Below are 144179 nucleotides of genomic sequence, written 5' to 3'. Positions count from 1 at the left end.
GTAAACAATTCAAACTCAATTTCTATAGTAAGGAAAAGGCTCAATATACAGATTTTCAACACAAAACAATGGTATTTTATGTATATTTTCGAGTTTTGACCTAAATACTTTCCCAAAACCTTACATTTTGTCTTGTTTATATAATTATTTTCAGTAACAAACTCAAACATGTCTATTACAGTTTTAGTATCTGGCTATTCATTTCTTTGGACAACCCCTGACGGTTTTAGAGACTATTCATCCCCATTGCTCAACTGGGGCCATTATTTCTAATGAGCTTGTCTTTTGTCACCTTGAGTTCTGTTGAAAGCAACCTCTTTGATTTGTTAGTCTTACTATTTCATTTTGTCCTTTTCCCTGCAAAGGTCAACTGGGCTATACATTAGAACTATCCGATATAAAACACTGCAGAAGTTGGTGGTTGACCTATAAGATGCATTACTCTCGCTGGACTTAAATCGGCCATTAATGTGACAGTGAATCCAACAGGACTCTCTCTGGACTCACAAATCACTGCGTGGTGTTTTAATGTGTTCTTCCTATTCCTATACTTCCGCTTCATATTAGAGCTTTTTAATACATGCTTTTTACATCAGTGGATAGCAGCAGTTTACATGTTGCTAGTGAATCTGTAACAATTGAGGAATAAAAGGTCTGACTATAATGTGTCTGGAGAAGGTTTGATAGATGTAACTGATTGTTTGGGTTTAGAGATGAAGGAGGTACAGGAAATCCAGGTGTCTGCTCTTTGTGACTGATCCCTGTATTTTAGAAGACACTTTAGAGACAGCTCAGTCTGTGATAGAGATTCCCGCATGGACAGGTTTGTACTTCAACAGAATGGGGAGATTAAAATGCAATCCCCGGCAGTAGCTGGCGAGGTAACTTTAAAGGTCCTATATGACGCAAAATGGACTCATACGACCTTTTCTTTTTAATCATGTTTATTGTTTTCAAATCATTAAATACAATCAAAAACTAATAGAACAAGAACTAATAATACAAAAACAATACAAATATAAAGAAAAAGAACAAAATGTAAAGCAAAACCCACAAAAAATAAAAAACACAGGTCACCACAAATAGTAAAATATTTATACCAGGTGCTGTATTTATTCACATGTAAATACGCTGCAGCCGATTCTTTTTAAAGAGCTGGGTACAACTGTAGGAAATGTCCCCATGTCTTCTCTGATATTTTGATTGAGTGAAAATCAATTTTTTTCTAGCTTTAGACAGGAAAGGACATCCTGTAACCACTGTGAGCGTGAAGGAGAGGTAGCGTACTTCCACCTGAATAAAATAGATTGATGTGCCATAAGTAATGGAAAAGCCAAAGAATATTTTTTTTGGCACTAAAATGTACATGATCCTCCAAAACACAGACTCAAAAACATACATAGAGTTGTATTTTGTTTCATTTACACACTTGAGTAATCCTTTATTATTATTATTAGTCTGTTTACATCTCCAAAGCTCAAAATGCTCTGTTCCACCTTATGATGTCATGAAGTGATAGTTTTCACGTTAACAGCAAAATTTTACCTTTAGGTCAGAAGAGATTGGCATTTCCAGGGCTGAAATTATCCAATTGCTTCTAGTTAAGGTTTATAGAGTTTAAAAGCACAGTGAAGCACTTCCTGTATTACCAAATGACATCACAAGCTGGAACAGAGTGTTTTCTGTTTGAGAGAAAAACTTGGCCTAAATATGCAGGGTTTGTGCATTAAACATGTGTTAATGAAACAAAACACAACACTATAATTGTGATTAGGAAACAACATTATAACATATATCAGAAAATACTGTAATATGGGTGCTTCAACCTTAATAAAGTAGAAAGTTTGTGGTTGGTTTTTCAAATAATTTCTTGTGAGATGTGCAAGATTTTAACATTAACTTTCAAAAGAAGGATGAAGAAGAAATTAAGAAGTTGTTTATCTCTGCAAACACAAATAGAAATGCTTTGTGTCCACCAGAAACATATTAACCTTAACAACAGTACTGCCTTGTAACTCTTATCAAATTGTCGTTTGGTGGTTAAGCTGGTTCACTTCATATCACATAATTGGGCAAACGACCAGAGACCACTTCAGATTAATCATGTTTAAGATCCATTTTTAGAGGTGATATTCAGTTTGAGCCTGGTGGTTTTGTTTTGTCAGAAATGAAACTGTATCTATTTACGACTAGGGACCGATGTGACTAATTACACTGTAGGGTTCAAAAATGGGATGAACATGGCAGCTTTTTCGTGATTAATTAACTATGTCAGAGCATATGTGGAAGCGGTTTTAGATTTTTATGCAAATATCAAGCACACTTCACATTGTTAACCTTTAGAAGTCGGAACTTAAAACTGTCAACAAACATAGCTTATTCTGGCAGCAGCATATGGTCAAGGAAACATCACATTTATTCTGAATTGATGATTTCTTCATATTTTTCTTCACAGCCTTGAGCCATGTTGTCTTCTGTGTGATGTGTGGATGTGTGCAGCCCAGTGCAGCAGCCACACTCTTTAAACTGCACTGAATCTTGTATTGACCTTCTGTTAAACTGTTTGTTTCTGTAGCATCGCAGTGAGATGTATTTCCTTTATTAATCCATGCATTCAGCTCCAGGTCAAATGTGTTTTCATTATTGCCATTATAATAGCTTTTTGGAAACATCCCAGTCCCACGAATTGATAACTGCTTTAAGACATTTAGTTTTGAACATGTATGCATAATGTAAACATCTTTATGCTCGTGATTTATTTTCTATACTATCTTTTGGAGGGGGATTTGGGAATGTGACATATTTGCAAGAGATTAGGTTCAGTTGTGTTTTACTACTATCTTATGAAACAGGAGTAAGAAAGAGGGGATAGAGAGTGTATTTACATGAATGGCTTGTGCTGAGATCATAGACTGTACACTGTAAAACCCAACAACTTAGGACTACATAACACATTTTGAGCAGAAAAAAATGCAGTTTTTGAGTTAACAAACTACCTATCTTTAAGAAGTCCATACCATAAAGGTTTAAGTAGTTTGTAATTCATTTTTTTATCTTTTTCGACCAAAAAACATAGTACACAAAACTTTTCAGTGATATAAAATGTTTAACTGTTCAACAATACACTAAATGCGTTTTTATTTTTATGTATGCATATAAACAAACAAACTGAACCATTTGGCATATTTTTGAATGACATTTTTATTGACATACCCATCAGCCAAAGTAGAAATATTAATCAGCATGTTGCGCTCAAAGACCACTGCAACTCGAGACACAAAAAAAATTTGTCTCAATGGATGTGATCGCAAGAAGGCTCACAGTCAGCTCTTGACCATCAGCTTCAGCATCAGACCATCCTCGAACTTAAAAGGAAGCAGAACAAAACACAGTTATGACATTGCAAAAATGTTGAAATGTAAAATGCATTTACTCTTCTAGGACCTGAACTAAAAAAAATGATGTGCAGATGTGACATAGACATTCATTCTACATTTTAATCCTTTTTATAGAACACAAAAAAGTCACATTTGAATAATGATTTGCAAAAACTATTAAGTTCCTGAACACAGCAACATTTTTCCTGAGTATAAAAACAAAATGAGAAACAATTGTCCTTCTTGGAACAATGTTGCTCATTTGAAGTGCTGCTGACAGGTGCAGGATGACATATGCCTTTAACAAAGTAAAAAAAATATTCTGAACATTCTAAACTCTTAAAAATATTCTAAATTGAACATTTTTGTATTGTTGCTGTTCTAAACAGTCCACCTATGTGTGAAAGACTAAGTAACAGTTGCGATCTGTCTGTATGCAGAGGAACATCTTGCATGTAACACACTGCACTTGAGTTTTCCCTGCCCAGCCTTTTGCTTTGCAACGTGCTGTATTCTTCAAGACATGGGGCACTGCAATGACTGGATGCCTTTTCCCTTGGTCTAAAATCTCTGGATCATCTTCACACTCTGAAAAGTCAGAGTTCTCATTGTCATGCTGTGCCAAGAAGCTCATGGCCACTTCCATACAAAATTTAAGGAACTGCATGATGTTCTTTAGTATGCCACCTGCAGTGTGGTCTTTGCGGTACAGTAGCCAGCTGCTGGTTAAACCCAGATCCGTAAAGTACATTATCATCTGCAGTGTCCATTTCTTTGTACAGCCACTCATGCTATAGATGCTCATAATTCTATCAACAAGGTCAACTCCACCCATCTTGGAATTGTATTCACGGACAATACTTGGTCACGAGATGGTCACATGCCGTTTCACTTTTTTGTCCCATCTCTGGCAGGTGTCTTCTGGCTCTTAATCATGAACAGCAGATATCATCAGTACTGGTTTGTTGTTGTAACATTTTAAGACGCTAATCTTTCCATTCTCAGTGGAAACTTGTGCTGAGGTACCTCCTCCATCCTTTTTCTTTTTTTGTCGGTTGGCAGCTTCTCCACTTCTGCAGTGATCCTATCCTTCATAACTGTACCAGTTACATTAATCTGCTTCTTCATCATGTGGTCCATGCTTCAGATGGATGTGAAGAACCAATCACAGTAAACATGTGTATTAGGATGAAGAGTCTGAGACAGATGATCTAGTATCAAGCCTCCCCATGGGAGTGGGCACCTGCTAAACTCGCAGCCCCTCTCAGCTAAGCTTGGCCTAAACTAAGCTCCTTCTCTTCTTCCTCTTTTTGCTTTGGCACGTGTTAATCTTCATTTCAAATTTTTCTTGCCATCTCTCCAGCCTCTTCTAGAAGAAACTATCAGCAATAGAGGGCACCACTTCTGACAATATCGCTCCAGCCTTTACAGCCAATTTAAAATACCCTGTTATATCTACAGAATCCGACAGAGCTGGTATACGATTTTTGCCATCACCAACTTTATCTTTGTCTCGTTCTTTTTGCAGTTTGCTCTGTTTGTCTTTAAAAAGCTCCCTTGAGGTTTGCACTTGAAACTCCAGCTCGCCCACTTTAGCCTCCATTGGGTCCCAGTGCATTGTATTTCCATTTCCATTTCTGTTTGGATATAGCTAATCTGCTAGCTGCTGTTTTCCAAATAGGAAGTGAGCAAGGACGCACTTGTGGCTCCATTGACTCTGGCTCCAGTTCACTTTGTATTGAGAAACTGTAACTGCTGCTACCAAGCTCATGATTTTGGTCTTAAATTGTTCCTATTAACCTGGTCTACATGATCCTGGTATTTTTATTTCAGTATTGGGTCCATAAATCAAGATATGAACATTAATAATATGTGTCTCTCCTCTCTGAGGTCACTCTCGCTAGCATTAGCAACAGGTTTGATGTTGCTAACTAACTGCTCTCTGCTGAATTAGCTGTGTGGGTGGGAAGGGTTCAGATCGGCTCTTTGCTATGATACTCGTGGTTGGAATATGGAACTCAGCTCCAATTTCGTCCCTGTAACTGCTTGCCTGGTGCTATAGGTGACGTCACAGTGTGACGAAAAGAGCACGTCTGAATACTGAAAAATGCGATTAAATGTGTAAAGCAAAAAACAAAACTCAAAATCATCCAGACGTGCTTTAATCATCATACTCGTCATGCTGCTCCAGAATGTGATCAAACAGTTCCTTTAGAGCATCTCTCTTCTCAAAGACGGTATTGACCACTCTGGATGTGTACTGCCACCGTGTTGGCGTCACACGTAGGAGAAGCCGCTGGCAGATTTTGTCCAGCAGTTGCGTGCGCCGGGGCGATCTAGAAAAAAATGCAGCAAGGCCATTGAGGTGGCCGAAAAAGATCTTTAAGCTTTGAGGCCCCCTGGGTCAGTACTAAATTGAGCCGATGTGCACAGCAGTGTATGAATAAAGCCAAAGGTGCTCTCTCCTTAACTTTAGCCTGCACCCCATTCAATCCAGAAGACATGACCGCGGTGCCGTCAAAACACTGTGCCACAACTTTATCCAGACATTCATTTGCCACCAAAAAATGGATGATAAGACCTGCAATGTCATCAGCTCGCTTCCCACTGGTAACATCTACAAATTTGACAAACCGCTCCTTGACACCTGTGCCCGTTACTTAACACAGGACCAGTGCGAGCTGCGCTGCGTTACTCGCATCTGTCGTCTCATCCACCATAACAGAGACAAACGGTGCTTTTTTAACTTAGCTTCTTATCTTTTCTCCCATCACTTCAGCAACAGCAGCGATCAGATCATTTTGTATTTTGCCCGATGTCCCACTAAACACTTTATTAGTGGACAGGTGATAATGCAAATCCGTGTTGCTCTCAGCAATGAGAGAAAGAAGCTCCACATAGTTTCCTCTGTTATTAGAGCCAGCGCTTTCATCGTGTCCTCGAAATGAAAGTTCCTGCTTGCCCAAAAAAAAAAAACACAGTCTATCAATCTCTTTAAGATTTCCCTATTTTTCTTCACCTTTTCATTGTGGAACTCCGTTTCCCTGCGCACTCGCTCAGCTGTAGATCCACTCTGGGTTCCCCAAAAGTTTTGGAAAGCACTGTTGCTTGTAAGTGTCTGGCAGTGCTTTGGTGTCTCGTTGCTGCCTTAGTTAGGCAAGTCAAATTTACAAACCCAGTGTGGCTCCAAACACCATGTTGATCAGTGGCAAATAACAAGCACTCCCTGCAATACAATTTGCTGTGTTCCTCGGAGCCTGTGAGCCAGGGGTACTGCTCGTAGTTAGTGGACTGAAAGTCACGGACAAATCCTTTTCCCGGTTGTGACAGGCTTGCTAGCTTCAAAGTTGCCCGACCTTTCTTAACAATGTCCAGCTTTTCTTGAAAAGTCCGTCTTGAAAATGGCTTTGACAATAAATCTGCAACCAAATAAATTTCTTCTCCTCCTTCAGCCATTGTGGGTTAAAAAAAACAGCTATGAAATCAACACAACTATATTTCTGTTCGTGCAGCTCGCTACAGATGCAGTTTGCTAGCTCCGGTTAGTACGCTCTCTGACTAGCCGATCAAAGGTTGTGAATACGCTGACATTACCGTAAGCCTGATAGAGGGCCTTGATGTCGCCAACTCAAAATTTGATTGCTTGAAGCAATAGTTTCATTGACACTTATTTTTTACTAGAGGGCCCGCAGAACTGATTGTGAAGGCCTCCAGGCAGATTTCTTTGACGTTGACCCTGCCTGGCAACAAATGGTGGCTGAAATGTGATTGGTTAAACGCTTTAATATGAAAATACATGTCTGGAAGCAGCGCAACCAGGGTAAAAGCTATGAAGGGAAGGACATACCATTTGGAATTATTTAATAAGTATTCATGGACAAAATATAATTAACATCAGTGTGTGATTCAGATATATTTTTTTAGGCCAGCAGAGAAGGCCTTGCTGGCTCTGACGGCCCACCACTGCCTCACACTCACTTCTTTATACAGTCTATGGCTAATATAGATATATAGTAGTCATGGAGGTTGTGATTGGCTGCTACAACAGAGAGGGAATAAGAGGCAGGAGCATTGAAGCAAAGACAATATTTCTGTTTGTTCTTCAGATATATAGATATATGATGTAGATTTTTTTTTTTTCTTTTAATTGTTACTATAAATTGGAACATGCAGTAGGTGAAGAGCAACTGCAAACCCACATCTATAAATAGGACCCAACCTGATTTTCACAGTACATGAGTGGAGTCCAGAGCTGTACCTGCTTCATTTCAGTTCCTGACTTCCTCCCAGTGGATTTGTCCTATTAGTATTAACTGCATAGTAAAGCACAACCCTCTGAAGACGTGTCCTCTAGAGTTTGTATCTTGGATGTATTAACACACTTTGTCTATGCTACATTTTCTCTGGTGGTATCGTTCTTGTCAACAGCAGCGGACACACACACGTTGGGTTTTCATCCTTCTTGGGGACATTAACTTACCCCAAACCTTAACCACAGTCACTACTTGCAGTCACTAAATCCTAACCTATTTTACCCCGTATCTGATCATGTTGTTGATCTAATAATAAATGGTTTGCATCATGGGGACCTAATTTTTGCTCCCTAAGGTCCCCATAAATTAAGTTAAGCATGGATACAGATTTTACTCTCCACAGTGTGACAAATACCCGCCTACATACAGTCTGCCCCAGTGGAATCTTGTATTATACAGTTGAAACCAGAAGTTTACATAAACTTTATAAAAAAGACACGTATGCTTTTTTTCTCACTGTCTGACATGAAATTAGAGTAAACTTTTCCTGTTTTAGGTCAATTAAAATTACGAAAATGATTTCTATTTGCTAAATGCCAGAATAATGAGAGAAGAGATTTTTTTTGACAATTTTTAATTACTTTCTTCAAAGTCAGAAGTTTACATACATTTCATTAGTATTTGGTACCATTACCTTTAAACTGTATGACCTGGGTCAAATGGTTTGGATATCCTTCCACAAGCTTCCCACAATTGTCAGCAAGAATTTTGGCCCATTCCTCCTGGAATTGGTGTAACTGAGCCTAGTTTGTACGCCACCTTACTCACACATGCCTTTTCTGTAAATTTCCAATAGAAGTGAGATCAGGGCATTGTGATGGCCACTCCAACACACTGACTTTGTTATGTTTAAGCTATTTTGTAACCAGTTTGGTAATATGCTTTTGGTCATTGTCCATTTGGAAGACTCATTTGCACCTAAGCTTTAACTTCCTGGCTGATGTCTTGAGATGTTGCTTCTGTATTTCTACATCATGTTCTTTCCTCATGATGCCATCTATCTTGGAAAGTGCACCAGTCCCTCCTGTAACAAAACAACCCCACAACATAATTTAAAACATTTTGAAAAAGCATGTGTCTTTTTATAGTGTATGCAAACTTCTGGTTTTCAAGTGTACATTTTCCTCCCATGAGTTGAAGGGTCCACAATTCCTTGCACTACGTTAATGATTGTATGTATCTTACTGTATGTCTGTGTAAACGAGTAGCTCATTTCTTGGATTAGCCATGGGAGATACATGGATTTAAATGTGAAATACCCTCTTACTTCTTATCCCTTTCATAGTTACAGAATGTTTAGTGAGAATGATACTGGAGAGAAAAGAAGGAGTGGCGAGGTTTCTGCAGCAGAACTTGTCACAGTAGATGAGTCCACTCTCCCACATAAAAGGTCACCCACTCAAGAAATAGGCTCAAGTTTAACACTAGTTTGTTTTAAAGTACACTTTGGAGCTGCTTTTTTCTCCCTTCTATATAAGTCTGAAATATTTTGAGTGAAATATGATTTTAGTGTCAAAACAGCACTGTTAAATCCAATGTGAATCAAAATGAACTTGGTGGAATTAAGTTTATAGATAATTTTAAACTGTTGAAAGCAGTCTAAACCTATTTCCCACTCTCTTCTTGTCCTAGTTATTCATTGTGATGGGTTTGTTTCACAATTTTCAGAGGCCACTGTGGTGAGGTTGATTTTGCCATCATACCATTGCTTACAACAACTAGCATGCTAACAGGGTATACAGCCCCTTTAATAATGTTCCTTTGATTGATTTTCATGTTAAACATATGTTGAATCAAAATGAGCTGATTGCACTGTGGCTTCGTCCAGTACAATCCCTCTTCTTTCTGTGTTTCTTTAGTTTCATTGAGATTATAGTGAGAATGGAGAGAATCTGCTGCAGTCACAGTCTCCTCCATCTGCCCTTGAGTCTGCCAAAAGCCCTCAATCACCAGCTCATCTCATGGTCCCACACAAGTCACGGAGGTGTCAGCCATTTGTTTTAGTGAGGGCATACACTGCCAGTTTTACACTAGCCAAATAACAGCACCAAGGACAGAGCGTCCCTGATCGTGTTCACAAATGCTTTTGTTTCATCAGGAGGAAACCAAACCCTATCATCTAGTGCATAGGACAAACAAGAGAATAGAGTCCTGCTGATCCAGCCACAGAGTTGACCCGTCCATCTGCTAACATTAGCTCAGTGTGTGCCAGGAGAGGGCGCTCCACCAACTCACAGGGTCATCCAACAGAGGCGTCTGCACCGCCTGGATGTGTTTTAGTTACTGTTCAGCCAATGGGAAAATCATCACTTTAGCTGAAAATTGGTCCTGCCAAAACTCTGCCTACTTCATCATTCTCATCCAGTTTGTTATGAAAAGTCTGTAGTGATGATGCGGGTGTTTAGTATTCTGCCATGTGCTCCTGTCCAGATTCATGAACTCAGGTCAGTTCTTCCTGTAATGGTGTTTTCTAGGTGACCCCAAACGCCCTCTGACGGCAAAATAATTTCTCACAGCACTGCATCAATAAGCAGTGTTAAAAGTAAAGGTCCTGTTTGTACAATAGCAACAGTCAGACAGTTGTCATGTGGAATACCAGGCAGAGGCAGAAGTACACAATGTCCTTGAAGATCCATAAATACTTAATACAGTCCTCTCAACAGCCTCTATAGCAGCATGATTGTGCAACTATCCTTGGCACGCAACAGTTTTTACAAAGACGTAGAAGTCAAAAGCAAACAGATTTGAATAAAATTTAAATATTAAGTTACAATCTCGACTTTCTAGTTGACATAGAAAGTAAAGGTTTCATATTGTGACAGATTTCAAAGTGTACAAAAAGACGTGAGTGTATCAAGGGAATGTAATTGTGGAAGCTGATACGAAAAACAGGTGAGGCATCTTAAACGCGTGTTTATATAGAGTTTTGTCCTTCTGTAGTGAGAGATAAGCATTCAGTCCTCTGTCACTTCAATAGGAGCCGTACAGGAGCAGTATATGTAACCCAGTGTAATAGAAGTGTGAGAGGAGGGCCATTCACACTGAGAATAAGCCTGTCTGTGTGTGCCCTCAGGATGCACACAAGGAGAGCTGGCTCAAACTTTTCCAGGCCACAAAGTAAATGGAAATTCAAAGCTGTGGTATTACAATGAAAGTGTTGGCTTCAGTTCTGTCACAGAGTTTTAGATTAAAGAACTAAGTTTTGGATTCCTAAAAGTTCCAGTGTTTGATTTAGTTTCATTGAAAGTTTTGTTTGTGAACAATTCCTACTATGTTGCCAGAAAACACTGCAGAGATCCTATGTATAGAACAACAAAACTATTTAACTAAAATACATGCGTAACGTTGCATATGTCTTTGTTTGGGAAGAGATTAAGTGAATGAAATATGAATGAAATAGAATATGAAAAGCCCATATCATTTCTCTATAGTGGAACAGATAAGAAGGACATGCAAAGTCAGCCTTATGTGTCTGGTTTCCATGGATATTATCAATTCAGAATGTGCTGTGAACTGTCAGTGCAATCTGCTGACTCAAACTATTTTGGCTTTTTATTTTTTTCAAAATGGGTATTCACTCTAACTTGCACAACTGCATGACATGTCTTTTCTAGTAATTAATTTTTCATAATTATCAGGGATACATGCTTGGGGGAAATTAAGTTTTCTTATTCTGTTTACCAGGTTAAATTATTAATTTCAGCTGTCAATCCAAAAGCTCTACTCATTATCTAATATGGCCCACTAATTACACCCTGTACAGTTTGAGCCCTCTCCTAAACGAGCTTATATTAAGTGCTAATTGTCCAGGGACCAGTGGAAGATATACACCTCCCATTAGACCTGAAGTTGAATTCCTTTAGAGAGCCATCAGAGCCATCCAATTACAGCCATAATTTAGAGATTAGTGAAGCAGGTACCCAGGCCACGCCCATGAGAGGAGAAGACCCTCCTCACTCACTCTAACGAGACAGAAGAGGAGGACTTTGGAGAGTGGTTTATTCATTTAGGGTAATTTTGGTGTTTGTTAAAATAAGATAAGAGAACCTTTATTCATCCCATAAAGAGGACATTTCAGTGTAAAGGAAGCAGTAGAATAAAAAAATATGCTGTCAAAAATCTAGACGAGTAAGTACTTCAAAATATATATTACATAATGAAAGTTCTTACTAATATAAATATAAAGTTTATCTAAAAAGTGATTTCAAGTATGTTTTCTACGACATAACATTTACTCTTGTACAACATCCTAAACCCATCGTCTTTTACCCACGCCTCTTTTTTTATCCACAAACAGCATCAGAAATGGTTCACTACATTTATCCCAGCATCTTTTTCTATAGAGAGTGAGAGTGCCCTTCACCTCCAGATAGCAGAGCACTTATCAGCCACGCTACGGCCTGAGTCAGTGTGGTGTGACCAGCAGTGACGGACCAGAGAGCAGGCCCGGCGACCGCCTCCCCAGTGCATCAGCGAGAGAGTGGCCAACAGCAGAGCCATGCTATAGCCACAGGCGACAACGAAATATGTTATAGAGATGGGTAAACATATTTCAGTCTGGAGACACCACGGACACCCAACATTGTCCAGTTTCAACAACAATGACAATGGCAAATGATTTCATCCAGCTTTGAAGGATTTTGTAAGAACTTCTAACCGGTTGTGAAATAAAAAAAATACATGTACCAAGCGTGCCTGTGTGATTTTGCCTTCTCAGTGATAAATTAATGGTACAAACAGTTTTAATCCTGTGTTGTGTTTTGATCGATGAAAAATATTAATATATGGCATAATATTTGTATAATGTATATGTTGAATATTCCATGATCCAATCAGATATTCATTATTCTGTAACTAAATACATTTTAGTAATATTCTTCCCAAAACTGCTTATAAACCACTAAAATATATATCTAATTTCAATTGTATAATCACTATAACAACAGAGGACCATTGCCAGCTTGAAACGCATGCACAGAACTTTAAACCATAAAAGCAGAAATCACAAATACCCACAGTCAGGCCGTCCTCTCATTGCCTTGGCTCGTCTCACCATGACCACTTTGGATATTTCAGCATAAACATTTTTCAACAACAACAGTACTCTACCCAGTACCTCATCCCATTAGACTTATGTAGACTCCAGTGCTGAAATTGGCCATTTTCTGATATAATGGTGATATGGACATAAAGCCTTGATATTTCGCCTCTATCTTCTCAGTCGTATCTCACCTGTGGATAAGTGAATGGGTCATTAGCATATTGAAGAGCTAATCCCCCGGAGTGACTTACAGTAAGATAACGTCCCAGCATGCTAATGATGCAACCTACTATTTCTCTTGCATTTCAGTATAGTAGGTCTACAGATAAGACTTTGAATCAGCACTCAGGTTTAGGATTCACAGAGTTATGAGAGAGGTTGAGGCAGCAGCAGATTCTCTCTTTCTCTTGTAGTGATTGCACCGAACTAAAACAAAAGTTGCCTCCGAGACACAGGTGAAGTTTTGGGGAAATTTAAGTGCAAGATCGGGAGTTGAGGAGGTGTAGCAACTGCAAGTTTTATTTTGAATTTTAAGTTGTTCTTTAAAAGTAAGCATGCATTTGTTAAATTTAGACACAGTTAAACAGCCTTTTTATTTCTGGTTTAGACCTGAAAGTTCCGGATTTTTGGACCAAGCAGGACCTAACCAAATGTCCTGCGATGGACATGCGATTACTCTTTCTTCAACTTACAATATCTTCCAGATAACTCCTGCCAAAGATTCTAGAGAAGGATCTGTAATTCACTGATTTAAATGTTCTAATAATGAATGGGACACGTGAAAATGTCAGATTTAGCTGCATATACATAGCCCTTACTTACCACTTGTTTAGTCCTCATTCAGATAGGTGTAATCCAGTTTTTGTCTAGATCTTAGTCCTATTTAGTCATTGTTTTGTCTCTTATTTCTGAGCTGCTTCCTGATGTAAAAACATGTATTTGCTTCTAGGCAGGGATGTTGTCTTCTGCTCAAAACTGTGGTTCATGTGTCACATTGAATACTCAGCAGACAGCAAAGGGGTAAGTGTGACTCCAGGGACAGCACTGCGGATGGAGAGAGAAACAGGGGGACAGAGAGAAAAAGAGACAGAGAGGAAGAGAGTTAGAGAGAGAGGGGCGCTGTGTCTGGATGTTTGCGAATGCATGTCACACTCCTGAAAATCCCCAGGCACAGAGTTCAGTTCAGGTGGAGGGCCCCAGCTCTTCCTCAGACCATCAGAGAGAAGAGGCTAGCTGCTAAAGGATGCATAGCTAAGGGGCACAAACAAACCATGAATTTCTCCTTTTTAACAGATTTGCAAGACACAAACATTAACTAAATGCAGCTTAGGGAGCGCATCCACTGAAAAATGGTAAATCTGACTCAGAGAGGAGGTAGGCAGGATAGTGCAAATAAACAAGAACCACTGCTTTGCAAAAGTTTTAATTTATGTAAGATTTTCAGGCAAATATCTATAAACACACTTGGCCTTTGACCTCTCTTCCCCTTCAGGGCGTATTAATGAGTGGATCTAAATTTGGCTTTTGGAATAAACTTAAACCATCTGTTGTATACTTACACTTATGTGGCTGAGCAAACCTTTAATTAAATTGAAAGAAGAGTCGCTGCCAGTGCCATAGACCGGATAGACTGGATAAATCGAAATGTTTCAGCTACCATAAGAACCACTGGTAACCTGATTTAAGCATAACTGAAGCCTTTACTACCTTGCACCGAAAGAGGGATTACATTGGCCTTATACTTTGCAGGACATGTTCAATGCTATAGTAACATTTATGTGTGAATGAAATAGTTCATTTTCTAGTTGTGGCTTGTTTAACTACTGTCATATGTTGGTTGTAAGTAATTAAACTACACCAAATCCTCTGCTGCAAAAACCAACAAGTACAAAAACATGTTCACAGCGTTCCCTCGGAAAATGGTGAGAGTCTGGTGAAGCGTTCTGCCAGTTCTGTATCCATCATCGTGCCAGAGCCAAAAGAAGATAGACCCATTCTCCTCAACACACACTGAAAACGAGCTGTTCAATTCACATCGTCAAATGCCAAGATGTGATTATTTTTATTGCAAATGTCAGAGGGAAGAAGACTGCGGGTTCTTACAGTTTCAGGCGTTTGGATTTTGAAATACTTTCCCACCTGAACGCGATACATATTTTATAACTGTCTAAATGGGGTAGTCAGCAGTTATACCGAGTAGAGTGCGTTTACAGTAATCTTTCGAAATGACTGCTCAGTTTTGTTTTTTTATGTATACTTATGCCAGCAATTTACAAGTTTTGCCTCATTTTATCAAGTTTAGATGGCATAGGGGTTAGGTAGTCTTCCTGGGACTGAAAATTTCTCGAATGTCTCTCCCTGTTCTCTACCTCTTCACACACCTTACAGTCCAAGTAAGTCAAAATAATAATAACTTAACATTTTTCAATAACCTATTCCTTTAGAGGTCCCCTAGGCCTAGAAAATCCTTTGCAGTATAACTTTATTTTGCGGAAAGGCTTTTCCATGCCTCTAAATTTTATCCCTTAAATCATTTTTGGACTCCCACATCTCCCCTAAAATAATCTATTCAGCCAGTTTTTCTTCCACTCGGTTCAACATTTGTCTTCTACCCCTCTGTGAGCTGTTTATACTCCTCTCAGTGAAACTCAGTCAGTGGAGCAGGAGGAGGGACAGGACAGGACAGTGGGAGTGACTGATGATGTGTCTGGGGCCGTGCTGCGTCTCGTTGGGATAAAAATGACCCATGCTCCACATCTATTCAGCTCTAAACTGTAAAAACCAGAGCACCATCCAAGTATACACGGTTTTCTGCTCATATTTGGAAATGTACACTCTGCAGAACAGTATTTCCCCATGTCTTCAAGCTTGTAAATTATTGACTTTATCTTGGAGTTCAAATATCTACCAATCATGTTAGTATCTGGTTGTATTTTCTAGTTGTTTTATCTGGCAAACACTACAGGGGTCTGCTGTACGCACAAAGGACTGAAAGACATTTTTAGCTTTTAGCATCAGGCTGTCAGACTCCTTAACTCAAAGTACTTGCATGATGGACGACAATTTCAGTGTGTAATTAGCACTTACGCAATTCTCTAGTTGTGTGTGAAAGTACTTATGCAGGTGTGTATATATTAATGGATATAGCTGACCTGCTAGCGGACGTACTCTAAATGGGCACGTTTCCGGCTCCATCAACTTTTGGCTTGAATTCACTTTACATTGAAAAACTGTCACCTCTCTCTCTGTAACTGCTGCTGTCAGGCTCATCATTTTGGTCTAAAAATGTTCGTATTAACAAACTCTACATGATACTTGTGTTTTTATTTATACTGTATGATCATTAATAACAGACCAATCAGGCGCCTTCTTTCCCAAAGGCAACAAGTTTGATTGACAGCGTTGTCAAGCATCCACTCCCTGCTAAACCGAGCGGGAAAGGGCGTTACCTTAAACAATCTCTCTCCCGATTGGCTCTTTGGTTGCTATGATGTTGCTATGATATTCGTGGTCACTTGTTTATCCAGTCTATGCTATGTGTGTGTGTGTGTGTGTGTGGGCACTTTTTTATCCTAATATAATATTGTTTTTAAGTGCACTGGCAGGTTCTTATCCAAACATATTTAATTGCCGTGTTGACTGTCTGTTAACTTTTATATAACAAATAAATATAAACCTAAACCTTTATTAAATTACTCCAAGTAAATTGTGTAAGCCTGGGCAGGGTGTGTACCGAATAGTGACTATTTGTGTCTATATTAGCAAATAGTAACACATATATTGCATAAGAGTAATGGCAAAATGACTGCTGATTACTTACAATTGCATGCTCAGTGATTAGTGCTTGTCTCATTTGAAAAACCTCCCACTGCATTGACCCAGTCTTGTAAAAGGTTTAATCCTCTGGTGCAGACATCCCGCTAAAACGTGTTCTTTTACTGAACCTATTGAATTCTCAGAGATTTATGAACCCATGCTGTGTTTTTCATCCCCACCAAGAACTAATCATTTCTCCAACACCACACGACTGAATGATTTTTATTTAAATATAGCATTACATATAATTCAAATGTGGAAGTAAAACCTTTAACGCCTGTGCTTGGTGGGATACAGAATAATACAAGAGATTATTCAGTTTTATTTGAAATCGATGTGTTACTTTTGTAAAAAACTTTAAGAAAACTTTCTGTAAAGGGGAACTATGCAACATTTTCTGGAGAAGGGTCCATCACGGGTTTGTCTGTGAACTGAACATGTTGATGCTTTAAGTATGGCATTAAAACAGACCTATTCTTTTGAGTTTTTAACCGTGTTACCACCATTTACTCGCCTAAAGTTGGAGTGATTCATACATGTTTGCGCAATCTTTAATTACCGGTACTTATTTTCAGTACACCATATTGCCAATCATTTTTACCGTCACTGCCCGCTGTTCATTCTCCAATTAAATTTTTTTGTAATTGATGATATGCATAGAATTCGGCATCGTTCCGTAGTCATTTTGGTGCAATGAAAAAAATAGTAGCATGACGTGTAGCTATCCATCAGACGTGACCACAGCTATACAAGTCAGTGTTTCTTTAATGAAGTTGTTTGAGATGAATGTTGTGACTTAAAATGTGCAAATCATAGTAATCCATGGATGCCATAGATTACCAACTATATAACAGACACAGCAGACATAGCAGCACAATAGGTCTTCTTTAAACTATATCTCCTTGGAAACAAGCAAGTTAAAGGTCAGCTCTATGGAGAGGTAAGTTTTCTCACAGTAAAAATGGTTGTTTAAGCTATTTTACAGCACAGGTAATTGGACAAATGCAAGAGAACTTAAATGCCATGAACACTCAGACAAACAAACATCTCCATGGAAACGAGCAGCGGGCAGATTCTCCACAAGAAATGTTACATATGAACCTTTAACTTGATTTTTATCACTATATGAACTCTCAGACTGACCATTATTCAGCTGCTTTGATGTGTCAAGCTCTAACAGAGATACAGTGTCATTGGTGACCTTGGAGCTAAAATTCTCAATAAAAATGTCATATTTTTTGTGAAATACTATGGAAACTCTTTAAAGTCATGGTTACATACACCTGTGGTAACAATATTTCACTCCTTCAATCCCATTACTTGTTGTAGGGCTCCTCTGTTAGTCGTTGAGACACTTGAATGGCACTGGAGAGAACTGTTGAATTTTCTCTTCGGATAAAGTAAATCAAAACTCAGTTGCTTTGGTTTAGTTTTGATAAGGGAAAAATGTGCCATGCAAACAAAAAATAAAATATATAAGAAAAAATCTAAGAGTAAGATAACGAATGTATACAAAATTGGCGATTGCTTCTCAGGCTGTGAAAGAAAGAGTGATGCCGTCTGCAGTGTACTTCAAATTCATAACATTTACATAACCTGTGCTTGGGTGTTCCTCTGTGTTTCTGTATCTTCAGTGATCTTAACACTGCACGTTATCTAAACCTCTCGCCTGTTATTTCCCTTACGTTTTCAGTCAAAGAGTCAAATCAAGCCTAACTGCATACAGGACATCACCATGGTAACTATCCTTCTCCTCCACACCCCTCCCTCCATCTGTCTGTCTCTTTACAGCTACGCTCCTTATGTGCAGGAAATAAAGACGGCACAGATCAGTGTAACATTTAGTTTAATGTTCCTGCAGTCATTATTTATTATTATGAAAAAGTTATTGACTTTTTGGTTGTGATTTCAGTATTTTTGCTTTAACTTGTAATGTAATATTCACTTCTAATCACGGACACATGTGAACCACAAATTTAAAAAAAAATCATATTAGCAGGAGCTGTTTAATTAATATCGGGTTGACTCTTAATTCTTGTAATGGAATTCAAGTTCAAATAGCATTATATTTCTGTTCTTACTTTTCATGGCTTAACATCATGGCTCCATCCTGTGTGAGCTGCTCCTGTGAGCTTCCTGCAGACTTGAGTCTTTATGCTTAGGGCAGATAAAGCTCCTTTGTAGGATCTTTCGGGGCAGACTGAGTAATTATGTTGCCAAGCACCATTAACCCTCCTGACACAGCCCCCTCTCTCTGCTCCACCCCCGGCTACAGGCGTTAAAGTTAGCTCAAGTCTAAAAACACAAGATGATTATCTCTCTGACAGGTGAGTTCAACAAATGGACCCAGCATAAAATACCAAAATCTAAAAATCTACTCTCAATATAAAGTGAATTTCAACAGAATCTCTGTTATATAATGTTTCAGAGTACTGTGTTGAAAGAAAAATAAACTCAGACACCAACAAGTATGACTTTCCCTCCAAAACAAAGCAGAAGATCTCTAAATTAAGTGTAGTTCAATATTCTGAGGCCTCATGTATGTTTGAGTAAACCTGTATTCAGCTGCCTCTGAAGTTTGAATTGTCAGAAAATTATAGTTTTCATGTATCTCTTATTTCCACCCACTGCTTTGTACTCAGGCTACTTATGGTTATTAAAAAAAAATAAAACTGATAATTTTTCAACATTAAAAACATATAGATACAATTCTGCTACTTGCAAGTGAAAGGCCACCATGAAGAGGCAGGTCTTTCAGTTCTATAGTTTTGAACAGGAATTCAGTGGACCTGTTTCTATTTTTAAGATTTTTTTAAGGTGCTAAATACCCCAAAATACATAGTATGTATTTGTTAAAGGGCCATATTACATTATTTTCTGATCTATGTTATAATGTTGTTTCCTCTTCACAAAAACACACTGTTTTGTTTCATTCACACATGTTTAACACACAAACCCTGTATATTTAGGCTGTGTTCTTCTCTCAAACTGAAACCCCTCTGTTCTACCTTGTGATGTCACGTGATGATACAGGAAGTGCTGTGTTTTTAAACTCCATACACCTTCACTAGAATCATTTGAATGATTTCAGGACTGGAATTGCCAATCTCTACTAAACAGAAGGTAAATAGTAGCTGTGAAAATCGGTTATGACATCACAAGGTGGAACAGTGTATTTTGAGCTTTGGAGATGTAGACAGAATAATAACACTGGGTTACAAAAAAAACATTTTTGAAAGTTGTCTGTGTTTTTTCAACTGAAGGACCATTTTGCACCACTGAATCCAAAAATAATATCCATTTTTCTCAGTCAGGTCAGGTTTTTATGCTAATTTGATTTAGAAAAGTTCGATCTTCTGACTAAATTGATTACAATTTTGTGACATTATCAGTTGATTTTCTTTAATATTTCTCATCCAAAAATGTTTTAGGAGATAAAAATTAGTTTTCTAACAGAATGTATTAATTAAATGTTACGTTATGTTAATTGATAAAGGTAAGTACATGTAAATTGGAACGTTACGTTATCATTGTGCAAAATTCAGGACATGAACTTCTGTTTTTATGAACCCCTTGAATGCTCAGCAGCAAGGATGTCTCTCTTCAGAGTTCAACAGTAATCAGCCATCATGACTGCATCCCAGCGTGGCTGATACCTGGTCTCCATCTCTTTTATGTCCTGATGGAATCTCTCCACCTGCTCATCACTCAGTGATCCCAGATTCTCAGGAAACCTGAACATTTAGCTCCTTTTGGGAAAAAGGATGTGGAGCATCATCATTAAAACCACACTGGAGGAATCTTTGTCACTGATGTCAGGAACTTCTACAAAGACAGGTACTGGAATTTCATCACAATGAGCTACAGGACGACGTGCTGATTCACGGTCAGGATACTTGAGGCTGCTTCGGTTCTTTCTGTTGATCCCAGTCACATCAATAGCCCAGAAGTAGCTATTGATGTCGGCTTCCTCCAAACCATGGGAATTCCAAACTTCAGACAACTCTTCTTGCCTTTAGTCCACTGACGCAGATACTCGGTGCATGACTTGCATGCCATGTGTGGCGCCCAAGCTTCATCTTGGTCATCAAGTTTAATACCAAAATAAGCATGGTAAGCACGCTTTATGAAACTCGTGACTTGATTCCTGTTAGGAACATTGGTGTATTCACTGCAGATGTAGTAGAATATGTCAGGCTTATTTTTGCAAGATCTTCTAATCGAAGCCATTTCATTCACTTATAATATATTTTTTTTAAAAACAATTAGTCATAAGTTGGCACATGCAAAATATTCAGAATTTGTTTATAGCGAGAAATATAACAGAATTTTGCATCATATGACGTGAAAATACTCATACATGTAAACAAAATCATCCAAAAACAAATATGTAGCTTAGTTCAGAACGTTGACCTGACTGAGCAAAACCAATGTGATTTTTGGATTCAGCACATCAAAATTATCCTAAATCAGCTAAAAAATCTTAGACAATAAATTTAGTGTTGACCAGTGTAATAGAGGGTTAATCAGACATGTGTGAATGAAACAAAACACAACTCCAGGTCTGTTTTTGAGGAGGTAACAGCATTATAACATGGCTTAAAGCTCAATTAAAGCTTAACAAGTCAATTTTGTGTACCGTAATATAGGATCCCTATACTGTAATATAGTTAAAGTATAGGGGTAATTTACAACAAATGTGCATTCCTGGAGTTCTTGTTGTTTTATTCATGCTAAATAACTGAAATAACACTAAATACTAACACTTATGAAATGTGCATAGTCACAGATTATATTCAAGTGTTGGATATTACCATCCCACCATGTCATGTTGCCTACAGTCATAGGGTCATTCCTTCCAGCTGCAATTATCCTGTGATTGTGTGAGAAATGGCTGGGAATTATTAATGTATGCAAACCATTAAAATATATAAATGGATTCAGCTTAGTCATTAGTCATCTCATTTGTGTAATTCTGACACCTTGACCTTTACATGGGGTTAACAGCTCATTTTTGCATATGGGCAATAGCCACCGCACAGGCAATCCTCAGACTTAAATGTGACTTACGAGAGAAATCACATCATAAAATAAGGTCAAACCACAGGCATATATATGAAATTACATATATGTTGTTATGAGTTTGCACTGGAGAAATGGGGACAAGAAAATCCCATGTGACGTGCATGTTATTATAGCTCTGATGATTTATAAACCACAACTGTGCAATGAATTATTCTTCTTTTGTTTTACATTTGCAGGTATCAGAAACTGTCTAAGTGAGTGTGGGCCTTAGGTGGGGTGAAAGTAGTTCAGGTGGTAGAGTGTTTGTGCGCTGGTCTGAAGGTTGGCAGTTCAAATCCTGCTCTCAAAATAAAGCATCAAGACACTTAACCCAAGACAGTCAACCCACCTCGCCACCGTGTGTGCGTACACTGGAGCATGAGTGTGTGTGTGTGAGTAAGTGGTTCAAATTTGAGAAAGTTTATATAGAGAGCACTAACCCATGAACCTATGAGTCCAGTCCAGTGCCTTGGCAAGGGTCTGTAAGGGTTAACATACCTAGGACCTGCTATGTTAATATTGCTCCATATGGCATTGAAGATTGGGTCAAATGCAGAGGAGTATTTCCCTACAGCTACAATCAAGTGTACCTTAACATTTAACACTAAAAATGTTTACCCCAAAATTACAAATTACAGACTGACAGTGGTTTAGATATGAACCCCTGATGCTGTGACAGTGTTTACTGTTTTTTAAAGTGCCTTTCAATTTTAAGTAATTATGTCATGATTGCTTTAAAAACCTTGATTTTTTTTTATCCTCTAAATGTGTTACTAAATGCTTTTGGGTATTCAGCATCTTTGAGTTTACCTGGCACAAACAAAGATTAGTTGCGAGTGCCTGTTCTTTTTGGGCACTATGAACAGAATTAATTAAAGCTGCGATAGCATTTTAATAGAAAATCATAAAAGTATTGAGGCCATAGGAGTTAGCGGAGGTTAATTTCATTCTGCACTTTTGCTCTTGTCGCCCAAGCCTCTATCTGGGCTGGCACATTTAAAAGAGGAGTAATTGAATCATTTGTGTAGCCAAAGGAGCATACAGCATACGGCCACAACTTTGAAAAACTACATAAAGGGAGTGTCTCATGAAGTGCTGAAACACAGAGTCCCAAACAGCGCCATTAAACAGTGTGACAGGAGTTAATTGAGCTCAAGTAAACTATTGTTGGGACCTCACACGCTGCAGGCCAAAACATTTACAAAGAAAGTTTCACTGCCGTCACCGTGAATATTGAAGCCGTCACAACTCCACAGAATCTGTTCAAACGACACAAAGATCAGCACATCAAGTCATCAGCATCTGAGCTGAGAGGTCTCAAAGTGAACAGAGATAATAAATGTCACCCACCATATTGTTCTAACCTTCACTTTACAACTTATTTAAAAACAGTCCCAAGTCTTTCTCTCTCCAATCACTTTCTCACTGGGAGTTATGTGAAAGAATCAATAGTGTTCAGAGGTGGATTTGTAGACTTGATTTGGAAATAGATAGACAGTCTAATCACAATCCATACAAAAGCTATTAGTAATCTTGGTTCACAACAAGCTTTGGTTTAATGAGCCTTTTGCTGCCAGTGTGCACAACCTTCTGCTGTTGAATTTCTAGGTGTTGTTGATTTATACCAGATGTAAAGTCAATGCCGTCCATAGCTCTTATGTGATGTGTTTTAAAACTATAAATATATCTGTAAGCATTGGTAGGGTGCCCTTTTTCATAATAAATACGCAGATAAGTGTTTGTCCACTGATCCAAAAGCTGGCGGTTTGAATCCTGCTCTTGTCACAAACATCGTTGGCAGAGAGGTTAGATCCACTGACCCACAGGTTGGCGGTGTGATTCTAGCTTTCACAGATGAATGCTGTCTTTGTGTCCTTGGGCAAGACACTTAATCCACCTCAGCCCCAGTGTCTGCACACACTGGTGAATGTGTGTGTGAATGGGTGAGTGGTTCCTTGATGTAAAGTACTTTGTGTGTATGACCACTGACCATAAGTCTGGGGAAAAAAAGGACAAAGGCAATGTGGTACACATTTGTATGTTACTTTTTATGTTACTGACAAAAAGTCTTTTCCTTTTTCTTTTAGGCACCAACCAATTAACTTTACAAAACGTGGATGATGTGCTACAGTTGGTATTTAAAGTGCTTGTGCAAAAGTGATATGCTTGGGATATAAATAAACTGGGTGAAGTCCTATCAGTTTTAAAAGTGATTTGTGCTAAGGAGCCAGTCACCGACTGGCACCTTAGCACAAAGCACTTGTGCCAACCCTGAGACAAGTGACTTGTGCCAACCCTGAGACAAGTGACTTGTGCCAACCCTGAGACCAAACCTTGCACTGCACTAAAGACCTGATATTGCACTTAGCCAAATTTCAATAGTCAAAACTTCAGTTACTATAAAAAACGTGATCTATACTATGAGAACTAGCACTAACAACAGGATAGAAAAGAGAGCAAAATTACAAGTGGCAGTGGCAATTTAGCATTCAGAAGATTGTGCCTCCCATGGGGTTTAGGAGGCGATTAGAGGAGCCACCGTCTACACAGTCATCCCCATCACACGTGTGACATGCAGCTACCTGCAGTAAGCCCTCGACAACAACACTGTGGTGTGCACATCTTCTGTAAGTTTGTAATCAGTGATGCAGCTGGCTGCTCTGTGCACAGTGGTGCCTTGACTGATGCATAGCGGTGGGAATTTCAAACACTGAACTACAACCATGGTATGACGTGTAACCACCCGGTTACATGTCATACCGGCTTTCTGTCCCAATATCAGTACTGATACTTGTGTTTTGAATTACAGTTGATAGTAGACACTTTTATAGTACACTATAGGACAGTTGCCAGTAAATCTTTGAATGCTAAAGTAATTGACCTAACCTGATATATACGTCTGCAACCAGTGAACAATATTAAAATAAAATAAACAATATAAAAAAACAGAATGCACAGTCAAGTGAAGCAGCACAGCACCGGCGGCCAAAGAGATGGCTGGCATTTCCAGCTCCACATTACGAGGCAGTTGCATCTGCGATTAAGCCCTGGCACAAACCTCTGACTGTGACTGCCATGTCAGCAGCCTTGGATGCAAACTCAAGTGTCTGATTCTAAAGCCAAATGAATCCATAGACAGCCAATGAACTGGACAAGCCATATCAGATAAGCAGAATGGTATGGGAATAGTCATACTTGAAGGCACACTGGTCATTGAATGAGAGTCATTAGAATAGATTTTGACACTGAAAATTAAAACCTAATGACATGAAGTCAAGTCACCTGACTTTTTGAAGGACTTGGAAGTTCTACATCAAATCTAGTCATGTAGCTTCAGGGTCACTGGTCTTTCTGCCAAAAAGCACTGACCAGGAGGAAACTTATGAAAGACTTTGGCTTTGACTTGAGATGCATAAACTCAAAACAGACTTTACTGCAGTTTTCAAGTAATGCCTGAAATTGGTTTGTCTTGTTTGTTGGGTTTTTGGGTTACTTCATGGATTTTTGGGGTTACTTAATAAAATCATTAAGTAATTAATGACAATAATTTACCATCTCAACGAGCTTATCTCCATTACATAAATATTTAGAGAGATTCTGAGAAAGTTTCCGATTACTGCAGGTTGCTGATAGGGAAATTTCACGACAAGGACTAAGCCGGAGTTGTGTTGTCCATTCAACCCAATGCTTTTGTTGTAAGGAGAATTATAACCTCTGATGTAAGCCAGATAAACCGTACAAACCAGCCAACAAGGACTGAGCCAGAGGTGTCCTTGGTATAGTAGTGCAATCTCCCTATCAGTTACTGTTATTAAATCATGGCATTTCCGTAGCATTTCAACCACTATAGAAATCAATTAGAAATCTGTGTCGAGCGAAGTCAAAGAGATAGTTGTTTTGATCCTAAGTACAAAACCCTGACGAGGCCTCTGATGTTGGTATAACCTTGTCTCCTCTCACAAACACATCTCCTCTGTCTCTCAGCAGGACGTCTCTTCATCCAGGCTCTATTTGTACAATTTGCAGCACCACAAATGCGAGATCAGGAAAAAATACAAAACAACACATGTTCCAAGGATTCAGGGCTTGTTTTTATAAGTGCATTTTGATGACTAGGTTCTGAGTGGGAGATAGAATAAGTAGGCTGTTAAAGAGCTAAGTTATTTCACATATAAAGTTGGCGTTTGGAAATGGAAATTCAAGTTTGTCCCTCATTGATATTAAGCTCATTATGTAACGAAATGACCTTCATTCTCACACTTTTCACACAAATATTTCTCACTTTACTATTGCTATTATGATTTTCCCTTAAAACCAGGACAACCAGAGCAGATTTACTTTATTATTTTTGTACATCATGACTACACTGAACACACATTATCACAACAGGCCTTATGCTATAATCAAATGTTAAACAAATCAGGTGTAATCCCAATCAGTAATTCATAAAATGTAGTCCCAACTTCAGGCTAAATCTAAATGGTTGTTGAGGTCACAGCCTAAAAAAAAGAAAAACACCTGTTCCACCAATTTACAAAATCCTGAGCTGACATCATCTTATAGTGTTATAGTAATTTGTAACTGTAAAATACTCTTAGCCGAAAGGTCGTGTTGTAAATGTGTGATGTTGTGTGAGTGTGTATGGGTCAGAGAGTGGATATTCTGAATTGTTCATTGATTGGTGTAATTGCATTGTATAATCTGTTCCCAGTGGTGGAACGCAGTGAAGTATAAGTAGTAAAATACTGTACTTAAATTGATTTTTAAAAGATCTCTACTTTACTTAATTATTCTTACAGTGCATAATTTTTACTTTTACTTCACTACATTTGAGCGCAGGTGTCTGTACTTTCTACTCCACTACATGTTTGAACTGGACTGAAAAGTAAAAAGTACTTCTCATACGATTTGAGGGATTATTTTTATCATATTCACGGCAACATCCTGACTAAAGTTTTCAAATTGAAGATTCGGCTTTAAGCAAACAAAACTAAATACACAAAATTCATAAGAAAAATTAAGAATAATTTTGTATCAATTAAGTATCATTTTGAATCAATATCACTACATTTAACAACACCTCTGTGAAATACTATTACCTTTTACTCTTAAAGTACATTTTTAAACAGGTACTTAAATAGATTTTCATGTGATCTGATTTTTTATGTTTACGTTTTACCTCTGCATGTGTACTTTTACTCAAGCAACACAACAACAACACAAGCTACTTCAATCACGTGTGGAATATTTGTTTTTATGAGCATTGTCCCTTCATATAAAGATTAAACTAAGCTAAACACATATCATCCCTCTATAAACCACTTTAATTTTACAGAAAAGTTTGGTAACCACCATGAATGAATGCTGCTGACTCAAACAAAATGCTGTCCTCCTCTGTTGACAGTTGGCACGTTGGTTATACTCACAGTTTATTCCAGATTTAAAAGTGTTTTGACAGTTTCATGGAGAGTGCCGACAGATTCCAGACGGATGGAGTGGTGTCATCTCCACCATCACCAGACACCAGGAGAGATCACAATGCTGCTGCTACTGCACAAGTGTAACAAGTGCACTTCAGAGGAGGCTTTCACGGCTATGCACTGTAATGGGCTTTTCATTGTAGAATTTATAGTCAATACTAAACGCATGCTTTAGCAAAATATGAAACGCTTTGATTCAGTGATCATTTGCTCTAACTTGATGGCATTTTATTAGTGGCTCATTTTAAATACTCATTTTACAGAAGCATGTTTAGTGTAATAATGGGGCTAAGCTATCAGGATTCAAAGCAGGTGGCACAAAACTCACCTCTAATAGTGACAGTGAGGCTTAGATGAATGAAAGCCTGTTGTGTCTACAGGGCTCCCCCTGGCTGTTGATTATGATGCTGCAGGGCACAAAGGAGGGACTCTCTTTTGTCCTAAGGGCTGTTTCTCACCTCAAACCACTCTAATACAAGATTGTCTCTCAAGGATATGTTATATGGAGAGAGACAACTCTGGATATCTAACAACAAACTATTTTTGTATACAGGAGTTCACTCCTACAACTTTTGGTCCAGTTGATTTAACTTTGGCTTTTACTATGGATGAGACCTGGACGACTGAGGGATTACAGAGACATGTACTTGTATTGTCCATTCAAGTCTGACCATGCTCCCATTGTTCGGTGTATTATATAACCTGGGATGACGCAGGTCACCCCACCTATTCATGAAGAAATGTTATAAAGGCGAGAGATGGAGGTGTCCTTGGTTCAGCTGTGCAATGGAAAATTCTCCAACATGTCTTGTCTATTTGTGCCCCTGGGCAAAGCACTTATGTTGCTTTCTCCAGTCCAGTACATAGCTGTGATGGAAAGGGCATCTGACGTAAAAGTCTAACGAATCACATTGAGTTTGTTTTGCTGTGACAGCCCAAAGCAAGAAAGTAGCAGACAGATTTAAGATTTAAAGATTTAAGATAAATCTTTGTCCTACGAAATCAACATTCACTGTTTTGTGCTTAACTCTGAAGCTGATCACTGAGGTTGAAATTATTATTTGTACTTTTAATACAATTATAATGTACTGCTGCAATGCTTTGCGTAAACTACCATTTTTTAAAGAACAACCTCTAATACAAAAAGCACATTCAAATCAGATTCATTTTACTGAATAAGAACATCCACAGTACAGTATGAAATATATGGGGACTCTTTTACCAAATTAAAACCATCATCTAAAGTGCTCTGAAGGACTGATGTGAATGTACATTATCCAAGGCCGTATCAATTTTGGTGACTTGGAATGAGAAATGGTCATGCTATTTTTGTCTGCTGGCTCCTGGCTACATGCAGAATCCCTAATTGGTTATTCTATCCTCTCCACCGGCAACAAGACAGATGTGAGAAAACCACTTTCCTCAACAACCCACTGCTGCCACGACAAGCAATTAAGATATCAGGATAAAGTGATGTGTGGGAGCACCTTTCAGCAAAACAAATACACCTCAACTATGTGATGTGGGAATCTTGACTTATGCTTAACTCTTTCATTTAATTATTGGTTTGCGCATAGTCTTATGTCACTGGAAATGAAATCTCAGAAACTTAGCAGAAAATTACTATTATAATTAAGATTTGGAAAGGTACAGATTTGGTAGCATAGCCATTTTAATCCCTAAACTCTTGTCTGGCTCACAAGCCCAGGGAGTGCCTATGACTTTTTGGTAAACATAGAATACTTAATCTCCCATCTGAAAAGAATGGCATTGTTTATGAAACAGTGAAACACTGCCCTCCAGTGGAGACTTGAATACATGTTTAGAAAAAAAGTACAGTATCATACAGGTTGGATGTGACTAGTGGAGTGGTGGTAGGAATATTATATAAGACTTCTGTATTAATTCCATCTCTGGCTGACAAAGATTAGAGGCGGTATGGTTAAATTGGGTAGAGAAAAAAGAAGTGAAAAATAGATTTATGTTTTTACATGCAGTCCAACGTGCCCCCTGTCCAAGAGAATATTGGATGTAGTGTGGTCTCAATCCATTCTACATTATCCGTAGAACAGCCATAACTGAAAATGCCCATTGATTGATCCAGACAATCACACCCTCATCTCTGATGTGTAGTGAGACGTCCCTGTCCCCAACTGTAGCAGCAGACAAGCAGGCACATTGTGTTCAAAATAAATATCACGTGTGAATGAAGCCACATTTTTCTGCTCATATCTTGTTTTGTATTCATTACTTATTGAATTCTACTGACACTAGTTTGGAATTGCTTTTGTGTTTTGTAATTGTACAAATAGAAAATTGTATGACCCTGAAGCAGCTTCTATTGTGTAAAGATTAAACACATTTTTATTCTGCTCACAAACTCTCAACTAAGGCTGAAGAGATTAAACTCGGTGCTCAATGAACGGAGGGGCACATAGAGAGGTAATTAATCATTTGTTGGGTCCCATTATTCCAGTGCTCCCTCTGCTCTGGTTCATACTAGAGCCCGCTCAAAAACATCTTGACATTTTTGTAATTACACCTATTCTCCCCTGTGCATCAGCTCAGCAGCTGTTTACAAACTGATGAGGTCACATTGTCACAGGGCAAATATAATTGGATCATGCTTTCACTTATTGCATTCATTAAATTTGCACAGCAGATCAATATTTTTGATTGTTTTGGAGTTTACAGTTGCTTAATATAGGGACACCATCAATGTTAAAGCTGCACATTGACCGTGTACAAATAGGTCTAAGTCTTCCTCTCCTTTCAGCTGTTCTCTTAACAATTAAAGATACACTATGTCTCCATGTGCTAAGATGCATGTTTTCAAAGGTGTTTCCTTAGCAATATAAACATCTGTTATTGAATAAATGCAAGAAATACATTTAATTTCATACTGTGGGAGATTCCATGTAATGCAAAATATCTAGCAAGGGGCCAGAAAAGTTAGAGTATATCTTTAATCTTCTCTAGCTGTCAAACTTGTTAAAACTTATCCATTTCCTCTTCACTTATATCAAATAACCTGGTTCACAAATATCCTTTTCACTTTTCTTCTGTACTTGGCAACTCAAACCTTTCCTTACAAGGTTAGAGTTGCCATACATTCACTCAGGACACTCCACTCTTATTTACAGTCTTACTTGAAGTTTTTCAGAAACTTATCTACAACAGATATTGCTTGCTCAGTGCTCTTTGACATCAAATTTTGACAATTAAGTGATCAATTTTCTTCCATCTCTGATGAAGAAGGATGCAGGGGATGGAGCCAGGTGAGTGGCCGATGAGTTTTATGTCAAGGTTCCATTCGTCAGATACTTGTCAGTTTGGAGACCGGCTCTGCTGAGTTGAGACTGTGGTTGTTTTGGTGTGGGTTACAGTAGCAGTTACAATACAGTTATAATCACACTAGAAATGACACCAGAACGCTACAATAGCCATGCTGTTAATCTAGACACAACTAAACTGATAAAACATTTAATATTCATTTGACTCTGATGTGTGTGTTCAGTGCTGTCCACTCTACATCATTGCTGGTCTCACCATCTTGATCCCAGGGTATTTACAAAGTACACAAGCCAATGTGACCACACCACCTGCATCTCACCAATCAGTACTACTACCTTTGCTGAACCTCCTTAGGGCACAGTTTTGACAAGTTAACAAACTACCTTAAAACGGCCTGTATTCCCCTGAGCAGCTGCCTTGTGCAGGTAAAAATGAGCTCAAGGGGAAACCCCAAAGACTGCAAAGAAGTCATACAGTAGGGGAACAACATTAGAAAGATGATGTTTAGGGACAAAGAGTGGTTGTTTAGTAGCAGTTTAGTAGAAAACATTCTCAATATCATACACTGTTGACATGTTCTGCTCAAACCACAAACTCCAGCCCAGGACAACATATTTACCTGCGAAGCCACTGTTATCACCTTTCCGTGAAGCTTTCTGGAATATTCCACATTATGACATTACATCTACATTCTGGGAGACAACATGAGGCCAAGCTACTGGTAGATCTGTGGAGGTGAGAGCTCACTCTTACTAATAGAAGAATGCATGTTTTTCAAGGTATTTTTGAGCAAAAAAGAACACCTGTAACTGGAAGAAATGCAAGATGGACCAGTTTAATGCCATAATTTGCAACATTCCAGGCAAGCCATCTCGATAGGTACATGGTTAACCACTGAAGTACAGTACAGTACCTCTATTTACCTAAATATAAAATGGAGGTAGGCAGTAATACATTTTGCAAGTAAGAAACAAACATTATTCTATATGGGCAGTGCCTATAACACACAAATCAACCATAAATGCAGGTAAAAGACTATTCAGAAAACATGACCCCATTGGCACTTTGTTGTGTACGCAGCCAATTACCTGCCTAATTGTGAGAATGTGATAGTCATGCACAAAAAGAAATCACATGCATTCAAGAAAAGACCTGCTCCTCATTGTGTATGCAAAACTATGCATGCCGAGATTAATTTGCCATTAAGCCTGGATTGATGTTGCCTTGGTGAAGCAGACAACCAGCCTATAATTGCCTCTGGTGTTGCATTCATGGCTTTGTCTCATTACTGAAACAGATGCTATTTGGTGCGGCGGCTTCAGGTTGACAGGTGGTTGTGTTAGTAGTGTGTTTCATGTGAACTGCGCTTGGAAAAAACACAACACAAATATATCATCATAAGAACTGGGTTAGGGATTTCTATATGAATAAATTGCACTGGCGCTAATTGGTATTTGAAAAAACACAAAGTTAATAGCTGGAGAAAACAAGCCGTTTAGTGACTTATTAGCTTGCTCAACAAAACAATTTGAGCCTAAATCTTTTTATTTCCCCTGTTCTAAGATTCATTAAGCTAATTGAAAGAGCTTTTTACTTTCTACAAATAACTCAACAGCTGAAATCAAGCCGCAAGAAACATGAAAAGGGATTTTATTCTTCAGGCAATACAATGAATTAATACAAATTGCCACACTTAGTATTCATGGGAAATTTTGGGTTGATTAGAAATGAATGCGAAAATAGTACAAAAGACTTATCATTGTGCTTCATTGTTTGTCGTGCCAAATACTGTAGCTAAAATTATTAGCACACCTGTTATGTGGATCTGAAAACAGTCGCTAAATATTACAAGAATAGAATGGTAGTTCATAGGTGTTACATCTCTGTCTCTGTCCTGCAGTGTTTCCAACCCAAGACCGACAGTCACTCAGATTAGGCCTGTGACTAGAGCCTCTCAGGAAAGAGCAGTAAAACATGAATGAAAGATGAGTGATTAGAAACAGATGGTCACTCAGAGGCAGAGCAAATATTGGATGGAGTGATCGTTCTGTTTTTAGCCATGTTTGGCTTGAATATTTGGTGTCAAATCATAATACTTACAGCAACACATCATTGTTTCAGAAATAGTTTTGCACATTTCTGTAATTTTACTCTTACTTTTCTATCAATCTATGTTTTTGCTCCTATTGCTAACATGGGTAACATTAAGTGTGAATTTAATGTCTTACTTAGGACAAGTTTAGACAGCATATAATAACTGTAAGATCTTTTTTTACTTGGGCATTTCAGTAAAACAACTTTGACATCTTAAATATACTTCTAACACAACAAAAGTAACATTCTAAAGAAGTTGGCCACTACTTTAAGTCCAGCACTTCCTGGCTGTGCATCACTGATCTCTAGGTCCATGAAAATAATGTATTTTATAGAAAACATAGTATTACATCTTCCTGCGTTTCCTGGGCCTCTGGTTGAAGACAGGAGATGCTCCCATGAGAGAGTCTGGTGATTGTGATCCATAGCTCCCATCTGATGCAGCGCCTGCTGGAGATGGAGGCATGCCACCCCCAGATTCACTTATAGTGGACATGGGACCACCCTCTTCAAACACATCTCCTCCTAGGACACTATGGTGATGGTGATGACTTGAGCCTTGGCCGTCATCACCGTCATGAGGCTCTATTTTTACTTGGGGCCACAGCGGAGAGTTGTTGGCGCCTCCCCCACCTTGTTTGAAAGAAAGAAAAATAAATAAAATTCATTTTGTTCGATTAAACTTCAACAAAACACATTCAAAGGACAACTGAACTGAAAATGTTAAACATCGACAGAAAGTCAGGATGTTTGATTTTTCACATTGATTACCAAAGAATGAGATGATCATTTCTAAACGTATAATAATAAAGAAAAGTTCTTTTAAAAGACAAACTACTACTATTTTTCTCATAGTGCCTTAAAGTGAAAAAGATCTATAATAAATTAAATTTTACCTGAGGTGTGAGGAGACTGGTCACTGTCTAAGCCTGACGTGAGTCTCTCTCCATGTGGTCCCAGCACTCCCATGGGCAGAGCCTGGTCTCCAGACGCCAAGTCGGCCTCAGGCTCCTCGCTAACAGGGAACGAGATGTCACTCATAGGCTCCTCCTTGATCCTGGGAGGTTTGGAGTCCTCCTGAGCTTTCTCTGGGTTTACTAGACGCTCATACTCATCAGACAAATCTTTACTCAACTGAAGGGGAAAGTAGTGAAAGGTGAAAGAGATGCAATGTATCAGTACAAAGTAGATCTGAAGATAGGAAATAAACATAAAATAGGGAAAGCTCTGTACTGTGATGCTTGTGTCTTAACCATCATAAAATGGTTATATAAAGGAGTAAAGGCATTTAAGCTAATAACAGCCACTGTATGTCCAAACATAACAACCCAATATACATATTTGTCAGAGTAGAAAAATCTCACACCAGTTTCTCACCTGTAGCATGTAGCTGTGATAGTCCTTTATCCGCACTTGCCAGAAACGCTGCAGTGCGAGCACACTGCCAATTCCCACTTCATGAAAGACTTGCTCCATCACATCAGGGAAAGCAGTGGCGCCCAGTCGAGCCTCTCTGTCCACTGCTACTCGCAGCAGTTGAGTGAGCTTGAGGTAGTGTTCATGAACCAGGTCAGTGAGTGTCTCCAGCACACTCTCCTGTGCCGACTCAAAGCCTGCGTGGGCCAGGACTGTGGCCACGGACTGATACAGGAGCTGTCTGCAGGACGGCCAGCTCAGCTCTAAGACAGGCTCACCTTTGCCCCTGAAAAATTATTTATGGAGGGTGAAATATGTGTTAATTTAATTAAATCACATATGTTATGAGACTTCCAATACAGCAAATCATGTGTTTTATATTTGTTGCGGTGAACCTGGACATCAGTGCTCCGATTTACTCACTTGTAGAAGTCGCTTTCAGGGTCACTGTGCCGGAGGTTGAAGGGCTGTTGGGGAGCTTTACTGTCCACAGGCAGCAGGTCATCTGGCATAGCAGGAGGAGTGGGTGCTCGCAGAGGTAGGTTGGTGTCTGTCTCCTCTAACCTTCCTTCAGAGGAGGCAGAAGTTTGACCCTGAGCCTGAGTTTGAGCTAAAGCTAAAAGTCCCCGTAGGCGTCGCGTGTGTTGACAGAGCTGCACTGTGTGGATGGTGAGGCTGCAGGGCTCAGAGGGGATGTCTAGCATGGTGGTGGGACGCGGCCGCTGAGCGGACGGCTGGTGTAGAGGAGGGTCTTGCATCTCCACAGAGCGAAACTCGCGTTGGAGCAGGTCAAAGGAGCTGCGGCTCGGTGGAGCCCCCGCAGGACCCGGAATCTCACCCCAGTAACGCATCATGATGAACACAGGGACAACTGTAAGGTTTAAGAAAGGATGCGAGTAGTTAAGACGTTTGGTGCTGTACCAACCATCGCTGATCAACCATCAAAAGATTACGCAATCACACAATTATTTATATCCATAGCGTGCACCGTCATGTTACCTTTGCAGCTCTTATTCTCGATACTAAAGCATTTACACCACTAATTGGAAGTAAAAAATATCGATGTGCAAGGTTTTAAGTTAATAAGTAGCTTGCAGTTTGAGGAAGATGGCTATGTGTTGTAATATGATGTAAATATTTTTTTTGTTTTGGGAGATAAAAAGCAAGTTTGAGCGCATAAAAATTTCCTGTTCCTGCAATGCAGAGGTCCGGTAAGCACAAGCGGTATGTTGTGTTCCTACACAATGAAAATAATACTTATATACCTATCAATTTACATATTAACATTTGTGCGCGATTAAAGTAATTATGTAGTATTAAGTAACTTTATTTGCAGAGTTGTATAACTCAATATTCTATCTTGAAAACATTTAAATAATAGAACAACACGGTCCAATTTGACTGACGTACCAAATAAACATGGCCGCTTCCCCATCGTCTGAGCAGCGTGTGGAAAACACAAGTGAAGAAATAAACCCTAAAATGGACACATCTGAGCCCACGGATACAGAACAGGATGAAAAACCCGAAACCGAAAATGCGTCTAAAGTCGAGGTAGAGTCGGATGAACCATTTAAAAAGCCGGCTCTTTTTGCAGCACCTTCTCTGTCTACCAAGCGCGCTGCTGTCACTCCTCCAAACAAGACGCCAGCATCTGAGCCAGGCTTTGTCAAGGAGGGCAAAAAAGATGGAACTGCAGATGCTCAAACTATACCCAGTACGGAGACACAAAAAGAAAGGACAAAGGACACGAATGATCCAAATAAGACGGAATCTATCAAAACAAAACACGAAGTTAAATCTAAAGTGCTTCCTAAAGGTCCCCCACCTGGTAAATTCCCCCCTCTCCCTTACACAGAACCGAGTTGGGGTTGTAACGCTCCAGATATCCCATACTCTATAGAAATCCTTAAAAACGGTGCGATTTTAAACACGATACCGCTTAAAGACAAGAGTTTCTTCGTTGTCGGACGTTTACCAATATGTGATGTGTCTTTGGAGCATCCGTCCATTTCCCGATACCACGCCATCATCCAGTACCGAGGAGAGTCCGGTGAAACGGGCTCAGTGGGCGAGGAGAGGGGCTTCTACGTTCAAGACCTGGGCAGCACACACGGAACCGTTGTGAACAAGAACAAGATCCCACCAAAGACCTACATTAGGCTAAAAGTGGGACATGTGTTGAAGTTTGGTGGGAGTACAAGGCTTTTTATTTTACAGGTAAGATACAGAAGTAGTATTATATGTTATAATGTTCACTGGGATGCAAGGACTATATTTGTTTGATTTGTATTTTGTTTGTTTTTTTCTTACTTTAGGACCTCAGTGAAATGGAGATTATCTCCTAACTAAACGAACCTTTTTTTTCATTCTTTGGTGCCCCCAAGCACAAAACACACTGTTGATACTACTGAACCACTACTCTATAGTCTAGAGAGTACTAGCTATGGTCTATAGTTTACTTGGATCCTCTTAGAGTTTCTTACACATTTATAATGAGCTAAGCACATTAAATACTACTTTGGTTTACTGTACCGGCACCATATTGTTGGCCAACTGAATCAATGTATTCATTCAGTGTATTCATTGTCATCTCCCATCCTACTGATCTACACTATTTGCAGGGTCCAGAGTCTGATGAGGAGGAGGAGTCTGAATTTACTGTAACAGAGCTGAAGGAACGCGCCCGAAAGCAGAGAGAAGAACTGGAGAAAAGGATGATGGGTGCAGGTTCTGATGATGATGAGGAGGAGGAGAAAGAAGAGAATGGGGAAGACAAGAAGAACCAGAGCAAAAAGTCAAATGAGGATTCAGGCTGCTCATGGGGAATGGGTGAGTCGTAATGCCATTAAAATGTACTTCATCATGACTATTGAAATATTTATCTGTATTTTTTCTTCGGTATCTATGGATTTCTCTTTCAGCTGATGATGCAGTCGCTGAGGATGAAAACGAGGAGAACCCCTTCTCAACAGAATTTCAAGAAGACCAGGAAGCAGCCTATCTCAAAGATCCAAAGAAAACACTCCAGGGATTTTACGACAGAGAAGGTTTGACACTCATAACTGTATTATCTTTGTCTAATAATTACTTTTAATGTACTATCTAATTATTTCAATTTTGTCACAGGAGAGGAGCTAGAGTTTGAGTATGAAGAGAAAGGTTCAGGAACATGGCTTTGCAGAATCAAGTAAGATACAAGAACATTTAAAACCCATGTATTTGTTGAGCACAGTGTTAACATAACACTGTTAAGTGACACTAATATTTCTTTTTGTCAGATTACCGGTGGATGATGCCAAGGGAAGGCAGCTAGTGGCTGAGGTGACCAACACAGGGAAGAAGAAGGAGGTGACAGTTCAGTGTTGCCTGGAGGCATGTCGAATGCTGGAGGCGCGAGGCCTGCTGCGCCAGGAGGCAGGTGGGACATCAAGGCCAAGAAACATGGCTAAACTATTTCCTTAAGATCACAGGTTACAATGGGACCCCTTTTTGTCATGTCTAGTGTCTCGGAAGCGCAAGAAGAAGAATTGGGAGGATGAGGACTACTATGACAGTGATGATGATACTTTCCTTGACAGAACCGGCACAGTGGAACGAAAGAGACAGGAGAGGATGAAAAAAGCAGGGAAGATAGAAGACCGGGCCGAGACCTTTGAATCTCTGGTGGGTGAAACTTTAGTTGCGATGAACCTATGTTTGGATGCTTAATCATTTGTAATGACATGTAACGTAAAATGTAAGATGACACAGATTATAAGGAATTGAATTACATCAGCACAATATGTAATAGTATGTGTATATGTTTATGTCTTGGGCTCATGCAGGTGGCTAAACTAGCAGAGGTGGAAAAGGAGTTAGAAGTCACTCAGAAAAAGCTTGATTCTGGAAGGAAAGGTTAGTCTTCAACAGATTTTTTTTTGTTTACTGTATATTTCATCTATATCCAGTATCTTCTCTATCTAACTATTTATCTATCTAACCACAACTGTCAGACTCTTCTGGGTCTTCTACTGAGGATCCTCTGGATGCTTTCATGACGGCTGTACGGAGCGAGGCAGCAATGGATGGTGTTGAGCGCAGGAAACTCCATGTTCATGTTGCTGATCTGAGGAAAGAAGCTCAGAGACTTAAAAAACTGGTTGAACTTACACGTCCTGTACAGTTACCGTCACTCTTGCCAAGGTATACAAATTAAAATACAAATGTTTTTCCATTTTATTTTATTCAATAATGTTATGTTTTTGTTTATTTTACATGGCAGCAGTAGCTCCGAGCCAGAAAAGTCTAAAAAAACCCTTCCACTTTTTGGGGCGATGAAGGGTGGCAGTAAATTCAAGCTCAAGACTGGTACAATTGGGGTAAGAACAATTGTTCAAGCTAACATCTCAATACTGTTCTGTGTTTATTTACTCTGTTTGTTTTTGCATGTCTTCAGAAATTACCCCCAAAGCGTCCTAATCTACCCGCAGCGCTCTTCAATATGAAAGAGCTGCCTCCAGATGGAGAGGAAGAGGAGGAGGAGGAAGATGAGGAAAACAAGCACAAAATGGAGGACATTGATGACGATGTCTGTGTAAATATTGCTGAACCTAAAACAGAGGAGGAGACCAGAAGATCAGTGGCAGAGGAAATGGTGCAAGAAGAAAAAGAGGAAGGGAGACCAAAGACTAGACTAAAAGGTGACAGAAATGGAAGACAATAATACGGTGTAAAATGTATTCTCAATAGCTCCACTAGAGGGCGGCAGATGCGCACATCAACGTCTTTCTATGGCAGATACAAGAGACTCGTTCTTATCTAGAGCCTGTATTTATATTTCTTCAGAGAACAGTCCAAAAGCAAAGAAAGGAGCCGGTCTGACAGAAGCAGTGAAGAAGGTCAATAAAAGTCCCATCAACAAGGAAACATCCTCAGACCCAATATGCTCAGGTTTTTAAGCCTAGAATGTGTTACTAGAAAAATATAACCTGGACCATTATACACATTAATCTTTCTGTTAAATCACAATGCTGATCAGGTATGTCTTTCATAGGGTCCAAGCCTGATGACAGTAGTGAAACAGCAGCTGAGTCCATTCCCAAAAAGAAGAAGAAAGTCATTGGCCCAAGCAGGGTGAGAGCCTGCATGTTCAATCAGTATATACCATAAGTTATTTTATTGTATCTATTCATTTTTTCTGTTTACTTTTAGCCTCCTGTACCACTCACTGGGGGAAAATATCCAGATGATGACCCTGATTATTGTGTGTGGGTGCCTCCTGTAGGTAAGGCATATTTGGGAATTCTCATTATAGATCGAGACATTTGCTTTAATTAATGTGACGCAAACTATGTTTTCTGATTCATTTGTACAGCAGATAATAAAAACAAACAGCTAGAATGAAATGGTTGCTCTAATCATGAGATTGCATGGTTTCTTATGAGCTGAAAAAATTGAAATGCTCTCACAATTTGACCATATACTTGATCATACTACTATCACCTTTTTGTCCACTGGTCCTTTGTATAGATTTTGTCAATAAATTCTGTTCTTTTATTTCCTGTAGGTCAGACTGGAGATGGTCGCACACACCTAAATGACAAATATGGCTACTGAAGGACAATTCCTACTCAAGTTAGGAAACTTGTTTATACTGGTGAATACCAACAATACAAAGTGGTCTGCTTAGCTCTAGATAGCCTACTATTCTGAGAAATGGAGAGGCAGACCAATAAAACTGTCCCAGACCCACTTGTTGAGACAATAATGTACCCTTTTCAGCTTTTGAGACTATTTACAGAGTGATAAACAAAACCACACTATGTCTATTCACTTAAATTGAGAATGCTGGAGAAGTGCCCTCCATCTGAGCAGACACCGGGCAGTTGGCCTGCTGGCACTTTTGTACTCAGAGATGGGGTCACACTTAAAATTTTGTCATTTAATTTGAATGAGCTGCTTCAATATATCTACTGAGTGGAAAATGGTAAGGGACAGAACAGGGACGTTTAACTGATCTCAATTCAGCTTTCTCTTGCTGTTAAATTCACCCGACACCCAATCCGTCTACCCCACTCCTGTTTGGCACTAGTCAATTGCTGGCATAACCTTTTTTTTCCAAAAGAGAATGCGTAGCAGGGAGAGAGAAAGAGAGGAAGGCATTGAAGCAGCTTTTCTGACCATCTGGACACTTGGATGGCTAACTGGATGAAATGCAAGCTGATAATGACTCAAGCTAAGTGAAGTGTGTGTGTGTCTGTATATACACTGACACACATGCAAAGTTCTTATTTTAACAGGATTTCCCAATAAGCCCATCAGCACTTGAACTGTTTGCATAAAGTAAGATTCATTTATGTGTAATTCCTACTAATTGCTCTGGTATTCTTGCTTTGTGTTCTCTGTAATGTTTTCAGATGATTGTATTTTGTTATATAAAAATGTAATTAAACTCAATAATTATTACTGAACCCATTGTTCCAGTTTTGTGGACTTTCAAGCAGCTGGCTCTGACTAGGATGCCTTGTTCACACCCAAACCAGTTTTGACGTCAGAAGCGCTTTCTCTCTCTTCTCTCACACAAAGAGCTCTTCTCAGGGAATGGTCTGGTGTAAAGAGGCTTGTGGTCTTGGCTGTGGTGCTTTGCTCTGAACTTGTGTGTGTGACCTACTAATGAGGGGTAGAAGCACACATCTAACCATTTGTGGAGTATTAAATGATCCTTTTTAACTTTCTATTTTAAATCAAACTCAAACAACACGATGTGGTTAGCAATAAATATTTCGGTTTCAGAAGTGAAGGATACAAAAGAAATGTATCAGTGCTTCAGAGTAATTGTATTTGCATCTATGGCTTATATCAAAATTGCATTGAGACTGTTTAAAGTTCATATAACCTTTCTGGGAGAGGGTAAGATACTGGATTGGCTTTATGGATATGTTATTGCTTGGCCAGGAATATTTCACAGTATTTCACTTTTCTATCTCCATGCCACCAGGTAAAATAGCAGGTCAGATCAGGATTCACTCAAGCCTATTTACAGCCATAATCTATGTTTTATTAAGTATTTATAAAACTAAAATAGCACCTGTAATATAAGTTTATACTGTGGAATGTTTCAGGATTTTTCTTCAACTAACTGGTTAATAACACACAGCAAGTGGTTGCCCAAACAAGAGGCCACAGGGCGTTTATTGGTTCAATTTGTGCAACATGGACATCAGTCACTATGTTACCTTCTCTTCAGCAGTGTCCAGAGTGTTGTTTCATCCATCAAATCCATTACAATCTGTGCTGAACTGAGAACTAGCATTTCATACAACCGTAATATCACCCTGAGGCATTAAGGGACTTGTAAAGACACTAACATGTCTATACACATTTGATCCTCTTCTACCTCCAAGTAATGAATTACAGTAGTATTTAAAATCATGGCACACTATAAAGTAGGCTATGCAGAACACAGATTACACTTTGCCAAATGTGCAGTAACTACTGTCATCAGATATTGACACCTCTCCTTTCTGCAATCACTGGAATCCATGCAAGGAAAGAAGATACATGTACTCAACTTTGACTACAAGTGACAGTCATTAAAACACACAGTACATCATCAAAAATCGACTATTCAACTACAGTCATAACAGTTGGTTATATCTCATGACCTGTATATGCATAGCCAAAGAGTCAAAAACTGCCTTTTAGTTCAACAATAAGATGACTCACTGTGTCGATTACGTAGTATTACCAGGAATCTTATAATCCTAAGAATGACTCCTTGGTACCAATGATTGTCTTACATGCATTATTTAACTTGAAAATCATCATCCAAGTTTCTTTTGAATTATTCGCCCCATCCGTGAGGAGTCCAAAGTTGGTTTCATCACCAGAAAAACAGGAACATTTTAGGATTTTGAGACATGCAATACCTGAAATACCCTTGGACTTTAGTGTGTAGTTTAGCCTGTTTCAGCATTAGGAGCAGGATTACCTGAGTGTGCAAGAGTTAGACCAGCGGACATGTGTCTTAAGTGTGCTTCTAAAGCTGTCAGTCTTTAACAGTCACTTGTTGGTCTTGGCGGCAGAAGCCACATGAAAGCGGCTGTCTGTCTGGGAATGCAGAACAGGGCGCTGGGAGCTGGGTCACTGTGGAGGGCTGAGTGGATTTCCTTATGAGCAGGGAGGGTCCTCACTGGAGTTGAGGGGGCTGCAGGGGGGCACTGTGCTGAGGGATCGAAATGCAAAGATGGATGGGTCATAGGTATATCTGGGAGGTGGACGGCTGCTGCTGGTCAGGTTCTGAAGGAGAAAGAAAAGAGGGGATATTTTCATGTTAGTTGTACACAACAGGGATAAACTGTCTATTCATCAACTAAGATTAACTATTTACTTTATACAGTCATTAGTTCTGTAGATTATAATTGACTTTGTAGCACTCAGTCATAGTCAAAGGCTACTATAGCCAGGAACAACATGATTATACATTATAGGAGTGACCATTTTAATGTTTTCAGGGGGAGTTAATAGGAGTGTGAGTCATTTAATACAGATTTACTCAAAATAACTGATGGCTGCTAACCACAGTGACAGCATTTTACGTAGCCTAATAGAAAAGGAATTTACCACTGAACTTTGATTTTAAACTGTCATATCTCAATATCTTTATTATTGCAATATATGGTTTGGTTCCCTTTTTTATTTTGAGTATTTCTGCACCTTGACACAAACTTCCTCTAAAATCTGACTTTAAACTTGTTGAACCTTTTGCACAGTACCGCCACTGGACATGGATAAGCTGTGGCTCTAGGTCAACTACTTAGTCATGTTATTATTTGTCTCATATTATTTTAACCAACGCACGAGGAATGGAAGAAACGAGTGTGGGAAAATGCCTGGCCCTCATTAAAACAAGTCAAAACACTTCTAGTTTTTCATTCACGTTTACACTTCTCCCCACACAAGGTCGACCCCTGGTGAGCTGCAGCAGGCCTCTTACGGCTCTACAAGCTTCACATCTAAAATTAGCCCTGGTCATTTTCCTCCCGACAGGAAACTACAGGAAATTACTTTGTTGGATTTGGCAGTGAGGCAGCAGTTTCTCCAGCGCCTGTGGAGGGGGAGTGAAGTCTGCAGAGAGGGATAGATTGGGGCTTTGGTGCTCCAGTGTGTTCCCAATGTTTTTTAGATTGTAGCTGTGAATTTCCATTGCTCTATTCACATTCATGCAAGAATGCAAAACGTGAATGACTGGAAAAGAAAAAGGGGTTCACAGAATATCTATACATCAGTATTTGTTTCATTAACTTTTGCTGAAGCAACTCTGCATTCTTTGGTGCAGTGTTTCAGAGGCGTTGAAAACTTGCTAACCCATGCTTCCAGACAGGGTATGTAATGTATGATTCCATCTACTAGTCACATTCCTATTTTCTTTATGGCACCAATAAACTACTTAACGATGGGAAATTGTTACTTTATAGGTATGTTAGTATTTTTGGGTCATTACATATGCAGTTGTAGAAGAGTACAAGACTGATTTCAAACAAAAGCTCCTTTAATTGTTCCTATAAGCTTACAGGGAGTATACATGCATATAACCGTAACCGTGCATTGACATCATGACGTTTTATGAACGTGAGGTGTTGCTATGCTACATCTTTAGGGATCCAACTGTAACTGCTGAGGAGCAGTAACACAACAACAATTCCCACTACTACACAGACAGCCATTGATAACAAAAACAGACAAAAACCAATACATGGAAAATCCCATTATACCGGCCAGGAACATGTTACAGTAAGTGTGATTTATGTTGCTGTTAACTGTCCTCCACATGGGATATGGGGGTCGGGCAAACAGGGGGAGGGAAAAGACATAGATCAGGATGGTTTCAAGATCCCCACAGACCTGTCCTGTTGTCACATCTGCAGAGAACAGACATCCACTGCCCAAAAGGGTCAGACAAAGTACAGATCCCAAAAGAAGAAGTCCTATAAGACACTCTAAAGACAAGCCTGGGAGCAGATCTACAGCTGGGGCCCTTCTGCTTTGATGGGATTGAAAAGATTTAAAGAACAAATTGGAAGTACAGTTGAGGTTAATTCATGGGGTATTTTGGATGGTACCAATTTCAGAGATTTCAGAGCAGAAGTGATTTACTTAGAGTTAGAGTCTGGCCAAGAGTTTTATATTGACAGTGAACTTGATAGAAGCAGTGATAACTACTATACATGGGTTAATTATCCTGACAAAACATGCAATCAACCTTACAATTCACTTTTTTTTTTATTTAAGATGAATTTAGGTGACATTTTGTTATGGCAACTGTGCACATGACAGTAGTATATAACATTATTTTGCTTTATATTAGTGGTGGAAGTATATACACATTAGACAGAGGCCAGTCAGTCCCAAGCTTAAATATTACATACCATGCAAACCTAGGACTACTAGTAAAGCCACAAAATTACTATCCCATATTGCAGCGTGTAAAAGTCACACAATAAAACTTTCATATCCTTTTATTGTTTTCTACTTAGTCATCCTTTTATGAGTGGCTGATATGATAATTATATGGAGTACATCAAGAAAAGGGCAGGCTAGTTTCAAGGTAGATACACAAACAGACAGTCTCTCAAATATATACTCATTCTCTAGGTGCAGTTTGGATTCATGTATTCACCTTACACATGCATGTCTTTCTTTGGACAGCGGTTGGTGTACCCACAGAGAACCTACTATGAAGAAAGGAGGACATGGACATGCAGTCGCCACCCAAAGAGAAGTTACATATTACATTATTCCAGTAACAATCTAAGCAAACTGGGAAGTGATATCATAGCAAAGTTATGTTTTTGTATGTCTTCCCCTGTGACCTTAATCTCAAATCAAAATAAGGCATACACGCTATTCCTTCATTTGGTTTTCCTTCCACTCCCTTAAAATCTGCACGATTTCCCCCTGCTCAATCAATCTTTGCCCCGCTCTCCACCCATTGTGCACGGTGACTGAAACCAGACGCCATCACTCCTGCCCTGGGAAGCTCTCATCGGCCCATTCGCCTATTCACCCGCAGCCCCTGGAGGAGAAACCAGGGCTATGTTTTCCTACTGACCCCCTCCTTTAACTAAAGCCACCGACCTCCTTAACCCTGTAACAACTCCCATCTTTGAATGCTTGAATCCAGCCTCAAAGCAAAGACTACAGGGTCAGGATCCAGTGTCTCTTTTGGATACGAGCCAGGAAACTGAGGGTTGACAGATAAAGGGGGTAAAGGATGGGCCGTGTAGGGGGATAGAGAGCAGAGGCCCATGGTAAAGTTAGAGAGAACAGTAGTTGTAAGGCGGGGAGCATTAATACAAATTGTGTGTGTGAAGAAAATCAACAAACTGGAATGCACCCAAATCCCAAAGACGTCACTAGCGAGGACACTAGCAGCTACAACACCAGCGAGAACACGAGAATATGAGGCGATATCTCTATGTATCAGGCCAGCTCAACAGACAGCCGGCCGCTCTATTAATGGAAAATGACTTCATCCTTGGAAATACACCACAAGGGAAGCAACCGCACTCCTCCTCCTCTTCATCTCTCCATCATCACTAGTTCTGGCTTTAATGTTGTTCAGTGCACTCTGTTAAGGCTATGGATGAAGCAGCCTGGAGCATTACAGTCAGTGGATGTGTGTACATAAACAAGTGCATGATAAGGTTCCACTGACACTAGCCCACACAACGTGATAATAACGTCACTTTTCTCACCACACTGCGCGTCCGTCTGGAGTGCTCCGCTCTGTGCCAAAATGCCCGGGCTTGTTCCACCACTCTCTCCAATCCTCCCAAACCCCACTAACAAAACACAATCAAACTATACAATCTAATGAAAATATCCTTATTTACAGTGCAATTAAAGGTGCACTATGTACAGTTTGGATGAAGAATCCACCACCTGCTTGTCCCCATGGAAATGTTATTGCTTTTCTGTGAATGTTTCACAATATGGCATTAGACATTTGTATATTCATGGATATTACATTACTTTAGTTTAATGAAAATAAAGAAATACAATGGATCCAGTACCATACGCTTACTACTTGCTATCAATAAAACTATTTAGTCAATTTAAAAATTCAGTTTTGGATACAGTGGTTTCTACCAACTGTTCAAAACAAACAGATTTAAAACTGCTGACAGGGAGAGCTAGAGATAGGAGAGTGAATGATTGTAAGCCCCAGAACTAACTATAAAAAGCCATATCCCACTTGACCTAAGTCCCGTATCTTCTGGCAAGTCTCCAGGCTAACACAAAAAAGAAAAAGAAATGAATGACCATTGTAAATAAATGAATAAACAGATGTAGTTCTTCAGGTTAATCACTCAATATTGTTTATACTGTTCCTGTGCGGACTATTATCCGTTCACAAGCCAAGTTACAGGTTGTTGTTTTATACCTTTAAGACATATCTGAGGGTAGAAGAGCCAAATATCCACTTTGATCTTTTGTGAACAAGCTCCAATGCCACGTACTGTCCCTGCATGGGCTTGGATGGACATTAAAGAGCAGGTGAGAGGACAGGTTGAGCTGTGCATGGGGCTGAGCAACCTTGCAACCTTATCACTGCTGTCAATGGAAACCCTGGACCGCAGTGCCTATTATAGTTGTGCATAAAGGGAATGGCTGTGTGTGCATTAAATTAACACTGCTCAAATCAAAGGTATAGGCTTACCATCAGGACAGTCAGTGCATGTGGGGTTTCAATGAGATACTCACCCGAATCTTTATTGTCCGTGTTTTTCCTCCACAATTCTTCTTAAGGAGCATTTTCTGTGGGAAGCATAATAGAACAATATTATAATTAAGTAATGTGCATGTGTTCTGCACCTCCTACATAAAGGTGAATATTGACTCTACCTGAGGCTGTTATCTTAAACAGTCACTCTAACACTTTCGGCCCATTCACACCAATTTAGGATGCAGGAAGTGAGCCAAATCCAGCCTTCTTATGAACCTAAACGACCAGTCAATAAAAGTTATGCAATATCCTGTCTCCCACTCCCCACCATGTTGACGCAGTTCAACTATTCTCAAAAAGCAGTGGGGGTGGAGGGACCACACAATCATCGAATTGTCTTGGCTTGGGTGGCTGGCTTCTAAGGGGGAAGGGAGCACAGAAAAGAATGGAAACTCTACTCTCCCACTGTTATGATGTGGCAGTGAGCTGGTGTGCACTTGCTTTTTTGCCCACCTCCTGCCAAGGCCTATATCTGTTTTATCTTTACAATCCAGTGGGCTGAAGCCCAGCAGCCAGCAAACGAGAATGAAACCAACTTTAGAGTCATTATCATCTTTCTAAAGCCATTTTGGCATATTGATTTTTTTTTTCTTTGTTTCAATATAATTTTTACACTTCATTGAGCTCCATAAGTCTTGGCTGTAGCACAAATGCTGAGAACTTTTCTGGCCTCAACAATGTGAGACTGATGCACAGCTCAAAGTAGCTATTTGCTGAATGTCGCTCCCCTCTCCCCTTTCATGATTACATGATTATGATTACTGTTTCCTTACCATTGCTGGTGTTCTTGTTGGTATGTTTTTCTTTCTTTTGTAATTTAAATATGCCTAATGTTACTTATAGTAATACTGTAAATCTAAAAGTGTCAGTGACCTTTTGCTGCAGTTATTGTCATGAATTTAATGAATTTATATATTTAGTTTTTTTGTTCAACTGAAAAGGAAGCTCAAACAAAGCAATTATTTCATGTTCTAATGGAAGACGGGGTGAGATTTAATACATTTTCTTCTTCCCTCTCCTTTTTGAGCTTAAATAAGAAAAAAAAAAAGTGAAATATATATTGAGTGTATTGGATACATGTGTTCATTAATCTGGTTGAAATAAATAAACAACTAAATAAATGTAAAAAAAAAAAAAAAATGAAATTACATCTGTCCTGTCCAATAAAGGCTATGGGCAAAAAAAAAAAAGAAAAAGCTGTTTAGATTATATCAGTTCATATGATGGACGACTACTTGGCTGCTGATTCTAGATAGGCTGCTGAACACACAGCACAGATATGCTATCAGCCTCTGCGGGGTAACACACAGGCACAAGTGTCACATTTATGTGAAGCAAGGCAAGTTGTGACTTGTCTGCTTATGGACTGTTTTACAAGGGATTGGGCTCTTTATGTCCATATAATACAAGGAGAGTTGAAAATACAGGTTGAGGACAAAATAAATATTTTATTATTGCTTATAATAAGGCCAGTGGTTATACAATGAGATAAATAAAGTACACCCTTATGTAGGGATTTTACATATTTCCAAATGCTTGGCTGAGGCTAAGCAGACATCTGCCATACAAACTGTTACCCTTCAATTATTATCAGGTGGTTAGCAAACAATGACAATGTCACATCTGAGCGATTGGACATGGATTAGCATGCATGAGGGATTATCGAAGACTAAGAGAAAACAACCCACTGACCCTTTAACCCAGCCTTTAAGGAAATTATGAGATAAATAAACGTATGCCCCCGGCTGCAGCTCATGCTGAGCTCTGTGGAACGGATTTAAAAGGGAAGCTGGAAGTGCTCCGTTAAAGGGTTAATAGAAGACTGGGGCAGTCTGCTGCTACCTCTGTAGGCCCCCTATTGTATTCTGGTGCACCTCCCATTCCACTTGACTGAGTTCCTCGCAGACTGATACAGCAACAAATGAGCAGACACGAGGATGAGCCCACGCACACACACACAGGCCCCGGATGATAGACGCGGACCCGAGACCTCTGCAGCTCTTCCTCTTTTTTCACCCTCTCAATGCTGTCTCCTGTCATCTGCCATCTCCCTATAAAACCCTATGAACATATGGACCCCCAAACCCTCTGCACACAGCCTTGCCCAATACGCTCTGGGCCAATAATCTTTGGCTTAGATGATCAGTATTGGGGCTTGTTATGATTGGCTGTCATTTTGATTGTGTATTTAATCCTCTCCTTGAGCCTCCACCCCTCTTACGCTGTCCCACACTCACTGGTCTTTGTGAGAAAGCAGGGTGGACATCTGCCGTGCTCCTTCATCCCTGTCCAGCAGACCACCGTGCAGCCGAGCGGGCTGAGCAGAGGGATGACTTTGTTTGCCTGTGAGAGCGTGCACATTTGGGGAGCCATGTGCGTGTGCGGAGGCTAGTCGGGTAGACTGCTGGGACATCATTGTATTTTTGGAACAGATCCTCAGACCAACATAACTGTTTGCCTTGTTCAGCGGGCAGCATAAGGTTCATCTGCTGTTTGGTACTTTAATGTTTTCACTACAAACACTGGCAGAGTGTAATATATGAGCTAATAAATGTCCCTGGCCTGTAGAAATACCTACAGCAGATTATTGGTTTAGCAAAAGCACGCTCAAAAACTGCTCTGAATACTTGCACAAAAGTATGTGTAAAGTGGCTTCAAGATTTATGTACTATAACAACTAGTGACAGTGTTTTCAAACTTTGAGAATCCACAAATTACATTTGTGATTAATATTTCTTACATTTTTTCACAATTTATGTTACCTTTAAAACAGTGTGGTATAATATGTTTCTGGGTCAGATTATCTGGATATATCTTGACCAGTACTATTCCAGTTTTCTTCGTTAAGTGGGGCTTGTTTGCATTTGAGACTCACCTGTTGCATCTTCTCCAGGTCTAGACTGGGCCTCCCCAGCTCCCCTCCATAACTGTGTCGGTACTTCCTGTATGGTGCGGCCTGGTCGAAGTGTGTGAGGATGATGGGGCGTGTGACGGGCTGTACCACCTGCAGTTGGAACCTCATGGAGGGGGGTTTGAGAGTCCGCGGGGGGCTGGAGCTGAACAGAACGGGGCTGGGCGATGTGGCCAGGCAGGCACCGGGCTCCAGGGCTCTGTTACCAGCTGGAGACCCACATCCACACAGGTCCCGCACTTCCTCATCACTAGATGCGCTGCTATGGTGATCGCCATGACGTCCGTGAAAAGCCGACACCCACTTCCTGTTGTCGCCACAGCTGATCCTCTCCAGCTCTTCTTCTGAGGAATGCCGGTCCAGATTGGCATCTAGAAGGAGGCGAAGGCGCCGTAGCCGAGCTGGAGACAGAGGACCCTGGTTGTGCTGCTGACTGGTGGCCAATGGAGTGAGGGCGCAGTTTCTCCGCCTCTCTGGGAGTCATAGGAAAACATAAGCTGTTTTTGTTTTGTTTTTTTAATAGAAAAAGTTACAGTTACAAAAAGTAACTCCACATACGTACAAAAGATCTCTACATTTTGACATAAAATGTTATTGTTATTATGTTTTAAAACAGCAGAACACAAGATGTTGTCATTTGTACTTTAAAATTTGCTTTCATGTATTAAATGTCTCCAGTTGTCAGCTGTTTCCCCTTTCAGCTACATTTTTTGAGAATTGAAACCACAGCATTGGCACTAGTCATCATTACATTAGTTTCTCACAAATAGAAAACTTATGGACATCCTCCTGTAGTTCTAAAAAGTTAAGAAACCACAGAAAACAATCTTCTGCTGTTTATTTAGTTTACTCTTATGAATATCTATTATTTAGGTCTATTTATTTAGATTATTCTTAACCATGTACATATACACTGACTGATTAGTTCATCATACCTCTGTCAATTTGTGCAAGTTCCTGGTTCTCACCCTCAGAGTCGTCACTTTCTCCGCCCTCGCCACTGCCATGGTAAGAAATCTGTAGGAGACACATTATACTGGAGGTCAGATATGCCATATGGTCCACCAGCCGGGCAGCCCTTACAGTACAGGCAGTAAGGGAACACTGCACCTCCACAAACTACTGACAGAGTTCACAGATAGAAAATAAGACTCAGCTATTGAATAAATGTTTTTCATTAAAATCCTGGCTGAGGCTACACAACAATGAGAGGTTTTTTAATATGTCAGTTTATTTATCTGAACTCGAAAAAAGTGGAAGCTAGCAATTTGTTTAAGCCAGGCAACTGTTCACAGTAAACACGTTAATAAGAAAGTACAAGTATTTGACAGATCTATATTTCATTTGAAGTAAATTTGTTCAAAAGAACTTAGACAATATTTGCAAGTCACGGTAACAACTTCAGTAGTGTTCAAAGCAAGTTTTTCTTTTTCTATGAACAAAAAAGCAGATGTTGTTTTTTATTCTAATGTTCACCACTTGTGCACCAAACCAATGTGACAAAGTACTGACATACTCACATTCATTGTATTGACAACTTTCAGTTCCCACAATCTCGCCCCTCTCTCTCATTAAAATCAATTCCTCGTCTGCAGCCGGCGTAACAATGCAGATACCCTGCAGACTGCCACGCTAAGAGTTAAGTAATGCCCCTCGTGTGGGTAATTACCACTGTGAGGCCTCGCTGAGCAGCTGCCATCTGTGCATGTGCTGCTGTACGCTTCACACACTGTCCTCCCTCATATACACACAAGCGCACACACCTCCTTCCTTTTGGGGGGTGGGAGGGGGGTACTCATCCAAAAGACAAGAAAAAGCAAGAAGGGAGCCAGTGGCCTCTAAGCTCTCAGAGCTTTTCAATACATTTTAAGTATGAATGTTCTTAGGGGTATAGTGCAGATGCCTCTTTAAACATGTATGGTTACCTTATTTACAATAAGGTAAATGTTATTGAAAGAACATTAAATAAAGTGTTTCTAAACATTCAAACATCATACTTTTGTCTTACTGCACTCACAGGACAAACTAAAAGTTAAAACTTACATTTGTTAAAACATTTACATAACACGCAAAGCCCTTTATTATGTCAGTCTGTGCAATGTGTAATGTAAAAAACCCAATCAGACCCTCTAATCTAAGTGACCTAACTGCATAGTTTGCTGTCACTCACACAGCATCTGAAACATGTTTATGAGGCACAAACAAAAACATAAATTATAAAGCACTTCACTATGCATTTAGTGTTTTAGGATTATTATCATTGTCTTTGATTGATTGGAGCAACATAATGTACAGTATATAAATAGTGCAGCAAAGTTATTTTATTTGGCCTTATAATTTTGGATTTATTTGATTTTTTATTTGTTTTGTAGCACTATTTTTGAAGTAGAATTTCTCAAGAGATGTTACTCATCACTCACTTGTCTGAGCCAAATGTAAACACACTGGGAAAAAATCCTTCTACTCACGTCCGCACAATCTTGTGGTAATTTTATCTTGTGAGATCTTATGCCACGAGATCTTTCCTAGTCACACAGACTAGCAACCCAACCAGTGCAGGCAAACATAGAGATCGGTCTGTCTGCATAGACCCAAATATTGCCAAGTGTTCCTCCAATCACACAGGGTCTGACAGTAATGATTTCGCCTCTCCTTCCCCTCGGGCCGACTCAAAGGTCTGTGCTGATGAATTGGAGATCAAGACAAATGTAAAACATGTGTAGTTCTGCAGGAGGACACAGGCTGCTGAAGTCTTCAGTGAGTCTCAAACTACTAAGGGCATCCAGAGTCAGAACAAGACATGGTTTTATACTTTACCACAATGGCCAAATATTTTATACTTTTATGCAAGATTTATGTAAAAAAATAAAAATATGATAAAAAAATGTGATAAACCACTATATGCAAATGTTATGAAATACAAGCCACCCTGAAAATCCCCAGCTGACTTGATGGGAGTTTTACTACTTTGTATAAACGTTGCTATGGCTGTGACCTCATATCCTGTATCTTCTTTGGAATTGGATTGAGTGCAAACAGAGTACAATGATTTGCTAATAACCCCTAACCCTCAGTCGTATAAAAGTATATCATGTAATATAATGTAGAGTTACATAAATATCATTGATGTTTTAATGTAGGAGTCAGTAGTGCAGTTGAGATGGAGTAGATGTTTTCGAGGAAATGTAAACCTCAAGGAGAGACGATCCTCTGAGATGCCATTGTGATTTATGGCTCATACATTATATCAGAATGCAAGGAATCTCTCCTGCCAGTGGCATGTATACGCTGGTGCACTTGACACCACAGAACTTCGAGTGATACAGATAAGAACTTCACAACTGTGCTCCAGTATGTTACATTTGCAGCTTTCAGACTCCTACACAGAAGTGGGTAGAGTAGCCAAAAAATGTACTCAAATAAGAGTAATTTTACTTTAAAATAATACTACTCAAGGGAAAGTACAAAGAAGTCATCCACGAAATGACTTAAGTAAGAGTAATTTGGGGAAGCTGCTACTTCTAACAGTAACTGTCTGGCCACAACATCTGATTTATTTGGAAGGACAAAACCATAAACGATGTTATCTGGTATTTTCAAAGGATAGACCACAAACATAAGAAAAACTAAATCATGAAGAAGCGGTGCGAGAAACACAAAATGTTCAAATAATTTAATATGATCAATATAATAATAATTGTGACTATAGATAGCTCAACACACAGTGGGAAGAGTAACCAAAACCTTTACTCAAATAAGAGTAAAAGAGAGTAATTTAAACTAAACTTTAGTCAAGACGGAGTATAATGCAGTCTAAAAACTACTCAGAGAAGTACAATTTCTTACTAAAGTATTTACTACTAACTGAGTAGATGTAACTCTACTATTACTCAACTCTGCTCCAACAATACTCCAAATAATGGTTACAGTATGATTAGGTTAGGAAGGACAGAGAATGTTTTACATCTAAATATATGGTATTAGTTTAACCATGCTTCACTGAAGACAGTCTGAGGGGCCTTTACTTTGATGTCAGGAAGCATTAGAGGGCAGGAAAACATCTCCACTGTTTATGTCCTGGGTCTGTGCTTTAACTTTGAGCCAAGTTTTAATATTTAGTTGTATAACCAAACCTTTAGCTTGTTTAAAACCGATTAGACAACTGTAAAAACAAGTGGACTCAAAACAAAGAGTTTTGTCGAAACTAATGCCAACTAGAACGTCCAATCAGGATCAGCCACATTCACACCACTGACGTTATCATTCTTAAGAAAACACAGTCTACAGCAACAAGAACAAAATGATATTAATAACAGACTCCTTTTTGCAAAACAATTTGGATGTGAATAATTTTGCAATAAAAAAAGTTACAAAACAATCAACAATGATACAAATGTCCACTACGCGTCTTGTTATTCAGCCCACGGAGGAGGTTATAAAACACAAGCAGAAATTGTGTGATAAAGGTCACATGATGCGATGCCACATCATTAAAGTCGTAAAACTGTGTTGCAGCCTGACATGGACAAAGACCGGAGTGTTTGTGTGTCAAGATGAGCTGAATGAAATCCTTGTCAGTGCACTGTCTCTGAGCCGCTTGCTAAGCTGGATCAATGGCAATGTCACCGTGTACACTCTCCCACATTAGCCAGTTCAGCCACATAGGTATCTCCCTTCCACGCTGACATACAGACACAAAGTTGAACTAGATACTGCTTTTTCTGCAACTGTTAATATAATGATAATAATAATATAATTCTGAATAAACATCTCAGCTTTGGCTTGTTACCAAACTTGAGCAACACTGCTGGAAACCCCGTTGAGGTTTATTAATAGGCATAGTGGGAGCTGAGAATTGTAAATGATCAATAGATACATAAATGGTTCTGAAGTCTAAACTGTGAACAAAGTCAAAATCATATGCATGGCCACAATCCAACACAATTTTGGGCCTGTAAAATACTCGCAGAGAAATCCAGTATAGTATAGACCTGTCTCGATAACACATTTTGAAGCATGATATTTGCTACAGAAAATATTGCAATAAACAATAATACTGAAACTACTTTATGCCAGTAGTTAAGATTGAAATAATGTAAGATAAAACCAGTAAACCATTTTGAATACTGTTTCATTAAAAGACATGAGCTGCAACAAATAGCAGAATGTACACATAATTAGCTATAAAATGGCTAATTCACCTCTCCACAGCTCAAATCGTATCGTATTAGAATAAAAATACCCCAAATCTCCCCAGTTTTGCAAAGAAAAAGTACTCGCAGTAAATATTGACTCCAAAAGTATATTGTTCCAGCTTTCATATACTAAACGATATAGTAATTATCATGACAGGTCTGGTATAGAACAGTAACACTTGCACTTGACTTTGTGACAACGTTACATCAAAATGTGATTTAAGCAGTAATTTATACATTTCAGACTAGTAGTACCATGCTGTACCACATGCCGGGAATGAGGGAAAGTTACTCAGCTTGACATTTATAAGGTAAACAAAAGACTTTTAAGGACATCTACGTTTTGTGCTAAACAGAATTAAATCCGGAACAAGTTACTGTTTAATCTATTGAATTGATCAGATGGCTTATCATGGCCATCGATGCTCAGTTGACAAGCCTGTAACCCACCATTCCATCTGCCTCGGTGATAACATTCACAATCATATAATTTGTGTGGGAATCAGTTGCCTCAGTAATAGTGGGTGTAACTCCAGCAGATCTTGACCCGTAACCCAGAGAGATGCACTCACTTCACTGATCACCCTAACAAGATGGAACCCCGCCATTGACCACAGCACCAAATAAGAGCACTGCAGACAATAGGGATGGCACACTTTCCCCCTGTATCTTCAGCCAGGCCTTTGAAAGGGGGACCACTTTGGCACAAAATGGCTGCCATGCGACTATACAGTTGGTTGACGCACAATAGTTTTCTGGATGGAGCAAGTTAGTGACCCATGCCTGGATACAATTCACCCCTCTCCTCGGTGAAAAGGGGGTATTAAGCAGTAACAATTGAGGAGCACTTTTTTCATAGTGGATAATTTTGCAGGAGTTGTACATCCTTTAAGTAATGCAAAACTTTTATCTCAACAGTTTTCCAAAGCAAGAATTTGCTCTGTAGCTTTTGGCTTAAAAATAAAGGCACAAGTTTAGTTTACAGATCAATGAGTATGTGATATGTTACCACTGCCAAATGCTTGCTGGAGTTTTATGCAGCAATTTGCCTCTCCGGTTTCTTACAGTAAACATCTGGCAAAGTCCTATAACCAATGAAGACCTAAATTCCCCCTGTAACTCTGTAATGAATGGTTGGAAGTACTTGCAACCAGAAAATATCAACAAACAAGGCATACTTCCTGGATGTCAAAATGTAAGATAGTAGGATAAGCTTAAGCGCAATATCAACCAGTGCCATGGCGTGAAAGATAAAGTATATGAACTAATTTTAGGCCCACTTAAGCAACATCAGAGAGAACTGGCCTACAAATGCAGTTGAGTCACAAGACAAAAGTAAAGCCACACTTTTCACAAACAACCTCCTTGTCAACTCTGCCTTCTATGGTTAAGGACATCTTAGTTATACTATTATACTATTACTATGTCACTACTACTGTTGTTGTTGGAATAGTTTACTACTACTACTAGGCTGCTGCTACTACTACTACTACTACTACTACTACTACTAGGCCTATTACTACAACAAAAGGCTACTACAACACATCAGAAAAAGTGGTCCAAACTTACCTTTAGTTGAAAAGGGTGTATTTCATTGAGTGAGTGTCTTCTTAGCTTCTTGGTCAGAGTCTTTAACATTGTTTCAGTGTGTATGGCTGTTATTACGCGTTACTGCTGCTGTTACAAGCTGTAGTCTACAACACCACAGACATGAACGGCATTTAAAAGGCACTGGTAAACGCTGACAGCCTCCGAAGATGACCCCGTGAGCATCTATGAGCCTCGACACAATGTTATACTGTATCAGAATTCTGCGCACTTAAGACATAAACGTAGGGAACTTATTTTGGTAGCTGCGTAATTGAGGAAAAAAAAAAAGTCTTTCTCTTTCCGTTGCGCACTAACTCACCCCCGGCCCGGCTTGATTACACTACACAACAAATGAAATGTGTTTTAAAAGAATATAAAAATACATAATAATAAGTTGTTCGCATTCACACACGCACTCTCACACACATGCACACACGCAGATGCCTGGTAAACTGCACGAGCACGGACTGAGGCTCCGGTCTGCGCGAGCTCAGCGGAGATTGGCTGAAGTACGCGATGATGTCATGTGTTTTACTAAAAGAGGAGGGACTTAATTAAAGCCACATTGACTGTACTGTTTACTTGTAGTATTTTTATATTAAGCGGTCGAGCCTGTAATCTGCAGGCTGTACACTCTGCCATTGCCTCTTGTACTGTGTGGTAGAAGTAACCCACATGTCAGCAATGCACCATGGTAATAGTGAATGGGAACAGTTAATGAATAGTGAAAGTACCAAAAGTAGTAGTTAATAGTTAATTATAATGAGGAACACTGTGTAAATTCGGTTTTACAGAAGATAATGGTGTTGAAGGTCATGGATATCAATGGCAATAGTTACTTTCCATCACCCTGTCCAACCTATTGTAACTGAACTTTATGGAACTTCATTTATTGACCTTGGTTCAGTTTGATTTGTTGTTTTGTTGTGTTTTATTTAATAAGCGTAAAAGAAAACGTCCAGATGTAAGCCTATTAACAATTAACCGTCCAAGTATGATAAGAAAATGTCCTGATGGCAATAGGAAAACATTACAGAGTCTTGTGTGTGTGTGTTAGGCTATTTGAAATATTAGTGACCAATTGTGGATGCAGAGATGTAGACACAGGGAGGGAGAGAGAAAGCTGAGAGCAGAGAGAGCATGTCAGGTATAATTGGTGTAAGTGGGGCATCCAGTTTCAATGATGTCATGCTTTGGAACCACTGTCTGCAGTAACGCACCATAAATGCACTAATGCTACAGAACTATTCCCCGTGATGGCAGACACGAGACACACCTTAACCAGTGACATAACTCGTCTTCAGCATGCTGTTAAACTGATAGCCATCCAATTATGTCAGAGGCAATAAAAGCAATAGGTTGTCCTTTGTTTATTTTATGGAGTTTTATGGAGTAATCTAAGAAATCTGTTGTCTCTACGCACGCAATCTCACAACTATAGGCTTTAAAACTATTGTAGCTTAGTCATGTGTTGAGGCCTTCTCACATAACTCCTCCTCTGGTCACTGACCTGGTAACCCCTACAAGGAACCTGTGGCTTTGCTCCAGGTCAAACTCAAATCCAATTTAGGCGATCATACACTGAAATTAGCCCACAAGTGAAGTACCACTTATAGGCCTGCACATCTTATAGTTATTGCATGACTGAAAAGCAAGAAGGCAGAAAACAAATGCTAACAAGGTTTATAATCATTTTCAGAAGTACTTAAGTGCATGTAGTTGTAACATGTGCTGCATTGGTTTTAAAACTATAAACACAATCTAACACATAAACAACAATATTAACAACTCATTCACTGTTTATTTGGACATGCCATGCCTTATTTGAAAGTTCAATATACACACTTTATTGATGACAGATGCTGAGAGTCGTTTTAGGTTTTTTGCCAGCACGTTTGAACTGTATCTGGCAGTCCAAAGTGGGGACTCATCCAGCTTTTTTTGAGTAAATTCATGCATTCAGCTCCTATGATTATGTATTCAATTGCAGGTGTTTTAATTGCTCAAAAATACCTTGAAAAACATACATTCTTACAGTGAGTGGATCATCTCTCCACACCTCTGCCTGTAACATGGCCTGGTGTTTGGAGACAAGTAGGTGACATACTTTACTGACTCTTCATCAGAAAAGTTGCATAGTGCACTTTTAAATATAGACTGGAATTTCACGGTTTGGCCACACGAGGGCAGCACGTGTATTCCTCTAAGGGCAAGAAATAAATAATGTGCATAAGAGACGTTCAAGTGCATAACCACATCAGCATTTTTTGAACAACACAGACTGTAAAAAGGTGTGTAAAAGATAGACTGACCTGGTTTGTGTTCATTTTTTCTTATTTTATTCTTAATTTAAAATATGAATTACACATTTAACAGTAATATATTGTCTATAGACTACTTAACATAATAAAACTTCATTCATTATTTTTACTTTTAAAGATTAGTATTAGGTTAACAGAGTAAAATATAAAGTTGCTGTTGTTTAAGTAGGCCCATTGAGCGCCCTCTCCTGGCCACATGACCTCATTACATATGGATCTGTAGTTGGCCAGGTTCAGTATGTTGACATTTCATTGTAGTGAAGTCAAAGAAGTGTGTGAGCAGCAATGTACACAATTACAGGTCAATACATGTAGTCTAGGTCTATTGCTGAACATGGCAGGCCAAAAATGTCTTCTCTGTTGACCTCATTTAAAGAGCAAAGGTCTCACTCAGTAGAAGTTTGTGAAGTGTTTATTATTTGTTTCCGTAGGCTATTATGAATGTTGTGCTGTGGCCCTATTTGTCCTATAGCCTACAACAGTGTTTTGTTTTTTGTTTTGTTTTTTTGTCTTACTGAGTCTCCCTTGTCTCATACGCTCAGGGCAACTTAGTACCAATAGTAATGAATAGGTAATTTTCTTTTTTATATATATATTTGTGCTAGAATAATTCTGAAACATTGTTAAGAATGTGCAATGTGCTGCAAAGAACATTTTTATATTCAAATACCATTCAATGCTATCCAAGGCCTTTCCAAGTAGTCCCTGTCAAGTACGTATCTACCCTCAGGAGTCCCCATACTCTTAATTGAGAAACACTGGCCTACATGGTGCGGGTGCAGCATATTTTAACCATGTGCTTTATAAAAACATTGTCTCTTTTTGTTGATAAGTAAAATACCAAACAAATAAAATGTCTAATCTTTATTCTAGTATATCCTGTTCTAGTCCTGAGATTCCAAATAAGGTCTATGGTAAAACAGAGAAAACTTGTTCCTCCAGGTGGACATTACACAATGAACAGAATGTAGGGATACTGTTGTCATGATGTCAACATTTCCTCTTTGCTCCATCACTTGTTTAACATTTCTGAAATAGCTGATGACAAAGCAGCGGACTGACCTCTGTGCGTCATTAGCTGTTTTTAGCAGTGTGTACCAAACCTCAGCCCACTTGGCCTTGGAAGTGCTTGTGTTCCTCTTCCTCCGGCCTGCATCGCCCACTCTTTCTCTCCTGGATAACAGAATACAGCCGCTGCCTCCCACCCTCCTCTCTGTGCTCACCCAATGACCCAGTGGCGGGAAGCGGGGGCCCATCTGTGCTGCTGGAGAGGCTACTTTTATTCTCAGCGCCTATTTTCTAGTCACTGTTGTTTAAATAAAACCCACATGATCCAGGAATACTTCCACTATTTAGCCTCACAATGTGCGTCTTTCCTGATTACACAATAGTGCCTGAAAAAGCAATGTCTGGCCACTGATAGAAATTGAAAAACAGTGCAAGTTTGGGTTATTCTCAAAGAAAAGTGTTTAAATCAAAAGGCTTTACTAATATGCAATTAGGTCATTAAGTAAAGTTTGCTCTCATCTTAAGTTACAAACTTTTGGTAGCCAATAGGTTTACTTGCAATTTAGGCATATTTCTATTGTTTCATTGTGGCCTAACATTTTATATAATCATTGTTTAATTTGTTGATTTTTTTATACTCTTTTTTTACTTTAGTAATTAGACAAGGACCTATATGAGTATTTTGAATTATTATAAAATGTGTTTATACCATAGCAAATCTCTTTTGCTTAATTGTTCACTTTGAGTTTTCTTTAAATTGCATTTCTTCACAAGGCTCTCAGTCCAATAAAAACTGTGAAACCACCAAAGAACATGAGAATAATGTAATAGTAATTGAATAATTGACTCCCAATACAGAAACATGTGGATTATTGATATTGATCAGAAAAGCAGCTTGGAATTCAAACCAAATGTCCTTTCTGTAATGGGCAGACAGGTGGGCTGACTCTAAGACACAGAAAGGTCAATATTAATAGCCACATTTATCCAGTACATTTGCATATTTCATGCATGTTGATTGTGCCAATTTGCTTTCCTCCAAAAGAGAACGCTTTAAACAGCACTCTCAATCCCCTTGAGATAATTGCTGCTTTAACAGGGGCATAAAAGTGTGCTAAGGAGCTGGTTTATCCTAATGCTTCATATGTGAGTAATTATAGTCACTGCACTAAATCTCTCTATTATGTCTAAGATGCAATGTTTGCATGAGCTTAGAAATGTTATTGTGATTCACTCTAAATTTGTGAGAATCTTCAGCCTTATGTGTAATTTATAGTTTGGTGATGGGGGAAAGTCTGGAAAAAATGTACAATTCATGGCTTTCAGGATAAGGATTATTTCCAGATATGGCATGACAACTGCCCTCTGTTGTTACAGCAATAACACAATTCAAATAAAGTATTATAGCCCATCTTTTGATAGAAGAAAGGTCCTCACAAAATCCTTCAAATTGGGAAGGGATAATTTGTCTGAAACCCATGAATAGGCTCACACTTCCTTTTTTTTATTTCTAGCAATTAACAAAAAGGTCATTCTAAAAATAGCCCTTAAAAGGACTGGGCCTACTTAGACTACTTTTATTCTTTATGTAACCACTCTACTCCTTTTGATATCACTTTATGCTGTGTTCTGGGTGTGTTGGTGTAGATGACAGAGGCTTAGTCCAGGTCCAGACTGTTTACTGTTTAACAAATACAAATAGCACAAACTGCTCTGAGTATGAGGGGTCCAACATGTGTCCTCTGGCAAAGGATAATACACACAATACATGTAAATTAGTAACAAAGAAACAGTTACCGTACTCAAGACTTTGATAAATTAGCTAAACAGCTGACAAATCAAATAAGATATAACGAATACAAATTTGATTTTATTACCTCAAAACCAAAGTGGATACATGTATTTGTGGCCAAGTAAATAGATAAACTGATTAGCAATTTCTTACGAATCTAAATTTTTACCCAACAGAGGGCAGCAGAGTGTTTTAGAGCGCCCTTGTCCTCAAATCTCCAGTAGCTGTCTCCATAACACCAACACGAGGAGAGACATTTGATACGCAGCAGCGCGCACCGGCCTGACGCACAGGAGGACGGGTGAAGGATGGAACCGTGGCCGAACACAGGAGGGGGGGTTTCGGACACAGCCACTTCCTCTGCCCGCTCTCTCCTCTCATGCTCTCATCTGACTCTCTCCGGTGGTGCTGAGGTTGCTATAGCGACCGGAAGCATAGAAACAGGAGGTGTCACTTGTTACCTCAGAGCTGGATTTAGCCAAATTGTAAAATAGCCACTGATGGATAAGATGAGGGGGGTGGAGTTACTAAAGATAAACGACCTAAGGCAGGGGGACCAGGAAGTGGCAGAAAATAGGCTGCAGGTCTCATGGGGAGCACTTTAATCCGAAGGTTTATACTTTTTAATGGGAAAAGTCGTGCGTAAAAGAGACGTTACGCAATGGTCCATTTGAGTGAATATAGGCCTATATCTAAATTAAAATGATCAAAAACACCACATTGCTATACTGACTGTTTTAGACTGTCTAAAATTATAATAGCTAATGTGATATGAAGATGTAGGCTATTATATAGGATAAAAATGTGAACATAAAAGAGCTTTGGTTTGGCTGAGAGCAAATTTGACGTTGAATGTTGATGATTAGGCTAATGTAAAAATGTAGGCTATTTTACCCTTGCAAATTAGGGCATAAGAAACGAGCGCTTTAAGGTCAGCTAACACAGATAGTGAAAATGCAGGAGGAAATGCAAATGAGAATGCTAAAGAGACTCACTGGTGACCTTCACTTTCTTGGAATTCTTCGGCATCTGCCTTGTGTAAATAAGGTTTACAGCTAAGAAAACAACTGCTGGCTAAAATAATTTGTATTTATAAGTAAGATAATAATCAATTTAGAATTTTAATGTGATTTTTGTTATCGCCTTACTTCCTTGAAATGGTAAGCATTCAAGATGGTCACTGAGTTTATTCTGTCAGTGTAATTCAGTCTTAAAGAGGAGGTATTTTACTTCTATGGGGTATTAACTGCTAACACATAATATACTTAGATTACCATGTTACCTTTTACTGTTTTGAAAATGCTATATTTGCCAGAAACAACATATTAACATGTTTTATACATTTTTTCCTTTTGTTTTTGATGCTTTGAGTCTCCCCTTCCTTTGCTCCCAGAGTTAACACCCGCCCCCTGTCCCCTCCTTCAGAGTGACATCACAACACAACCCCGCGTGCATCCCGCTAATGAAACTACTGCACATCGCATTGGGCTTGTCAAGCTGCTGTCTACAGTTGTGTATCATGTTTTTGTATATTTATGGAGAATGTGGGAGCATGGGTGGAGGTTTTCCAGGAGAGGTCGCTGAAATACTCAAACATGGATTTTTGATGAGGGGAACAACATTTTAAGATGGTAGAAAGCTCAAAAATTGACTTAGCATAATACCTTCTCTTTAAAATTTCTGTAGGTCTATACACAAGACACCGAAACTGTGCAGCCATGTTATGTGAGGAGGAAATCTGGATGTTTCTTACCCACACACAACAACCGATTCTTTAAATTGCACTATGGCCTCACTGTTCCTCACAGGTTGCCCCATTTCACTGAATAATGGGTCAAAACAGAGGACAAATTAATCGTATGGCAAACGGAATGGGTTAAACATTTGCCACTTACTGTTTGAAGACACACTATGTAACTTTTCTAGTGAAGGGTCTGTCATCAGCTCCAAGGAGAGATTATGTTCCACAGTATGGCATTAATCTTTTCTTCATGAAAGCACCAGGAAACGATGCCCCCAGCCAAATTACAGGTCAAATCTCTGGAGAGACAAGGCCATTCACATTAAAAATGCATGTTATTCCAAGTAATTTTATAGCAATAGCAACACCAGTAATTGAATTAAAACAAAAATACATCAGTTTAATGCTTACTGTGAAACTTTTCTTGTAAAGTAATAATATCACCCTGACGATAAGCAGGTAACAGATTCACAACAAGATTTTTTTCTTTTTTTTTGTAACATGACTGTAGAATTTGCACATTAGTTTTGTACTAATGTCTTCTTTTTTTCTTTTAGATTTATTTCTGTGGACCATTCCCCTCCTCTCTCCTCTTCTTCCCTGTCCTGCTGCTTGGGTGTGTATTGTGAGTTCACAGCGGATGGCAATGGCCCACTCAGTCCTTTCGGAGAGCAGAAGGTTGGTCCACTCCCACTCAGCCTTTTACGTCATGGAACAGGCCAAAATGGAGACGCAGAGAACAGATGGGAGGAGGACACACTTACTGGCTGGCCGTTTTATAACATTACTCCTGACAACGCACCATGGTCATCAGGACAACTGTGTAGCACCCTGCTGTAGACTATAAATATCACATGGGCCCAATATAGAAGGAGGAAGTGACCATTTTAGAGTCAAAGGGAAATGAAAGTGATTCTTAGATAAAACACGAAATAAATAGAACACGCTTAATTTCTGATATGGAGTTTTATTTTTATGTTTAGGTTAAAAACTAAGTGGGGTCAATGGGATAACTGTGTGGTCTAAATAAATAGGCTACATGGACGGAATAGAACATTCTAAAGACTAATTTAACATTAATAGGGGGAAATTATAAATGTTTGTTTAAGTTTCTCTGATAACAGGTCAACATCACAGACCTGTTGCTGTTGGAAGAGACATGTGCTTCTCCGGCACCAGATTGGTGTAACCATGGAGATGTGATGCAGATCGGCAATGACATCATTACAGCCCGGATTGTTCCCGTTTACGCAAATGGAAAAGCAATTCAGGGCTTTTTTTCTCTCTCTCTTTTTTTTTTTTTTTTTTGGCTTGCACTACCAGCAGTATGTTTCACTGGTCATTTTATTTGCTAGGTTTGCATTTTGGCAGACTGCATGTTGGCACAGAATTATGTCAAATGTCAGATTCATTATAGCTTAAATATTGTTGTAAGTTGCAGATTTTATTTTGAGCTATATCTATCATTTTTAGATGATAGATATAGTGTTCATTTGAATTTGAATTTTTCAAACATTAAGAAGAAAAACAATAATATAAAATTGATATGAAGTCGCATGGAGTAATAAATAACAATTACTCTCAGTTAAAATAAATAACCTAAATTGGATTTAGAATATTAAGATGATGTTATTGTTAAACAAAAAAAAAAAATCTATATTGAGTTGTTTTTTTTGGTAGCTGGCATATTCTCAGTTCAGTCTTGTGAACTGACCTCTAGAAACATTCAAAATCACACACACACATCTCCCTGTTCAATGGAATATAAATTACTGATACCAGAAATATGTATTTTATAATATTTTATGAAAAATATCAATATGAACTGAGACCTGATTTACTTGACTCTCCTCTCTAATAGTTGATAAGAAGTGTGCTGACGCAGACTGGGGAGTTGAGATCCTCTTGTTTGTATTTATGTGAGTCATCCTGTCACCTCGTGCCATTGGGCTTGTCTGGACAAAGAAAAGCATGTGTAACTGTCAACATGTATCATCTGTAAAAATCTCTAATAAAAAGAGGCAATTAGATTTTTCTTAGGGCTAAATACACAATATCAAGCTAAACCTTGTAAAACACACACATATACAGAACAACAACAAAACCAGTGAAATAGATTGGGTTAGCTAAGTGCTGCATATTGTAACAGGACTATTGTGGATTTGTGCGATACGTAGCTTAAGCACTGTCCTGAGATATGTGATGTGTGCGGTGTGAAGCATTAAACAGCATATTTCAGCTTTAAACACTAAAGAGTTTGTGGATTAGCGAATAGTTATTAATAAATTTGGATTTTTGTTTTTTCCAAATGCAAAGTCACTTTACAACAGCATGTAGCCTATTCATTCATTCCCCAAAGTCATGCTAAGCTACTCCATAGCCACAACTGCCCTGTAGACTGATGTGAATCTGTGGTATTGGCCCCTCTGACCTCGCCAATCACACATTCTCACACCGCATTCAATGCGAGATGTGTCTTGCCCATGGACACAATGATAGTATGCATTAATCTGAGTTAGGAATTGCCCACCTTTTGGTCATGGGTTGGTGGGCAAATGGTCTAACCACTGAGCCACTGTTGCCCCAAAGACATTAGTTAAGGTTAAGGTACACTTTATTGTCCACATACTGAAATTTGTCCTCTGCATTTGACCCATCCTTCAATGCCGCTGGGGTAACCTGCCAGGAGCAGGGACCATTTCCATAATCTTTTTGCTAGGCTTGGTCAGGACTAACTAAAGAATTTTACCTATTGTGCATGTTTTGGTTTATTGGCCAAAGATTAAAACAAAACAAAAAATACTAAGAAATGATTATATTTTGTCATGGCCAACACAGTCAGCTCATCTTGCCCACAAATTGTAACCTTAACTTAAAAGTCCAAATGATTAGTGTTGAAGAAGGAAACCATGTTGAGTGAAAGCTTGGAGCTGTGTTTAAGTGAAGTGGGAGAAGGAGAAAGACCATAGGGGGTGGAGGGTTGGTCAAAATGATCATCTGTTAGGCAGGATGCTCCACACACACACATCCTGACAGCTGCTCCTGCCCTGCACTAAGATTGTGGTTGTAAGCTTGTAAGTTTTGCTTGTGTAATTATGTCACAATAATGTATTACATTAGACTTGATTTCAACCTTGTTTAACAGATTCTGAAGAATATAGCACAAGCAAGAATTACATTAGATTTAAAAATAGACTGCCAACTCCTCAGGTTATATTTAGCACATATAAAGTTACTTGAAATGATTCTCTATTGTGTCCAGTGAAACCACTACAGATTGATTCATCCAATCTTCACCAAAAACTAGTTATCTAATTACAGTTTTAGTGTGAGATGAGTTGGGGTATTTCCGTCACAACATTATTCATATCGTGTTCATTCAACAGTCTTGAGACTGTGGGGACATTCCACAGTGCCACAAATTCATCACTTGTTTTGCCTCAGGCCAGACTCACAATATAACAGTAATGCCACTTTCTCATACATGTTTTTTTAATGTATTATTTATTGTTAAAAGAGAACATGTCATGAACAGAAATCATGTCTGGATGAAAATGGGTATGGGACAAGATTTTCTAGGTACATTTCTAAAATTGGACAATCTCATTATGTTTGAGCTCTCAGCAGCTGCTCTTGCCCGGAAACATTGGCTAAAATGAGCAAAAACATGCTGAAGGAGACCTTGCCCATGTATTGAGAAGGATGAGAGGACTTTAGAATGGAGATGCTCAGATAATACGCTTCATCCTGCTTTCAGATTTTATAATTTTTTAGTCCCATTCAAAAGGCTTTTAGCTGCCCATTTTACCATTAAGAAAATTTTGTTTATCTTTAGTGCTCTGGGTTGAGAAAGACAGCTTTATTTGCAAAGTAGCCTATTTAAAATGGTTACAGTATCATCTATGGCAGGGGTGCTCAGACTTTTTCAGTATGTGAGCTACTTTTAAAATGATCGTGTCTGAAAGATCTACCACCTAATACAAAAATGGTAAACTTATATTTATTTGTAAATCTATTATGAATTCTTACATGTACAGTGCATTTTCATGTACCCTGCACAACGTCATGAGATAATACTGCACAACACAATTGAACTTCTTACATGTTCATAATTACTTGAATGATGATTACTGCTCTGACTTGCACTGAATGGAATCAGTGAGGGATGCATAGTTCAGGCAGTAGCTTCTGACAGCCAGGAGTAAAATTGCATTTTTCGTTTGAAACCGATAACAGAGCTAATCATGTTAAACGAAGTATCAGAATTTACTGCGTTTATTTTCCACACAACTACTTCTATTTTACACATCCATCCGTATTTTTTTCTTTTTCTTTTACGCATCGAATAAATGACTGGGAAAATCCCCGCAGCCCCGCGCTCTCATTCGTCACCTTCGAGGGACAACAGAGGCAGATTTCCGTAATGATGGTAAAATATTTAGATAGCCCCATGTCTCCGCTTTGAGACGCCGTTTGAATTTACAAGAGAGCACGACTGGGCGCGGAGTTACGCTGCTGGAAAGTCCGCAACCCGCTCTATCTGCGACGATAGGATCCGACGCTATAGGGTTAAACTAACTTGCGCTTGTTTATGCGTGTGCAGCGCCCATGATGTGACCTAAGGTCAGGTGTAATCTGACTGTTGTCCTGTATATTAGTCATGTGACTGGATGGATGACGGGACGTGATCTACCCAAAATGCCTTCGCGATCGACTGGTAGATCGGGATCGACGTAACACCCCTGATCTATGGGATGCATGGGATACCTAAAATAAGCCGCACAAATCTCAAATGGTCCATGGTTATGACAAAAGCAATTATCTCCCCATAGCAGGGGTCCATCTTTTTCCATAAAGAGCTGACTTGTCAGTTACTGTGAATTACTTATGAGCTTTATATGATATGATAGTGTTAAATCAGTCACCACTAAGAACTGCAGGGGGTTACTCACCAATGTCCAGGGAATTAATCCACTGTAAAATTTGCATTTTATTCAGAAATAAGACTAGTAGGATAGTTCTTGCTTAGTTGCAGTGGAACTGTAATGGCTTAGAATTAGGAATTTAAAGGTGCACTATTATGTAATTTTGTCATTTTAAAGGTTTTCAGCCACTTTTCAGTAATTTCTATAGGCCTCTAGTTTATATTTTTCCCTATTCACCTACACCTTAACTGAACAATTAATGTTCAAGGAAGACAATATCATTGGCAATGGTTTGTTGCGTCACCTACAGCTACTGTTACTGTCTCTTTAAGAGCACCCGGAAGTGTTTCTGATATCGGAAACGCTTGTTTTCAATGTGACTTTTTTACTACTGCTGAAGTGCTCTGTAACTTCTGCGTATTAATGCGTTGATAACGTGTCAAGATGTTTCTAACGACTGTTAATTGTAAGTATAACATTTACACATTACGACCTATGCAACAACTGTAGGCTATCCTTGTTTAAGTCACGCATCTTGCCTTTTGCCTCTTGCTTATCGATGCTAGTAGGCTACGAGCTTCTTTCCAAGCATCATTGCTGTTTAATGTTTTGAAAATGTCAACTATTCGGGTTATTATTTTAGGGAATGACATAGCTATAGATACAACCTTATTTTATAGCTGACTGGAGTCTACAAGCTTGTCTAAACTATATTCTCTGCTCTAATTTCCTTCAGTGGCCAAGGCAAAATCCAAGTAAGTGTGTTCTATTCAACAAACAATGCATGGTAAAAATGGTTATCATAACAAAACTGTTCAAATTACTGGTCAACAGAACAATCCTGGTGCAGATGGTGAGTGCTGCAGGAACAGGATACTTCTTCAATACCAAGAGAAACAGACTGAAAGATAAAATGGTCATCCGTAAACATGATCCAATTGGTGAGACAATTGTCCTACTAAAAGCTTTCATATTGGGTGATGAAATTGTTGTAGTCAATGCCCGATTTCTGTGTCTGCCGTTAAAAAAAACAACAACTTCATATATACATGTGTTTTTGTTTCAGTGAACAAGCATGTCTTATTCTTTGAGAAGAGGAAGATCCGGTCCATCTAATGCTACTCCCAAGAAAAGAAGGTTATGAATGGACAATATAAAAACATCCCAAAATGGATTGTACAGAGTTGCATCAGATTGGATCATATGTTTTTCCTTAAGTGTCTTGGGATACACACTTCATATTTATACAATGAACTTGCAATCTGTGCTCCTTGTATTATATTATATTTGTGGGGGAAAATTATGTAACTATTACTTGCCTATTTAGTTGGAGTAATGAATATACATGACATATATGCTGTAATGAGCTAGTTACCATCCGTTGTTCTGCATTCATTCTCACATACATGTTCTCATTCATACACAAGTGTTCGTGGACACTGGAGGCAAGGTGTGTAAAGTGTTTTGCCCAAGGACATTAATTGATGTTTTTGTTTTTTTTAAAACATTAAGATGCAGTAAAGCCACTGCTGCCCCACTTCAGCATCTGATATTCTCAGCCTTCTCCTGTCAAGTACTAATTGAGCCCAGCGCTTCTTAGCATCTGGCATCAGACAAGATCAGACTTTGACAAGTTGGTTATGGTGCTTTATTGTGAGAACATCTCAAATAATTCTTCCTCAAATATTTACATCTCAATATTCCATATTTTTGGTTAAAAATAAACTTTTATACACTTGAACTTAAATCCGTTGTAGAAATATTTACTTGTGCAATTTGGTTTCATGGCTTCAGAATAATGCAGAAGGCAGATCTTTTTTAAAGGGAAAAGATGTCTGTGTGCCCATGGTCTGCACACTCACTGCTGCAACTCGATTGGCTCTCCTTGCCATCTCCTCCAAAGGCACTGTGGGATAATAGGCCATGTAAAACGCCAATGCTCCAATGAAACTGTCACCAGCACCCTAAAAAGAGGCGGGAGAAATACATTCAGCATGTTTATAATCGTATTTTGTGATAAATGTTTGCAACAATAGTGATATCTGACTGGAACTGTCATGATCTAATGAAGAGTGTAAAAATTGGCTATGCAGTAGGGGGCACTATGGCACTAATCAGTAGCTGCTACTCAATTTGCATGTTCTTCAAGCCTGCAAGTTGCTGCATATTGGAAGGAACACATTTATTACAAGGCAAATGTGAGACAGGGCAAAACAGCCAGGACAAAATTATTTTATAGTGAAAATTATTATACAATAAAATATAGTGTCATACATTAGCCTATAAAAGTAAAATGACTATGTCATTAGACATAGTATTTCACAATAAATGATCACATATATAGTACATGTTTATTAAGGTCAGGTGTTGAAATTTCTTTATTCGCATAAATGGTTTACCAGCTAAAAAATAGATCTAAAAATGAATGGGTTAGTCACAGTGGCCATAGCTGTCAGTGCTTCTGGTTTTGGTAATCTCAGAAATATCATCCCTTTGTCTTTTTATCTATTGATACAGATGGAATGTGTGTCTGGGCCCTGGGGGGTGGGCTTGAACAGGACGCGGGGAGGGGGGTGTCCACTGATGGGAAAAGGCTCACTGGTATGTGGCGACACGCTCATGTTTAACCACAAATGGCCCCCGACACTGGTTCTCACAGGCCCGTGCCATTACTCATCACTTTGGATCTCAAAAGAAGACTTCATCGCACTCTCACTCCGCGGCTCACTTCAGCAAGCACCCCCTATATAACCTCAAAGTAACCCCTTTGTCAGGTTTTACTAATCAAGAAAGTGACAGCTGAGAAGATGAGTCAGTATGAAGGACCAAAAAACAGGACCTAGCGCTAACCCTGGTGGGACGTTTAAGGGGCAAATCTCACAAAGGAACAAGTCTCACAAAGTTTTTTAGATTATGTATAGGTTTTTGTAATTGCATTTCCAGTAGTGTTGCAAATGTAAGATAAGATAATGTTAAAATACTTTGGTCTTGCATTATCGCATCATTCTTGCATCATTCACATTGGCGGTTAACAACTCTTGTAGCCACAGCTGCCCCGGGGCAGGATGACGCAACATCAGCCTTTCCAACAACTACCAGTCTCATAAAACGTCTATATGCACTATCTGAGCTGGGAATAAATATATCATCACAAAACTAACCTATCATTGGAGCTTTAGTCACCTGATAGATGACTGACTTATGTGTGGATCACTGTTTTGATCAACAAGTGAAGGAATTACCATTGCAAGACTGAACACATGACATGATATGTCTCAATGAAAAGGGTATTAAATTGAAGATGAGTCCAGTTTTGTGCATATTTTTTCAATACAATGTTTCTCCAGTTAAATTTTTCATTATTTTCAATTTCTTTATAACTAAGAAAGGATGCAAAATAGATCACAATAATTTCAAATGTTTGAGAATGATAGAGACCAGAAATGTTTAAGTTCCTCTGGTGTGATCCCCCTCTCGCTGGTGTGGCTCCTTTAGTGGGAAGACGTTGGAAAGAGTGAGATCAGAGCTGAACCCTTTTACAGGCCGGCTGGATTTCCATGCAGCAGTCCAAGGTGCGTTTATGTTTTGTCTGAGAATCTGAGAGTACAGCTGTAGTGATGCTTTGGAGCTATTTTGGACATTGCTCATGCCCATGCGGTCAGGATGATGACACCACCACTTTAGTGTGATTTAGTGGTGAAGTGATGATTAAACCACACACTTATAGCACAAAAATAAGTACAGTTTGAATGCTATAAATATAAGTATTTGTCATGCGTGAAAAACAAGGTCAGTTTAAATATCAAATATTCCTTGAATTATATTTAAATTCTTAGAGTTAATATTAATATATTAACTTGTCTTGCCCTTTAAATAGGACAGAATATTTTAATCTAAAATAAGCATTGGCCTGTACTTACATAGTAAATGTGGCTTGTGCCAAATTTAATTAAATGTTTTTTTGTTTTTTGTTTTTTTAATAAACACATTTAAATTACCAGTATATTGAACTATTTTGAACTGTTGCTTTTCTGCAATTAAGACAATTTCACTGTACTTTAATTCATTTTGATATATTAAAAAACAAAGTTTACAACTACAACATAGACATATTATATTTAAATATCTTCATAGCAATGAAAAACTAATAAAATAAAACAAAGCAGGAAGCTATAAAAAAAAATTTAAATAAATAAATAAAAATATATTATGCAGTTGCAATGTTGCTATGAGCCATTAAAGATTTACTACATAAGCACAGTGTTTGCCAAGCAGATAATTGAACACTTTGTCCTGGCTCCTTGTCTGTTTGACTTGAGACTGGCATGTGACGCTCTTGGCCAGTCTGACTGAGGCTCAGTGAGGCTGACAGTGCTGCGCCCCTCAGCCGCGGTGCCGCTGCCCTCGACACACTTTGATGAAGGTTAGATGTGGAGACCTGTCAATCAAACGACACAAGTGCTCTCTGCGGATGAGCGCTGATGCTCTCGCTGGCTTGACCCTGTGCCTTTCCTCTGCCGGCTCTCTGCTGGAGCTCAAGCTGATGATCACGATTGGGATGGCACTTCAGAAGCTCACCAAATAAACTAAGTAGAGATCCAGAAGTTCTGTGCAGTCAGACAGCAGGCAAGTGCAAAGGAAAACGGCTGACTCCTCTCTCCTAATACATGATCAAATGATATGTTTGCCATCCATAAGAAATGTGTTCAAATGTAAACTTTTAAAAAATATATTTTTAAATTATAGACGATAGAATGAATATTGTTGTTTTTTCATATCTTCAAAAAACACAATTTCGATATTATCTTGGAGACAAAATATCAGCCCCATCAAGGTCACAAGTAATAAAAAATACTTCATCAAAATAACTCAAATGGAATTTGAGTGAAACAATTGCAACCAATCAAAGTCAGTCCAAAACTCACAGGAGGCATAAATAACAAAGAGCACCCAGGTTTTTACTGGCAGTGTTACTTTTAAGTGCAAAGCTAAAAAACATCAGGGCTGATAATTACATTTATTAAAACCCAATATCTGCCAAGCGCTGACAGTTTAGATCATACATACATCTTCAGTGCAAAATGAACCACCTGCACTCACAAAGCTTTTCTAAAACCTGTCCCATATTTTATGTCTCGACCAGTAGCCCGGTGCACATATGATTCCCAGCGCACTGTGACAGATGGAGCTGCGTGCCGTTAGTTCCTGGAGCCTACAGCTTTTGTCAATGAAAGGCTCCCCAGGGAGAGCAAAGGCCGACTGAAGGGCCAGCCATGACTCACCAAGGCTTCCACATCCGGAAGCTTCCAGTAAGACTTGCTATCAGCCGGGGACCACAGTTCAGAGGCAACTGAGCCGGAGAGCATGAGATCAAAAACATTTAATTAGACCAATTAGTCTCTTGCATCACCATCTCCAATGCTTTTCCTCTTTCACTATTTAACACAGAGGATAATGCAAGTCATGCTGCACAGGCAAAGAAACATCTGGCCAAAATGCAACAGATGAGAGCGATTTAAAATGGTGATGTGGCAGTTTTCTTATTGGCCACAAACCTGACTGAAAAAGAGGTAGTAGTTTTACTCAGTTTTGTCTGTCCTTGCACTGATTTTGCTCTCAAAAGTTTCAAACTGAGACAATGCGGAAGGTATGAATCCATATTTTCTATTGACTCAAACAGGTTTCAGTGAAGTTATTTGGTATATGCTTCCTTAAGGTTTTAAGTATGGAGATGTGAATTGTTATGAAATGTTTTTTTTTTTTCTTTGATTGAGGAAATCTTGAACATAATTTTTCATAATTAAATATAAACTGAACTATATTAGGGAAAGGTTAAACCAAATAAAAAAAAAGAAATGATTACTTAGTTGCCATAGATACGCATGGTATAAAACTAGGGTAAAACTGATGTATTCGGGTAGAAATTAAAATGATTTCTTTTTATGGCTATGGCTCTATCTCAGTCCAACATTCACAAAATTAAAGAACGCTTAGGGTGGATGTCTTCTTTTACCTTGGGCTTCCAGGAAGGAACAAAGCAACTGCGTTCCTCTAAGTGTCCAGTCATGTGAGAACAATTTGACTGTCCGGGACCCACCACTGCAGTGCTGTAATGTCTACCTTTCACCCTAGACTAGACCTCCCGGAACAGTGGAAACAAGGGCCACCCAAGTCCTGCTGGGGCTAAAACATGTGTGTATATCAAAGTTTTGTCTAACTGTCCTCACAAAATCTTCTGATTACTTGAGATGGCTGTATACAATTTAGTACAAAGGAACAAACAAAAGAACGTTTTGGGAGACACTTGGTAGATGCGTAGTAGAAGTATTTCCAACAGATTCACAAGCCTGACTCAGCCCATAACATTCTTGCCAAAGTAAAAAGTGTTATACAAACAGTTTTAGCAGCAAAGAGTTGTTGACAAAAGGAGGGTACATAATTTAGCCAACAGTAGTCGGCGTCAGCAGATAGAGCAAAAATAATAATCCATCTGTGTCTACTGGAACAAAGTGACCAAATGCTTTTTTACAGTGAGGATAATTGTGTTACATTCAGTGCGGGTCATCCCTGGCACATGGCTCAATAGAAACTGCAAAGTGAGAAACCACAAGTGACTCATGCATCGCTACTGAAGAACTATAGTAGAAAAGTCACAACAGTCACCACTAGCACTAAAGTAGATGTTGTTGTAGGAGACTACAGCGCTCTACTCGTTCAAGCTAGTCTCAGTTTCCATGGAAAATCAAATTCTGATTTTGAACTGATAATAACAAAAACATTTCTCTCTAAACAAAACCACAACAATATAAAATACACCAGGAGCGTTTTGAGCACTGCACAACAATTCTCTTATGGCAAAAAAAGAATAAATTCATATTATTTATTTACTTATTTATGCATTCATTTATTCATTTAAAACTGTCTACATCCTCAACAATAATATAACTCATTTGACCCATTCATGACACTCCTATTTCTTGCCGGGTTAGACCAACTACTACACAAGCCACAAACAGCAACACAGCTGTCAAAATATACTCTTCTTGACAGGTTTGCTATATGATGTTATAATGGTTAAAATGGTTAGATTAATTCGTATCTTGGCTGGTAAAGTGTAACATTCCCGCAGGGATGAATAATGATCTTGATAACAGGCCGTTTCTGAGCGCTCCTCTGTAAAAAGTAAAGGCCTTACTGGAACAGGGATCATGATGTCCAAAAGAGTTAAACATCCTGAGATTTATGGGTCCATCAAAGAGGAGCGGGCTAGGAGGGGCGGTGTGTGTGTTTACCAGAGCCGCTGGGACAAGCAGCCGGCACAACCACGAAAAACTTAACTCTGCTTTCTGCTGACTGATGCGCCAAATTGTGACTCAACAAGCAGAACAAGAGGCGTGGAGGGGTGTCTTCACCCCAGAGGTTTATGGGAAGGGAGACAGTTTGAGGAGCTCTGTGTCTCCTTGTTCACAATGTGGTTTCAGTCAGATGGTATTCAAGAAAGTGGGTCTTTTGTTCTAGAAATGCCAAAGTGAATTGCAGTGATTTTACAAGTGACTCTAGAAAATATTTGGCGTTCCAACTTAGTACAATCTTTCTTCCAATTTAGAATCTTTCTATTTATGTTAGTTAAAGTAAATAAATGAATGCTTCTAGCAATACCTTAAATTGGACTCAAACTAAGAGGAACTAAGAACTAGAAGTGCCAATACATGATAAACCTTGTTCTAAATTTTTCAGTTAAAGGAAAAAATAGACCAAAGATTCTTACTACGGTTAATTGATAATCGTGATTATTCAGATCGCAATATAAAATTAATTTGCAAAAGTAATTTATTTCAATTCAATCTATACTCAGAAAAATAGACCTAGATGTGCTTTTTTAACCCTTCTATTTATGTCACATTAATTAATTTCTTTTCAATAACTGAACTAAACTGTAAGACTAAATAACTAAAAAAGGAATAACATTAACTAAGCCAAAAATGTGTCAGTATGCGCAAAAATACTACAAGTTCACTAAATCAAGAGTAACAACTCATTCCCAAACACCACCCAGAGAGAATTGCTTTACCACAGTTTTAGTACCAGTACTTCTTCGTTTTCACCCCACACAAACTTTTATTGGTCAATAATTTCTATTTTCACAAGAATGGGCCTAGAGTAGGCGTCGGAAGAGTTTAAGTCATGATTTACTATAAGCAGTGATCAACAGCATAGAGGAATTGCAAAATGGTAAAAGTCCCTTTAGGGAGCTAGCTAGCAATACACTCCATTACACAAACAATTAAAGACCTTGGTGAGGTGAAGTGATAATCATCCCAGAGCAGTGACGGGCTTGGTTAACACACACACATACACACACATAGAGACCACAGAAGTCTCAGAAACAGGAAACTCAAACTAACTGAAGTACATGTGACGACAACTGAATTCAGAACCCGCTATGAAATGAGTCAAGCACAAGCAGATTACAATCAGAGAGGCTGGTCAGCACGGCCCCGGTTCCACTTGACAAAAGTACCAGAATTGATTATTTCATGAGACGTAAATAAATCAATAGCTGGCTCCAGAGTTTGAAACAGAGCATGTGTTGTTTCAGAGGAAGCAAGAATAAAAATTCTCCCGGGAACTCAAAATATGCAGAATTGCTCATAAGGTTAACCCTCTGTTACAAATCAATCAATAAAAATATTAGTAATTCTTTTGATAACAAATGGTAAAACAAATAATGTAGTAACTGAAAAAAATCAATGTGTACTTGTAAAATATAAAAAATAAGGGTGAATGTCAACACATTTGCATACACTGGAATTAAATCACAATAACAATAGTATATTAAGCAGTTCAAATAAAAAAAATAGAGACAGGAGTGAGGCTATTATTTCTTTGATTTTACAGCATATAATATATAATGTATTTTTTTTAATCTGAATTATTTATTTTAAGCAGATAAAATTAGCTAGTGTTGATATTACTAAAATATATGAACATTGTTTGAAGATATTTCAGAAATTATAACAAAATAAAAGAGTGCGCATGTAAAGAATGTCTTTTTGTTATAATACTCTGACATAGAACTAACTGTGTGTATTTTACCGTTGTATCCACGGCTTTTACTGCTTCTGTCGGGATATGTTTGGAGGTGGATTCTTTTGCCTGGAGCACCACACAACCCTGGGGTCCTAATGTGATGATAACTGCCCCACAACCACGAGCTAGCAGGTTCTGTCCCGCATGCTCTGCTTCATCCACTGTGGAAACTGGGCAGCCTGTTAACAGCTCAGCCTGAAAATGAAACAACAGGGAAATTACTTAGGACAACGTGCAGGAGGCATTTTAATTACAGGTTATCTACAGTCAGGGAGTCAATTTAATTTTGCTTCAAATTAAAGATACAGCAAAACCAACACTCAAGTGGGATAAATAAATACTGGTTTATGGAAATCCCCTAAGGAGAAAAACTTCTACAGCAGTACAAAATAACTTATTGCATTATATTAATAATTATTATACTAATGCATTTTATGTATTATGTACTTTACATTCATAGCAAAATCAAACAAAATATAAAGTGCTTTACATAGCTGAGTAAAAGATGTGTAAATGTGTGTAAAATTTAAAAGTAAGTGGTAGTAGTATGTGGAAAAAATGTGTCTCAAAGGAACAACAATTTTACACCAAACTAAAAAAAAACAACTGCTGAACTGTGGAAAGTATATCTTTAGTATTATGAAATAAGAACAGGGAGATACACAAATAGGTTCCTCTAGTTCAGAGGTTTTTTGTTTTTTGTTTTTTTACATTTTTTAAGCTTCTTTTCTTTTCTTTTTTTTTTTTTTTACAATATTTTATTATTAGCTGATCATTGCCTACATGTATTGACTGTTTTATATTAGTAGCTGTGAGATGACTCAGCTCTTAATTACACAGTGACCGTGCTTGAGCAGACTCATAAAACACATACAGTCTGGGAAGGATTTGCCGGATTCGACGGCGCTCCACAAACGAGAGATTCACAAAGAGGACCCAGTATGACTAAACTATGACAAAGCCCACAGCCTGCTAGAGCTGTGCTTAGCAAACGTCAGGGAAACACATCCAAATTAAATAAATACATAAATAATGGAGAAAGAATGTATAGAATGAAAAGCTTGTTTCACTACTTTTACTTTCCACAAAACAGCAGCAGACATAAATACTTATATGTTAGAATGTACTAAATCAGATAACGTAATTTTGACTATAGTAAATAATACATTTTTCAAGTATTAATTTATATAATAGCGGTTGCCCTACTCTGTCAATGCACAAAAAACATACTGTATGCATTGAACTATCTCAACAGATTCTTGCATCGTTCTTGTGATCTAAATCAGATTAAACATACTGTCATGTGCACTCCATTTTACAAGCGGCCTTCCCCTTTAATTTTCTGCCACAATTACAGATCAAAGATGAGGCTCTTTTACAAATGTCACCCATAGAGATTCACATTTAAAAAAAAAAAACTCAGAATTTTTTCCATGTGCACTCTTGTTAAAAATAAAAACAGTGGAATTCCTGAGGAGATTGTGTGGACGATGGAAACATAAATCCGTTTTGGCACATAATGTCTTCAGGTGGACATCAAAAGACAATTCAGAATAAAGCAGTGTCCCGGAGTATGTGGGATCAAAGAGTACCTGCACTTTGTCAACCAGAATCCCCCACTGCCCCCCCACTGCCTCCCCCACTGCCCCCTCTGCTCTGCGCCATTATCCCGGGCACGCTACAGTAGGACCACACACACACACCTGTAGCAGTATCAGCACATCTCTAGTACTGACACGGCACTGAATGCAGATCTGATGTATCCGCTCCTTGTGATCTGTCGAAGCGAACAATGACCTTGGACAGTTCAAAAATAAACGGCCGTGGAGTGTATCAGAGCTTTAGGGCTCGGATGCCAGTGGAGACGTTTTGTTAGTCATCAGGCTTCACACCAGGGCCCAGAATCAATCTACCTCCCTCTGAGTACCAGGATATGAGCGAGGTGAATTGTGTTAGCAATCTAAACTCTGCGCTATTTCAAGGTTCTCTTATTGTTAACAAGGCAGGTGGGCTACAGTTTTCTATTAGAATAATAGAGTATTTTTACACATACACTGTAATGATGCCAATAAACTGGAAGGAAAAAACAAAAACAAAGATTCATTCCTTTTAAATACACACTGCTCCTAAAGTACTATTTAGTAAAAAAATGTAGTTTGAAAATGTAATTTAAGACATAGAACCCCTGTTACACAGTTCCCACATTTTTTTTTTGGTCAGGGTTGCTCCAGCAAACAAGTTGGAACTATTTACCAGGTTTCGCTCGAGATGACCTCCCTTTCGTAACTAGTCTTCTGTTTTTTTGCATTCTGTGATGACTAAGCAAAGTGGGTGTAGTGTCTTGCCCCTTGATACAACAATAGCCAATATATAACAAGCCAAGGTAAAGTTTAAAATCCTCCGACTGGTTGATATATGCTCAGCACTGTTGACTTGCAAAAGTAAAACAGGTAAAAATTGTGAAAATTATACATCAGGGTGAGGTTTGAACATTGGAATAACAAAAACTTGAACGTTAAGTGCCCATTATTACATTACATATTTATTGGCATTATCAGCACAATGCAAATCCGAGTAGTGGTGTCCTTTACACCTTTGTACACTCTACAATGTAAAACTTCACCACTATGACCCCTGGCACTGGAAAAGTGAATACAAGTCACTCTTTAGTGGACTCTCCCTTTCATGTCCCACACCTGGATACAGCAGCAGTACCACTTCAAATAGACCTAGCTCCTCCAGCTCATCCCCGCGGCACGCTGACTCAGGCCCTAAGCACATCTGCCAGTTGTTTTTACTACGTTTCCCATCAACCCCTGCCCCTCCAAACTCATCTGTCATCACCTCACACTCAGGTGCCATGTCACAGTTTTTTACCGTAAAGAAGGGTGGACTAACATGTCTGTTCATAGCATTGGCGTAATGTGTACTGCTGCAGGCTACAGTGGGGCCTTATGAAGTGTTAGACAGGGGTCAAGACCTAAGAGGTGAAGCAGAAACCTCTACTGTTTACAGTCTACCTTTCTCTAGCGGTTTCCTCACCTGAGTTTGAATCAACAAAGTATTTAAAGACTCAGTGAAAGGTTGAAAATATGCTTGCCTGGCGGAATAATTTTTATCACGTGAATTAAAGAAGATATATTATGCCCAAGTATTCTTAGTATTACACTATAAAGTCTAACAGCTTGATAATAGAAATGGATCCAATGACATTCTGTTCAACCTCAAACTGCAGTACTGAGCAGCCTCGCCTCTTCATAGTGGTGTTTTATTATAGCAAGAAGTGAATTTTCGTATGCATGTTTTTATTGCTGATACATAACATTTCTGAATCCTACATGCATGATCAAGACTCTGGATGTTTTAAATAACTGCAAGTAAGTACAAAGCATTGGGCAGGGATAGGGGCTAGGTGAAAACAAAAATCTTTCCATGCAGAGCAATATAGGATTTAAAGCATTTTGTGATTTTTATCTGTGAAAAGAACTACATATATAAATGAAGGTTACTGACTAAAGTGTTATACTATTAATATTGCAAATAAAAAAAAATAAAAAAAAGATTAATTTGGGTACATTTTAGCAAATCTACCCACCTGTGATGACTGGTTCAGCTTCCTGTACTGTAAAATGTAATTATTGCGGGAATGAAGATGCCAGTTATTTGTGTGTGGTTTGTGCGTGTGTGAATCATCACCTCAGACTCATTACAGCAGAACACATCAGAGACTTTGTAGAATTCTTCATCCAAGAACTCGATTGCTGGCGCTGGGTTGAATATTGTCTTCACTACAAGAAAACCAGAACAGTCTATTTAGGTATGGAGACAACTACTCATCTTAAGGTCAGTCTGAGGATAAACAGTCATTTGCAACCAAAACAGAATATGTCAGAGTTGTTAAATGCTTTTGACAATGGTCCTCCGAGACATGGTGTACAATTGTGTTATAATTACTCCCTCTGGATACAGGCTTACTGTCAAGGTCTGGCATTACCTTAATTAAACTTTCAATAGGAACAAAGCAAATGGACCTCCTCAGGGGACTGCTCTCTGGGGCAAGTGCATAAGCTTCTATATAAAGACACCTTTTAACGATGAAATTAGCATTCCCTGGAACCAAACCTAGAAGAGGAAGCTGAATGTCAGAGTACCACATATAGGGCTTTTCATATATCCCTGCTGTTCAGTATAAAAAATCTACACAATGTACGTATATCACCTCTACAGTTATATAGAGAGTGCCAGTGAGTGGGAGAGATGACCCAAATGACCCTCTCTATGCGTTAAGGAGCATAGGAGAGTGAGTGAACGTGAGAGGGAGAGAGAGAGGCCCTATTTGTCAAAAGTAATCCGCAGTACGTGTAGCACATCAACTGTCTTATGTATATTCATGAGAGCGCGGCGTTAATGCATCTAATACCAGGCTTTCTGTGTATGTGCGAGGATAAGCCCTATTAATTCTGATATCTCTGTGTACAAAATAAAGCCTTGTGCCAGTGAATGTGCGTCTGCGAGGGAAATGTATGTTGGCTGTTGGTGACATCAAAGTCTGTTGTGTAAAAAAGTGTGTGTTTGCGTGGGCCCGTCGGAGCACAGCTGCGTGGGTTAGCACAGGGCTTTGGCCACCTGGCGCTTTGAGGTGGATGCTGGGCGGATGGTGAGTGAGCGCTCCCTCTGTTTTTGGACTGTACTGAATGTATGTATACCCAAATGAGCCCAGGCCATGACACGCGCGCTTTCTAACACGGACGCTCTCCATCTGCTCTGATCCTCCTCGACATTTGTGTCAAACATGCTGCACCTTCATTTCCATAGCTCCACTTTATAACACCAGGGCCACAGGTCACTGACATGCAAAGTTTAAGGATGAAATGAACTCTTTATTTTCATAGGGTAAGTTAGAAACTATTCTTACTCATGCTTTCTTTTTGAACTTGTCTGTATCAGTTTCAAGATCAAAGTAGAATTGTCAAAAAAATGTCTAAATACATAAAGTACTCAATTAGAGGTTCATATGATGGATTACAGAAAACACACATTTTTCAAACCAAACAGCTTTCAGACTACTGTTTAGTAAGGTTGTCAAAAGTATCAAAAATCAGAAACTAATCGATATTAAAACTAATACTGAAACTAGATACTCTTGAAAAAGTATCAAAACTAAAACTCAAACTTAGAAAGATTGACAGAAATGAACCTTTCCAAGTATAAGATTACATAGACTGTGGAACCTACCTGGAAAACTGAGGGATTACACAGATATATCATCACATAAATAATATTTTATAAGTAATATAAAAGAAAAGAATATGATTTAATGCTGAAAATCACATTCTATTCATTTAGTTTGAAATTTATATTGTGACTGCTACTGTAAACTACTACTAATAATAACAATACTAATACGTTTCCCACTTTTACACAGATATACTGTCTTTTCTCTGTTAAAAAAATAGGAAAGGTGTTGATTTTATAGTCATGTTCAAGCTTTAAGATAAAGACTGAGGATATGTTAATTATTTATGGTTTAGATTCTCTCTGTTCTGTTGTGTTAACCAGGTGCCGTTATTACACAAATAAAGTTAACCGACACAAGAACAAGGGCTGCTGGTTCAGATGTGGTAACAATTGCCACTGACTCATGTCACGTAAAGGTGTGTGTCATCGCTGAGTTCAGAATCAGGTGGTACATGTGTGCAAAGGCCAGGCTTTTTACCAAATAGTCCAAATAAAGTCCAGTAATGCAGCAGTTTGGTCCTGCGGTCAAAAGGTGAACAGAAAACAAGGACAGGGAGATGAAGATCGTCACACAGTTTTACAGTGACACACATACAAAAGAAGTGAGTCACCAGTGAGTTTGTGAAAAGGCTTTAAGAGGCTCTAATTGCATCTGCTGAGAAATAAAAAGCAGCTTTCGCACACAGACAAGGAAGTGGGGGAGGAAGAGGGGAGAGGACGGAAGAAGGAAAGAGTGCAACTACATAACTCCTACCATATCCGCTTTGGTACGAAGTGATTTATATTTCTATATGGAAGAGGATCCAAATTGATTTGTATTTGTTTACATAAAGTATTGTTTAATTGCTAGAATAATTTAACATGCAAAGACCCTTTATACTGAATATACTTTTTTTTACAAGTGTATGTGAGAGCTGGCATCTTCAGTATGTGTGGCTTGATGGTGACATTTGCGTAATTTGAGCGGCACTTCACCCCCGCGTCATTAAATCCTTGCCGCCAAACCCATTAACACCCATTCTCTCCAGAGAACTCCATTTACGCAATGATCTGGTGCGGCAACATCGAGGTGGCATCATTTGCCAAGCGTCTTCTCGTGCCTGCTGAGCCTAATCCTGCTGCACTCCTCAGAGAGAGGAGGGGGCCAAGGACCAGAGAGAGAGCCGCGATCCACAAGGCCATCTGGGTGTCCCATCTGCAACATGCTTCTGCTGCGACTCTACGTCCTGGCAGCCCATGGAGAGCCATTACAGCGGCAGAACCCAGAGCTCCTCAGACGTCTTGGATGACGCGCATGGCTTCTATTAATAGGATACTGTTAAAGATGATTAGCTCAGTAACCTGGTTATGACTAAAGGTGACAAATGAACAGAGGACACTGCAGGGGGATTGGGTCTACTTATATCAATCACAAAGCAACATTTAATTGCATTTAAAGTAAATCTTAAATATATTTGTACAAATAATATGTATTTTGTACCACTTAGTGTAATTGGCATAATGTCATTATTTATTTTTCGCAAGGGCCTCCTTTATTAAAAAATCCAAAGAAAAATGAATCCCAATTCCATGAGGTCACTTAGAGACAAGTCTATAAGTTTTATAACTGTACAGCATGTTTGGGTGACACAGGGGCCCCTCACTCACCTCCGCTCTCCTGGGCCATGCACATCGCCTTCAGGGAGGTCTGTGGGCTGATTTCCAGTTGACACACCAGGACTTTAGCTCGGCTCAGAGAAGCCTGTATGTCCTTCAGATCCTCAGTGTTCAGCAGCATGTTCGCACCCGCAACTATTACAATGGCATTTTCCCCTGAGATGGCAAAAGCAAAACAGTGATCAAAGATAGCATCTTTCGTATTACACCCTCATGGTCTAGGGACTCAATTATATACATTTGTGTCATGTGGCATGTATGTTTGTTTTCATTACAACAATTAAAATAGAAGAAAGTAATTCTAAAAAAAGACAAGTAATAAGAGTAATAGAAGCACTAAAAAACAAGAAAACTAAAAGGTGTTTTTAGCTTAGAGCTTTCAGGATCTCAGCAGTGAGGTTACAAGGGCAGAAAAAGCATTTACCTGCATCGTTGACGATGATGGAGGCTGCCCCAGTTGCTGCATTCGAGGTCTGCTGTACAAAGTCTGAAGAGGATAAAGGAGTTATAGTCAAGTCTGAAAACATTTGTTATGTTTTAAATTATTAAATAAATGAAACAAGTTCAAATTACTAATATTAATACTATTAAATAATACTAGTAATATTAAAAAATATTAATTCAAATATATCAGAATAAACAGAATTAGAATCTGTTAGAATATACACCAGAGAAAGGTTTTGGTTGTTTTATCAAATCATAAAAAATTATGAAGAATGAAGTAATTGCATGTAAAAAGAAAAAAAAAAGCATCCATAAAAGTAAATCAAACAGTAATAAAATGTTTAAGTAACAATGTTTTATTGTGTTTTAGTATCTACTACAGACAAAAGACCTCACATTGTAAGTGGAATACTGCATGCACCACAAAAATATAGCCCGGTTTTACCTGTGTGTACACCGCTGTCCTTGAAATTCTGGATATAATTGTCTCCAAAGAAGTCTTTTCCAACCTACAGAACACAGAAGGCAAAACGATTACAACAAAGAAAGAGTCAAGCAAGGTCAGACTTGGTTAGCGGCAACTTTTGAAAAGTGCTCTACTCAAACCTCTATTGGGTTGTTTTTTTGTGTGCCCTGCCAGCATACTGGCATCGTGCCGCCGATAAAAAAGTGTAGAAATGAACAAACATAGCCAAGAAAATGCACATACGTGAAAACACAGGACCAGCTGCGCCAAGCCTTCAAGACAAGATAACCCCGCCTTCACGCCTCTTCATGCCCACCTCGCTTTCGTTTCCCTTCCTCGCCGGCTCAGCACTGGGATGTCCACATCTGTAGCTACTTTGGGTTGTTCAAGGGGTCCCCACCTTGCCCCCAGGCGCTCAAAACGAACCCACGCTTTCCAAAAAATGTGCCAAAACTCGGGCACTTGCAGTTGGCTGTGATAATGGGTAGGGCTTGTATTGGCTGCTTGGCCCCATTCTCTTTGAAGAGCGGCCTTGTGTCTTGGATGTTTTTGTCAAACCCGGGTGTCTATTTTTGGGTTTCCCCATGCCCGGAGAGCTCCTCCTGCACCGCGCTGTTATCGATCGGGCCTCTTTGTTCTGACAGAGGTGGGGCTTCGTTGCTTTAGCGCTCAGGTTGAAAGGCCACTTTCAGCCTACTGATTGGAGACTTGGGGTTGTATAGTCTGGGAATAGGCCTGTTTGATGGAGCACCAGTGTGGGTGGTGTATGCATGCAGTATGGTATTGATCAACAGAAAACGATGTGCAGTGAGTTGAAGTTGTGAAATGAACGAAGCTACAAGGTATTCAGAGTTGGTAAGTGAAAGCTCATGGCGCATGATTTGTGATAAAAATCGCCAACTGCTTTTTTCTGTCAACTGAGCCTAAGCCACACTTTTTTCTACATAATAACACATAGAATGTACTAGATATACTAGAGGTAACTATTGTTAACCACTGACTTTTGTGATTTACCTTGCAGACCATTGCACTCTCTGCGCCCAGTCTTGCAGCCTGTACACATTGGTTGGCTCCTTTACCACCAAACCCGATGAAGAACTTGTGCCCATGGATAGTTTCCCCTGCTTTTGGTAATCTTGGTGCCTGGCTAAAACAGAAAACAAAAACATGGATTAATGAACCAAGTTTTAATATGCATAGACTCAAATTCTATGTTGACTTGATTCAATTTAATTTCAAAGCCTCCTTCAACCTTTGGGATCAGAGTACAGGCAAAACACACACAAAAAATACGTTTTTATTGACTCGGAAGAATGCATGAGAAAGTACGAAAGAGAGCCCAGTACACTGAAATGTGCACTGACCACTATAATTGAGTGTAAATTAATAAAATAAAAAATAAATAAGTTGTTTGATATTTATTTTCCTTTGACATCTTCCCCTATTATCTGGTGTAAACACTGTATCATGCAACACTGATTAAAGTATGAGTACCCAAATGTGCTCATGATGCAACCTCTTCAACCCAAAAATCTGACATTGGCAGCATTATCACCTAACTCACGGGCTGAGAGAGGCCCCACCTCTCTCCTAGAGGGTGCAGTGCAACAGGTGGGTGTCCTCAAAATTTGTCCTGAATTAACCAATCACAAAGCAGAAGCTGTTTGAGTAAGACACTGGTTAGAGCCATTTTCACCGAACATCACTGAGTGGTTAGAGCCAGGGCCAAAGAGGTAAAATGTTGTCATGCACCTGTTTTTGTCCACTGTTTATACTTTACGGTCTAAGTTGAAGCTGTGCCATTACAGAAACATTGCTCAATCTGTGGATTTCCATTGATCTAAGGTAGACTGATGGTATTGCTGCAAATCCTGTTGTTTTGCTGTGGCTTGTGAACATAGTGGAATGCCCAAACCTATAACAGGATACAGGGTCACCGAGCCTGAACAGTGCAGACGAGGAAGCTGAACAAAGGTCGAACTTATGTAAATAAACTCGCACACACCTCCTTCACGTAACTATTCTTGGTATAGACATCTTAGCTAATGTTTTATTATTTTGTATTTATAAACCAATACTAAGAAATCAACGCACACAAAAAAAATCTAACTTAAAATATAGTATATCTATTGTAGCGTTTTACAAATGTAGGGTCTATTCATTCATTCATAGCAATAACATAAGGACATTCAAAGTTAAAATGGTAAGCAGTTTCTTGCTTGCCATATGTGTAATAAAACATTTAATTCGTAACTGTAAGTGAATCTCCACATTCATGCACTGACTATATAAACAAAAACAATGCTGTCTGCTCTGAGTTGACAGGAAAACAATCTCCTGCTTGTTAAAGAGGTTTTTCTCACACAACTGAAAGGCCAAAGCAGGTGTTGTGACGCGACATGTTTGCTTAAAGGCTGATTCTCATTTCCCTCGGCCACTGTTCAAGTCAGCTGTGAGTGAGAGATGAGGGGAAGTGGACAAAGTGTGGAAAAACAAAGTCTGGACTGAAACAGGTCAGTTATGGACATGGTGGAAGGGTAAGAAAATTTCTGATAAGTTTGTGAAAAATTAAAGGATAATAATTTAGTAGATTTTGCAATTGAGCATACCTTTTGGTTTCTTTTCTTTTTGTTTTTCCAAGCAAAATAGCATAAACATATCAACTATTTAGCTATCGCCATTTTACCCCCTCATATTTAACCATGTTTTTTTAATTTTATTATTTCTTCTTGAAAACAAATACAAAAGACTTTCAAATATTTCATGATTGCCATTTAACATAAAAAATATAAAATTTCCCCCTCCAAATTCAGATTTTCTCTGTTGCAAACCACATGCTTTTACTGACAGAGGATTGGCTGTAAACCTCTTGATTAAAAAAGACTCAAGCTTATTATTGATAATTAGAAATGACCTAGAAATGACGTTGTTTAAAATTTGATTATTTGCACAGTCCTACCATACATTCCATTCTATTGTACCACTACACATGTGCAGGATATTCTGAGCATCAAAATGCTGTTTCTATCTGTTCATATTATTTTGTGGTTTTAGACTAAAACTATTACAAAGAGAGACATTGTTATTTACTATTTAAAGTTGAGCTTGTGGAGTTAAGCAGTTTGCTGCGGCAGTAGGGGGCACTGTACGGCTTTGACAATAGGTTTAGTAAGCAGCTACTTCTCCAGTGTTTTTTATGGGAGCAGAAAATTCGGCATAACCTTTTTACAACCAAACCAAGAAAAGTACAGTGCATTTTACAGCCTCAATCAGTTACATTTATAGCCTCGGATCATAATCAAAATCTCCATGAGGTAGATGCGGAAAAGATGGTTTATTTAAAAACTGGAGTCTGTGTTGCCCATTGCCACTTGAAAACTGGCTTAAGACAACTGGATTTTTACTTCAAAGCAGTGCATATCACTTTGAAGGACTGTATTCCAACAACCCCCCCTCCCCTCTGCATTCTGACCTCCATCCAAAAAAATCCAACAGTGCACACCCCAAACCAGGCCATTTCCCGTTAGCCTATTAGGGTCTTAATTGAGAACTCCTGTCCTTCAAAGCAACCCATTACTGTTTCTAATGAGCAAAACAAACAGTTGCCAACTAGTGGGAAAGGTACATGCTTGTTAATAGCAGGTTGGAAAGTTGGACAGATAACTCAACTCAAGTCAAAATGAATTGCATCATGTCACAAATAGATGTTGTTTTCAAGTTGCTGGCAGCGAGGTGACAGCTTGACAGAAAAATATACAGCATGCCCAAGCATAATAGGAATTTTCTAGGCTTAAGCCTTGTCGAACTTCTGCTATTGTACTTCTCAAAGGTTATGGTAAATACAAGTGACAAATTGTTTTCAACTAAGCCTTTTGTGCTACAGTAGATGACTAACAATTTGTGGGAAAGGATCCTAGTTGGCTCAACAAATCTTGCCACATGCAGGGATGATGCAATGCTGACATTTTACTCAGCAGTAATTTACTCAATCATATTATCACACACTGAATGCTTAAAGTTGAGTTGTTTTATTTGCTACAAATCAATAGTATTAGTTCAATTATAATACACAGTCTGCATTGTAGCCTAAGAATAGCCACTTCCTTAATATAAGTACAGACAGGGCTGTACTGTTCATGGAAAACACCCTTCAAGACATTGTGCTACATTTTCCACAAGTGTAAAAATAAAACCTTTGAAAGAAAAAATGTTAATGGGTTGATGTTCAATAATATTTAGAAACAACTGGACAATTGCATTACTGCATTAGGACTAAAAGAACTAATATTACTTACCATGTCCTGTATGGCAATCAAACAATACGTTTTAATGTACAGCTTAATAATTTGAAATGTGATTGTAAAATAAGAGAAAGGCGAACAACCACTGGCTGAAAGGTTTCTTCAAAAGATTTCTTATCGTCAGATGTCTCTACCAAGAAGGATTTTAAGATAGAATTCACTTTTCATTTACTCACCTCACCAAATCAGTCATACAGGAACCCACAACAATCACATCCAAAGCCTTGCCCAATGGCATCTGAAAAACATATACAACTTTGATCACATTGAGATAAAATAGTAGCTTTATTAGGCTACTTAAATTATTGTGTTTTTTTGTCAAACTAGCTGCAGAGAATCCTAAATCAAAAGGAGGATGAATTGTGCAGCAGAGACAGCTCCTTGTAAACTAGATGCTCCTTATTTTACACTTGAAAGTATTTATCACGCACTTTTGTGTGCATTTGGCTGCAACAAATGAAGGTATAAATAGGGCATTCAGCGTTGCCTGAGTTGGAACAATGCCAAGTTTATTGGGGGTTGAAATGGGGTATGCTTCAATTCTGCACTGTGTTACCCGATGCAGCAGAGCCTGTAATTAATTCAATCCTCTGCTTGTATCAGACCTACTGCTTGAGAGTTAATCTCCTCAAATCTCTTCCTAGTCAGAAGAACACTTGGAAAGCCTGGCCGCTGGCTGAAAGATGGCTCAATTCTCTCTCCCACATCTCCAAGAATATTGTCTTCACTTCATAGGCGCAAACCTGGAGTCTTTTTCAAAAACACTGTAAAATAATCTTAGATCAGTACTCAAGGAAAGAAAATCCATACTAATAGTGGTTATGCATAATGACATTGCAATCAACTACATGGTTTCTACACTGACATTTTCTTGTGTAGACATGCACAATGTCCTGTGTAATTTTGTTAGTAGGCTAGTGTAGATCAACAGTGATGTGATGTGTTATAATAGTGGAACAACATTACTAACAGGACCAACACTGAATCTGTTGCTACCCATGTTAAAATACTCTGTTCTAATGTCACTGTCATAGTCACATGGCCACATAGGTCTGGGGGGGAACAGTGTGTGTATTTACCTTGGACGATTGTTCCCTTTTGCAGAAGTCTCTGTCTACGCGACTAGAACAACTTAGTATAATAACAGTGTTCAAAGATCACGCACGAGCTCGGGCAGCTCTGCTGTGACACACTGCTGCCACATTCATTTTGGTTCATAAATTGCCACCTGGAGACTTAACATTTTATAATTTGGCTTTATATTTTGTGTTGTGATTACAAATGTTCGCTATACTACATTAAGCCTTACAAAATATACACATTAAAGACAAAAACGTTCGCACTTTTACAGGCATACACGTAGATATCCAAATCTGGGTCCTCGGAGGACCCAAGCGGGCAAGATTTGGAAATGTCAACATTGGAGTAAAGATCGGCCCTAAACTGTTCAATATTCATGCATTCTCACATTTATACGCTTCATTTGCATTCTCGCACTGCATTATAAAGCCGTCAGTTCTTTGGAAACGACTAAACTCGCATTATAATCTATGTACACAACGCCAAAATGCTGCAAAAGCCTATCAAGCTAACTATGCTAACCCTTGTTGATGTACAATAAAATAACTGTTTAGCTGGGCAGTGATGGAGCAATGAGGCAAGGAAAGTTTATTACACATAGTAATTCAGAGTGCTTTACAGAATAAGATAATCAAATTACAATACAAACAAATCAAAACATAAATAATCATCATAAAATTAACATTAAAAGAGAAGAGTGCAGAATAATAAAAACGTTCAGTCATATGCACAGCTAAACAAGCCTGGATTTAAACCTTGTCAAACTAAGTTATCCACACAGACACGTGAGCCATGCAAACTACTCAGAAAGAGCCGGGTGTGCAGATGCATAACTTGTTAAGAGAGAACGTAAGTGATAGTTTTTAACCCATAAACTGTATTATTCTACTATACAGTCTATGGTTTAAATATTAAAAGTAAAGTGCAAGTATTAAATTATAAGGGTTAGCACTCTGGACTCTGAATCCAGCGATCTGAGTTCTGAGTATTGATACACACTACATTAAAGTGGACAAATTAAACTTGAATTAATTTTAACCATGTTATAACAGTGTTACCTCATCATTAGAAGACCCATAATTGTATTTCAATAGATTCATGCATGTACTCCTGTATAGTCCTAGTTGTATTTGAGGCTTGAGTGCTCAGAAAATATCAGTTTTCACCCACTCCCTAATATTAAGCGGTTTTAGATCAAAATTGCAGTTTCCAGTTAACAAAATGTAAAATAATGATCTAGGTATGTTACATGTTAATACTAAATGCACAAGAGAAAAAAACTTTTTAAACACATAGTGACTGAAATGTTTTGGGGAAGAATAGTTCACATGCATTCAAATAATGGATGTCTCTTTATGAAGCCAGGACAATTCAGGTAATTAACAGTTGTTTTGTTTCTATTCAGACCGTAGGCCTTATCATGCAATCATTTATCAATCATTCATTGTTACTGTGACTTGCTCTCTCTATCTCTAGGGCATCCTCTTCTTTCTCCAGTCACCCTGTTTTTCTTTAATATATGATGATTTGTTTATTTATTTAGTTTGAGTATTTAGTGTTAAACTACAACATGTGATAGAGGTAGGTGAAAATAGATTTTTTTTTCTCAGCACTCAAGCCTCAAATGCAGGACAATGCAGGTTTCTTCAAACATGCATTGATTCAAATACAAGTTTGTGTAAGCTAATGACACTGTTATAAGCTCATAAAAGTACATTTTACATAATATGTCCATAAATATAACAACCACAACCGTTTGTTCATTATTAGCCAAGAAAGGTTTGAATATAAACTGAATTTTAGAAGTATAATTAAGGATATCCAATCTTTCAGCTCTTCCTCTTCCACCGGTCTTGTCCTTGACCTCAGGCTCTATAATCTGTGGGTCCGTCGCTCGAAATAGGTTCTACACATCACGTGCTGCCCCATCTATCATATATTAAATAGTTTTGTCATTTCGAGCGCTTAGACTCCTTAAATTTGGCGCCTCGATCTGCCTGTCCGTCTGCAGGTGACGTGGTACCGCCCATGACAAAACTTTCATCTGTTAACAAACTTTAACAAATAATAAATACATATGTTCTCTATTTGGTTATAGTGTTGTACTAGGATTTTAGTGCACATGTTTTTACGGTTTTCAAAGAACAAAAATGTACTTTTCAGTACAGGCATAGAAACAGGCAGCTACTTGGCCCTTTAAAGGACCCAAACAACAAACTACCGGAAATGTTGAGAAGATGAAGTAAACATTGGTCTAATTTTACTTTATAACTTCTTCAGGTAATGATCTGCACATTTTAATTGTAATTGTGAAGTAATGCGTTTGTTTTTTTCATGATGACATCCCGTGTAATACAGAAAGACATTGATTTTTGTATTAAACAGAGGAAAATTTAGCGAAGGCGAACCAAATGAATGCTTTAGCTATGATAATAAAGCGAGCGATAACGCTTATCAATTCTGACAGAAATGTTACTCCGTTATTCACACTGCCATAGGATAGCCTAGTTTGTTTTTCTTGTATTTCTTCTTGCAGTAACAATGACGCGGTTATGTGTCCACAGATCACGTAGACTTCACAAAATGAATAATATGTCCCCTGAAGTCGCACTGCACCGGATCACCCCGGAGCTTCGGCCGCTGCTGTGCAATGTGGTCCGAAATGGACGTGTGGGACTGGACTCCACTAACTGCCTCCGTGTTACAGACCTCAAAACTGGGTGAATTTATCTGTCCATGTTTATCTTGATGATACAAAAGTCTCTTCTTATGCGCTGTATTTATATGACAAAAACACATTGTACCAGTCTGAATTCCTCTTGCTCTTGGAAAGTGTCTTGTGGACCAGAACAATGCAAATTCTTGTTTAAATTAAATCAGTTGCAAGTGTTTATGGGGTTAGCGTTTATTTGTCGTTGTCAAGCAAAATAATGAAAATAGTCTGGAGGTTAATTTTGACACCCAGAACCAGGCAAAACAATTATTTTGAACAAAGACCACTTTTACACTCTTACATAATCTCTGTTATTGGTTGAACTGTGTTCATTCATTATATAACATGCTTTATTTTGTTTGCAATTTAGATGATAACTGTACATTTCTTTTCTGGTCAGATGTACTTCATTGACTCCTGGACCATGTTGTGATCGTTTCAAGCTCCACATCCCTTATGCTGGAGAGACATTAAAATGTATGTACCAACTTCTTGTCACTTTATTCATTGAAAGATAATGTTTTATTTTATTTACTTTTTTTGGTCAAAGTTCATATAAAGCCTGGCTTATGAACATTTTCCCTTAAGATATTTATTGATTAACACATTTTTCAGCTTAGTGCCCACAGGCTCAACACCAAGTAATTAAATACAGAATGTTAAATGCTCTCAACGTGTAAGTTTTACTGGCATTTAGATGCTTCATGGTGTCAAAACATGCGCTCATTCTAGTTTAATCAAGCACATGTATAAATTCCCATTGGTATTCTTTCGCCTATGACACTACAGATATAATGCAAACATAAACATAAACCCCAATAGTATATGGTTGTAAAATGAAGATCATTTGTTTGCCAATAAATAAGCAATGCCCAAATAAAGACTATTATTTCAACATACTGGGAATAATTTTCTATACATTACAAATAATAGTGGATGCTATGAGTGCTACATTTTTAATTTTAATAAATGGTTATAATGAATCAGTTTCATTAGTTTATCATTATGTTAATAGTAAGTAGTTCTATACAGGAAATTGTGGCAAAAAAATGTTGTAGGTTAAGAAGTGCATAGTTCTAGAGGGGAAGAACAATCTGCTTATTTGGCAATTTTTCCAAATTATTTGTTCTAGCAATTAATATTTACAACATGTTTCAGAATGTTATGACTGGAATTTTGCTATTCAAGGAAATCGAACTGAATCACACATTTCTACATCAAGTTGTCTTATTATAGATAACAATGTTGAAAGACAAATACATAACATTATTTATGTAGGTGTGGAAATATTGCCAATTCTGCTGGAAGAAAAAGTCAAACCAGATTTTCCCAGAAAATGTTCATCTAATCCAAGCTGTGTGTTATGTATAGATACATTTCTTCAATCTCAAATGTATTTTAGGGGATGCCTAGTTAAATTAAACATTTTTGTATGCAGTTTGCTCATTTGTTTTATGTATGTCATGAATAAGAAAATACTAAAAGGTCTATTTAATACAAATCATAACCCCCTGCCCCCAATTTTGTTTCTGATCATCACATTTTGGTTAGTGCCTTCTGTTATTACTCTCTCTATTCTTCTATTTCTGTTATGGTTTGGACAGAATTTTTTATTACTTGTAAGTATAATGTTTATTGTTAACAAAAAACTTCTATTAATTTCTTTTATCTCTTTTTTTAGGGGATATTATATTTAATGCACAATATCCGGAGCTGCCTCCTGATTTTATCTTTGGAGAAGATGCTGAGTTTCTTCCTGAGCCCTCAGAATTGCCTGTGAGTCCACACACTTAACTACTGTGTCAGACTGAAAGATTTGAGACACGCTGTAGACATGGTTCTTATTTTCTTGAATATGTTGCAATAACTTGCATTTCACTGTTCATTGTACTTTTTGTTTCGGCTTTACTGTTTATCTACAAATCTGGAAAGTTATTCAATTAGTCTAAACAAGACAAAGGGGGAATGTCATGTCCATAGGCCATTTAAAGAAGTGCACTAAGTGAGTGTGACGTCACCCATAGAGTTTGGCTCCAGCCAAATGAAGCTCGTTAAGGCGAGCAGTTATAGGGTGGATTTGGAGCCGAGATCCGTATTTGCAATTATGACCGTGAGCACTACAGCAACCAAGGAGCCAATCCAGAGTGAAGTTGTTGAAGGTAATGCTCCTTCCTGCCCACACCATTGGTCTAGCAGGCGGGTGCTTAGCCAGCTTAATGCTGTCAATCAAACCTGTTGCTAACACTAGTGGGAGCGACCTTGGGGAAAGAAGGTGCCTCATGGTCAAGGTTCATATCTTGATTCACTGACAAAATAGCCAAATAAAAACACCAGGATTTTATAGCATGGATTAATGCAAGCATTTTAAGACTTGCAGCAGTTAAAGAGAGAGGGGTGACGGTTTTTTAATATAAAATAAATTGGAGCCAGAGTTGACGGAGCCGGAAGCAAGCCCATGTCATGCTCACTTCCTATTTGGAACATGGTGGTTAACAGGTTAGCTATGTCTGTGTGTTTGTGTACACGTATGTATGTATGTATGTATGTATGTATATGTATATATATATATATGTGTGTGTAGTGATTATTACATTGTCTTCTATTTTGCCAGTACAAAAGGATTTTGTAGCGTAGTCAGACAAATGTAGATGCAAATTGCTTTAATTTGTGGTTTCAAAGCTGATATTAAACCTTCAACTGCTTGCATCACTTTTTAAATCGGGATTTCTTGTGTTTAGGAATACTGTCACCTTACTGTCCAAATGCTATTAAGTTAGCATCCATTTTTTTCATTGAAATACGGTCAGGAAATCATGCAGCTCTCAGACACATTCCAAAAACATATTAAGACCTACATGAAAAAAAAACGGGGTATTTAATTTATTATTTTTCTTTGGACAACCATTTTAAAAAGTATATGCCATATTATGGAACTTGGCTTGTTTTTTTCTTCTACTCCAGGTCTATTTTTAATGCAGCCTTGCACGGAGCAGCTAAATTCCCCTGTTTGTGTCAGTGTCTGGGAGAGGGGAGTGTATTGCTCACCGTCTCAGCGAGATCCAGCTGTGCACATAAGGGGAAGTACCTCTGCTGAGCCAGTACTTGGCAGCCCGGCACTTGTTTATTCTCTCGCTTATATTGTGTTTCGTAATCCTGCGTCTCCCACTCCCGCTCCTCTTTCCAGCACTCTTTCTGTTAGTACAACCCCCTCCTTATAAAAACTTCCCAGCACTTCATTAGATTAACCCCAAGAAGTTTTTACCACCAGTTTTTGGCTTCTGGGAATTCTCTTAAAATAAACCAGGTATCTGAAAGAGCACCTTGTTTTTGTCAAATTATTACCGTACACAGTAGAGCAACAATAACATTCTTGCTCTTAAGAGATCAAACCAGGTAACTTATAGCTTGATAGTTTTTGTCCATTTCAAGTAAGCATTAGGGTTAATTTGAGGTCTTCTGTTGACTTCTTGATGTCTCAGCAACACATTGCTCTTGTTTACAGTCAACCAAAGCTATCATTAGCTGCTCCTTTTAGCAGTGTGTTTTTCCCTGCCTTGAGTGATGTAACATAGTTCAACCAAACATATAGCACCCCTATTACATTCCTTCTCTATTTTATGCTCTCTTTTATAGTATTTGGCGTGCACATGAAGCCTGGGTTTTGCCATGCTTATGTTTTATGAAGAACATTTCACAAATGAAATAACCCACAATGCTCCGTTTTAAGTAGAGTTCCTTAAATACAATCTGCCACAAGAAGCTGAAACTAATTCATTGAGGTCAGTTGGTGCATTGTTGCTTTTATTTAAAATTGTTTTTAAGTAAAAGTTAAGACTCTCAAAAAATGCATGTATATGTGGCTACATATATATAATATATAAAATGGCAATCCATCAGAAATGTGCTGAAGCATTAATGGACAATCTCACTTTCTCAAAGACAACACTCTTTTTGCAGTCTTTTTTTTTAGATCTCCCTGCTCTACGTGAATTTTATTTCTTATATGTCTACACCAAAAATGTAAAGAATACCCCCCCCCTATTATTGATTATCAGTATCTAGTTATGGCATGTGGAATTAGATGAGTTTCTTAAATGTCAGCCAATATGGCCGACTAACTGTTTGATATAGAGTATTCCTCCAGTTATGTTTTAACTTTGTTTTCATGTGTCCTATGATTCTTCCAATTTTCATTGGCCTATGACAAAGTATATGTGTCCCATCCCTTAGTGGTTATTTAAACTGTAGAACCATTTTGTGTGAAAATAAATTTAAAAAAATGCAAAAATAAATAAAAAACAATGAAAATAGATTTTTCACTAAAATGGTTGACTGTCAATTATTGTGTGCTTTGGTTAATGTTTAGTGGGTCTTTTCGCTCTCCATTGCGTGATTTGAACCACAGCAGTTTGAATGAGCTGTTTGGATGACCCTAGACGCAAAACTCTAAAAATTAGGGCATGGGTCAAATTAGTTTTATGATTAGGGGCACATAAAGGATTTTTCTGCAAAAATGTAACCATTTCTTTTGAAGTGATTCAAATTTGAGCTCTGTAGGCCAATGCCTGTGGCTGTGAGAAGTCATAAAAAACAGGAAATTAAGGAGTTTTTCAACGGCGTGCTATATGGAAAATGTAAGGATTATCCCAAGAAAAACTGATAACTTCAAAAAATCTGTCTGTAGATGTGGCATGTCAAATCTGAGCTCATTTGGACCAAAAAACAAGGACTAGATATGTTTTATGAATACACAGCCAAAACTATGACGATCCAATTTGGCTGACTTCCTGTTCATCTCCCCTCTCATAGGGGTCCACTTCTAGGTTGCGCTGTTGAGTTAGTGGACATTGGACATTCATGCGCTTCCCATTTTAACATTTTGTGTTGGGCTTATTTTTTTTATTTTTATTTTTTTTATACCCCCATGTGAGACTTTTCGTTGATGTTTAGGGAGTCAAAAATGTGATTTTTTTTTTTTTTTTTTTTCAGGAAAAAAAATGTAAATTGAAGAACAATACTCCTCTTTAGGTCTCAGGCCAATTATAGTGAGTAATTGTCAGTGGTCAATCAAATCTATCTTTGGGACACATCATAAATACATTAGATTTCATATGAAAAGATAACTCATATTTGATTTGCAGCAGCAAAGTAGCAGTAGAATAAATATGATTAATAAATAAAATAAAAAGCACAACAAAAATATAACCCTTCAAACAGATAATCTTAAAGTTTTATTGTACAATTTGTGACTAATTTTTCATATAATTGAGCAACTAGAAAAGTCATAACCACACCTATGCACACATGTGGACATGGACACAGGAAGGGTGGTGAGCTGGAGAGCAGTTCTACAGAATGTTACATCATCAGTCCTTGTTCTTTTCCCAATACTGTGGATAATTAACTTTAATATAGGAATCCATTTTAAGCACAACAGTGTCTAATTAAAAAAACAAAACTAACATTGTGGTTATTTGTGATCAAGTAATGAAAATATGATTTGTTTGGCATCCCTTTAACCAAAGCGAGTTATACAGGAAAATGTTGTTTATTTAAGGTATATAGTCACTTCAGTATGGGGAAACCATGAAGGCATTTTGTGTTTTGGCACAGCATAAACAGCAAATCATGTGTACTTTACGTCACTGACTAAGATTTGAATTAACAGCCAAAGTTCTCATTAAAATGTTGGTTAGGAAAAATGCCAAGTTCCTTTTTCTTTTAATGTGGTAGTACAAGTTCTGAGGGTGGAACCTTATGTGCATGACCTGACCGAATTATAAAACCTCTTCTTAGTCCCCTAATACTGCTATTTATCTAGCCCTCTGTCCCATTCTTTGAGCACACTGTATCATTTGTCTGGTCTAGACTTGTTCAGTGATCCGTGCTGGCTCTAAACTGCTGGGAGTTCCCCTTGTGTTGCAGCGTTCTCTGTCAAACAATGTGTGCTTCAGACCAAATAGCCTTCCCAAATACACCTTTTCTTCCAAGGTTAGCCATCCCACACAGCGCACTATCCCCATGTTAGCACTAAGAGACAGGCTCTGCCTAGTTAAGGTGGAAATTCCAACTCTGGTTCTTACCAGTGTGTGTGTGTGTGTATTTATTGGTTGTTTGGCTCTTTTCAGCCACGAAAAGCAGCCAGAAGTTTGCAGCATTTGTTAATTAACTGAGCTTGGTCTAAGTTCTCCATTATCAGACATAAGCTTCTAACCTTCAGCTAGAAATATATTTTTAAAGTTATGCCATGTAATCTGGAGGTGGCATCACCCATATAATTAAAACAAATATAAACCATACTTCAGAACATTAGATGAGTTTTATGCCCTACTTTATAGCCAAAAGAACAACATTTTCATGGAGACTAGCAGGACCAGTCAGTAGAGTCAGGTTTGTGGAGAAGTCCTTTGACAGTAAGGATGCGTTTTTTAATTTTTTGATTTTTTTCTACATTTTTCAGTAACAATCAAACAAATATTCTTCCTGCATCACCCTTTTCATCATATTTAGATATTTTATCTGTACAAAACGTATTGTTGTAAAATATTGTCACCAACTTTGAAATCTCTAATGAGTCTCTTGCATGCTTCATTAACTTGTGTCCCTCCTGTGGATGCACATTGCAATATTGTGTTTGTATTTCTGCTCCACCAAGATAGTGGATTGTGCTGCCATTCCAAGCCATTCCCGTCAAGGATCAGGAAACATTCCCGACTTGACTTTACCCACTGGCGAACCTGAATGCCAGCTTTTGGTGAGCCCTTCCTCTCTGTACCGCTCCAGCCTGTCCCCTGATAGTTTGTAACAATGGAACTCAGATGTCCCGTAAAGAGAAATCGTGTCAACCTGAGCAGAGTGCACCACTGTTGCTCTGCTTCCTTCCGGCTTTAGTGCATTCCAGCTTTTATTAGACTTTATTACTGGCAGTGTTCACTTGTGAATGGATATAGCGTTTGTTAACAATACTGGCAAATGCAATTGTGAGACTAGATCTACGTATCTAGTGTGCATGCTACACCCAAAACATTTTTTTCATAGTGTAAACACAGTGTGTGGGTTAAATTCTTGCTGCACTAAGCATTTCAAGCTTCTCAAAGTTACCTACTATTCATATAGTCCTCAGTCATATGCTTTTCTTAATAATGGTGAACTACAGCTGACTTAGAAATAAAGTGTGGGTATCATGTAAAACCCTTGTGTCATACCACCACTAATCGTATAGTCATACAGCATGCATGGCAGGCAAAGGGTCTTGCTCAGGGACACAGTCAGTATGCAGTGCTTTATTATGGGGAGAATGTCCACATTTTACAAGTGTGTTTTTATTTTTAATCAAGATTTGATAATGTAATATTTTTAACCTGCACTAAAGCACACACAGAACCCCATGTACTGTTCCTGAGGAAAAGTGCTTTTTCTGTCAACAAGTTGCTGTGCGTTGGACACAGCCCATACAGAGCCTGGTGAGAAAGCGCACGGCTGAGAGCGCCAAGTGTCTTAAACACATGACAAGAGCAATTTAGCATGATCTTAGACTTGGCACTCTCCGGGGGCGAAACAGGGTGTGAGCCCACACTTGAATTAGAGACTAACAGAGATTAATTTAATACTTGGGAGTTTTTTAATGCCTCACACTTTCAAGTCTACAGCGATTTATTGGATCAGGTTGCCAGCATCTATAAAAATCACATTTTAAGACGTAAAAACAAATATCTTCTCTTGGCCTATATAATTATCTTGCATTCTCAGATGCCAGCCCCTCTCTCATTGGCCTCAGATAAATATTGGATCGAAGATGGTACAGACGGATGGCACAGGAAGACATAATTCTGTCAACTTGGGTCTATTCACTGTGAATATGCCCAATTTAGGTGTACGTGTTGTTCTTAAAGGGTCTTAAACACCGCCTTTGGACAATTTTTCTCTTCACATTTACAGAGAAGTCCTAACATGCCAGTGTCAATGTCCCATGCATTTGTATTTTTGGACTAATATAATAAAGCACTTGTCTGTCTGAGGCTGTTGAAAGCATATTTGAAGCATAATAACCACAGATGGTCAGTACCAGATGCCTCACTTGCGAGACATCCACTTTGATAATTGAAAGTAGACAGAAGGTTCATTGATTGCACTGGATTTATTTCCACACAGTTATGTTGACTGTGGCAGGTATCGCGCCAAGCTTATAGGTGTAGTTATTGTACTCTTGTAAATATGTAACTTGATGTTCCTATAGCCAGACAAGCAATCAGGAAGACATCCAGCGTATTTTTCAGGTTGTCCTTGAAGTTGCACACTGTCTTTTGAGCCCTTGAGCCAGCAATCTTTACTAAATAATGAATAAAAACTGTTTATTTTAGTAGTATTTTTCTCCCTTTTCAAACAAATACATACTATACACATAATGAATTAGTTTTATCCTCCTTTACTAAAAGGGTGTGAATAGTTACTTCTCATATTTAAAATCATGCTCTGTGGAATGAGATTTTATATATATATATATATATATATATATATATATATATATATAGCCAGCTTAATAATTAATTATTAGTTAATAAGTTCTTGTAGGTTTAGCCTTGTCCAAAGCGCATATATTTGTTATTTATATTGCATTAGTTAAATCTACATAGTCAGCTCCCCAAATTACCCAGATTTTGTCCCTTCCTTTTTTCTATATTGTGCAGGCTTGTTCAATTCATGAAAAAAGCACACAGATTTATTTTGGCACACAGTCTTCAGCAGAGCGTGTAAAATCAATTCTGTGAAGATGCACATACACACACACACACACATATTCATATACAACACATGGACATTGCTTTTTGGCTCAGTGCTTCCCATTCTTTCCTAGTCTCCGTTTGACCAGAGAACCGCTACAGCGTCCAACTGCTACCTTGTTAACTCAGAACATTCACTACAGGAGAAGACGGCAAGTGCACTCTGCTGTTATTAGCTATAAAGTCTTTTCAAATAATGGCATCCAGCAAAGTTCTGCATAGTAGAGTTTTATTTACTTGGAAAGTAAAGTTTATTTTTGGGTCATTTTATAATATGCATAGTTTTTATTATTATTGTGTATAATGAAAAAGGTGCTATATTAATCAAATGCATTATTAATAATAATTTGTGGTTTCCAGCACTTTTAACAATATCTGGAGATGGTTTACAAATCTACAAAAACAAAAACTTTATTGGAAATCACTCAAATTGAACATTTCTGATCTTAAACCTCTTAATTATAACCAACACAAGTATATTCCATCATATTTCCAAAAACTGATACTGTATTTGTCATGTTTTGGTCTAAAAAGGTTCACTTACAGGTTTTTAGAGTTACTAGATGGTTGATTAGCCTTCGTCAAACTTGTCTATTAGGGAAATCTTCCTTTCTGAAGCAGTGGTGCCTGCTCATTGTTGAGCTGCATACTTAGAGAAAAAATGCAAGAGATGGCGATGAATAAAACTAAAAAGATCTCCTGTTTTTAAGCATTTTTGTGACTCCATCTCCAATTTCTTGAACCTTTTCCAATCTGACCACAGTGAACTTCTCCCACTGAAGTTGAATTACCAGTGCCCTCTCTCGGCTTTGTCCTAGTTGCCGCTTCCCTTCTCTTCCCCACCTCTGGAGTTTCACTGATGCACTCTGTCACAGCCCTGACGCAGCACTTCCCACCGTCTCTCCGCTCAGTTTCGGCTCACTCCGAAAGTCCCCAGGCCATCACCTCCCCTGCTGCTGCTTTTTGGACAATGCCTACACTTGTTTGCATTTGCCCACGTTTCGGGAATCCCTGTTGGTAACCACTGGGAGACTAGTTTGATGAGGTCACGTCTCACTTTAGCCCCACATCTTTTCACCACACATACACAGGCTGGTTTTGACATGGCGAGAGCTGGTTGAGTCGCTTGGGAACAATGTAGACATTCACAATGAAGCATTACAGAACCCAATGCTACTTTTGATATGTTAGCGTCGTGAGTATTAAAGCTTGAATCATCCTCCTACTTTGTGCACAATAGTGACTCAGTATTCACTTTTAGCTTTGTTTAATTGAGTTAAGGGCACAAAACATGTTGTACTAGCACTTGGCATACCAATCATGTCATAAAGTTGCATAGCTTCTTGTTTTTCCAGTCCAAAGAATTTCACTTTCAGGATGAGCAGGGCATCAACAACTACATCACTCTGAAATATGGGTATCATGAGTGAAGTATCTTGACCAAGGCCACACTATAAACTGGGTAGTTTCAGATATGAGATGCATACTGCAGTCTGTTTTTTTTCTTTCTCTCTCTCATCTAGATAAGATGTAAGACAGTTTCTTTGGAATCTTTTAATCGTGGGTTGTATTTACCATGATTGCCTCATGTTTATTTGCCTTTAGTGGCCTTGGTCAGTGGGTGGAGTCGCGTTTGGCTTATACTTAGACTGAGATTAAATACAGGGAGAGTCCATGCACCAGTTAGACTCGCTGTATTAGCAACAGTTTTAAAGCTACTTGGCAATATTTGTAGTGCCTGAAGTTGTTGCACACAGTGTTTAAATTTTCCCTAAAGCTAAAATTTCCACAGCTTTTGCCATTAGACCTTGAACAGACGCAGTACTTTTCCATCACATGCTAAATCACTCTATGGAAACAGGACATCCTTTAGCTCAGCCTCTCCCTCTGATCTTGTATTGTCATGGGAACTTCCATTTGTCAGGATTATGCTGTTAATGTGACATTTTTAACTCACAAGTGTATTTTTGCCCTGTGGTATTCCTCCGCTTTATGGCTTTGCTACCACTAAGAGTACACATATGGGCAGTAGGTGGAACAACTTTGTAATCATTTAGTGTTAAGTATTGAAGTGTTAATGTGATCACTGAAAACCTTTGTGCCTTGGGGCCCTACCCATCTGTCACAAAATAATAGCAAAGCTTGTTTACTTGGATAGTTTGAATACAGTTGTATTAATAAAAATAATGATGTACTAACATGTTGAATTTGAATAAAAAATATCCATCTGCCTTCTGTCTGTCCTCCTTAGCACTTGGTCCAGTGGGATGCAGGAAATCCAGAATGCCTGCTCCAGCTGGTAAAGGAGCTGATCCAGCAGTACCACCAGTACCAGTGCCAGCGTCTGCGCGAGAGCTCCCGGCTGCTCTTCGAGTATGACAGCCTCCTGGAGGACCCCAACTATGCCCGCAGCATCGAGATCTACGCTGGCCGCAAGAACAGCTGGGTATGTCAGAGACGGTTCATAAAGGAGGGTTCACATGCACACTGGCAGAGTGGTTAACCATCCTGCCTCTCTGATTGCTGACTTCCCCTCACTGGCCATGTTTAGGTGCACATCAAACATCTGATCATTATCTGATTTTAAGAGTTGCCATATTATCAAAATGTCATCTGGGGAATCTGATTTCTTTGATTGTTCATACCTGTGTAGTTTTTGACAAGGAAGGGAAAATTTTAAAGAAGGGGTTATTTTACAACCCCAATTCCAATGAAGTTGGGACGCAACACGTTCCAATAAAGCTGGGACAGGGCCATGTTTACCGCTGTGTGACATCACCTTTCTTTTTAACGTCAATCAATAAGCGTTTGGGAACTGAGGACACTAATTATTGAAGCTTTGCAGGAGGAATCCTTTCCCATTCTTGCTGAATGTACAACTTCAGTTGCTCAGCAGTCTGGGGTCTCCGTTGTCGTATTTTGCACTTCATAATGCACCATTGTCTTGCTGAAATAAGCAGGGACATCCCTGAAAAAGACGTTGCTTGGATGGCGGCATATGTTGCTCCAAAACTTGTATGTACCTTTCAGCATTAATGGTGCCTTCACAGATGTGCAGGTTACTCACACTATGGGCACTAACACACCCCCAGACCATCACAGATGCTTTTGAACTTTGCGCTGGTAACAATTTGGATGGTCCTTTTCCTCTTCGGCCCGCAGGACACGACGTCCATGATTTCCAAAAACAATTTGAAATGTGGACTCGTCAGACCACAGCACACTTTTCCACTTTGTGTCAGTCCATCTCAGGTGAGCTCGGGCCCAGAAAAGCTAGCGGCGTTTCTAGGTGTTGTTGATATGTGGCTTTCGCTTTGCATGGTCCAGTTTTAACTTGCACTTGGAGATGTAGCAACGAACTGTGTCAACTGACAATGGTTTCCTAAAGTGTTCCTGAGCTCATGTGGTGATATCCTTTACACATACATGTCTGTTTTTAATACAGTACCGCTTATGTGCAGAGATTTCTCCAGATTCTCTGAATCTTTTGATGATATTATGGACCATAGATGATGAAATCCCTAAATTCCTTGGAAATGTACGTTGAGAAACATTGTTCTTAGACTGTTGGACTATTTGCTCACACAGTTCACAAAGTGGTGAACCTCGCCCCATCCTTGCTTATGAACGACTGAGCCCTTTGGGGACACTCCTTCTATACCCAATCATGACACTCACCTGTTTCCAATTAACCTGTTCACCTGTGGAATGTTCCAAACAGGTGTGTTTTAAACATTCCTCAACTTTTCCATTCTTTTGTTGCCCCTGTCCCAGCTTTATTGGAACGTATTGCAGGCATCAAATTGAAAATGATATTTGCATAAAAAGAATAAAGTTTATCAGTTTGAACATTAAATATCATGTCTTTTGTAGTTTATTCAGTTCAATATAGGTTGATAAGTATTTGCAAATCATTGTATTCTGTATTTTTTTTTAAGTTTTACACAGCGTCCCAACTTCATTGGAATTGGGGTTGTAAGAGTCATTGCAATTTGTCCACATACAAGTTACGCTACAATCCACATGTCACTAGATGGTTTTGATGGTCAGATTTCTTTTGTGCTTGTGTAAACTCAGAACAAATATCAGATCTAATTATTGGGTATTACTCTGTTTACTCTAGTTATTATTTTACTGATCATGTAATGGTGCCCACTGTCAAGAAAACATGAATGAATTCGTGAACCACATTTTCCAAAAGAAAGGTTTCTGCTATAAGTGAATAAAAGTTACTGAATCCACGTGTGTGTATGTGTGAAACCAATAGTCAGTGCTTAAATGAATGTTATGTTATTTACAAGATTGTGTTACTAAAATGCAGAGATGAGATTATGGAATTTCATAGTAAAATTGCAGAACAATGTGGTTTACAAGTAGCAACTGGCCTCTGTGGTTAAAAAGCTGTTGAGGTTGAAGAAAGCTCAGCACTTCAGCATGTTGTGATATTTCCCTGTAAGATTTTGCAACTCTGAACACCACATACACACACACACACCCATACACACAGAACGGTGCCACTGACATTTTTTTTGTAAAACGATAAGAAGGTTGAGTAAGTAACAGGGCTAATTATTGCATCAGTCTATTATTTATTTGAAGCAGGTGATGTCTTTTAATAATACTGCTATCTTGTCAGTAGTTTCAGTATTAATAATTCATCAATATCGCAATCTTTTTCTGTAGCAAAACAAATGTGTAATTGCAATAGGCCTACATGCCCTAGTGTGCATAACTTTACAGGTATTTCTTCTGTTCTACATTACTCATAAAACTTTTTCTATTTGTCCAGACTGGAGAGTTTTCTGCCCGATTCCTCCTTAAACTTCCTGTGGACTTCAGCAACATCCCTGTCTATCTTCTAAAGGTAGTGTCACCGGTCTAATTTAGGGTATTGATGTTTGTAGATGTTGTAATTATGATGTGTTGGATAGTTTTTGGCATGCAAGCAGTTGATTTTAGAGGACTTTTTAATGTGCAGGCCACAGTCTTGGGGGCTGTGAGTTGACTAATCAGCGAGCCGTCACTCTGGATCTGCTCTGAGCCGTGTGGTGTCTGCAGGCAGCTTAACTCGCCCTCTCTTCTTCCATCTCTCCTTCTCTCTTTCTCTCTCTCGCCATCCCTCCCTCACTGTCCATCTGCCTCGCTCGGCCGCATTAGTAATTGCCTCTGCCGCTCTCTCTCTTTCCTCCAGTCCTTGTTCCACAGTGTCGCCTGTCCCTTCTCGGTGTGCTGCGGGCCCTAGCTCTCTGGCCTTTCTCAGCCTGGGCTTCTGTTTGTGAAAGAGAAATGATGGTAAACATACGGCGAACAGCAGAAGTCATCAGTCTCACATCAGCCTTTGTCCAAATGTCCCAGAAGTTATTTACTGTTGTCTGGACAAAGTCAAACTCATATTTAAAGTCAGACTGCGACAGCTAATTGTTGTAATCCATATATTTATAATTTGAATAATTTATGAGTAAATTAATAACAGATGATTGTCAAAAGGAATGTACACAGACATTTAAAAAACTTGGCACAAAAAATATGCAATGTAATTCTTTATATTAATTAACAAATCTGCATGTTGCCTCCCTAAAATATTTTTTTTCTGTTTTTTTTTTTTTGTTGTTGTTTTTTACCTCATATTTCACTCTTGGCATAACCTTTTATTAGTGGATTATTTCCCAAATGATGCGCACATATATAGAGCCCTGGTAATTTTAATGCAATGTTGAGGTAGACACGTTGACACCTTGAACTATGGGTGGTGCTGTACAGCCTGTGACATAGTGTCGAGCATGTAATCTTAAGTGAGTTTTTTTTTTTTATGAGAGAAGAGATCTGGGAATTGGACGTACATTCCTGTCATACTGATCGTATCATAAGCTGAGCCTCATGTGCCCATACGCACACACAAAACTCACAGTGCTCTGCTGTATTTGGCAGCCAGGTTATACATAGTATCTCCATGGGAGCGCTGAGGACCGAGGAAGACAGCTGGCGCAGAAGAGAAGAAAGTAATGAACATCAGCCTACACCTTGTCCACCTCCGCAAACTGGAGGAGCAGGATTATGCAGCATATAGGCTGGACTCTTACATTGGTGCAGCCAAACCAATGACCTGGATTTTCACTTCGACAGTTGTCATGTAATTAGTCGTGTCAGTGTGAATGCCGTCTCTACTCAGTAGTTTTTGTGCATTGTGAACTGTAGCTCTTTGCTGCTGCCAGTGCCCCTATTTCTATACATCTATTTGAGCCAAAAAAAAGTTTAGTTTAGTCAGTTACAAAGGCTACAATGCATTTGGAAAATATACAAGCAATACAATCAGCTTTGACATGTACTATAAGGCTTATAACAGGTTAAGTTTTTTGTTTTTTTTTGTTTTTCCCGCTCTCCAGACACCCCCAGGTTTTCATCTAAAGTGTCCCTGAGCATATCTACAATCCTTTCCGGTGTCTCATCGAGGGGGTATGTCTGAAACTCCAGAGGGGATTTCTTGAAACATCTTGCGCCTATCCCCCATAACTGATATGCATTAGTCATTACCCAAGCTTATGACCATAGAAAAACCCTACCAATGCAAAGCTCAATTTGAATTTGAAACTACTACATTTAAAAAGAGATTTCAAAATATGTATTATTTTAGTGGTTGAAAAAAAATCATTTGAATAGATGATGGTGAGCTTTTCCCATGGGCAGAAATCTGACTTTACAGCATGTTAACAGCAGGTCTTTCTGTTCAACAAAATGCAGGCTTCATAAAAAAGTGTTGTTTTGTACACATAAGGTAAGCCCACAGCCAGGTAGAGGTCGCACCACTGACCCTGATTTGAATCTCGCCATCAAACTCACGGATGTCCTTGTGTTACGGGGGGGATATAGCGCTGGAGTGGAAATGTGTTCAGACATGGGCTACCCCGCACACGGCTGGTGGGCGCGGAGCTGTAGAGGACGACTGTTACCTGCAGCATCTTGGAAGTCTGAGCGCACTGCATGGACATGTTTACCTTCCTCTGTGGACCACTGGCCTAGAGGAGCGGACAGGAATTTGAGTTCATTTACTTGTGTGTTTATTTTAAAGGGGACAGGCTGTTGTGAGGATAAAAAGAAGGTACATGCAGGTTTAGTACTGCTCCCTTAAGTGCACGCGGTCACACAGGTAGTTTAACCTTTAACCTCTTGACCATTACCTTTTCAAAGTGCTTTTATGCATGAAGCTCTTGGGACATTTTTGCGCCATGGTTTAGCTTTGTCAATATTTGATCATTTTGGCTTGTATGCACATAGATTTTTGAATTAATCTAATTAAAATTATGATTTCAATACATTGCACATTTTAGGACAAAATGTCTAATAGTGATTTGTCATTGTTGTTTCTGTAGTGTTGACGAGATTTGCAGTTTGTGTTTTACCGTCACAAGTCAGGTGACTGCAGATTTAAACATGTCAGGTCCACATGACTGAAATATAGAATTGTTAACTATTTCAAGAACAACACACATGTTAGGACACGTTTGTAGATGTCACAACAATAGGGTTAACACATGTTATATAATAAGGCCCCATTTAGCCAGAATATTTTATTGTTTTGTTTTTTTTTATTTTTGGAGGACAGAGTTTTGCCTTGATAACTTGTCAATTTTTGCAACCATGTAAATTACTATTTTATTTTTAATTTGATGTTAATTGCGTTTCTTCCTTTTTTGCATTGATTCTTTGCCAAACATCTGGCCGTCCATACTTCCTCATGGCAGCACATTGCTTTGATAAGCCTAAATGTCCACAGTGATCAGTGCAGAGGGCTCTACATTCGTGACTGAAGCCTCTGCTTTCGCTTCACTTGTGCTTTGTTCCCTTCACAGGCACTGACCCATGTCACCAGCTCCAGAGCAGCCTGCAAGTGTTTGTCTGTTTGTGTATGCATTTACAAGCACTATTGATCCCAAAGGATATTTTAGGCGAAGTTTTACTGTCATGTTATAACATTGAAAAGACTAAAATAAATATGGTACTTTGCTGAAGATTAGACAATGCAAATTATCTTAATTGTATGGTTTGTTATTACTTTGTAATTAACTGGGCCTATAAACATGAAACAGAAGTGCCACAGAGTTCTACTACATAAATAATACATTTTTGTCCTTATAGATTTGTCAACCATGTCATGTTCATGAAGTCAATATTGTGAGCCCATTTCATTTGTTTTTTAATTGAATGAATGAATGAATGACTGATGAAAGGGTTGAAAGAAAATTGAGTCATCACTTATGTCATTGAGCCATAAAAGTAATGCATCAGTTGTGGACAAGTGCTTACAAAAATGAGTGTAGTGGTTTGTGCTTTTTTTTTTTGTTTTTTTTTTTATTAGTCAGACACTTGCATATAGACAACTTCAGAACAGGACCAAACCAAGTCTACATCAGGACTAAACTGGGCCCAAAAAAGAACCAAATCGTGACACGTGTGAAGTGAACGCACCCAAAACCTCTTGCCCATATGTTATTTAAGACCTCTTTTCTCCATCTGTGTCTATGAGCAAGAACACCACCTTGAGCTAATGAAGTACAACCTCTCTTAAATCTGTTATAAGCTATATTAGTGTCAGTTGTTGCATACCTCACTCATCAGCTCATTTTTGCTTCCCATTCTGCACACCTAAGTCCAGGTAGCATCCTGCTCTGGGCATTCCTGCATCCTCATTTCCTCATATTTTCTGTGCATGCCTCAACAAAACCATTTAGCGTCTAATTATTTTTACTCTAATTATTTTAGTCTCCATCGCAGCCCACTCCCACCCCTTGTATTCTGTGTGCTCTTTAACCTCGGAGGCTCCTTGTTAAGTGAAGGGAGGGTCAGGGTGAAACGCAGCCTCGGGCTTTTCATTCGCGGTGCCAGTGTCGCCGACTTCTGCACTTGCCCTCCATTTCCTGTCATGTTTTTTTTTCTAGTATACAGATTTTAAAATGAGAATTTGCCTACGGCGTCAGTTTGGAGTAAGTAAATAAATGAATAAATAGTTAAATGCAACCCAACAGAAGAGGCCAGGACTTGCTGATTTTAATAAGGAACTGCTAACAATGTGCACAAATAGCCAGTTTATTCATTCGTTTAATATTACCTACCGCTTCATAATGTTTGCATTTGCCTCTGAAATTAAAACTACTGTTAGATCAACATTAAACTTTATCGTCATTATGTCTTTCATGTATCTGCTATCTATGCTATCTGCTACTGCTACCTATATTGGTTTATTGGTTTATTGTTTGGTGTCCAGATTTTGATATTGTAAATTGTGACATTGTTTTGAAATTCCTGTCTGTTATAACACATATGTCTAACATCAATCTAGTTATTAAATCAAAAAACTTAAGTCTGTTCTGTTAAAAGAGCCGTTGCATTTTGTTTGTGAAAAAAGGAAATATTTATATGAGAGTGCTTTATTTTACTTATAGATGTAATATAATTTTAAATTATATTACATCTATAAGTAAAATAAATGTAATATAATTTTAAATTAAGATGTTTGCTTTTTCCATCCCTGTCTATTCCTGACAGCTTGATGAATGACCCTGTTTTGCCTGACTGTTTTTTTTTTCTCCATTATTGCACCTTTCTGCACTAATCATATTTACTCTGCTTGTTACCCCAGAGGCTCTGCAGCAGTACACATTTTGAAATGCCATTTGAATAATTAACCTCTACTCTAATGTTGTCTAATTTAGATTTTAAAAACAGTTCCATGTGACCTGTGTTTATCTTCGCTGTTAAAAGGTTATGTCAGGATATAAATAGCACAAGGTCAGCACTTTCTTTATTCACAGGTTAATTATGTGGGTGTAGTGTAGTAAAGCAAGATTGATTTTGCCAGCCCACTCTTCACATCTGTAGCTTTTGTTTTCAATGTTCAGATTAGAAAAATGTACAATTGAGTGTCATTATTATTTATAATGCCCTAGTGATGGGACCCATTTACTAATGCCAACAACAACCTTGCTGATGAGATTTATAATTAATATAAACATAGAACTGTTAAACAGCAGTACAAAATTGGCCCAGTAGATAAAAATGTAAACAAAAAAGAACACTTTAAAAGAAATGAAATACCGCTTGTTCACAAGACAAAGTCTTATTTGGCTCTTTTTAAAGACAAATTTTAAAAAGCATCTGCTATTCCAATGGATAGCAGCGCTGTACAACACTGTTTTCTGCATTGCACAAATTCTAGGTACAATTTGTTTGCTGTCTAGTGGAGCAATCATGTCTCACTGACATACATTTTTTTTAAATACAAGATTTTAGGCTTTTTGTTATTACAAATGTTATAGGAAATACAAATTACAAAGCCTTCTAGACTTGATAGGGTTAGATGCATAGTGTTAATGCTAGCACGTGGCGAACAGAGCAAGGTGAGACGTGCAGGTTTGTTCTGCAGTACTTGAAGTTTATGAATATCTTTTTTTTTAAGCACATGACCATACCACAGAACCATAGTCAAGATGGGTTCACCCTTAAGAGTGTATGACTTGTTTCAGTGAAGTAGCTATCATAAAGTAGGCACATCATCCTTCCTCATTGTGGTCATCATCTTGTTAATATTTAGTTGTTTATTTATAGTTATTTCTAAAAGATCAAATTCATGTACATGCTCGAAAGGAAGGCCTTTCAAAATAAGCAGCAAAAGTTCTAAATTTCTTAATGCAGCATTAGAACCAAGATTAAACTTTTGATTTTATTAGTATTTAAAACAAGTTTCTGTTGAATAGTATAATGCAGTGTCCTTAGAGTACATTATTACAGAGGCACTATTTAAGAATAGAGGGCGGTGGTTTGTAAAGATAGAGGAAGGCAAAGGGCCAAGGCAGCTGCCCTGGGGGACTCCACACTCTAAGCCTCTAGTTGTAGAAAAACTACCACTAAAATATAAAGATTGAGATTTGTTAGTTAGGTAACTCCACCCATTTAATTGCACATTTTTTAAAACCATATGCATATAACTTTTTTTTTTTTACAGTAAACCATGATCAATAACATCAAAGGCTGCACTAAAATCGAGAAAAACAACATCAACATAGTTTTTTGCATCAATTTGACACAACGACTCATCAGTCATTTGTTGTAGAGGAGTGAGGTTGAATGTTTGAATGTCTTGCATTATGACATTTTTAATAAGTTTTATTGAATTATTACAGTCATCAATATCAAAATTAGAATTGCTGAGCCATTACTTGTATTTCTTATATTTTGCCGAATAGTACTTTATTTAATTAATGGAAAGTTCTTAAAATAATTGGCAATTTCAACAGGTTTAGTTAAATGCCTGAATGATTGTATTAATAGCAGGTTCATTATTTGTGTGTAGTTTCTGTGATTATCCATAGATAATGGTCACTCAAAGGCAGCTGAGAATACTTTTTCTATAGTATTTCATTGCTACATGTTTCACATCTTTTAACCGTTCCTGAGGCTGGGTACTTGTGGCAGTTGGACTTTTGGAGAAGTGGCTGAAGATAGCTCTGTGGGTCACATGAGGCTTTTGTAATGCTCTGCACAGACCTGGAAAACAACTGTGTGGCTTTATGATCATTCATTGTTATGTCCTTATGTAAACATGTGAGCTAATGACTATGACTAAAGCATGAGCATCAGAAAGAACAGTTTTATTAACCCAATATAAATACTTTTAATTTGTGATCGCTGGAGTGTTTGTATTACTATGATGACAGACTTGCTTTGTGTGTGACCATTGAGCATTTGGTGCCACGGTGAGTGGTGGTAATTTGTGGCCTTGCCATGCCCCTGGATGGTAAATACTGACTAAGAGCTCAGGAATCTTAAGAGCTATAAAATAATTGCAGGTTCCTCCCATAATGCTTTGAGATGTGATCCTTGACCTGGATTAGACCTCTGCCACATCTTTTTTTTGTTTTGTTTATTATAGATTAAACACTGAGTGATCATCTTCATTGGATTTCAATTAGATATAATTATAATACAACTTAATTTTCTGTCAAATCCATTGAGATAAATCAATTGAGATGTTTGTATATACATGCATATTTCATTTTTCTCTTTTCTTCACAGTTGTCAAATTATCCATATAGCACTAAGACATGGCATTTAGTGGGAAAGCAAGTTGCCCAAAAGACATTGTTAAGTAATTGCCAGTTTGGGCTTCACTAATGCAGTGTACGGCTGAAATCTGAAAAGGCCAGCCAATGCTTCCACGCAGATAAACAATTACGTGCCTTTTAAATGGTGGATGTATTCTAACGCAGGATGCTCTTGAAGACAGATTTAAATGTCAGGAGCAACAGCTCTAAAACGGAAACGAAGCAAAAAAAGAGTATGGAAATAATTAGTTTTTTTGATGTAAGGTTTGAGTGTCCTTTGTGGTATTGGTATGCTAGTATATACTTCTTATTGCTATGTGTCCATCCATATACAGGAAATGTCCACAGCTGTTTTGCTGACACTGCAAACTGGAATCCAGATTTTGCAAGAAGCTCTCGATAGTCATTGCAAAACTGTATTTGTATGTTGTAGGTTGTTATCTAACGTAACTGTTTCGTCATTATTGACTGACTCATGAGGCCCCCTCCTGCTTCTTCTTTGAGAAACACATCATTAAATAAATTATTATATTTTATTATAAAAAATATAATGCATTGAAAAAAAAATTAAACTGTACTTACTCTGAGTGGGCTTGCATTTCCACAAACCTGACTTTTTGGCCTGGGAAAGAGCCATCTGCTGAAATATTGTTCCTATAATCTATAATCTTTCACAGTATATGGCGTAAAATCTCCATGGAGCATGTATGGTTTTAACTTTCTATTTCCACTGAATCATTCAGGTGAAGCTCCATCCCCAGAATACTGTATCTTTTAAAACTCATAAATTAAAAAAATCCAAAAAACCTAAATCTAAATCCAAAACTGATTGCTCAAAACAAATTATAATAAATATGCCACAATAAAGCAGTAGTATCAAATAAAAGTCATACATATGTTAATTAGTTCATCTTCTCAAATGTCGCACTACATCTTAGTAATTGCAGGTTAACAAATGTTCCCTGTTTGTGGAAATAAAGGAACAACAGTAAATATTATAACTAGGGCTGTATTAGTTGCCGATTAATTGGTCGATTGTGTCACAGTCGACTCAAAATGTTTTAAAAGATTTAATAGAATTAAATATTTATATATATAATACAGCAGAAAGGAGAAGGCTTTGCTATCTGGTGCTAATCATCATCCCCTTTTAGTCAATTAATCAAGGCACAGGACATTTCTATAGTCAACTAGAATTTTATTTAGTGACTACAACCAAAGTATGAACTGCACCTGTCTGTGGAAATGATACCTGATATGTATTTTTGTGTGTTCTAGAGCTTACGTTATGGCAGTATACTCTATTTAAAATACATTCTCAAGCCTTGCTGCTGTTATTGCCAGGTGTGGTAACATCTGGAGCCTGTTCTGAGAATGCATCCTACACAGAAAGTTGAAAGGGAGTCTGGGTGATGTTACTTTTGTTATTAGTAGTGGAGCTTTCATCTTATACTTGTGCTTTAGACTGTCACAAACTGTTCCGCAGACACTATACTTTATAATGGTTACAGCTGTATACTGCCGTGTAAACAAGCTATTTTTGAGAATTGACAGAACACTTTTATTAGTGTTGATGCATGCAACTAATGTCTGAGGCCTCCCTGAATTAAGAAGCACCTGTTGCAAACTGTTGAGTATATTTTATGTTTTGCTTTATACCCTCATATGCCACTAAAACGCAGAATGCACCTGCTTAAAATACTTTCATGACTTGCAAAAAGAACTGGTGACTTTAAGATCTGTTATGTTCATCTGTTGCATGAACTCATAGATGGATGTCATTCTTTTAAGTATTGTTAGATATGTGTAGAGTTCAAATACAGCTATTTTTTATTCTCGGCAAATGTGCTGGTCAAAGAGTTGTTCATTAAATGCAGTTACTCATTTAACATTATAGATGCTGCAAACTGCTTTGTTACTATAGCACTACAGCGACTGACTCAAAATTACTGTAGGTTTTCCCAGCAAGTATAAACATCTATTTATATATTTATGTATACATGTATGTGAAACGCATTTTATACATTTTATATATATTTGCAAATGCAAATACATATAAAATGTACAATAAAAAATCAATTGCATAACTCTCACCCTAATCAATTAATTGGAATTTTATTGTAACTGCAATTGGAATCGATTCCAGTGGGTAACAATATAATGCAGACGTGCAAAAATCACTCCTTTTTAGGTCATCAAATGTGAAATATTACCGGTAACTCACTCCGATATGCCTGAACATGCACTGATAATTTGCGCATATCGTTAAAAATAGAAAGCCCATAGAAACCCAAAAGCACTTGATCCTTGTTCTTGTAAATATCAATTTTGTGGTTGGTAATGCCCACACCCTGAAACGCACTGAGCCAACTGTAAATATTTGAGCCTAGTCTTTGGTCATGACATAACCATTAACATTAGCGTCCAACTGCTGACTCATCCATGGAGGATTTTTACAGAGTTTTGCCAGAGATTTGGATATTATTAGTAATACCTCACTTTAGGGTATCATTTACATTTAAAAACTTCCAATTACATGTAAAAATGCTATGTTTTTGCTTGTTTGTTTTTTTTAAATGTCCATGCTGTGTGCGTGGGCATGCTGACAACAGCCCTCACTCTGTGGTTTTGTTGCACCTGTCAGGGCAGGGCTGCTCTGCAGGAAAAGCAGGCAGGACTTGACATAATAATGTGGCCAGGTTGCAACCGCCTGTCAGAGTTTTTGGTTAACCTGGCTATCAATAGCATTGCTTTACAAAAAAGTTTTTCTTACCCCACCAACACTTGTTTTTGGCTTGTGTGACATATCTATACACAGACCCCTTGACTTCTCGGCACAGTTTTCCAACCCCTATGTTTATAACGAATGTGGGTATAAAGGAGGAGAATGACATGTAAAGCTCCTGGCTAAACAATGACCTCTTAGGTGGATTCACTTTTGTAATTCTTTGCAGATACACAGTGGCACATATTCTCAGTCATAAACCAACACCTGATGTAGTTTTTTTATTGGTTGTGATTTCTATGTAAATGTTTGCTGCTGAACAAGAAATAATACCTCGAATTTCACTGAATTGAGCATGCATTGTCTGCTAAACTCCTTATTTGTATAATATGTATATTATTTTTTTATGTACAGTATTTTACGTTTTGGTAATAATCAGGAATCATCACCAAAGATTTTTTACCCAATATTTTGTTGTGCTCAGAGGTCAGAGATCCCCTCACTCCTCTTCAGTAATACCCGCCTGACCATCGCTGTTGCCCATGTGCTGTCATAAAGGTTGTGGCCTGGGGTGCAGTAGTCGGGTGTGCTCCATCAGTCCATGTTGTGACACATGACTGGTGGCTCTGGCAGGGCTCCGCATGAGGAGGTGGTTCGCCATTAATACAAACAGGAGCCCTCTGACCTTTCTTTCCTTTCAGATTTTACTTGAGATTATTTTAGTAATAATCTGTTTTAGAGGTTTTGAATGTGGTGGATTCAGTAGCATCCCATTGATGATGTCTGCTTTTGGCCCGTTAGGTGTGGACCATATGCAGTGATTAATGCCACAGACTGGCTGTGACGCGAGTGCATTGATAATTGTTTGCATATGATAAACAACATATTACTTGATGTAACTGAGTCATAATGTTGCCTCATGCTGTGATGACAGACATGAAATCAACACATTCATGCAGTGTGTCTCATATGGACGCCCATTCACCAAGCAGTGCTTCATTTTCTTTCCCGGACTTTTAAGGAATGTGTACAGTTTTATTTTGTTTTTTTAAAGAAACAAAATGTGTAAATTAGCAAAACAAAAATAACTTTTTTTTATTTTTTTATTGGGTCTCAAAAGACAAAAAATAAACAAAAACTATGCCACTGCACAGCTATTGATTCCTGCATGTATCAGTGATATTAATTGATTGGGGAAAAACTTATTTCTAAGTCTTATTTCTGTCTGATTAATATAGTATTTATTTATTTATTAATATAGTATTTTTCTAAGTGAATTGCCTTAGAAGTGAAAATTATAACCCTACAACACATTGTACTCAAGTTCACCCCAGTATGACCTCCTTTACCAAAGGTCAAAGGTCATGACTCCCTTATGAATCTGCCATTCCTAATCACCCACTTCACCATCCCATCCTGTCCCCACCCACACATCTCTGTACTCGGAGCCCACCCACCTGCCCACACCCCCAGCTGAGCATCACATCTCCAGTATCCAGTCTCCAGAGAGCTCCCCAGCCCCCCAGCCCCCCACCAACTCTTCCTCCTCTTCTCTCTGCGCCTCTGTGGGATTACTTCCATCTGGCCTACTTTCCGCCTGCGCTCCAGATCAACTATCTTTATGTTGTTTTCCATTTTACACCTTCAAATGTTCTTTTTTTGATCATTTTGTTTTTCTCACATTAACCACCATGTTATTCATCTTTCATTTAACCCCAGCTCGCTTGTCACTCTGCATGTCTTCTGCCTCCTATAGGCAGTTTAACACAGTGATGGCTCCAGGCTAAATCCTATGCCTATATGCTGGCTGTCCATGCTCATTTGCGAGTTGTGGCTTTTTCTTACCCTTGGATTACCAATGTCTAGGGAATAATAATTTAGTCTATGTTTTATTATCTACAAACAATAGTCTCTTGGTTTGCCAAGCAGTATGGAGGTTGGTACACTACTTGCCCTGTGATGTTGTACACAACCAAGTATAATTTCAGTTTAAGAGAAATATGTTATTACATTTTTATTTTATTTTTTTGTGCCCATTTTTGGCTAATTTCTTTCTCACATTATTGGAACAAATAAATAAGCAACCGGTGTCTCAGGGCCATGACCCCTCAAATAACAATGCAAGCAACTCTGAGACCCCCATTGTAAGAAAATATGTTTTTTAATATTCATTTGATGGAGGTGGTCATTCTTCTCACCCTGAAGCTCTCATTTGACATTACATTTGAGAATAAGCCAAAGTAATTGGTCATGTGGTCAGGATTAGTATTTTGTGTTCCGTCTGAGGTCGCACTGACAAAGAATGATTTTTATGAATTAAACGAGCATCCTCTTCTCCCAAAGCCTCTAGACTGTTCTCTCACCAAAAGAAAATTCATTTTCTTAATTTCAGTTTGGTTCTTGTTTAGGTTTGTTCAAATATCCGATAGTGGTGTCACAGAGGATCTATAGTTCAGAGATAGATAAAGATATATACAGCCTCAAACTCTCAACTTGGATGTTACTCCAGCAAAAGTAATAATAAGTATCTCTATCTAAATTTGTCCAAATGATATTTATAATGAAAAAAATGTATTTCCCATTAAACCCAAGTCTGTTTCCTGTTGGTATTTCATTCATTTATTTTTGACACATAACATGCACCATATGTTCATTTATCCCTCCCCTGTTCTCCACATGTAAATGCACATACTTGAGTCACACCCATGGCTCCCAGCCTGTAGCTTCACACTTCTGATATGTTCAGAGCATGCTCCCAATGACACACTATCACTGACTCTTGGCCACCGTCACACATGACTAGTGCAAGTGTAATATTATCAGCTCATTGTCACATCCATTGGTCACCAGCCAGTTATTGTTACCACCACAGTCAAGCTTTGGCCCAGGTCCCAGCCTTTTCACAGAGGCTGTTGAAGACTTCATTGGAAGTTGCCACATATAGTTTACATTGGCACATGAATTCAGCTGGCTCTGCTAAGCAATTGGAACTGATCATGGTAATTGAATGTTTTGTACACTGTTGTTTTAGTTCTTCAGTGACAAGGTTGGTTAAATACTATCTAGCGTTCCCTCCTAGACACCACTGTAGATTAACAGGGGATATAATCTTAGAATTGCGTCCAAAGTCTTTCTGTGACCTTATAAACTCCTTGTTGTCTTCATCACAGCCCTTCAGGGCGTACAGCACATTGCCGTCAACAGAAGAACAGCTACATAATTAGGAACTATCTCTTCTACTGGCCCTCTCAGTCAAAGCACTTCTCATCATGGCAAGAGACATTTAGGGCAGTAACCACCTTGACCCTGTGATCCTCAGTGATTCTCCTCGTCTTATTGCAGTTCCAGTAAACACTGAACAGATATTTTGGCTTGAAATATATTTACCTTTTTTTTTTCTTTTTTTTTTTTTTTACTTTGATAGCCATACTGCACTTTGATTTGTTCATATTCTATCATTGCATCATAGACTGGTGCATTGAAGTTAATGAATTAAAGTCTTCAATAGCAGAGAGCCAAACATGAAAGACACATGTGGCCCTTGTTGGAGCAGAAGGTTACTTCCTCTTGTGTGTCCAGCATATGCACAGGGCCACTCACAGCTGGCCCAGGAGCTGGACATGTCCTCACACAACAATCCCGCTGTCAGTCATGCCTCCCATTACGCTGGGCCTGACATTTAAAGTTGGGTGAAGAAGGCGGACAGCGTGCCCTTACCTCCTCCACTCCCCTGCAGTGGAGCCCATCACTGTGTGTTGTGTGTGCTGTGACTTTGGCCAGACTTGGTCTGGCATAAGGACAGCTGTCACATCTCCAGCCTGTCACATGGAGCACAGTGAGCTGCCAGAGGCCAGGGCAGCAGACACAGCGGACAGAAAGAACAGAGGCTGTCTGCAGGAGTCAGGAGCATCAGAGATGTGTTGAGAGTGGTGGACTCTCAGGCCCCCTCTAACCTTGCTCTCCGCTCTCACTTTGTACTTACTTAAAACTAGTCCTGGAGCAGCTGAATCACTGTGCCCAGCGGGCTCAGTAAATACTGCCTCTGTGTCTGCACCTTCCCTGCAGGACAGTGGTTCGAGCGAGGCTTTTCAGTGCTCATTACAATGAAGACGTACTTCATTAAGACCCTGCCTGTAGCCTGTGGAGTCAGGATTTTTAATGGAAGTCCTTTGTTATCTTTACATAAGCACGCATTGCCCTCCAGTCTGTTTAGTTCAAAAGACATAACAAGTGTGTACACTGCACTTAATGGCCGTTTGGGGCTTAATTTCATTACTGAGGGGAATACATTCTGTATCAATCTGAATAAAGGGGCATGGAGGTCACATTTCTTCTCATACAGATGTCTGTTCCCAGGCTTTGGGGTTATAACCAGATATTTGATGGACATGTTAACATTCCTTTTATTTATGGGCACATGGTTTTTTTTTATCATAAATAATGCTGCTCTATGTTAATCAGGTGCCTTTCTTTTCTCTTTGTGCTTTGTTTGAAAATTGCCTTCTCAAGAAATCAGGTCTATTTTTATGCAGGCAAGAATTTTTACATTTCAAATACAAAGTTAAGGGCATGCCGTTAGTTTGATGGACTTCTCCCCTAAACCCCCTCATCCAGCTTGTTGTCTCGGGTCTGTTCTGTCCCATATCGTCAGCCGCAGCGGCCCTGAGCACTGCTTCATAGGGCTGCTCTTGTTTACTGGAGCCCAGTCCATTGGTGAGAGCTGATTCCATCAGGCAACACTTTTGGATGCCATACTCGCTGCATCTTTGACTACTTCAGCCCAGTGCAGCCTCAGAGACGAGCAGAGCAGGCTGCAGAGCCCCTGCTGTGACTGTGTGTATGGGCTTCAATAAGCAAACGCTGTTTAATACTAATAATCTATATTTCATCTTCCACAACTTCGATACTGCCGCAGGGAGGTTTTTTATGATATAATGAAGTGTCATATTGTGTATTTGAACTTCAACTAACCCTTAGTGCATCGAATTCTACATATATCTTTATTATTTTCATCCAGTTGCAATTTGTTAATTTAATTAATTGTAATTATTAGGATGCATGCAAAAGATACTATATTATTCCACTTGATTTGAAGAAAATCTGCTCAGTGAAGTTTTCCGCCCACTCAGCCTGTCTCTAGTGGTCACTTTAGTTTTGTGTGGGGCAGACATGTGCAATTAGTTAATAGGCCTGCTCATGTGGGAGGCCATGCTGCTGCTAACTGGTAGCCTTTTGCCTTTGTCCATCATCTTTGTAGCTACATTTCCTCTCACCATCTCGGGCAGTGATTATAACAATTGGATGAGTTCAAACCATCTGTAAGACATTTGATTAACGCTCTGTCAGGGAAACCAGGCTAGATTGGTATTTGACGTGGAAGTGCACTAATGGCGGTGCCATGCTCTAGGAAAAACGTCACAGAATGGTAAATGAAGAGCTTGAAGAGAAGTTTGCACCACACAGCTCCGGGTGGCCTTTGCCTCTCACACTTGATTTGATGGTGCTTCCAGTCATCAGCTCAGCCTCATGCAGCTGTTAAGGCTAATGTAGCATGAAAACCAACAGATGTTTTTATCTGGTGCCTCTCCTGGTTTCCTTTGCACCCCTTCAGATTTTTAGGACTTGTCTACTTAAACTGAAATAGAGCCCTCATTGCATTGATATTAATAAACTGTTGTCTTTCCCAGGACACAACCCTTGACCCTGGTGAGGACATGGCGCTTCTGTCTGTCAGCTTTGAAGATGCTGAGGCCACACAGGTGTTCCCCAAGCTCTACCTTTCTCCCAGCATTGAGCAGTAAGTAAGGTCAAATTAGTTCAACAATGGTACAAAAAAGACTGGCTGAATCAAATAAAGAGACTGAAATGACTGCAGTGTCAACCAATAATACCACTGTATTTAGTTGGTGAATTTTATGTTGTTCCAAAGTAAAACTTGAACAAGCAACAACCTCTGTACTCTTGTAATATTACGTTTTCTCTTTTTTGCTGCAGCTGAATATATGTACAATGTGGGGACTAAAATCTGTACACATTCAAATCATGGGGACCTGTCAAATATCAGGTCTCCATCATGTAAATTCTTTATTATTAGATCAACATCATGGTTTAAATTTAGGATCATTAATTTAGGGCCAAATTTGTTAAAATAGGGTTTAGGTTAAAGTTAATGTCCTCAAAAAGCATGGAAACGCAACATGTGTGTGTTAGATATGGGCTCTCTCTGACCCCAGGCCCCCTTCGGTTTGGGCTTTCGTGCCTGGAATAATCTCAGGCTGATGTTTATTTACAAGGAAACGCACCGTCGCGCCAGGTTAGGAGACCTCTGGTGCCCACTGCTCCTCCTCCACCACTTTTCTCTGTCTGGACACACTTCACCTTTTCCTCCTTGTGCACTCTGCCCTCTGAGCTCTTCTCAAATACAGAGATATGTTTTTTCGATCACGTTTGTCTTTTGTACACCTATATTGTCATCTAATCAAGAGCTTACTCTTGTGTGGCCGGAACAACAATCAACATGACCATATTGACCAGAAAATAAATGTGACCTCTGATAATCAAATAATCATTGCTACAACACTTTTTTTTTAATCAGTTTAAAAACAAAATGATAAAGGTGCACTAAGGAACTTTTCTAAAAGTACCACTGTAGTTGGTCCTTTTTGGCTTGGAAGGTTAAGGATGCCATTGATCTCCCTGTGGACAAGCTACTTGGCCAAGTTACAGGTCACATCTGTGGAGGGGTGACCTCACTCACAGTCATGCATGTTATACATGTTTTTAAGATACTTTTGTTGGCAGTGAAAACAACCATAATTGAATAAACAGAAGATAAAATATTTAAATCCATTCTTCCAAGCAAGCGATAACATCTCCATAGAGGAGAGTAGGTGGCAGACCCTTCAGAAAAGATATAGCATGTCTTTAAATTCAGCAATTATAAAATGTTGTTTAAAGGATCAAATATTACTTGCAATATGCTTTTTCTTAGTCAAAGCCTTCACCCATATACTGCTGTGATGTCTACTAAACTTATGATATCTTGTAAGCTGTGTTACTTGTACTTGCGTGTGACAGTGACCTTGACGCAGCTCCAGACCAGACTTGAGATCCTCTTGGAGGCAGTACTCTCGTCCAGTAGCGTGAGAGGAGCAGACAGGAGAAGACAAGAGTAGGCTGAAGGCAGTGGAGCAGGCGACCGTGGTGGTGGTGGTGGTGGGGGGTGGAAGAGGGTGCATGAGCTGAGGCTATAAAACACTGTAAAATATGTTAGAATGCAAACCTCCAAACACATTTAGCCCAGTCCTCATGCTTCCTCTGCTTCCTGCCTCTATTTGCACATATGCATATGAAGGTTGCATGAATGTGCCACAGTACAAGTGTTTCTGCACCTTTCTGTGTGCTGTGTGGGAGTGTGTTAATTCATGACCTAAGGCTACAATGTATGGCTCTGCGATTGTTTGAAGACAAAATGATCGCATGTGTGTAACATGTTTACGCTTCAGTGCATTTGTGCTGCCTTCTACTCGCTGCGGATGCTACTTAATTTAGCACGCTAATGTGTGTGTTAGCCTCTGCTGCGTGTTTTTGCAGATCTGTTAGCTCTTGTTGTCCTTACTGACCCTTGTTAGCCTTTGGTGCCCATTATTTTACATGGGCCCAAGTGAAGAGGAAAACACATTTATTTCAGTGTGCTGCCACATCTCTTTCCCTGTTATGTTTGACAGACTTCATCCATACAAGAGCCTTTGATTATTCTGTTTTGCTCACAGCTTTATGTGTGGAAAGAAATGTATATTTTTAACTTGCTGTATTTCCCATATAAATAAAAAATAAGACACAGCAAATGTACACGGGCTCTAATGATGATTTATGTCTCCTGTCTTCTTGTCTACAAATAATGGTTTATTTATCATTATTGAATAGTTTCTCAAAGCTGTAAAGACATATCAAAAACAGATGTGTGTCTTCTGTCCACAGCTGGCACATTGTTGTAATAAAAGTGCCCATTTGATAAAGTGCACATGTTTATGGGGTGTTGTAGATTTGATAAATGTCAATCAAATGTTTTTGGTTTTATTGGATTGCTATTTCTATCTACTTTATCGTCTTCCTTTGATCCCTTGGCCTGTAATTTTGTTCCCATGCAGCCTCTGTGCCATCTGCAGACATCTCCTTGTAACTCTGCCCCTCTCACTGCTAAAGCGTTTAACTCCGGTTGTCCTTGTATCCTGCTCTTTTTCGTTGTTCATTTCCTCATGTGTCTCCTTCCCCTCTCCTCTTTCCCATCCCTCTGTTTTCCTTTCCTCCGCTGATCCCTCTGGCTGATCCTCAAAGGGAAGCCAGTGTGAGTGAGTGGGACTTGAAAGACTAAAAATTGGCGCGCTTGTCTCTGCAAGGTCGTCTCTCGCTCCAATGGAAAAACTGATGTTTTTTTTTTTATCTTTCTATCCTTCCTGTCTTTGCGTCTACCATCACTCTTGGGTTGTTTGATTTCACGTTTTCACATTGGTCAGATCTGAGAATTTCCAAAGCAAACTCGCCCAGAGCTACACCTCGATTCACTCTTTTTTTTACCTTTTGAGTCGCTGCTATCTGTTTGGTGTTTTTTTTTTTTTTTTCCACTTTATTGTGTGGTGGAGAAAATGGAGAAAAATGCTGAAACACCCACATTTTAACCAATAATGCACAGCACAGACCGCTCCATCTGCTCATGTGTCTTTGATGTGACTGCACCTTGTATTCGCCGCATTTTGTAGGAGTTATTGATTATAAGAAGTTCTTACTTTGCTGTGACTCTGGAGGCATGGAGAATTACCTGTTTAAGATTCATACTTTATATAAAATAACGCAAATGGCTTAGAAGAACACATAATTAAATAAACTAGGAAAGCATGTAAGCACTGCTGATTAAATTGCCATATGACATTTTGAAGTATAGATTATAGATTACTAATTGGTATATATGTGGTTTGGCAAGACAAAATTTACATTCCTGACTCTGAGTTTCTATTTGGTACCAAAGAGTGAACCTGCACTGACAATAACAGGCCTTTAATTAAATATGATCAATTGCCATCCTCCCAAATTCTGTCATGGGACTCGGAGCTGTTTTTAATTGGTTTATAATTTCATAGCCTAATACCGTTGCGTTTATTACATTCTATGATTAAGAATATCTCAAATTTCATGTTTTACACAATCCCAAACACATAGCTACACCCCAGCAGCAATCTTTATTCAATTCAAGTCCTTCTTGAATTGAAGGAGTTTGTGAGGACTCATAGAAGACCATTCTCCAGTCAAAAGATATAACATTTTGATTTGAATTGCTTAATTGCTATGACTACAGAGGACTGTTGCCATAGCTACTTCACCTCAGTTTAGGTGTCACAATATCATATCTTAGAACATGCAAAACAATTTTACAATTGTTCACGATTATCAACACCATGACCAAACAGTGAAATCCTTAATTTATTTTCCTTCACTTTGTCTAGTTCACCGTTCCTTTAGTATGGGAAGTCAGGCTTTCTGTATGAAGTTAATGTGACATAAACAGCCAGATAAAATAAAATAAAATCACTTCAAATTTAGGTTGACTGTTTTGAAAAGTAGATTGATTTGAATGGATTTATTTTTGCTTCTAAAACTCTTCTCAAAACTTGATTATTATTTCATAGTTCTTGCAGTTTGAATTCTTCTTGCAGTATTTTGAGTTGAGTAATCACAGTTATCAGTTATAATAATTTTGATATCCCTAGCCATACAAATTTGGGCTATAGTCTGGTAGAACATTCATGGTACTTTTTATGACACCTGTAAATTCGTAGTGTAGAATGAACCTACAATGACTTTGTAAAAAATTGCCTTTAATTAAAAATCATCAATTAGCATCCTTCAAACTCCATTGAAGAGCTTTTTAAAAAAAAAATTATTATGCTCTGGGCTAGGTTTTAATTATTATGTAATTGCGTTCGCCTGTTACCCTTTTGCCTGTTCAACCTCATGATTAAAAATATAATTGTACTAATGTTTTACCCAAACCAGAAACTAACTCTTAGCTGTTATGCTCAATATTGTGTCTCTCCCCTCTCACTGCTTTTAACTTCATGCTAGTTGTTTACCTTATTGCACCATACCCATGAGATGCACTGGGACTGTCTTTGCTTCCCCGGAAAAACCTGCTGCCTTGCTTAAAAGAATTGAGTGGGCACTGCCGTCTCTGCCCCCAAACCAGATTTAGGAGCTCATAAAAATCTACACAGAGAGACAGTTTTAGGCTGCGCTGGGCTCATGTTTATCTGCAGATCTGCATTTGCCTGTAGGTGCCTATAAGGATGTGTGTGCGTGGGCGACCGCGTGTGTCCCTTCTCCAGAGGTCTGCAGAGGTGTTCTACGGCCTTTGAAATCTGTGCATTATGATCAGATATTTTTCAAGGTTTCCTGAGCCCTTTGCCGCTGTCAGAAATCATCAAGCCAGCACAAACTTCCCGTGTTATGTTCTTCACCTGTTCTTACAACAATATAAAGGCTTTGCGGAAAACAATGATTGTGCTTTTAAAGGTTTGTTTGGTGAATATCCTTATGCAGTACATGAGTTTGGAAGAATTGAAGAGGGGGAAAAAAGCTATAAATTGTACTTTATCTTTTGATTCTCAGGAAAAAAAAATGTGTGACTCAGCCTATTACACTGTATTACACCGCCCACTTCAAGGACTGGGAGTTATGATTACAGTTCATGACTTTTCTTTCTTTTTTTTGTATAAAAGGTGCACTGGTTTGTATAGCTCGTTACCAGTATGGGTGGATCATTACTACATAGCATTTTGAAAGATTTTGAAAGATTATAAAACAGTGTGCTTTGGTATGTGCTTCTCTGAGGTCAGGTTGCACTGGTTATCTACTGTCCAAATTGATAAAAATGGGTTCATATCCAGAGCCATAATGTTCCACTGGGGTCTTTCTAAGGACACACATTTGTTCTTTGGCTATGACCCTTTGCAAAATGAAGGTAATTATAAGAAAGAGAGGGCACTTAGCTTCCAAAAACTACTCATTTAAAGGTTTTATTTAAAGTATAAACACTAATGGTATATCTGGCTACATCTTTCAAACTGGAATAACAAAACAAGTATCGGATACCAAGAAAATCGCTTTTCCAAGAAATAGTGCAGGAAATCAAAACATGTCTTAAATATTGACTTTCTATCATTGTTTTTCAGTGTGTTACTAAACAAACACTTGGCCAAACCCTTCAGTGTTTGCAGTAGTGTGCAGTGTGATTTTGTGTGATTGATGCATTTGTAGCTTTCCAATGGCTATGTAAGATACATTAAAAAACATGGACAGAAACTCCACCAATAGACTATTATAACACCATTAACATAGTAATTATGAGAATGCCACGCACACTCCTATACACCCCCCCATTCCTACAAAGACACACACACACACACATACACACACACACACGACATTATGTAAACTTTATTACAATAATTGCAATCATACCACCACTATTGCTGTATATCACTATTATTGTTGTGTTATTGTTTTCATTGTATGTACACGTTTCTATTGTTGCTGTCACTACTATTATTGTCATTATTATTGCCTTATTCATTAACTAATTTATTTATTGAATTAATTTGTGGTTCTGATGGAGATAAATAAATGGATGAATATAAACACACATATTAAATATTAAAATAAAGAACATGAATTATTAAATAATAATTTAAATATACACACATATATAATATATATATATATATATATATATATATATATATATATACACAATAATAACACTTATTAATCATAATAAATTAATTATTAATCAATAATAATAATAATTGACAACAAATACATAAAAAAGATTAGGGTTAGCAAGGAATGGGCGCGTTGCTAGGGGGTACTGCCCCTTGAGTGCGGGCTCACCAAAACCTTGCCTCTTTTAATGCATTGTACAGGACACGCATGCACACACATTTTACATTTAAATCTAAATAACCAATACCACCATTAGGACCACAAAACTAACATAGAACAATATTGACCAACACTGAGTATGACAGCAATAATAAAACCTGTTATCGTTATCTTTACTTTTATTATTAATATTATTAGTATTACTTCTTTATCTCCGCACACACACTCATACACTCACACACCCCCCCCCCCCCCCCCCCCCCCCCACCCACACACACACACACACACACGCATACTTACAAAGAAAACCAACCAAGACAGAATAATGCAGGTACCGTACTGTACTCCCCCCCCCCCCCCCCCCCCCCTAACACTTTTACACATCAACACAACTTTCTCTGTAAATAGTAAGCTGTAAATATTGTATGTGTTTCTATGTCACTGGGTGTTCTTCAAAATAAAATAAAAAAAAAAAAAAAAAACATGGACAAGAAGGTGTATTCTACATTGCCTTAAAGCTGGAGTAGCTGATTTTCAAGCCAGGAAAGGAGAAGGTTGCTTTAAATCTAACTATTTTCTAGCTTTCTCAAACTCTTTGACACATAGACTCTTTGCTTATATCCACATGCATTATTTGGGCACTGCAACAACTTTAGACCAGCTTTGTTCAGAAGGAAAAAATGAAGCAGGGTAGACCACCCGTAAACACCCAATCAGCTCTCACCCCAAAGCGTCATATAGTGACTCACATGGCTCTTTCCTACATGTTTCCATTAGACAAAATGTTTTTCTAAAGAAGACAGCGTGTAATGGTTTGATTATTGTCACAAAGTCCTTTCACAATACATTTTATAGGGGGGGAGGAAACAACATTTTCTAATTTACATGAAAAAGTTGGGTAATTTAGCCTGAAGTCGTTATGTGTTGGAAATCCTCTCCTTTTTAAACTTAAGTCCCTTCTGTCACCAGTGTATGTGTTATTAAGTCATAGGCGCCCGTTTCCAAGTTGTGTACGTGTGTGCCTACTGTAAAGCGTCATACAGTTAGCCGCGTTGCTCACAGGGGTTGTGTTAGGTAGCATGTCTGTATGATGACTCTGTAATGTGTGGGTAGTGTTAAGAGCACTGTCACCATTTAAGGCCGAGGGAGGACTCAAGGGCCCTCCTGGAAAAGCACGCCACTTATGCTTACAGGAAGTACGCCTATGAAGCATGCACGCCTATGATTTAATACATTGACTACATTCACAATTTAAACTGAGGCTGAAGAAACAAAACCAAAAATAAACATTAACTACTTTTGCATTATGTGCATGTGAAATGTTTTTAAGTGGAGTATTTATGTCACATACCATAATGACATGGTGATTAACAGTCCTGTCACTCATCAAGGATATCATACCCAGAGCTTCTTCGCACTATAAATCCTAATCTGAATTTTAGATGATGTAGTTATAAACTGATTTTGTGTTGTTGTTGTTGTCATGGTTACCCTCTTTAAACCCGTCATCTTCTTTTTGTCTCATTCGCAACTGTATTTTACCCATTTCCTTGTCACTTTTGACCTGTTTCTAAATTACTTCCTCATATGCTCATCACTCACTGTTGGCTTAATCCACTCTCACTTTTTCCTCGTTGCATTCTAGTCTGGTTTGGTGCCATTACACGCGACCGTTACAATCCCATCCATTTGTCTTTTCAGTAAACCAGAAAACCAGTGCAACAGAAAGCGTACTTTTTTGTTCCTAGGCCCACATTGACACAAATGAGTGACGAACGCAGCACCGTTTATTTTGTCCCTCTCAAACGCATTTCCATCTGAATGATATGGCGCTATTCTTAGACCTGTGGGTGGATAGATGGGCATCAGCTAGATTTTCCTTTTCAAAGGCTTTCTTGTGCTTGATGCAGTGAGCTATTTGTTGCTGAGCAGGGAAATGCACATGCTAACGCTAATTATTTGAACAAAGCTCTGTGTAAATACTGGGTTTGGGTTGGAGGAGAAAATAAGTTTGACAATAGCAGTGCCGTTGACAGCTTGCTTGGCTTGTTTCTGTAAGTTTAGCTGTTTGTTTGGGAAGTTAGCTAACAAAAAATGTATTATCTTTTAAGAGATTTGTCAATACTGTATAATAAACTAAATTCCTGTCACCTCCCCTATAAGGCCAAATGTTCACTTACCAGTAACCATTCGATGACGTTTATTTTGAAATATTCCCTATCTTTGAGTTAAGGAGGAGCACATTACATCAGCCTCCTCCAGATTATGCTTCTCACATTTACAAAATATGTCATATTGTGGGCTGAGCAATATGGCAAAATGAATCTTTTTTTGTACTGATAGATCACAACTTTCAAGTATAAATTTCTTGAATCTGACTTTTAATCTGTGCCATTTCTCTCATTTGTGCCACGTAGAACAGTCCAAATGTTTCTAAATGTGGACTGCATATCCTTTTACTGGCAAAACTTAAATTAAAAAGCACAAAGCATTTAATTTGAAAGAATTGATACTTGATTCATTTAAAATGTGATTAATCCCTCTGCCCTAGCTGCTAGCTGCTTGATTATGGAAAAAACTGAGATCACAATTGTTTGAAACAATTACATAGTCTGAAATTACCAGAGAAAATATTGACCTGTTACTAATCCTTTGCAATGTCTTTTTGGTTCATGTTTTGAAACCTTAGACAAGTTGGCTATGCTCCAGGTTTTGTTGGGCAGAATGAGAGCCCATATCATTCAAAACAGCTAATTATTAATTGTTTTTCTGATTACACCATTTTCTTGGCGATGGGAGAATAATTATAATCACAATCAAAATATGAATCATTAAATTGGTCTACTCTATATATAATGCATTGAAGTGCAGTAACACATTTGCCGCTCACTGCATTTTCACCTCATAATAACTTTATTTTTTGCCTAAGGATTTGTTTTACCATATGTGTGTTTGACATGATGTTTCTTGATGAGCCTTAAGTACATGCGTGATGCCTTTTCAACCTGGTAAACGGTTGTCAGATACTGTAGACAGGCATTTGTACTCCATAAAACCAAATCTGCCTGTGTGTCAAGTAGAAGAAATCATCTGTGGACGTCCATGTTCAAAATGAGCATTACGACAGAATGAGTGCTTCTTTAAGACCTTTCACCTGTCCTGGGGGTATTCCCTGTTTTACTTCGTCAAATCAAAAAAGATAGAGTGAGCTGTGTACTCAGAGAGGAACTACAGCAGCAGATTTTCTGATTAAATAAGCATGAATTAATCACTAATAGATCTCTATGCTGCACAATCAGAAAGATGTCAGACCAGTATAAGGAAAGGAATAAAGAGGATGCCACAGCTATGAGTCACCAACTTATTTTGAATTCAAATAGTAAAACTATTCAAAAGCTTTCTGCAAATGAATAGGTGTTGAGATTAATCAGTGTGTGATTTGATGTCTTTAAAGACGGAGTATGTAACATTGTGCTCCATGGAAATGTTGTTCCATTTCCATGGAAATGAGCAGGAGGGGGCACTCCTCCAGGCTTAGTATAGTCATGTTTGTCGTTTTTACCTCTCATCCAACCATATCTCAACCGATTACTATATATACACTCTCTCACCTCTGACAAAATGTAGTTGCAGTTGCAGTACCATGACCCTTCTTTGCCCTTTCTCCATCAGAGAAGGAGGATCCTCAGCCGCCTCAGCTTCTCCATCTCCTCCTCTTCATGGCCTGTGGGGGAGATGTTTTCCCAAATCTACTCCCCTTTCATCACATTGCTAACATATTATTACCTCACCAGTGTCTGTGTAATACTTTTATTCCATTAGTTTACCGTTACTGCTTACTTTATTGTCACTGTTTCAATCGTCTCTACCAGCTGAAATTTCCAATAACTGAGGTTGTTGCAATTAAAACAAGATTAGAAAAAATCTTCAGGACATGTTTACAAATGTAGCAATTACACATCTCTGCTTATTGGCTTTGTGTGATGAGATTGAATATGTCTTTTGTAATCTCTTCAACGGCACTGCAAATCATATGAGTATTGTGCACTCTAGTGTTACTTTTGATTCCACAGTTAACATGTTTTTGTTTCTCCATCAGTGCTCTCGGAGGGTCTTCTGCACTGCACATCCCAGCCTTTCCAAGTGGAGGATGCCTAATCGATTATGTTCCTCAAGTGTGCCAGTTACTCACCAATAAGGTAATTAACATGGTTGCTGAATGCTTTTTTTGTTATGTCCTAGTTTTGAATGCAGATGATATTTAACACAGCCCTAGCCGCAGTGCTGTGTATAGCCTGTTTGCTTGTTAACATGTGTCCTGATGCACATATGTTTGGCATTGTGGGCGTCCTGGCCGATCTCCATAGTCTGTCTGCTGCTCCCTGGCTTCCACAGGTTGACAGGTAGCTATGCAGAGCAGGAGACAAGATGTAATGCCCTTTTGCTCGGGGGTTAAGAGAAGCCCATCCCCCACATGACCAGTCGCCCTACCCTCTCTCTCACTCTCTTCACCCACACATAATGCATACTGATCGCCCTGTCTCCCCTGTCTGTCCTCTCTCACCTGGACGCTAACTAGTGAGCTAATCATGTCTGTTACATGCTTGTCCTCAAATGGCCTACAGGCTCCAAGCTTCACATCACATGAACGCCCACATGGTAGAGTAATAACTGTTAAAGGAAATTTGATTAGCTTGATTAGCTTTTGGTTTGTTTTATTGAACTTTCCAGTGGAACATATCTTGAATGAAATTACTGGACATGATTGCTTGGGTTAAAGTGCATTTGACAGATCAATATATTTTTCTACTTATTACTTTGTTTGTTGGGATAGTATCCGAGGTAAATCCATCATAATTTACATCAATCAAGTGGCAGTTTGTGAAGAAAAGTAGAAAACAAGAAGTTCGAAGATACAGGAAGTAGCAGTGAGTTCTTAAACAGAATGATTCTATCTTTGTCATCATCTGTCATCCAAAATACAGGGACAATTTGCGCAAAAGGAAGGCATTTTTCTGACAGTTTAAACACTGATTTATTTGTCAAATCATAACTATTGTGTAATTTAGACACGTTTTGGTTGCTAGGTAACATACCTGTCATATGTCCCCCATGTCCAACCAAGAAGTAAAATTATAAGCTTCACCAAAATTACAGAACTAGAAAAGACTAGGCAAATGTTTTAGCAAAATCTTGAATGTAATGATGTTGGTAAACAGACAGATTCTAAAACACATGCTAAAAGACCTTTCACAACAAAGACTGTCGTCAAATCAAAATATGAGATTTTCACAATAATACTACAAATATTCTCCATCTCAGAATCAGAATCAGAATCAGAAGACTTTTATTGCCATAGTCTGTGAACACAGTTCACAAACTAGGAACTTGCTTCGGTGAAAAAGTGCAACATAAACACACTGAATAAATACAAATACAAATAAGGGCATGCACAAAGTTAAAAAGATATGCTTAAAAAAATCAAATGAAATACTTAAAGAGAGAAAATATGTACAATAGCAGCATCAGAACAACAGCTAACAGCATAACAATAGCAGCATCAACAACTTGATCTCTATCTACAATCACCATATTTCAACCTGTATCTGGTCAAAAATGTGTAAATAAATAAAAAATATGTATATACATATATTATTATTTATATACATATATTATTATTTTTATCATTTGAGAAGTCCATTCAAAAATAATTGCTGACTAGTCAAATTCTAAAATAATCGTTCGCTGCAGCCCTATTTTGATCTATTTGATGTGGACTTAGCCCTCTCTTTCAAATTTGGGGCAAGGCCTTCTAACACAAAATGATGATTACATGCACAGATAAGAGGGAACCAGCACAAAAATAGATTTCTACAAAAATAGTTGTATGAACAAACCCAACACACTTCCTGTTGAGATACTGATACCTCTAAGCATCCTGAAGTGTGTTTTTCCATTGCAACATATCTATGTCACTTTGTCTGGAAAATATTAGAGGAGTATGTGACTGTCATGTGACTAATAATCTATAATTATAGTATCTTAGCACACATTATTTGTATAAAATAAATCACTTTTCAAGACCTTACGCCTACAGTATATTGTTCACATTAACACTATGGGCTATTACTCATCTAAACAGCAATAATATCAATTTCCCAGATAGCAGCCTGAGCAGTCACTTATCACATACACCCACTTATTCCAGATGCTCCGAGTGCAGTGACACAATGTAAAGCAGCACATACCTCAGCTGTGAGACAGACAGGGACTGCGCACCTGGTGTCCGCATGTCATCTTCTCTCACATACTCACTTCTTTATATATTTTAATTAGTAGTTCTCAAATAATAACAACTTGGAAAGGATTTTGCTTTTCAAGAAGAAGCTTTAACGCCTAACTGAAGACGTGAAGCATGCCTAAATTATGATATAATCCAGTTCAGAAATTGCTTAAGACTTAAAAAGCTTTTGTCTTGATCAGTTTTAAATCTAGACTAAACTCTGACTAAAGGAGCACTAATCTAGGTCATAGTAATTAGTATTTTGTTGAATTAAAAACAGGAATTTAATCCTGTTCTTTAACCGCTAATCTCTGACGTACCACAAATAATTGCTGCATGTAATACTATTGATAAATTATTGTTAAAGGGGTGTGTACATGACCGTTATGGGCTGATGAACTGCCAGACATGAAACTTGTTTTAGTAACTCCACACTGCATCCATTTTATTGGTTCATAAGAGATATTGGATATAGTACATTTATAACAGTACCTCCATGATGTCATTTTAATTACAGTTGTGTTCACATGGTAGACTTGGTGCTTCAGTATATGTTGTAGCAGAAAGAAACACTTTTTCTCAGTCTTACTTGTTTCTAAAGCATTTAGTATAAGCACAATATGTGGATTACTGCCAATTAAAACCTTGGCTAAACCAGGGATATTTACATTTGTTAAAATGTTCATTACATTACATATATGTACATTGTCCCACTGAATTTATAAATGATAAAATTGCCCTTATTTAATTTTTCTTCTTAGTTTATGTATGTATTAAGGACCCCTTACTAAGCCGAAGCTGCTATCCTTCTAATAGAAATTCAAAGTTCCTGTGGCCTCACTCACAATTTGCTCTCTTGAAAGAAAAAGAGAACTAAAGAGGCTCACCTTGGTTTATTATTTGAAATCACAGACAGGCTTTGTGGGTTGTATGAATGCGTAGGTGCCATTTCTCAATCACACATCAGGATGCACTTCCGGTGCTGTTGCATCACCGCAACGCTGGCACATGTTCAGACAGTCAAACACAAAGGGTACACAGAACGAGGCATGGGCGTGGGCACCTTCAAATACCTGCGCAACAACATCACCTGTGTTGCATCATGCCAACCTCCAGGCAGCCAATCATGGACAGTGGGGGCAGGATATCCTTTTCAGAATAGGTGTGAGAGTTCAGTGATCTGCAGTTCCCCCGAAACACAGGCGCTCAGCGGAACTAAATAAACAGTATTGAGTAGCGGCCTTGCAGCTTTTCACTAATCTAAATGCCCGCCTCCACTGTCCCATGTAAACAGCATTGAACAGGAGCTGACTCACAGTGTGTTTAAGCTGCCTTCAGACTGTGTGCTGCACAGATTACTGCTGTTCTCTTTAAGAACACCAACATTCACTCATAACCATGAGTAAGCACGGTAGTGGCTCTAACAATACGGTCTCTTGCTATAGTCCTGATACTCCACTCTCTCTCCAGTCCACACTAGATCCCACTGTCCTTTTTATCTGTCATCATCTGTAAAGGGGAGACAAAAGACATATTCAATCTCATCTGTCTGACATAAAATTGAGCATTCAAAAAATCTGTATTAATCCAAGAGGCACATTTCAGATAATTTATGTATATTGATATATAATGCTTTTGATGTTGTAGAAACTGCCATGGTCCATTTGACAAAATGTGTGATTTATGTGCCGGTATGTTAGCTTCAAAGGCAAATGAAAGGACTAGACACTCAACTGGCTGGTGGCCAGTCAGATACTAGTCGTATGTAGGTGGAAAAATATCACCTGTACTTCCTGGTCAAATAAAAACATTTTGAATCCTACTCCACATCCTCTTTTGCTTTTGATTTTCATGTCACACAGCAGTTAAAAAAAATGTGTAATGATTACACTACACACAAAATCTGTATAGAAGATGGTAGTAGTTTGTACTGTAGGAGCAGTCTGGCCTACAGGCTGACCACAGATTTTTTTTAAGCTGACCACAGGGTTTATAACCTACTACCCTCTATGATTAACACTACCTCAGTCTTCTCTTTGGATTTAAAATACTCATTACAGTATTAAAATAATCCTACACCTATGCCTGAGCAAATGTGACAACAAAAATCCCAATGTCTTTCCCCATATTGATTGGCTGTAGACCTCTCGTTGGCGAAAAAAGACCCTAAGAAAAATCATAGACAGTTAGAAATGACTGAATCTTGAGTCAAATTAAATTAATTTTCCAGTCCTACCTACATCTTTACTTTATTGGCACCATTGGATTGAAATGTCACAACCCTGTTATATTAAAGGATAAACTGAAATCCCACAACAATGTGCCTACATCAACAGCGACTCCATGTTATTTTATTTTCTGTTCAGCTCAAGCTGAAAGCAGCTGTTGAAAGGTCTATATCTTTTAATCTTGCTTTTCTTTGGCCTTGTTTACACTGTGGGCTGGTCCACAGGTAAAGCGTCTCCTAACAGTAGTGAACCAACAGTGTTAGCTTTTAGCTCAGAGAAGGTTTGAGACAGGTGCTGAAGGGAATAGCACAAAAGCACTGATGTGATTGAAAATACATAGTACAGTATGTTTTCAAAAATGTATAGAAACCTAGCCATGTTTATATGTAATTCATAAATAGAAAGATATTGAACACACAAAAAATGCACAATTCACTTCTGTACTCATATTAATAATACTAGTAAATAATTATTAGTCCTATTACACTACAAGTCTGTTGTTATTGGAATGTTCCACAGTGTGGCATTAAATGTTTCTCTCTTGTATTACAATTACATGTGATTTATTGTTTCACCTTACTTCTAAAATGAAGTAAGTCCAGTTGTTTTAGTTTAACTTATAATTATAAAAACATGCAGGCTTGCACAGATCTGACCTGTAACATGACGTGGTGGCGTCACCTGCTTTGCCTATATGGAAATAGACAAGTTGAATGCCACACTGTGTAACATTCCAGGCAATTCAATGACATCTCCTTAGATACAAGAAGGTAGTGTACCTTCCGCCAGAAATGTTACATAGTGTACTTGGCTGTGTATGTCACATTTTTACTCCATTTGCAATAGATTTCAGACTAAAATCTTCTGTCCAATAATTTGTGTCATAGTATTGAGGTAGTGTTGAGGTTGGGGAAGCCTTAGACTGCTGACAAAGATGTTTATTTTAATAACAGACATTTTGTCTCATTTTGGGTACATGGAGTCACAATCTGTACTTTCAAAACCACTTCAACCTCTTCACTCATTGTCTTTTATGCAGGTGCAGTATGTTATCCAAGGTTACCACAAACGCAGGGAGTACATTGCTGCCTTCCTGAGCCATTTTGGAACGTTAGTACATCTAGTTATTACTTTTCACTGATTTCTCATATTTTAACAGCAAAAAATAAACTAGGAAACTGTTTTGTTTTGCAGGGGCGTTGTAGAGTATGATGCAGAGGGCTTCACAAAACTCACCTTGTTGCTCATGTGGAAGGATTTTTGTTTTTTAGTGCATGGTAAGGATGTTAAATCCAACTTAACCATTTGAATATTTTGACTTGGTCTATATACATAAGCACACATAAATAAATAAATAAATAAATAAATAAATAAATAATACGCAATATACATTTTGTTTTGTAGTGGATTTACCATTGTACTTCCCCCGGGACCAGCCCACCCTCACCTTCCAATCCGTCTACCACTTTACAAACAGCGGTCAGCTTTACTCACAAGTGCAGAAGTCATATCCATACAGTCCTAGATGGGATGGCAACGAGATGGCCAAAAGAGCAAAGTAAGTATATTTACATCACATTTTTCCATTTGATTTTTCCATTAGAGGATGTACAACAAACATGACAATTGTTCACAATGTTAGGGGGCCAAAACTCCTATAATACAGTTAATGAAATGATGCTACAATTTGTGAATATGTACTGCTCTACTTTTTGTTCCTAAAATATGTTGTGTGGCAGTAATTCCCTGCCTTATTTAGGTAGGAGATGAAATGTCAACTGCACACAATAAAATATCCAGTATTTTGGGGAGGAAACCTTGCTAATCTGCGGTTTAGACATCTTCAAACATGTATGGGACTCTTGTTTGAGTTTATCACTTCATATTAATATCTTTCTCAAATGTTAATGCTGCTGAATGTGTTTACATTATGCACTGAATCCTGATTTAAAAACAAATGAAATCACAATTGCAAATTTTCACAAAAATTACTATTAGATCTTCTTCCTCTGCCCTACTTCACATGCATTTCCTCCAGTGTCTGTACATATGTGTCATTTTAAGAGAAGTAATTAGTAAGCCAGACTGTGGCCGTGCCTATTGTCTAGCATGTTTATATACAACATGCACGGTCAAAAACAAATGGAAATACTATGTACTTTAGTTGTGATTAGAGTACAATACAACTGTAGCTGTCTGTACACACCCTGAGTATTTAAACTGACATGACCCCATGAAATCTATAGGCCTCTGTTTGTTCTTGGCAAAGGCAACATTCATAAATGCAGCTTAAAATGATCCGTCTGACATGTGCTTTGTGCCTTTGTCTGCTTTCCCAGAGCTGAGCTGCACATTCTCCTTTGATATTTGAATTATTTTTGTATGTATTTATATTTACCTTATGCTTACAACCATGAAAATCTTTCTGATTCCCTCATAGCTTATGTTGGTGCAGATGCATTTGGACTATTGTAGTAAACAGCTTTGCTTTCATCTCCTCTTTACCACACGCTGCGCTGGGACTGACCCAGTGAATTTGTTCTCTGCTTTGAAGCGGCAGGATCACAATTATTGTCACATGTGGATGTTTAGTTTGCTGTACGTTTCTACTGTTGTGTCTTGTGTGTGTCTCAGAGCGTACTTCAAGAGCTTCATCCCTCAGTTCCAGGAGGGAGCCTTTGCCAACGGGAAACTGTAGTTTTAATGGCATGCCTGCAGAGACATGGTCTGTGTATATTGCTGCGTACCTGGAAGACTTTAGAAGTACTGTACAAGTACGATGACAAAGTGCACTGACTGCACCATGAGTAAATCTCAAGTTTCTTTTTCCATGAAACTGAAAACTCTTAATCTGCTCTTTCACTTTACTAGACATAGTAATGAGAAACTTCAGCATCATAGCCTCACTTTATAAGATACCCAGACATGTTTGTTTAAGTGCCCACAGTTTATGCATAACATGAAATACATATTTGTTGTTGGGACGCACGGACACCTGTTGCTGGTGGTTCATTTCTTGCAACACTTCTAATTTTGATTTGATCGCTAAACTAGACCATCCCACTGTTTGGTGATGCTATCTACCAATCACACATTCTCCTAATTTGGCCCCAGTCTAATTCTTAAGTTTGCTACACCCTAGATAGCCTAACAGGTGCCATGCAGAAGAAATGATCTGTTTTTCACTTCACCTCTTTCATTGCATCATGTCTAATCTGTTTTTACCACTTTGACTCCATTAGAGCTAAAACTCCATTACAGCTGCTGTTCGGTCAATGGTATTATTGTCTCTATGTAAACAACATAGAAACTGTCACCATAAAGAGCTGTTGGAATGCTGGAGGTATCTTTGTTTACTGATCATTTGTCTTTGTCATAAAACAGTTCACCTCTATTTTCACTGTAAAATGCTGTGTTATATTTGACCATTGAAATCCCTGTGAAACTTTTACTGATGTTAATTGAAATGTAAGTTAAAGAAGAATGTTACTCCAGTCCAATAAACATGCATTTTCATTATGAGGGTTTTGTCTTTTCATTTTCTAAGTGGTCGGTCTCCCAGTTCAGAGTCAGCAGTTTCTCTACAATTACACTTACAAGGTCACATGCTCTAATATTTCATTGGACCACCTTTAGCTTTGATTACAGCACGCTTTAGCTGTGGCATTGTTTTGATAAGCTTCTGCAATGTCACAAGATTTATTTCATCCAGTGTTTTCACCAAGATTGATGATGGTCGAGTCTGACCGCTGCACAAAGCCTTCTCCAGCACATCCCAAAGATGCTCAATGGGGTTAATGTCTGGACTCTGTGGTGGACAATCCATGTGTGAAAATGATGTCTCATGCTAATGGGCAATGATAAATTGATATAGTGGATGCCATAGTCTGAGTTATTGTCCTACCATTGCCTCCCATGCAAATATACAGAGCCTTATATGAAATAATCTTAAAACACTTGGTATAGTTTAAACCTGTTGTCTAAACCTATAGCTTTAAAAAGTGTGTTGTCATGATTTAAAAATGTAAAACTCTTTTATGATACTAAGGAAAAGGCATGTACCAATTTCATTACCAAGATGATGGTGAAACATTTTTTTTATAAAATTGTGTAATTTTCAAAATGGCAATAGTTGTTTTTTTTACATTTCCAATTTGTTTAAAAATGTGTTCTGGTAAAAACCAAGGCCTCTATTCAGAAAAGGTCACATTATATTTATATCCAGTAATACATAGAGGAGAAGAGAGTTAGGAGTGGTTCTCTCTTGGTCTTATGGACTTGGGGAAGAAGTTCCTCCTCATCTGCTCTGTTTTGGCCCTGAGAAGACAGTAGCTCCTTCCTGATGGCAGCAGGGAGTCAATTTGGTCTGTGTGAGTGGTGTCTGGGCATCTTTCAGTGTAGATATCCTCCAGACGAGGCAGGCCCAGTCTGATCTTCTCTGCTGAGCAAACCACTCTCCTGAGAGCCGCTTGTCCTGCTGAGTGCTGTCCCCCATCCACACAGTGATGCTCCCGGTCAGGATGCTCTCTGTGGTGCAGGTGCATAAGTTTCTCAGGGCTCGTGGTGAGAGCTTCAGGTCTCTAAGTCGCCTTAGGTAATACATGTGCTGATGGGGCTTTCTTCACCAGGAAGGTGAAGTGTGTGGTGTCCACTCTCTCCACTCTTTGATGGTCATGGGGTGGTATCTTGTTCCTGCAAAAGTCCACTATAAGTTCTAATATCCAAGAAAATTCCATCAATATCACAATGGGTGGCATGTTACTTGCATGTGTCTATAGAAATAGAAAGTTAAAACCATACTTCAAAAGATTCTTCATTCAGATAAATACGTTGTAGAATACTGTACTACTACTGTACTGTAGAATATTTTAGCCAAAGAAGCATTTCAAGGGAAACAAGGAAGAGACCCTCCTGCTTTTCTTTAAGTTGATTTGTGTTTAAGTTACATGCTGTGGCTTTAATATTGTGTTAAACTAAAACTGCTCTGCTACACTTATGTTGAAGTAATACATCAGCCTTTGCTTATTTCTATGTGTGCGTCCAGATGCCTGTGTGCACGTGCCTCTGCTGGATCATGGAGTGTGCGCTTGTTTTCATCATTAAATCGGAGGGTCAGAGTTAGGGGTCCTCTCCAGCCCCAGGCGCAGCCCTTTGCTATATTTATTGTTGGTAATGCAGCAACTGTCAAGTCTAATCTACAACTATAAGATGAATGTATCTGGGGCATTTAATAGCATCAAGGCTCTTAATAAAATAATTAAAATGCAAGATTGTTTTGTCTTTTTCACTGCCTCACTCCACATTTCTTAGCGTAACCTTTGTCGACCTGCTTTCAAAACATTTGCCGTGCCAGAGATATGAGCTGTTCTCTTTTGCAGAGCTAGGGGGCTGCGGTAGGGAGAGGGGAGCATAACGAGCACAAGAATAGTTTCACTTGACAGCTGGCTCAAGATGTAATGACTATTGCTCCAAAAGTACAATTGACTTTTAATAATATGGGAGAAGGTGGAGATGTGCTCTTGTCCCCAATGTGATTTTTTTTTTTTTTTTTTTTTCCCATGTGATGTTAAAGATATACTCTGTAACGTTTCTGGTAATGGGCCTGTCTCCATGGAGATGTCATCACTTGGCCTTGAATATTCCATAGTTTCATAGGTGTTAAACCTCAAGCTATCTTTCTTTGTGTTTGAAAGTGTTTTTATTTCTCTAAAATACCTTGAATGTGTTCTTACTTTGCGCAAGGCAGCCACTCCACAACTCTGACTTGTATCATTTTGAGATAGATAAGTTTAATTCTATAGAACATTTTAGCCAAAACAATAACATCTCCATGAAGACAAGCAGATGGCCTACCCTGCACCAGAAAAGTTACCTAGTGTATCTTTAACATTCTGCATAGTTTTGTTTTTTGTTTTGTTTTTTGTTTTTTTGTTTTTTTGTTGCTGTTGGGTTTTGTTTTTTGTTTTGTTTTTTTATGATAAAGATTGTTCATATTCTTTCAGTCACTAGACCTGCAAAGTGGACTCAATGTTTAACGAATTTTTTTTTCCCCCTCCGATTAATTTAGTTCTAACTTTAATTATGGATTATCCGTTAAGCCATTTCTTTTGAAAACATTGTCTAGCCCTTAATAACTCCAGACATTACAAACTGTCGTGCAAAAAGCTAGACAGCGTGCCATCTTAGAGCAATCAGATGGGAGCGGACATTGTCTCATAGGTTCTTTAATACCTGAACCCCAGTTGACATAAGCCCTATAAGACACCTGTAAACAAGTGTTTTAACCGCTGCCCCTGTTGCTCTGCTAAAGTCACGTTAGTATTAGCTCCCTCTCCATGTGTCTGCACTCAAACATGGCTTACCGTTACACGCTTTTAAGCAACTTAGCATGGATTTATCCGGTGTAATGATCCTGTGCAGGTGCAGTTGGAGCTACCTTTTGAAGATGAGATACTCCTGAATCACAGTGCATAGGTCTGCCAACCCTCCCAGCTAATGCTGCAAATCCACTAATCCAGACGTCTTTAGGAGAACGCAACGGCCGACAGATGGAATAATTAAAGACAAGAATAATTAGTATGGATATCCAAACTGTTGATTGTCAAATTGATGGGGTTTATTTCTTGTATTCTGAGAAAGTTTGAGACTAAGAAGCTACTTTGCTTTGATCCTTGTATGTAGGGAGGTCAATCATTATTTGACCAATATTGCGTGACTAACCTACCTGTCTTGATTATTCTAACGTTTGACGTTAGAATAACATTACTGACCACTGCAGACTAGAAGCTTTCAGAGGCAATGAGGCAGTTCAGAGATGTTCTGATCCATTAGTCATCAAAATGTATTGCCACCTTAATCCCTAACATATTTGTATTAACTTTTCAGTTTGTGCTGCCTGGTGTATCCAGAATGATGCAGATGGATATCAGTTTCCTCCCCACACCCTCCATAACGTCTCAAGCCCGACCAAGCCTGATCACGCAATCAGATCAGTGTTTT

General features: G+C 38.5%; 6 protein-coding genes across 12 annotated transcripts; 3 read left to right on the top strand and 3 right to left on the bottom strand.

Moving 5' to 3' along the window:
* Positions 1-32035: 32035 nt before the first annotated feature.
* supt7l (SPT7 like, STAGA complex subunit gamma) lies at positions 32036-35320 on the bottom strand. Of its 2 annotated transcripts, none has more exons than XM_055231042.1 (5): positions 35306-35320; positions 34319-34766; positions 33857-34181; positions 33376-33613; positions 32036-33112 (listed from the first exon to the last, which is right to left on the bottom strand). In XM_055231042.1, exons 2-5 carry the CDS (start codon positions 34747-34749, stop codon positions 32826-32828), a joined length of 1281 nt encoding a protein of 426 aa, XP_055087017.1. In that variant the 5' UTR covers positions 34750-34766; positions 35306-35320; the 3' UTR covers positions 32036-32825. The 2 variants fall into 2 exon arrangements, with proteins under 2 accessions (XP_055087017.1, XP_033844667.1); XM_033988776.2 differs by lacking the exon at positions 35306-35320 and adding an exon at positions 34895-35041.
* On the top strand, positions 35290-40347 carry slc4a1ap (solute carrier family 4 member 1 adaptor protein). 2 transcript variants are annotated; one of them, XM_033988303.2, is made up of 14 exons: positions 35290-36115; positions 36520-36727; positions 36820-36945; positions 37025-37085; positions 37177-37316; positions 37401-37561; positions 37723-37792; positions 37891-38080; positions 38160-38256; positions 38334-38577; positions 38723-38827; positions 38931-39010; positions 39089-39161; positions 39444-40347. In XM_033988303.2, exons 1-14 carry the CDS (start codon positions 35315-35317, stop codon positions 39491-39493), a joined length of 2406 nt encoding a protein of 801 aa, XP_033844194.1. In that variant the 5' UTR covers positions 35290-35314; the 3' UTR covers positions 39494-40347. The 2 variants fall into 2 exon arrangements, with proteins under 2 accessions (XP_033844194.1, XP_033844195.1); XM_033988304.2 differs by having other exon boundaries at positions 35310-36115; positions 38163-38256.
* A 690-nt stretch (positions 40348-41037) lies between these two features.
* Positions 41038-56851, bottom strand: si:dkey-16j16.4 (uncharacterized). 3 transcript variants are annotated; one of them, XM_055231075.1, is made up of 6 exons: positions 56340-56841; positions 50511-50592; positions 49540-50048; positions 46643-46696; positions 45634-45720; positions 41038-42175 (listed from the first exon to the last, which is right to left on the bottom strand). In XM_055231075.1, the coding sequence occupies exons 1-6, from the start codon at positions 56406-56408 to the stop codon at positions 42047-42049; spliced, it is 930 nt and encodes a 309-aa protein (XP_055087050.1). In that variant the 5' UTR covers positions 56409-56841; the 3' UTR covers positions 41038-42046. The 3 variants fall into 3 exon arrangements, with proteins under 3 accessions (XP_055087050.1, XP_055087051.1, XP_055087052.1); XM_055231076.1 differs by lacking the exon at positions 56340-56841 and adding an exon at positions 51096-51274; XM_055231077.1 differs by lacking the exon at positions 45634-45720 and having other exon boundaries at positions 56340-56851.
* Positions 56852-68511: 11660 nt separating this feature from the next.
* Positions 68512-69358, top strand: mrpl33 (mitochondrial ribosomal protein L33). Its single transcript, XM_033988065.2, has 4 exons — positions 68512-68613; positions 68884-68902; positions 68982-69088; positions 69214-69358. The coding sequence occupies exons 1-4, from the start codon at positions 68592-68594 to the stop codon at positions 69261-69263; spliced, it is 198 nt and encodes a 65-aa protein (XP_033843956.1). The 5' UTR covers positions 68512-68591; the 3' UTR covers positions 69264-69358.
* A 478-nt stretch (positions 69359-69836) lies between these two features.
* rbks (ribokinase) lies at positions 69837-92922 on the bottom strand. 3 transcript variants are annotated; one of them, XM_055230993.1, is made up of 9 exons: positions 92911-92922; positions 89519-89580; positions 86056-86188; positions 85021-85084; positions 84556-84618; positions 84123-84287; positions 80934-81025; positions 77244-77432; positions 69837-70111 (listed from the first exon to the last, which is right to left on the bottom strand). In XM_055230993.1, the coding sequence occupies exons 2-9, from the start codon at positions 89578-89580 to the stop codon at positions 69938-69940; spliced, it is 942 nt and encodes a 313-aa protein (XP_055086968.1). In that variant the 5' UTR covers positions 92911-92922; the 3' UTR covers positions 69837-69937. The 3 variants fall into 3 exon arrangements, with proteins under 3 accessions (XP_055086968.1, XP_033843954.1, XP_055086969.1); XM_033988063.2 differs by lacking the exon at positions 92911-92922 and adding an exon at positions 90422-90467; XM_055230994.1 differs by lacking the exon at positions 92911-92922 and having other exon boundaries at positions 86056-86184.
* On the top strand, positions 92590-140698 carry babam2 (BRISC and BRCA1 A complex member 2). The gene is made up of 12 exons (XM_033988601.2): positions 92590-92702; positions 92987-93142; positions 93536-93612; positions 94817-94911; positions 104167-104361; positions 106705-106779; positions 122423-122532; positions 132769-132868; positions 138220-138290; positions 138375-138457; positions 138585-138738; positions 139815-140698. Exons 2-12 carry the CDS (start codon positions 93006-93008, stop codon positions 139876-139878), a joined length of 1161 nt encoding a protein of 386 aa, XP_033844492.1. The 5' UTR covers positions 92590-92702; positions 92987-93005; the 3' UTR covers positions 139879-140698.
* The last annotated feature ends 3481 nt before the right edge of the window (positions 140699-144179 follow it).

This window comes from Periophthalmus magnuspinnatus, chromosome 22, assembly GCF_009829125.3.
Source record: "Periophthalmus magnuspinnatus isolate fPerMag1 chromosome 22, fPerMag1.2.pri, whole genome shotgun sequence".
NCBI lineage: Eukaryota > Metazoa > Chordata > Actinopteri > Gobiiformes > Gobiidae > Periophthalmus > Periophthalmus magnuspinnatus.
Note: the sequence above shows the minus strand (reverse complement) of the source record. Positions and strands in the feature narration are given on the sequence as shown.

Coding starts and splice junctions, on each gene's coding strand:
- si:dkey-16j16.4 (XM_055231075.1), bottom strand. CDS start 56,408: ATGTTAAAGACTCTGACCAAGAAGCTAAGAAGACACTCACTCAATGAA. Junction 46,697..49,539: donor ACCTGGAGAAGATGCAACAG/GTGAGTCTCAAA, acceptor TGCTTCCCACAG/AAAATGCTCCTTAAGAAGAA. Junction 45,721..46,642: donor CACGGACAATAAAGATTCGG/GTGAGTATCTCA, acceptor GTGTTTTGTTAG/TGGGGTTTGGGAGGATTGGA.
- rbks (XM_055230993.1), bottom strand. CDS start 89,580: ATGCCATTGGGCAAGGCTTTGGATGTGATTGTTGTGGGTTCCTGTATG. Junction 85,085..86,055: donor AGAGTGCAATGGTCTGCAAG/GTAAATCACAAA, acceptor TGTGTTCTGTAG/GTTGGAAAAGACTTCTTTGG. Junction 70,112..77,243: donor TAAAAGCCGTGGATACAACG/GTAAAATACACA, acceptor GCCTCTTTTTAG/GGTGCTGGTGACAGTTTCAT.
- supt7l (XM_055231042.1), bottom strand. CDS start 34,749: ATGATGCGTTACTGGGGTGAGATTCCGGGTCCTGCGGGGGCTCCACCG. Junction 33,614..33,856: donor ATCACAGCTACATGCTACAG/GTGAGAAACTGG, acceptor TTTCCCCTTCAG/TTGAGTAAAGATTTGTCTGA. Junction 33,113..33,375: donor CCAGTCTCCTCACACCTCAG/GTAAAATTTAAT, acceptor CTTTCAAACAAG/GTGGGGGAGGCGCCAACAAC.
- slc4a1ap (XM_033988303.2), top strand. CDS start 35,315: ATGGCCGCTTCCCCATCGTCTGAGCAGCGTGTGGAAAACACAAGTGAA. Junction 38,081..38,159: donor TTACCGTCACTCTTGCCAAG/GTATACAAATTA, acceptor TTTACATGGCAG/CAGTAGCTCCGAGCCAGAAA. Junction 38,257..38,333: donor TCAAGACTGGTACAATTGGG/GTAAGAACAATT, acceptor GCATGTCTTCAG/AAATTACCCCCAAAGCGTCC.
- babam2 (XM_033988601.2), top strand. CDS start 93,006: ATGAATAATATGTCCCCTGAAGTCGCACTGCACCGGATCACCCCGGAG. Junction 132,869..138,219: donor GCCAGTTACTCACCAATAAG/GTAATTAACATG, acceptor TCTTTTATGCAG/GTGCAGTATGTTATCCAAGG. Junction 138,291..138,374: donor TTCCTGAGCCATTTTGGAAC/GTTAGTACATCT, acceptor TTTGTTTTGCAG/GGGCGTTGTAGAGTATGATG.
- mrpl33 (XM_033988065.2), top strand. CDS start 68,592: ATGTTTCTAACGACTGTTAATT. Junction 69,089..69,213: donor CCGTAAACATGATCCAATTG/GTGAGACAATTG, acceptor TTTTTGTTTCAG/TGAACAAGCATGTCTTATTC.